This window comes from Macaca nemestrina, chromosome 1 (genome assembly GCF_043159975.1).
Source record: "Macaca nemestrina isolate mMacNem1 chromosome 1, mMacNem.hap1, whole genome shotgun sequence".
NCBI classification, from domain to species: Eukaryota; Metazoa; Chordata; class Mammalia; order Primates; family Cercopithecidae; genus Macaca; species Macaca nemestrina.
The window spans coordinates 13,512,213-13,620,028 of NC_092125.1; the positions used below are offsets into that span (position 1 = coordinate 13,512,213).

At 48.1% G+C, this 107,816-nt stretch overlaps 1 protein-coding gene and 1 long non-coding RNA gene across 4 annotated transcripts; one reads left to right on the forward strand and one right to left on the reverse strand.

Annotated features, from left to right (window-relative positions):
- Window positions 1-10,870: 10,870 nt before the first annotated feature.
- Window positions 10,871-107,214, forward strand: LOC105474606 (G protein subunit gamma 4). Of its 2 annotated transcripts, XM_024790611.2 has the most exons (4): window positions 10,871-11,020; window positions 62,075-62,186; window positions 74,258-74,366; window positions 102,681-107,214. In XM_024790611.2, exons 3-4 carry the CDS (start codon window positions 74,280-74,282, stop codon window positions 102,807-102,809), a joined length of 216 nt encoding a protein of 71 aa, XP_024646379.1. In that variant the 5' UTR covers window positions 10,871-11,020; window positions 62,075-62,186; window positions 74,258-74,279; the 3' UTR covers window positions 102,810-107,214. The 2 variants fall into 2 exon arrangements, with proteins under 2 accessions (XP_024646379.1, XP_070930062.1); XM_071073961.1 differs by lacking the exons at window positions 10,871-11,020; window positions 62,075-62,186 and having other exon boundaries at window positions 74,256-74,366.
- Window positions 17,141-21,124, reverse strand: LOC139357358 (uncharacterized). 2 transcript variants are annotated; one of them, XR_011610348.1, is made up of 4 exons: window positions 21,038-21,124; window positions 18,645-18,819; window positions 18,241-18,417; window positions 17,141-17,274 (listed from the first exon to the last, which is right to left on the reverse strand). It is a non-coding gene; the product is annotated as an uncharacterized lncRNA (long non-coding RNA). The 2 variants fall into 2 exon arrangements; XR_011610346.1 differs by lacking the exon at window positions 17,141-17,274 and having other exon boundaries at window positions 18,192-18,417.
- Window positions 107,215-107,816: the final 602 nt, after the last annotated feature.

Below are 107,816 nucleotides of genomic sequence, written 5' to 3' on the forward strand. Positions count from 1 at the left end.
ATCTGTGGTATTTTAAGATTCTCGAGACTACAGCATTCCTGTTTCTAGGTGTCTGTCCCAAAGAGAACTGAGCAGTAGCATTTTGTCAGTGTAAGCCTGCCAGCCCAGATGTCCCCTCTTTACCTGCTAGTCTCAGTTGGACTTGCCCTTTCCACAGTGCTCACTGAATGCCAGTTCTGTGCAAGCCCGAGGCTAGAGGCTGGGTGGGAAGGGAGAGGAGGGGGATTCTTTCCAGCTCAAAAGAGCTCATGCAGGCGGGCACGGTGGCTTACCTCTGTAATCCCAGCACTTTGGGAGGCTGAGGTTGGTGGATCATGAGCTCAGGGGCTCCACCACCAGCCTGGCCAACATTGTGAAACCCCGTCTCTACTAAAAAATACAAAAATTAGGCGGGCATGGTGGCACGCGCCTGTAATCCCAGCTACTGGGGAGGCTGAGGCACGAGAATCGCTTGAACCTGGAAGGCGGAGGTTGCAGTGAGCTGAGATTGCACCACTGCACTCCAGCCTGGGTGACAGAGCAAGACTCAGTCTCCAAAAAAAACAAAAAACAAAAAAACCTCATGCCTGGTGACCTGCTTCTCACAATTTTGGATGACTTGTTTATGTTCTGAGGGGAAAAGCAAAAAACAAAACAAAAAAAGAGCTACAAGGCCAACTTTTTTTTTTTTTTTTTTGGAGACAGAGTTTTACTTTTTTTCCCAGGCTGGAGTGCAAGGGTGCAATCTCGGTTCACTGCAACCTCCGCCTCCTGGGTTCAAGCGATTCTCTTGCCTCAGCCTCCCCAGTAGCTTGGAATACAGGTGCCCGCCACCATGCCCAACTAATTTTGTATTTTTAGTAGGGAGGAAGTTTCACCATACTGGCCAGGCTGGTCTTGATCTCCTGACCTCAGGTGATCCACCTGCCTCGGCCTCCCAAAGTGCTGGGATTACAGGCGTGAGCCACCGTGCCCGGCAAGGCCAATGTTTATAAAAATGAGTATGGAGGAAACAAACTCAGCAAGTGAACGTTTTTTATCAATAATCGCAGAACAGTGGGGGTTCTCGGATCATCCGTGTTGCAGGCCCTCTTTCTTTGCTGATTACCCTTCAGGTGTCCCCAGTTTGTCCCAAACTGTCTCCCATCTTGGACAGCTATATTATTTTTTCATTGTACTCCTTCTCAAGATAACACTCCATGTACTGTGAAGCCAAAGCACTTTAAAACCTAACGAGCTTAAAACCTTGAACCAGAAAGACCAACTGAAAAGCATTAGCGGTTGTGGGGAGACAGGTAGGAAACAAAAGAACTGCCACTGGAGAGAACAATTCACAATTGAGGTCAAAGGAAGCAAAAGAGCTTTTAAGTTGAGCACAAACTGGTATTGCGGAGTATTGCAAAAGCTTCATGTTGCATGCAGGATTTCCCCCGGGGTCATGTCATTTTCCACTGCACAATTAAGGCAGCTACATTTGCCAATACCAAACATACACATATATGTACATTGAGTTGAGAAAGAGGTGCCAGCAATACCGTGTGTCATGTGACAACAGAAAACTATATCTTGCCACTTTGGGACACTGGGTTTGGGACACTTGCCACTTTGGGTTGCAACTCAGTTGTTTGAGAGAAATTAAATAATACAGTGTGTCCTTTGAGGCCAAAATGACTAGAAGATCATTTGAGACTAGGCTACAATATTCCTGCTCAAGAGCTGAGCTCTTTCTTCCCCCATGAGCGAAGTTAATGAGAGATGAGTTTGGAAAAGATTGTCTTGTGGCAAAGTTTGGCTCATTTCCAAAGTAAATTCAACTGCTCTTGCCAAAACTTCTGAAGACTGATAATAATGAACTAGTCTTTCATTCTCAGATTTTTATTTTGTTAAAATAGCTATAAAAGTCCTTGGAATCCAGTTCCAAGAGTAAATAGAAAAGACTGTCTTTTCTGAGACTTTTAGTAAAAATTAACCTATAATTTTCATAGTAGTTGATATAATCTAAATACAAATGAGTCATTAGGTAACTTCATTATGTAGTTTCCATACACAATTTTCCACACAGTAGTAGTTTATTACAACAAAGTAAGAGCTACTTACATGTGTTCCTACGTGGATATGAATTAGACATTCCATTTTGTTTTCCACAATGGTCTGGAGAACAGGGTGAGGAGGTAAAATGCCTCACAGCCTGAGGTGGAGACCGGAAGAACAGCTGTTTTCCACCACCCTTTCCACCATGTGCATTTTTAGACCCAAGCATTGTTCTCTGTTCCCTGCTGCAGGCATTTCAAAGCCAGCTTCAGCCCCACCTCATGGATACATGTGCTCAATGGTGCTGCTCACTGCTTTATGTTTAACTGGTAGTCTCTGCCTGAACTCTGTGTTCTCCTGAACTTTAAATTTCCTCAGTTATTACAATCAATTATTTGGAATATACTTAGTGTTGGACAATCTTTCTCTTGTGAACATCTATGAGTTTCAAAAACAAAAATCATCAGAGCTGAATCTGAGAAATAGAACTGTTTTAGTCAAAAACAAGTTACGATTACGAGGTACTGAAAAAATGTGTGATTCGGCAAGTAATTCCAAAAGAGGAATTTTTTAAAGATTTTGAGCAATGTGTAATATCACTGGAATAGGGTAGATTAGGTACTTAGGAGAAACGAAGGAAGAAAGCAAGCAAGCGTCACAGGACGAATGGACAGGTACCTGTCTCATTGTTTCTTTTCTTGATTTTTTGTTTGTTTGTTTGTTTGTTTGTTTTCGAGACAGAATCTTGCTCTGTTGCCCAGCCTGGAGTGCAGTAGTGTGATCTTGGCTCACTGCAACCTCCACCTCCCAGGTTCAAGAGATTCTCCTGCCTCAGCCTCCCAAGTAGCTGGGATTACAGGTGCGTGCCACCATGCCTGGATAATTTTTGTGTTTTTAGTAGAGATAGGGTTTCACCATATTGGTCAGGCTTTGTCTCAAACTTCTGACGTCAGGTGATTTGCTGGCCTCGGCCTCCCAAAGTGCTGGGATTATAGGCATGAGCCACCGCACCCAGCCTTCTTGATCATTTTTAGAAAAACTTCCCAACCCCAAATAAACGACCAAGTCCTGCTTGCTTTTCTTTGTGTTTGGATAACGTCCTTCACAAAGTGAAGCCACACTGGATGATCTGCAGTTACACACTTTCCTTGGCGTGAACTTATTTCACTCCCCCAAAGGTTCTCTTAACTCTTTGCTTGTCCTCCGTTTTAGTAGATTACAGTTCTTCCTTATTTATCTCAGGATAGTCCCTTATACAAATATTAAAACAAGAGTGAAAATGACAGAGTTGTGTACACATGTCCTGCCAGAAATGACAAGTGCTCCTTTTAGATCCACTGAGAAAGGCTTGTTTAGAGCCCTATTTAAGACCAACAATTCATTATCATTCAGGGACAAATTGTGCCAGAAGCAACCCGTCTCTCTTTCAATCTGGTAATTTTTATATTTTCTCTGTGCATTAAATCACTCCGTATTAGACAATATTTTGCAGTTTTTATTATCCTGCTATCAACTGATGCTTGGGAACTTTTTATCGAGGAATAACATTCAAAAGCTAAGGCTGTTCTTTTAGTAATTTCCTTCCTAAGTGATGCCACTCATATACCAAACTACCTTTGCCAAATCTTCAAAAAAAAATTAAATTTAAGCAAGTCAATGAGTACATGGTTTTCCTTGATGTCCCATTAAACATGGAGGCATGGTTGCTCATTCTTTTAACATTTTTGGGCTTCTACAACATACCAGATACAAAGATTTATAACAGAGAATCTGCTCTCAAAAGAACTCCATGAGAAAGGAAATGTAAAAGGAGAACTGTGACACAACCAAGTAAATTTTATAATAGAAGCAGCTACGTATCAGGGTGACTAAAATGGGAAGAGGTGGCAGTCAGATTAGGTTTCCCAAAGATATTAAAGATATAGGAAAATCTTGGCCGGGTGCGGTGGCTCACACCTGTAATCCCAGCACTTTAGGAGGCCGAGGCAGGTGGATCACCTGAGGTTGGGAGTTTGAGACCAGCCTGACCAACATGGAGAAACCCCATCTCTACTAAAAATACAAAATTTAGCTGGGCATGGTGGTGTGTGCCTGTAATCTCAGCTACTCAGGAGGCTGAGGCAGGAGAATCACTTGAACCCAGGAGGCAGAGGTTGCAGTGAGCCAAGATCACACCATTGCACTCCAGCCTGGGCTACAAGAGCGAAACTCTGTCAAAAAAAAAGATACAGCAAAATCTTGAAGACAACAATTTACCAGATTTGGGTCAAGGTAGAAGGAAACCAGTAGTGCCAAGGCTCAAAAGGTATAAGAAGGCAGGGAGTGGAAGTGCTCAGTGTCTCAGGGACAGAGGTGGAAGAGGCGATCGGGGGAAATGAGTGTTAAACTATAATGGGAACTTCTGCCTCTGTCCACTTGGGGAAAACTGAGATCAGACTTACCCTGCTATCAAAAACAACTGGGAAACGCGATGATCTATGAGGCAATGATTTTCATTGTGGAAGGCAGACAGCACAAGATATGATGCCTGAAAGAAGGGAAATGAACTGAGTAAATCGTATTGTTGTCTCGGTTTTCTGTACTTAAAAGGTAGCTACAGTGCAGAAAGATCCAAACAAGAGCACAGAAATCATGCTGAGATGAGGAAATGGAGACCAGAGCTTGGGGGAAACTCTGAGAAACTAGAATATGTGGGGCACAGAATACCATACAGTAGGTTGCTGCTCAGCAGCAAGGAGATCCAGATTGAAAACAAACAGAAATCATCAGAGCTGAATCGAAAACCAGAACTGTTTTAGTCAAAAACAAGTTATGGTTATGAGGTACTGAAAAAAAAATTGTGATTCTGCAAGTAATTCCAAAAGAGGAATTTTTAAAATATTTTGAGCAACGTACAGTGTCATTGGAATAGGGTAGATTAGGTACATACTTGGAAGAAACAAAGGAAGAAAGGAAGCAAGCATCACAGGCCGGATGGACAGATACTATGTCTCATTGTTTCTTAATAGTTTTTAGGAAAATTTTCCAACCCCAAATAAACCACCAAGTCCTGGTTGCTTTTCTTTGTCTTTGGATAACGTCTTTCACAAAAACGAAGCCCACATCTGATTATCTTCCCTTAGAGGGTAATGCCTGTGGGTCCCATGGAGGCTCTGGCTGAATACTAAGCTATATGTGCATAACACAAAGCTCCATGGGTCTGAGCAAAGAATGTACAGGCAGCTGTAAGCTGAGCAATTCTCGGAGCTCACAGGGGATTGAGATACATCTGAGTTCCAACCCACCAAAGGGAAGAGTTCATTGAACACACAGGCATTCAACTGTGACCCCAGAAGAATCACACCCTAGTAGGAAGGCTAAACTAGTCCTAGAATAAACTAATCCTATAATAATGGCTATGAGCCTTTAAGACAACCATCAAAAGGATCAAACATCTGTAAGTACCTTCCAAAACAAAGTCCCTATTCTTTAAAAGAAGAGAGCATCTACTAGAAATACGAAAATTAGCTGGGTGTGGTGGTGCACGCCTGTAGTTCCAGCTACTCTGGAGGCTGAGGAAGAAGAATCGCTTGAACTGGGAGGCGGCGGTTGCAGTGAGCTGAGATTGCGCCACTGCACTCCAGCCTGGGTGACAGAGCGAGACTCCATCTCAAAAAAAAAAAAAAAAAAACCTAGGCACACAACGGTGTATATTTACAATGTCTAGCATCCAATCAAAAATTGAGATATATAAATAAATAGGAAATGTGACCCAAAAATGTGACACAAAATAGGTGAAAACTGTTGATAAAAACAGAACAAGAAGGAAGGAAATGAAAGAATTCACATACAAGCATATTAAAATAGTTATTAAATGCCCTCAATATATTCAAAGGTTTAAAAAGGAAACAATAAATTTAATGAGAAAAAATGGAAAATTCAAAAAACTAAACAGAACTTCTAGAAATAAACATTGAATATCTGAAATGATTTTTCTGTCACACCAAGCATGTGAATAAAGAAAATTTTACTGGCTAGGCTTAACAGCAGATTAGACACTTCAAAAAAAAGGATCAGTGAACTTGACATTGCAGCAGAAACTGTCCAAACTGAAACAGAGAATAAAGAAATTCCTAATGAACAGAGCTTCAGTGACTTACGGTACAAAATCAGATGGTCTATAGAAAAAATAGATGCATTACATACCCAGGAACAGGATAAAGATCTGCAGATTTCTTTTTTTTTTTTTTTTTTAAGACAGAGTCTCACTCTTGTTGCCCAGGCTGGAGTGCAATGGTGCGATTTCTGCTCACTGCAACCTCCACCTCTCGGGTTCAAACAATTCTCCTGCCTCAGCCTCCTGGGTAGCTGGGATTACAGGCGCCCACAACCATGCTCAGCTAATTTTTTGTATTTCTTAGTAAAGATGTGGTTTCACCATGTTGGCCAGGCTGGTCTCAAACTCCTGACCTCAGGTGATCCACCCACCTCAGCCTCCCAAAGTGCTGGTATTACAAGTGTGAACCACCGCGCCCCGTCTGAAGATTTCTTCAGAGAAAGTATGCAAGCACAATGAATGACATCTTTAAACTTCTTCAAGGTGTCAATCCAAAAAAACTCCGTCAAAAACAAAAGCAAAATACTTATATTCAGAAAAACAAAAACAGACGATCACCAGCCAATCTGTATTACTAAAAAAAGGTTAAAAGATGTTCTGCAGGTAGAAGGAAATGATATCAGACAGAAATCTGGATCTTCAAAAATAAACGAAGAGCATCAGAAATGATAAAAATAAAAGACTTTTCAAAATAATTTCTAAATGTTTCAAAAGAAAATTGACAGCTTAAAGTAAATTAATGTTCTGTGGGGTTATTACATATGTAAAAGCGAGATATAACAAAAATAATACAAAGGATGGAAGAGGGGAAATGGAAGCACGCACTGAAAAGAATCTAATAGTGAAGAAGTGGTCTGATGTTACTTGAAGGTAGTCGATGGAAAATTAAAGATGCATTTTATAAACCCTAGAACAAAGAAACAGGAAGAAAATGAAGGTCAATACTTGAGATAAAATGGAATACTGAAGTATACTCAGGCAAGAAAAAAAAGGAATGAAGAATAGGACAAATAGAAAACAAATAACAAGTTAGTAGTTTTAAACCCAACCACATGATAATTACATAAGAAGTAAATGATCTAAACATTCCAATTAAAAGTAGAGATGGGGCTGGGCGCGGCGGCTCACGCCTGTAATCCCAGCACTTCGGGAGGCCGAGGCGGGTGGATCACGAGGTCAGGACATCAAGACCATCCTGGCTAACATGGTGAAACCCCGTCTCTACTAAAAATACAAAAGTTAGCTGGGTGTCGTGACGGGGCACCAGCTACTCAGGAGGCTGAGGCAGGAGAATGGCGTGAACCCGGGAGGCGGAGTTTGCAGTGAGCCGAGATTGCGCCACTGCACTCCAGCCTGGGCGACAGAGCGAGACTCCGTCTCAAAAAAATAAAAATAAAAAAAAGTAGAGATGGGGTTTCACCATGTTAGCCAGGACAGTCTCAATTTCTTGACCTCGTGATCTCCCGCCTCGACCTCCCAAGGTTTTCCTTCTTTATCCCTAGTCATATTCTTTGTTCTGAAGTCTTCTTTGTTTGTATCTATATAACCACTGCAGATTTCTTACTATTAGTTGTCAAGCTGACAGATTGTCAAGCTGAATTTTAAAAAGCAGATCCAACTCTGTGCTGCCTACAAAGATGGAGAATCCCACTTTTAAGAATAAAGATACAGGCCGGGCACGGTGACTCACGCTTGTAATCCCAGTACTTTGAGAGGCTGAGGCGGGAGGATCACCTGAGGTTAGGAGTTTGAGACCAGCCTGGACAACATGGTGAAATCCGGTCTCTAGTAAAAAGGCAAAAATTAGCTGAGCGTGGTGGCGGATGCCTGTAATCACAGCTACTCGGGAGGCTGAGGCAGGAGAATCACTTGAACCTGGGAGGCAGAGGTTTCACTGAGCTGAGATGGCAGCATTGCACTCCAACCTGCGCGACAAGAGTGAGAGTCCATCTCAAAAAAAAAAAAAAAGATACAGATGGATTTAAAAATTAAAAGGATATAAACACATATCATGTAAACACTAATAGTAAGAAATCTGCAGTGGTTATATAGATACAAACAAAGAAGACTTCAGAACAAAGAATATGACTAGGAATAAAGAAGGAAAACCTTGGGAGGCCGAGACGGGCAGATCACGAGGTCAAAAGATCGAGACAATACTGGTCAACATGGTGAAACCCCGTCTCTACTAAAAAGACAAAAAGTAGCTGGGCGTGGTGGTGGGAGCCTGTAGTCCCAGCCACTCTGGAGGCTGAGGCAGGAGAATCGCTTGAACTTGGGAGGAGGAGGTTGCAGTGAGCCAAGATCGCGCCACTACACTCCAGCCTGGCGACAGAGGAAGGCTCCCTCCTCCTCCGCCCCCCCGCCCCGCCCCAAAAAAAAGAAGGAGAGGGAAAACGAATACCCAGGGTCCTGGTGCCAGACTTTACACTACTGCAGCAGTCCTGGGTGATGTCCAGAGATGAACAGAATCAGAATTACCTGGAGGGCTTGGGGAATCACAGGTTGCTGGGCCTCACCCCCAGAGTTGCTGATTCCTTAGGTCTGGGTGGGGCCTGGGAGTCTGCATCTCTAAAAAGTTCCCAGGTGGCCGGGCGCGGTGGCTCAAGCCTGTAATCCCAGCACTTTGGGAGGCCGAGACGGGCGGATCACGAGGTCAGGAGATCGAGACCATCCTGGCTAACACGATGAAACCCCGTCTCTACTAAAAGATACAAAAAACTAGCCGGGCGAGGTGGCGGGCGCCTGTAGTCCCAGCTACTCCGGAGGCTGAGGCAGGAGAATGGCGTGAACCCGGGAGGCGGAGCTTTCAGTGAGCTGAGATCCGGCCACTGCACTCCAGCCTGGGCGACAGAGCGAGACTCCGTCTCAAAAAAAAAAAAAAAAAAAAAAAGTTCCCAGGTGACACGCTGATTCTACTGGTTTTGGAATTCACTCTGGAACCACTGGTTGACTGACCTCTCTCCTGTTTAAAATGGACATAATCCTATCTTGAATGATAGTGTAACAATTCGAAAGATAAAATAAGGAAATGAGGCTCTTGAAAGTGTAGACACTGATTTTCCTTGTGATTGATTAATTGAGATTGGGATTTGGGATAAAAGGAAACCTAGGATTCTGCCTTAGCCAACCAGCCCGGGTCAGGAGGTGGGCAGGAAATGCAGGAGAAACAGATTTTGGGGTGAAAACAATGAGCTCAGGTTTGAGTTTACTGAATTTTCAATGCAGTACTCATATATCTTTCTCATTTTTAAAAGTCTGTGCGGTGGACATTGACTGGCTTAGTCATTTTGCCAAGGTTTAATTTTGTGCCTGAAATGGGCACTTGGGAGCTTTGTAAAAATTAATGTGTTTGCTGGCCCCATACGGGCCTTTGTGATCTGCGCGTTTGCATCCAATCTGGCACTTGGGCTCCGAGAAGGTACACGTGTGTGTAGGGCAAAGATCCAACCAGTGGGGCCAGGATCTGAGCAACAAGCGCTGTGTCCTTTGTGGCAGGGACCGCTTGCGGACGGCGGATGAGGATGAGGCGCCCAGATCTTCCTGAAATATTTCCTAATCGTTCATCATGATGTTATGTTGTTGTTTTCACAAACGGAATTAATATTGGCCTCCTTTTCTACAAATCTTGCCAACACTGGCGTGAAATGTTTTCGTTGCTTCTCTATTCCCAAGGTTTTGTATTATTTTACCAAGTCGGAAAATGGACGGTGCTTAAACTGGTTTTTCCCTGAAAGGACGAGAGCTGTGATCACTAAGATGTTTTAAAATCTCCAGCGCAAAAGCCTGCGGTGCCAGGGACGAGGCCTGGAGAGCAGTGGCTCCCAGAACCGGGGCGCGAAGGGCGCCCCCCGCCTCCAGCACGCGCCCCCCGCCCTCCCGGCCTCGCTCCCCTGGGAGTGGGGGCCTCTCCCGCCCCGATGCCCGTCACTCAGCAACGTCTAGGCAGTCTTCGCCCGGTTAGTGGCAACGCGGCCGCGCGAATTCGCACAGGTGTTCCGCGTTTCTCCGCCGTTCCCCGCCTTGGCGGGAGGCGCCCGAGGAGTCCCTTGGTGCAGGGCGGGAAGAGGCCCGCGCGCAAAGGCCCAGGCGCTGGAGCTCACCTGGGCGAGGGCGGTACCTGAGGCTTCGGGGAGACCACGCTGACCGCGGCCCGGTCCCCAGACACCCCCCCCCCGCGACCCCGGTCCCGCCCCCAGATCCCTCCAGTGATTTTCCCCCCCGGCCCCGCCCCCCAGGCCCCTCCAGTGATTCCCCCACGGCCCCGACCCCCACGCCCCTCCAGTGATTCCCCCCCCCCCGGCCCCGGCCCCCACCCCCTCCAACGGACCCGGCCCCGCATCCCAAGGCCCCTCCAGTGGTCCCCCGGCCACGCGGGCTCCGGACGGGTGGGGCGGGCGCGCGGCCCTTTGCTGGGTCAGGGGGCGGGGGTCCGAGTAGCGGGCGGGGGGCGCAGGCCCGGGCTGGGGCGGGGGCGGGGAGCGCGGGAGCCCCGGTGACGCAGCAGTGACGTTGGTGGCAGCGGGCGGGATTTCCCGGGCGAGACCCCGCGGCGGAGTGGGCGCGGCCAGCGTGGAACGGGGGCGACGAGGGTCGCAGGGTCGCCGGCTCCCCCTTCCCCCGCCGGGGCCCCCACGGCACAGGGGGCCGAACAGAAGCCCCCAGCGTCCAGGGCCGGGGGAGGGTCCGCCTGCACCCCCGGGCCCGCGTGGTCCGGCCCTGCAGGGCGGGAGGCGCGGCGCGGGGCGGGGCCGGTGACGGGACGCGGAGACCCCGCGGGCGGCGGGAGGGGCGCGAGGCGCGCGTTTGCACCCGAGCCCGGCCCGCGCCCCGCTGCGGAGCGATGCCGCTCGGCCTGGCAGCCCCCCGCGAGCACCGCGCTGGAGACGAAGCCCGCGCGTGACCCCGCTCCGGGTAAGTGGGCGCCCGGCCGGAGCCCCGGGTGTCCGCGGGGAGAGCCCAGCCCCGGTGCAGCCAGACGCGGAAGGGAAACTCGGGGAGAAAGTCTCCGGACCTAGGGAGACGGCTCTGGCCCGGTGGGGTCCTCACGCCGCCAGCTGCTGCACGCGACACAAAGACCTGTGGTTCCCTCGGCCTCCTCTCCCGGGACCTCCCGCTGGGCCCCGGGGAAGCCCGCGCGTGGGTGTGGACAGCCCCCTCGGAGCGCGTCCTGGGGCTCCCGGGACTGGCGGCGCCCAGTCCCTCCGGCATGAGGCAGGCGGGGGCTCGGAGGTCCCCTCTTCCATTTGTAGGTCACAGAGCGTTTGTTGTTCTCCCAGCGGGGACGTCCCCCGGGGAAAAGGACCACAGTGGCAGGAGATGGCGTGGCCGGTTGGGCGTTTTCTTTGGGGAAATGTTTCTGGCGAGTGCCTGAGGAAGCCCTCCCGGCTCCCCAGCAGCCCGGACGCCGCCTCGGGAGCACTCGGGGTGACGGTGGAGCCACCGCAGCCGAGGATGGTTTTCCTCCCCTCCTTGATGGCGTCTGTCCCCGAGGCTGGTGCTGAAATGTGCTTCGCTCGCCGCGCGCGCCCGGCAGCACCCGGGGAGCTTTGTTTGGCTTGATTTTTAAAATTGCCTTGGAAATAACGCGAAACGGCGGGAGGGTGAGGTGAGAAGGAGGACAGAGCGTGGTCGGGAAAGACTCCTTAATGTAAGATTTGCTTCATTTCGAGTATTTGGGGCTAAGGTGTTAGGAAACCCAAAAATGTTAAAGTTTGATCAAGTGATAAAGTGGATGATGGACGCCGGGCCTCCTACCGTCTCCCCGGCTCCCGCGGCTGCCGCGTCTCTCCTCTGCCCGTCGCCTCCCAGGACTGTCAAATGCTGGCACCAGGCCCGTGCCTCTCAGTTGGAGCAAAAGGCCGCCTAGGCTGCGCCGGTGTTCTCCATTAAAACGTGCCAGTCCTGTCGTCTGCTCATGAGTGAGGTGTGCCGCTTCCCACAGTGGACGGGAAATTCGCAGCGGCGAATGCCTCACAGTAGCCATGGGAGACCTGGGCTCTGCGGCCGGCTTCTGGATTCCTCCCGCAACTCCTTTTCCTGATTTTTGTATGAGGCGGGGGAGGGGAACCAGCCGCCATCTGATCTGGCCCTATTCCCTGCAAGAGGCGACTGGGGAGACCACTTAAGTTGATAAGTGGAAAGCCTTTTCCAGCCCAGAGAAACAGACAGAGTACCTGAAAACTGGATTGTTTTTTAAATGTAGGGTTTGCTCAGTGACCAGTCATCATAAGAGATGACTGTGGCACTTAATAAATGGTAGGTGTTAATGCAAATGCAAGGTTTATTGTGATGCCTTGCTTGTTAATGAGCAGCCTCGCCATGGGGTTAGTTAGGCTGAAATGATTATTTAGGACAATGGACTTCCTGTTGGCACCCATCCCCATGCACAACTCCGGTCCTCATATGCGCCTTAAAATAAAATTGCCCAAGGAAGCCAGTGGAGGATGTAGGGCTGGCTCAGAAACAGCACAGCAAAGGGGTCATTCCCAGCAGTCCCGTGGTTGGCATTTCTCATGCAAACTGATGGTGGAGAAACCAGAAAGAAAAAAAAAAAAAAAAAAAAGCTTTTCCTAGATTCACTTTACAGTTTTTAAAGCAAAAGCGACAGTCCCTGAAGTCCCCCAATAGTCAGTGCATTCTTTGAAATGGTAGAACATCAGGTAGGAACATCGCCTGTAATCCCAGCACTTTGAGAGGCCGAGGCGGGCGGATCGCTTGAGGTCAGGAGTCCAATACAGTCCTGGCCAGCATGGTGAAACCCCGTATCTACTAAAAATGCAAAAAATTAGGCGGGTGTGGTGGTGCATGCCTGTAATCCCAGCTACTTGGGAGGCTGAAGCACGAGAATCGCTTGAACCCAGGAGGCAGAGGTTGCAGTGAGCTGAGATCGTGCCACTGCGCTCCAGCCTGAGTGGCAGAGCGAGACTCTGTCTCAAAATAAATAAACAACGTGAGGTGGGAACGTGGACTCTGACCCCTGGGGAAGCAAGAGCCACAGCTGTCTCGGGAGGGCAGGAACACTGTAAAATGTGTACAATGCCCCTTTCCCCCCAGACCTACACGCCCATACCCACCCTTGCCACAAAACTACTGCTTATGCAGAAAGCAAAGACTAAGGTCTGTAACCAACAATTTGTTCCTTTATTTATAGCTGCATCTCACTATGTCACTATCACATTTTTCTTAGTTGGTCTCAGTTTCTTCATGGACGGGGGAGAATGCCTAATAATGTATGTCAGAAGATTGCCCCTTTCTTCATGGAATTTTGAAGCGGTTACTTTACAATATTACCTGATTTTTGTTCTTGAAGCACCTTTTGAGGATATACTGCTATCTAATCTTGCTGGGTTTCCTTTTTTAAAATTTGGTATTTTTATTCATTCTAGATATACTCAGGCATACAGATTTGTATTATTCAAGGTAGAGAGATTATTTGTTTCTTTTTTAAAACCAGAAACCAAAATTTAACTCCTTGAATACAGTGTAAGTACTACATAAATATCTTATCAACAGTGGATGGCAAGCATATTTTAATTGAAAGTCAGAAGAGCTAAATGAGTATCAGGAAAGAAAAGGAGATTGCAGGGTAATACTACTGAAAGATTGAAAGAAGCTGGTTAAAAACCTCTAAGAATAAGCCAAAGACAGTTAATAAATGATCAAAAGTAAAAACACAAATGAAATTTTCATTTTAGGAAATGTTAAGAAATAGAGGCGAGAAAAGCTGCTGAAAGAAAAAATTACTGCAGAGAAAACAATGGATGCTTAAAAAGAGATCAGTTCAGTGAGGTTGCTGGAGCGTTCCAATTTCCCCTAATTGCCAAGGAGTTTTTGTTAGGCTGAAGGGTGGCTGGTGGGCAATCAGGTTCCCTGCCGGAACTTGGTAGACAGAATGACAGGTGCCATGCAGGTAAGGGAAAGCCGGCTGTGTGGAAGACGCGGTGCTCATTGTGGAATGAGCCCTGGGTGCCCAGAAGGAGTGAGGAAGTATAGGGAGCTATGGAGGAACTGTTCATCTCCATGGCCCTGAGGTTTGTGGGCCACCAAAGGCCCAGTCTCCAAGGATCAGATAGGGCAAGGAGCCCAAGTTAGTGGGCAACAAGGGGAAAGAAGGGTGATGCTTGGGCTGGATGTGTCATGTGGATGATCTCCTTTGATAGTCACAGGCTACCTGCCAAGTTTCTAATTTGCAAAACAACAGCAGTGACGGCTTGTGTCCTCTCCATCCAGGAGTGTTCTGTTCTTGTATCCTCTCCGTCCAGGAGTGTCCTGGCAGCGGGTGTGGTGGGTGATGGGAACCTTTTTTAACTGATGGAGGAAAAGTATGCACAAATGACAAGTGAAAGCGCCAGAGATGTGTGGAAGAGAAGAAGGCAGAGAAATGTCGAGAGACTCACACTCAGGAAATGTGGAGAGACCCACACTCAGGAAATGTGGAGAGACCCTCACTCAGGCACTGCACACGGGCTCCTTTCCCAGGAGGATTTGTTTCTCTTGCTTCTTAGATTTCTAAAACCATTTCTCTTTGAGTTGCTGGGCTGGCTGTCTGTGGTGTGACACGTGTGCTCTGAGGCCACGGAAGGCCCTAGAGATAGAGGAAGCACTTTAAATATCCCTCTGGGCCAGATAGATTGTTTCTCCACCGACACCCTCTGTGCACGAGGCGGGGCAACAGCCACACTGGATCATATGAGCTGGCACTAACTGTGCCTTTATGCCTTTCTCATCAGTGCCTGGACCTCCTCCCGGTGCCCCTGCCTAATGGACAGCTGTAAGGCCTTGTCTTCTGTGCCCTCCCTTTGGGCTCCAACAAAGAAAGAGAGGCAGGGCGATGAAATAGGAAGAAGGAAAACATTTTTAACTCTTTTGAACATTCTTTTTTCTTTTTTTTTGAGATGGAGTTTCACTCTTGTCATCCAGGCTGAAGAGCAATGGCATGATCTTGGCTCACTCCAACCTCTGCCTCCTAGGCTCAAGCAATTCTTCTGCCTCAGTCTCCCAAGTAGCTGGGATTCCAGGCATGTGCCACCACGCCTGGCTAATTTTGTATTTTTAGTAGAGACTGGGTTTCTCCATGTTGGTCAGGCTGGTCTCGAACTCCTGACTTCAGGTGATCTGCCCGCCTCAGCCTCCCAGAGTGCTGGGATCACAGGCGTGAGTCACCGCACCCAGCCTAAACATTCTTATTCAAGCACCTCCACAACTACGGCAGAAAAACTGTTCACATGTTCCCCCAAATTCCAGCACCCAAACTCAACCTTGTTTCTTCTGGTGTCCCACCACACAAAGAGGTAAAATTGAGAGATTTCTAGCAAAGCAGTGCCCATGTATGAAAGCTAAAGAGGAGAAATGAGCTTAGGTGGCAGGAAGAAAACAGCAAGAGACTGTTGAGATTGGGGTGGGAGGCAGGGCAGGGCATGAAGGCTGCTGAGGGCTGAAAGCAGGCTCTTCTCCACGATGGTCCAGGAGGACTCTGTGGCTCAGGTCCAGACACTGATGAACAGGAAGAGCAGATGGGGTGGTCATGCCCCATGCTGGGACTCTGTCTTCCCAGAGGGTCAGGCTCTCGGAGGCCAGAGGCCAGAGGTCGGGCAGCAGGACAGGCATCCTGGCTTTGCAGGCTGAGCCAAGTCATCAACACACCTTGGAAAGGGCCATGTGTTACCCTTCCACACCCACACGTCCACGTGGGCCCTGGGGTCTCTGGCAGGGTCTTCCTCATCAGTGGTCTCTGTCTTCCCACAGCTCCCTGTCCATAGGAAGGTCCAGCTATACCCAACAACTGGGTGAGGAGGCTCCTGGATGTCTCTCCAGCCCTATCTGGGGAGCCATCTGCCCTGCCCTGTGGCGCTGGGGTACCCGCCCTGCACAGACCCTGGATGGAAATTTCCAGCAGGGCCTTTCCGCTGCCCCTAGCCTGTGGCCGACTAAACCAGCATGAGTCAGTCCTTATTTGGTTTTAGTTTTCCTTCAGCAATCTTGGGAAAATTCTGTTTTCTCTGTGCCCCAGTTAACTCTGCATATCACTCAGAAGCTGCCCCAGTCTGAAGGTGCTTGTTTGTTCCCCCGTCAGCTGTGAGGCCACATGGCAGGGTGCTAGGGGGCTGCAGCCTGGTTAAGGAGACCCGATGACTTCAGTCTACAACGTGCATGTGTTTGACGGGGTGTGCGGGGGAAGAAGGTGTTACCAGGACTTAGAGACACCGTCAGGCTTGCTCATGCCCAAGGGCAGTGGTGGGCCTGGAGTGTGAGTGTGGAGGTGGCCGAGGAGGGTGTCTTGGTGGATGTGAGTAGAGAATTCCAACATGTTGACCTCAAGGGAAATAAAGGGGAAGTGGCAGTGTTGCTGGCCACTGAATTCTCTCTGGACCAGGGTGAGGTGCAGATCCAGGGCGAGGCCTTCGTCGGTCTCACACGCTCCCTCCCACTGTGGCTGAATTTATCTGATGGAGACAGAGTCACTGGCCTCTTTTGCTGATCTGGACCTCTGGGTGCCCGGGTCCCCATCACCCACCGCTGTCTCTGGAAGGCTGTACCCGTCAACCTTTCAGCAGGAGTTTGGCATTTCACTGCCATTCCCCTCCACTTGGTTGATTCTGTAGAATTGTGCCTTTTGGGACTGTCTTGGGCAGACCTTTCTGTGTGTGCTCCATCAACAACGCAGCAAGTGTGCCTGCAGCCCCTGCTCTGCCATGTCCCCGCCTTTTCGGGTTTGCTGTGCTCACTGATGGATGGTCCAGCATCCTCTGAACAAGTTTCTCTTTAGACTCTCTCCTTGTGCTAGAGTTTGTTGCAGTCAATAGTGTCTGAAAGAAGCTGATGGCTGGCTGGACCCAAGCACGTTTTTATTCAACAGAAATTTTATCGTGGATTTGCCATCCTAGGGTTCTGCTGATCTCACTGTGGATCTTCCTGGTGTTTTTAGTTTTACTGTCCATTACTGCTCCCTGCCACCTTCCTTTTCATTACTGGATGCTATGGAAGGACTTTTTCAATACAGATATGCTGCTGGATGCGATAGATGTGTTCATCAAAGACTGTATGTGAAACATCCAGCAATAGATGCGTTCATCAAAGACTATGTAAACCATACATTTGTGAGGCGTTCATTGACTGCATGTGTGATAAGCACCCGCAATAAATACATGCATCAGGTGGTTTAGGCACTGGCGACAGAGAAACAAATGTGATATGTCACACACTCCAGAGAAGTCAGAACCTAGAGGGGGTGCGTGTGTGAAAACAGCCCACCTACCCTGGGTTAGTGCACAGACAGGGAGAGCGTTAGTTCTTCCCGAGAGCAGTGCAGAGAGGGTGTGACAACAGAGGGTGTCTTGAGCTGGCCCTGGTGAGCTGAGGCGGGGTTTTCAAGCCAGGCAAATGAGAAAGGGCTTTCGGGGGAGGGGGGGGACCCAGCAGGGGCCCAGGGTCATGAAAGAGGAGTGGAGAGAGCAGAAAGGTTGATCAGAGCCCGGGTGTGAAGGTGGGACTGACCATGAAGAATGGGGAATCCAGGGCCTTTGTCTGGCAGAAGCAGCGGGCAGCAGGCCCGCCTCGGCCCTCTGGCTGTGACTGCTGTGTGGGGAAGGCCGGAGGCGTGGGGCAGGAGGGGAAGGACAGGGAGGCTGGCTAACATCCGAGGGTGCCCCTGCCCTAGTGTCAGTAGGGGCGGCTGTCTGATCAGAAATGGAGGGGCAGGGAGAGGCTGGTGTCTGGGATCCCAGGGTTTCCAGACTGAGCATGGATGGACGAGGGGTAATGTAACCTGGTTTTGTGAATGAAGCTAGGCAAGTAGAGAGAGGGTGTGTGACTTGCCAAGTCAGGAGGTGACATCCAGGGGGCGTGTACGTGCAGAGCTGAGCAGAGGTCTGGCTGGACCCAGGCTAAGCTACACGGGTGAGATTGCCCAGAGTGATCCAAGGTGTGATGACAAAGCAGGGAGGCCCGCGCCTCAAAGAACACACAGCAAGTTTAGGACAAAACAAATATCCTTCTGTAAGAGGCACACCCTTTCTTACACAGACTTTCATGCACTGATTTCCTTAAAGGAGACCCCTCCCCCACCCTGCCTTCTCCCTGGTCCCCTGCCCCTCCTGCCAGCCTCTGCAAAACCACAGCCAACCCGCCACCACCTTGCCTTCCTGGATGACTCATTCTTTCTGCATTGGAGCAGTTGCGGTTCTGCCTCTTGTTGACGATTCCTTCGTCCCCCTGATGCTTACAGATTGGCTGGGATGCTGTTAGCACCGTCTCTCGCTGCAGGCCCACGTCGGGGAATCGCAGTGTATCGTCCTTCCGTGCATGGGTCTCTATTGAGAGGGAGTTTCTGTTCTGTGCTTTGCTCAGTTGCCCCCGGTCACTTTTTTCCCACCCCCAAATGACAGTGGCCTCGAGGCAGGAGGGCTGGCCCTGGCCCTGCTTCACAGTAACTAACTGTGACAGCTTACCCACGACACCTGCACGGGAAGGGGGCCAGGGCTCACCCCGCCCCTGCCCGGCCTCCCTTGGGTTCTTCCACCCCGCGTTCTCCTCAGACCTCTGTGGTTAGCTGTGAAATCCCCCTGCGGTCTGGTTTTCTCTCCTTTTCCACACAGTTCTTACTGTGTTTCGTTGCTTTTCCGCACCGTACTTTCGAAGCTCTAGGGCTACGAAAACGCAGGCAGTTGCGGGTGGGGCGGGGGGAGTGAAAAATCCCCGCCCTCGTAGAAGTTCTGGTGGAGGAATCAGACCAAAGATAAGAAGTCAGAAAATCAAAAGTAGTTTAAACAAGTACATGAATAAATACGCATTTAAGATATAGTAAGTGCATGACAGAAAAATAAAACAAGGCTGGGAGGTAGGGAATTCCGGGGAAGGGGTGGCTCGCACTTTAAATAGGCTGCTTGTGGGAGGACCTGCTGTGTTGATTCCAGGTTAAGGTGACCTCCCAAATGAGCTCATCTGATGCACGTGGAGCCAGCAGGTGAGCGTGTTGGTGGAGTCACAGATTATTTATTTATATTTTTAGGTGGAGTCTTGCTCTGTTACCCAGGTTGGAATGCAGTGGCACCATCTCAGCCTCCCTAGTGGCTGGGATTACAGGTGCCCACCACCACACCAGCTAATTTTTTGTATTTGTAGTAGAGACAGGGTTTCACCATGTTGGCGAAGCTGGTCTAGAACTCCTGACCTCAGGTGATCCACCCACCTTGGCCTCCCAAAGTGCTGGGATTACAGGCGTGAGCCACCACGCCAGGCCAATTATTTATTTGTTTACTTTTAGAGGCAGGGTCTCTCTCTGTTGCCCAGGTGGAGTGCAGTGATGTGATGGTATTTCGTTGCAATCTTCAGCTCCCCAGCTCAAGTGAAACTTCCACTTCAGTCTCCTAAGTAGCTGGGACGACTGTTGCCCACCACCATGCCCAGCTAAATTCTTTTAAAATTGTTTTGTAGAGATGGGGTCTCACTATGTTGCCCAGGCTGGTCTGGAACTCCTGGCCTCAAGTGATCCTTCCACTTCAGCCTCCCAAAGTGCTGTAATTACAGGCATGAGCCACTGCACTCAGCCTATAGATTAATTTATGCCCAACTGCCTTCCTGACAGAATAAGTTTTTGGCTCTCCCCTCCCCTCACCCCTGGCACATAAGAAAGCCACATTAACCAAAAGGAGCTAGTGTAACTCAAGGTAGAGGAAGAGACAGAGATTCTTTTTGCAAAATGACACGCGAGCGGTATCCCCTTCTCACTCCAAAGTGGGCCTCTTCACAGCCTGGCTGTTTTGTGGGTGCTCCACCCATCCAGGGACTAGGGCTTCTGGGCCCAGTGACCTCTGACCCGCCAGGCACCAAACAGCAACAAAAGGGAGGGAGAGCTCTGACCCCCCGGGCAGTTTGACCCTTCCTGGAGCCCTACAGCGTGTGGTGGCCCCAAGAGACTGGATCAGAGACCCTCAGGTCCGAAGGCCTGGGGGCTGATGAAGTAGAGAGGCCGCCCTCAACTCCACCCTGCGGGGATTCAGGCAGGCTCGAAGTCTCAGCTTGGCAAGGACTGTCTTATGTATTCGCCTTGATGTGTGGTCTGGCAGCTTCACAATGAGTCTATTGAATGATGTGTGTATCCTTCCTTCTGTTTTACACACCTGCTTTGAGAACCATTTACTTGTAGCACAGTCTGTGTATACAGTCTAAGGTAGATGCGGCAGTGGTTCCCACACCTGGCTGCATACATTTTGGGCAGTTCTTAAGATACCCCTTTTGGGCGTCACCCCCTGGACATTCTGACGTAGTGGGTCTGGGCTAGGGTCCGGGAATGAGTCTTTGAGTTTTGCAGCCACCAGATCTGAGAGACATTGAACCAGGTGATTTCTGTGGGTCCTTCTTCCTGATATCTGATTCCCCCCAACCTGCCTAAGCATCCCCAGGCTCCTGTGTCCTGTGCCCCCTCTCCCTCTCCTCATGGGGCTGTGAGGGTTTGACCATCGTAAGCATGATGTGCCTGCAACACCAGGTCTCCCCCGAGGCTGAACGCGTGGATCTGTCCTCCCCTGCTTGGGGTGAGAGACAGCTTTCTCTGTGGGAAAACCAGCTACCACCCTGAAGAGCTGCCTCTGCCGGAGCACAAGACCCCCACCTAGAGACTACCCCCGACTGCTCCCCTCCCACTGCTCCCCTCCCACTGCTCCCCCCACTGCTCCCCCCCCACTGCTCCCCCCCCACTGCTCCCCTCCCACTGCTCCCCTCCCACTGCTCCCCCCCCACTGCTCCCCTCCCACTGCTCCCCCCCCCACTGCTCCCCTCCCACTGCTCCCCCCCACTGCTCCCCTCCCACTGCTCCCCTCCCACTGCTCCCCTCCCACTGCTCCCCCCCACTGCTCCCCCCCACTGCTCCCCTCCCACAGGCAGCAATGGCAGCTCTGAGGTTCTGGGCATCCCCAAAGGACACAGACCTACCTTCACCCGTGAACCATCCAGGAGACATTTGACAGCGACTGTGTGCCATATCCTCGGGGTAGGAATGCAAAGATAAGTCAGAGGTTATCCCTGCTCCTGAGGCATTTACAATCCAGTGAGGGAGACAGACGATTATGACACAACACGGGGCACGGCACGGTGGCTCATGCCTGTAATCCCAGCACTTTGGGAGGCCAAGGCAGGCAGATCACCTGAGATAGTGAGTTCAAGACCAGCCTGGCCAACATGGGTGAAACCCCGTCTCTACTAAAAATACAAAAATTGACTGGGTATGGTGGCGCAGGCCTGTAATCCCAGCTACTCAGGAGGCTGAGGCAGGAGAATCGTTTGAACCCAGGAGGCAGAGGTTGCAGTGAGCCAAGATCGTGCCACTGCACTCCAGCCTGGCCAACAGAGTAAGACCCTTTCTCAAATAAAAATTTTAAAAGCACACAACGTGGAATTAAGAACAGCTCCCACCTCAACACAGCAGGACACCAAGCCTGGCCCAGAAGGACAGGGATGGCCTCTGGAAGGAGGTCTCATGGTTTGGCCAGATGGAACCATCAGGGCACAGCCAGTGCAAAGCGAAAGCCTTCCAGGCTGGGGACTCTGTTTGAGCAAGTGAGGATGATTCTGGCTCACATTTATGAAGTGCTTCCTGCAGACCAGGCTCTAAGTGTCTTATGTTGTATGAACTACTTATTCCTGAAGACTACTGTGGTAGGTAGAATCATAGTCCCCAAAGATGGTCACCCTCTAATCCTTGGAACTTGTGAATCTGTGAATCTTACACAGCAAAAAAGATTTTGCAAACGTGATTAAGGGAAAGATCCTGAGATGGGGAGGTGATCCTGGAACACCTGGAGGGCCCAATGTCATCACAAAGGTTCTCATAAGAGGAAGATAGGAGCGTCTGAGAGAAAGATGGGGGATGCTGCTGGGCTGGCTTTAAAAATGCAGGAGGACCCATTACTGGGTATATACCCAAAGGATTATAAATGATTCTACTATAAAGACACATGCACGCGTATGTTTATTGCAGGACTATTTATGATAGCAAAGACTTGGAACCAACTCAAAGACCCATCAATGATAGACTGGATAAAAAAAAAAAAATGTGGCACATATACACCATGGAATACTCTGCAGCCATAAAAAAGAATGAGTTCTTGTCCTTTGCATGGATGAAGCTGGAAACCATCATTCTCAGCAAACTAACACAGGCACAGAAAACCAAACACTGCATATTCTCACTCATAAGTGGGAGCTGAACAATGAGAACACATGGACCCAGGGAGGGAAACATCACACACCGAGGCCTGTCAGGGGGTGGGAGGCAAGGGAAGGGAGAGCATTAGGACCAATACCTAATGCATGCAGGTCTTAAAACCTAGATGACGGGTTGATAAGTGCGGCAAACCACCACGGCACATGTATACCTGTGTAACAAACCTGCACGTTCTGCACATGTATCCCAGAACTTAAAGTAAAATTTAAAATAAAATGCAGGAGGAGCTACAAGCTAAGGATTGCAGATGGCCATAGACACTGGAAAAGGCAGAAATACAAATGCTCCCCAGAGCTTCCACCCACAACTCTCTTGGCACCTCGATTTTAGTCCATTGAGACCCATTTCAGACTTTTGAACTCCAGAACTATAACATAATAAAACTGCATTGTGTTAAGCCATAAGTTTAATGTGTTGTAGCAGCAATAGGAAACCAATACAGCCATTCCTCTATTTTGAAGGGAGGAAAGCGGGAGGTGAAGGGAATTGCCCAAAGTTCGGGAGCTAGAAAGGAGCAGATTCAGGCTCCAGGGCCTGCACCTGCCTACTCACCTCTGTTCTGTTCCTCCTGCCTGGGAGGGATTTAAAAACAGCAGTCCAGCAGCTGGGGCTTATGGGGAGACAGGAGCATTGGAAGATGAAGCTGGCCAGATGAGCAGGCAGGAGCTAGGCTCCGGGAAGCTCTTCTTGGCCAAGTGGAGGGAAGTGGCTTTGCAGGCCATTGGCCTGGGCTCCTTTTCGGTGGTCTCTTCAAGTCTGTGCCAGACTGGGAGTGCCACAAGAGCAGAGGTCAGCTCCTCGGGCCCTGTGCGCCCACACGTGGTGTCAGCTGCAGACTGAGCTGTGTGCCCATACAGACTGTGCCGCCTCTCTCCATTATCAGATGGTTTAAAAGTGCCACCCTGGCCAGGCAGTGAAGGGCAGACATCTGGTGTAAGTGCCCACAGCATCCTTATGCAGTGAAAATTCTCCTGGGTTCAAACATCTGTTTCCACCTCACCATTGTTTTCCTCATTCTGATTTTTTTTTTTTTTTTTTTGAGACAAGGTCTTGCTATGTCGCCCAGGCTGGAGTGCAGTGGCGCAATCTCGGCTCACTGCAACCTCCACCGCACAGGTTCAAGAGGTTCTCATGCTTCAGCCTTTCCTAGTAGCTGGTATTACAGGCGCGCGCCAACGCGCCCAGTTAATTTTTGCATTTTTTGTAGAGAGGGGGTTTCGCCACGTTGCCCAGGCTGGTCTTGAACTCCTGGCCTCAAGTGATCCCCCCACCTTGGCCTACCAAAGTGCTGGGATTACAGGTGTGAGCCACTGTGCCCAGCCTCATTCTAATTCTTTAATGTAAAGAATCCCCCATCTTCCAGCGTTTGACTGAAATAAGTGGTCAGAGGAATTTTTAGGTGGTGTTTTAAGTATTGTTTTTTTAAATAAAGGACACGTAAGCATAACCTGAAACTACTCCCGATATGTCTGCTCAATTTATATTCCAAGTATTTTGCAGGCTGTGCTTGGATTTTCAAAGGAGTAATCACTAGCATTTGATTAGCATTTTGCAGTTGGCTAAAAGCATTCATGTACCCTGTCCACTTGATCTTTACAGAAATGCCAGGAGGCGGGATCTTTATCCCCATTCTTGAATGAGGAGACTGTGGTTCAAAGGAGAGTCACCATCAGGACTAGGTGCCTAGCAGAGCAAGGATGGCACCCAGGGCTTCCACTCGAACTCCACACCGTTCCTAGGGCATCCTCTTGCCTCTTAAGCACGGCTGGGCTAGCAGGGAAACACCCAAAATGCACTTACAAGGAAATAGGGTCCCAGAATCCAGTTCCGATGTGTCCCTCCCAGGTACAGAAGCACAACGCTGGGGCATCTGCATACCATCACCTGTCAGTATTGGGGACCCCACCCTCCTTTGAGGGTTCATCGGATCTCTGGTCTTAACATGAGATTGTTGTATGGAGTAATTTGGTTGAGGCTGAACAACATCTCAGGGCACAGGCAAGTGCCCTGCTGGAGGACCCGTGGAGATATGCAGGTCTCTGACGGGAGGCCTCAGCGTGGGCGCCATGCCCCTGCATGGCCATGGCTTCCTGCAGGCACTGCTCCCCATGTCACAGAGAGGAGGGAATGTAGGCCTGCTGCTCAGCGCCAGCTGCCCTCCTCTACACGGGGCTCCCCTAGACCTTGCCCCAGGCCTCACCGCAGGACTCTGGTGCCTTTGGGGTTCCTTTTTTCTGAGTCCCCAAAGAGCCTTCCTCAAACAAATCAAAAGCTTTGGCATCTAAAACTTGTTCCTGAGGAAGGCTTTCAGAACCCACTTTGGAAGTAAAAAGCAAAATTCCTCTTTGCACTTCTATTTAATCATCCTCATTCCCCATGAGGCAGTGTGGATAACTCTGGCTGGTCAGAGGAGGGGCAGGCACGAGGAAGCACGGTGAAAACAGCCCAGCCCCGTCTCTCAGGATATTCTCCCTCTGCAGAGAGAGAGCCAGTTCCTCCCCACACTAGTCTGGGCTCACCTGTCCAGCGAGAGGAAGGTTCCTGGCCACTACCTGGGTGTCCCCTGGCAGTGCAGCAATACCAGGTTCTCAAACACTAACTGGTTGGTTACGGAGGTTAAGTTGCCTTCCATCTTCTGCCCTTCAGCTTCCTCAAGGTGGAAGCTGGGGCTTCAGAGCCACTGCAAGGGGTCTCTGAATACAGGTGCACAACCAGGAAACCTGTGTAGAGCAACTGCAGACCGCCACGTGTTTGTGTCCTGCTAATTAATTTGCAAGTGTGCATAGACGCCTTTGGGATTAATAAAAATGAATTTAAGTGTGTTACTGAATTAATCACAGCTTCGTCATTATGTATCTTCTGAGGCAACAGATACTGAAAATACAGCCGTGTATTAGTCAGTTTTGTGTTGCTATAAAGAAATACGTGAGGCTCAGTGATTGATAAAGAAAAGAGGTTTATTTAGCTCACAGTTCTGCAGGTTGAAGAAGTGTGGCACCAGCATCTGCTTCTGGGGAGACCTCAGGAAGGTTTCACTCACGGCAGAAGGTGAAGGGGGAGCAGACATCTCACATGGTGAGAGGGAGCAAGAGAGTTGGGAAGAGGTATCGGGCTCTTTTTAAACAACCAGCTCTCCTGTGAACTAATAAAGGGAAAACTCATTTGTTACCATGGGAGGGCACCAAATCATTCATGGGGGATCCACCCCCATGACCCAAAATGCCCCCCACCAGGCCTCACCTCCATACACTGGGAATCACATTTTCCCTCCGAGACGAAGTTTTGCTCTTGTTGCCCAGGCTGGTGTGCAGTGGCATGATCTCTGCTCACCGCAGCCTCCACCTCCCAGGCTTAAGCGATTCTCCTGCCTCAGCCCCCCAAGTAGCTGAGAGTACAGGTGCATACCACCATGCCTGGCTGATTTTGTATTTTTAGTAGAGACAGGGTTTCTTCATGTTGGTCAGGCTGGTCTTGAACTCCTGACCTCAGGTGATCCGCCTCCCTCAGCCTCCCAAAGGAATCACATTTTAATATGAGATTTGGAGGGGACAAATATCCAAACCATACGAGGCTGTAAGAGACTGCATTTGTCTGACTGACTTTAGAAGGGACCTGACTTCTAAATGTTTAAATTTTGTGCTTTAAAACCGTTGGAACCATGGTTTGCAAAATCCTTCCATTTCTGGTACTCCATGATTCATTAACAATGCCATGTTCTGCTACATTTTCTAAATTTATTCACTGTCTATACCTTGCTTTGTATTGCCTTCGTCTATCAGCTGCTAACTTCAGCAAAGGAAGTATTTATTTGTTGTTGTTGTTGTTGTTGATGTTGTTTGTTTTTTGAGACAGTTTCACTCTTGTTGCCCAGGCTGGAGTGCAATGGCACCACCTTGGCTCACTGCAACCTCTGCCTCCTGGGTTCGAGCTATTCTCCTGCCTCAGCCTCCTGAGTAGCTGGGACTACGGCATGTGCCACCACGCCTGGATAATTTTGTATTTTTTAGTAGAAATGGGGTTTCTCCATGTTGGTCAGGCTTATCTCAAACTCCCAACCTCAGGTGATCCGCCCGCCTGGCCTCCCAAAGTGCTGAGATTACAGGCGTGAGCCACCACACCCAGCCAGCAAAGAAAGGCAGCCTTACTATGCAGTCCTAATTAGGAACAAGGAGCCAGGCTGGTGGGAGCAAGGGAAAGCAGAAAGAAAATACAGATAAGCTATCAGTCTGCATTTCTTCGTGGTCCAGGACACATAGCCCATCTGCGCAAATAACTCACGATCTTCCTGTACCCAGATATCACCAGACCCTCGGCTGATAGCAAAATGCAAATTAGTTCACTGCCGCTTTGACATCATCAGTACTGCACTTAGCCCTCTCCAGCACACAGAACAAGTTCCATCCTATAAATCCCCAGCAAGCCTTTGTCTCCTCCAGTCAGCTCCTCTCTTGCTGACTTGCCTGTTGCTTTCTTGCAACATATTTCCATGCTTTTGCTAATAAATCTGCATTTCTTTACCTGTGACTGTCTTGGTAAATTCTTTTTACTGCCCATGCCACTGGCCCCAGACAGTAACCACCTGTGACTGGGAAGCTTTAGAGTGGGTGAGTCTTCCTGGTGCAGGGGTGGAGGGTAATTTTGAGACTGGTTGATCCCTCACCCTCCCTGGAGGAGTGGGGACTAGTTAGTGACCAGTGGGACTAACTATGCCACCCTGAATCCTCCCATCTCCCACCACGAACCTTTCCTAGGACCAGAGCTTTATTTTTCTGCTTCTTACATTTAGATACTGGTCTTTTTATCCTTCCCTATTTGCTTATAAAGACTGTCCATGAGCTGGGCCATGTGTACATTTTTCTTGCTTTTTATGGCCTTATCCTGGTTGGAGTTTTCCCATCCAGGTGCTTCTTCACCCACCACCGGGTGACTTCTGGTTGAGAGGAGAAACAGGCTAAACGCAGTGGCTTATACCTATAATCCCAGCACTCTGGGAGGCCGAGGTGGGAGGATTGCAAGATGCCAAGGGTTTGAGGCCAGCCTGGGCAACAAAGTGAACTTCTGTCTCTACAAAAAATTTTAAAAATTAGCTGGGCACAGTGGCATGCACCTGTAGTCCCAGCTGCTTGAGAGGCTGAGATCACTGAGCCCAGGAGTTCAAGGGTGCAGTGAGCTATGATTGCACCACTGCACTCCAGCCTGGGCAACAGAGCAAGACCCTATCTCAAAAATTAAAAAAAATTTAAGTTTTAAAGTAAAATAAAAAGAGAAATAACCAGAGCCAGCCTCCCTGGCAGACTGTCTTGCTCAGAGGGTTGCCAGCACTGTCCCGCCATATGGTACATGAGAAGTTCTATCATTTCAGGTGAAGGGGTGCTGGCACGGAGGGCAGATCTTGTCATCTGTGGCTTTTTTTGGCTGCTGGGAAGAAGTGGAACTTATCCCTGCTTGTCTCCATCCCCGGCCTGCCATTCATACTGCCAGCTCTGCTGCTCAGGGACAAGTCTCCATGAACAACCATATCACAGGGACCAGCAGCAGGCTGTCACTCATTAAAACAACAACAGCAACTGCGTCAGACTCTGTGTCATTTTTCCTGGAAAGTATCCAGATTATTTCCAGGCTTTTTAAATGAGCCCTTTTTTTTTTTTTTTTTTTTTTTTTTTTTTCCCCACTGCTGCCAAAATACTCTCTTCCATGCATGGCGTACTTGAGCCACAGACATCAGCCTGTCTGCAAAGTCTGAATAACCACCGTAGAGAGATCCTTTGAATGGTCAGCAGTGTCTGTGGGTGACAGCCTTCAAGATCAGTTCTTCCTTCCTCTTTTAAAAACAATTGTCTTTGAATAGTTAGTCGGTCTCATCCATGCTTCTAATCTGGAATGAAAACTACATAACTACGTTTTTTCTTTTTCTTTTTTCTTTTGTTTTTTTCAGAATCAAGCCATTAAGTTGTTACTTAATCTCAACAAAGGCCGATGACAATCTCTAATATTCTATGAATGTACCAAGTTGTCATCTTGGTTTTATTCGCAGCTGAGGCATTTTACTTAATTCTAATCGTTTTAGAGCAGGAAGATGACAGACAGTTACAAAAGGGAACACTAAAACGCAGAGAGAAAAAACCTTGTTCAAAGTCATAAAAATAATTCTTTTAAATAGAAATATGATTAAAAGCAAGTCTCGCGGCTCCTCATCCACTCTTCCAGTCTGAAAAATACTTTTTCCAGTCGGTTAAACCACATCTCCAGAACCACTTCTCTGTTTGTACTTGTAAGGCAGAATTTTCTAATTCAATTCTGGGAGCTCATTTTGCAGCCTGGGTATTCAGTCTTTGCACACAGATGAAAAACATGTTGGCTGGGTGCAGTGGCTGGGTGCAGTGGCTAGTTGCAGTGGCTGGGTGCAGTGGCTGGGTGCAGTGGCTCATGCCTGTAATCCTAGCACTTTGGGAGGCCAGGGTGGGAAGATCACTTGAGCCCAGGAGTTGGAGACCAGCCTAAGCAATCTAGCGAGACCCTGTCTCTACAAAAAATAAAATAACTAGCTGGGCATGGTGGTGTGCGCCTGTAATCCCAGCTCCTCGGGAAGGAGCCAGGAGGATGACTTGAGCCCAGGAGGATTTTAAGGTTGCAATGAGCCATGATGGTGCCACTGCACCCCAGCCTGGTTGACAGAGCAAGACCCTGTCAAAGAGAGAAAGGAAGGAAGGAAGGAAGGAAGGAAGGAAGGAAGGAAGGAAGGAAGGGAGGAAGGGAGGAAGGGAGGAAGGGAGGAAGGGAGGAAGGGAGGAAGGGAGGAAGGGAGGAAGGGAGGAAGGGAGGAAGGAAGGAAGGAAGGAAGGAAGGAAGGAAGGAAGGAAGGAAGGAAGGAAGGAAGGAAGGAAGGAAGGAAAGGAGGGAGGGAGGGAGGGAGGGAGGGAGGGAGGCCTGTCAACTAAGCCTCGCTCTGTATGAGGTGCTGTTCAGCTGGGAAGCAGCAAGCCTCGGCACACCGCCCTCTGCTGGTGACCTCCAGGCCCTCCCAGGCTTCACTTAAACTCTGCTGTTTGAGGTGTGCACATAAGGAAGTATTCTTGCCATCTTTTGGCTAACTGAGAACTCATCCACGTATTGCCACTCATAGGAATTAGAAAAAAGTGGCCAGGAGTGGTGGCTCACACCTGTAATCCCAGCACTTTGGGAGGCCGAGGCGGGTGGATCACCCGAGTTCGAGACCAGCCTGGCCAACATGGTGAAACCCCATCTCTACTAAAAATACAAAAATTGGCCAGGCGTGGTGGCGTACACCTGCAATCCCAGCTACTTGGGAGGCTGAGGCAGGAGAATCGCTGAACCCAGGAGGAGATTGCAGCGAGCCAAGATAGCACCACTGCACTGCAGCCTGGGCGACACAGTGAGACTCCATCTGAAAAAAAAAAAAAAAAAAAGAAAAAGAAAAGAAAAAGAAAAAAGAAAGAAAAGAAAAAAGTAAGCTATACTGGGCATGCAAACAGTGTTAATACAGAAGTCACTTTGGGGTCCAGGCACCGGGCCTCCTCTCAAGGCTTCGATGCCCATCAGCCCTCAGGGCTGCATGCTCCAGGACGGCGCTTCCCAGAGGTTCTCAGCTGGTGGAACAGTGTGTAACCGGTGTGGAAAGATCAACCTAGACACATTACAATTTTAGAGAATTTATCCGAGCAGAGGGTGATTCATTAATTGGAGAGCATCGAACTGTAAGAGGTTCAGGGCTCCACTAAGGGGGTGTGAGGCGTAAACATTTATAAGGTTTTCTTGGAAGCGAGACAAAGGAAAAATATTTGATCAGTTAAAGTGGAGAGTCTCGGCTGGGCACAGTGGCTCACACCTGTAATCCCAGCACTTCGGGAGGCCGAGGAGGGTGGATCACCTGAGGTTGGGAGTTTGAGATCAGCCTGACCAACATGGAGAAACCCCATTTCTACTGAAAAATAGAAAATTAGCCAGGCGTGGTGGCACATTCCTGTAATCCCAGCTACGCAGGAGGCTGAGGCAGGAGAATAGCTTGAACTCAGGAGGCAGAGGTTGCAGTGAGCCAAGATGGTGCCATTGCACTCCAGCCTGGGCAACAAGAGCAAAACTCCATCTCAAAAAACAAAAAACAAAACAAAAAAAAATAAATACTTCCTTTGCTGAGGTCAGGAGCTGGAGACCTGACCAACATGGTGAAACCCCATCTCTACTAAACATACAAAAATTAGCTGGGTGTGGTGGTGTGTTCCTGTAATTCCAGCTACTTAGGCGGCTGAGGCAGGAGAATCGCTTGAACCTGGGAGGCGGAACTTGCAGTGAGCTGAGATCACACCACTGCATTCCAGCCAGGGTGACAGAGCAAGACTCTGTCTCAAAAAAAAAAAAAAAAAAAAGGAGAGTCTCTCATTAGAAGTTAGCCGGTGGTTTGTGATTGGTTAGACTTACGTTTCATTTTACCGTTGACACTGAGTTGGGTTTAGTCTGCTTAGGTCAGAATCCTAGGCAAAACAGCCCTCTCAGCCTCTGGCCACCCAATTAATTTTTTTCTAACACCAGCTACAGTAGTATTTCAGAGTTCCTCTCCCACAGCCAGTGTCCCTCGAGCCTACAGGCCCTTGTCTCGGTCATTCTGAGCTGCGTCCACACTCCCATGGTGACTTTCTGGTCATTCCTGGGGCAGCCTGAGCCATTGGACAGGCCTCGTGTATGACAGGCGAGCCTGCTCCAGGGGCCTCCTTGAATTGCTGTCTCAGGCTGTGCTGGCTGGCGCTTTGCAAACTGTGGGCTCTCATCAGAATTCCCAGGACAAACAAAACACCCGGCTTTGGCTGCTCGGCCTTGATGACAGCATCTGATAAGCGATGAGAGCGTGGCATCATCAGGCTGTTGGTCTTGATTATTCAAGTAGTTGAATCACAGACTGCTGCTTTCAGCAGCAAACATTAAGTACTTACGGCATTTGAAGATGTGTATCTGGCAGTTTTAAGGTGCTGACAATTTGGGGATCTTTCTGAAACAGCCCCACAAGAGAATTCTTGAATATCTTGAGTAAAGATGACCAGCCTCTTTCGTGAGTGTGTGTTTAGTGTGTGTGAAGTTATGGGGAATGGAGGCTACTCTCATTCTATTTTAACAGACAGGGAAGGGTAAAAGTGAAGATGTGTGGCATCTCTACTCACCAACTCTAATCCTATTGTAGTATCTACCCTGGAACAATTCTCGTGCAAGAGACATGCTCATAACATCATTGTACAAGACAAAATATTGGAAATAACTCATTTCAGCCAACATGAGAAAGGATAAGTAGAGGTGAATAATGTGATGAGGACAATAAAAACCCAGAAGTGTCATAGAAATGAAGGGAAGTGCTCAAGTCTACGGGCCAAGGTGGCTAGCCAGCTCAAGAAAGCTTTGAGCTGGGCACGGTGGCTCATGCCTGTAATCCCAGCACTTTGGGAGGCCTAGGCGGGCAGATGACCTGAGGTCAGGAGTTCGAGATCAGCCTGGCCGATATGGTGAAACCCTGTCTGTACTAAAAATATGAAAATCAGCCGGGCATGTGGGCATGCTAGTCCCAGCTACTCAGGACACCGAGGCAGAAGAATCGCTGGAACCTGGGAGGTGGAGTTTGCAGTGAGCCGAGATTGTGCCATTGCACTCCAGCCTGGGCAACAGAGCAAGACTCCATCAAAGAAAAGAAAAGAAAAGAAAAGAAAAGAAAAGAAAAGAAAAGAAAAGAAAAGAAAAGAAAAGAAAAGAAAAGAAAGAAAGAAAGAAAGAAAGAAAGAAAGAAAGAAAGAAAGAAAGAAAGAAAGAAGGCTTTGAGAGGCTGGTAGCCTCAGAATGAACCCTTTAAGATAGGCAGAGATGGCTTTTCACAAGAAGATGTGGGTGCTGAGTCAAGGAGGCGTAGAGTAAATAAAATAGGGGAAGCAAAAGCATACAAGTGGAAGAGGCCTAGGTCCCTGAGAGTAAAGGCAACTGCATTGAATTCTTTAATTTTTCACACCATACAGGAGAAGTTGGGACCAATTTTTTTGTTTCTTGTAATTGCATTTGACATTTCAGAAAAATTATCCCAACTTGGTGTGGTGGCTCACACCTGTAATCCCAGCACTTTGGGAGGTCAAGGTGGGAGGATGGCTTGAAGCCAGGTGTTTAAGACCAGCCTGGGCAACAAAGCAAGTCCCTGTCTTAAAAAAAAAAAAAAAAATTTTTAATTGGAGGGGCATGGTGGCACGCTTCTAGGGTCTCATCTACCCAGGAGACTGAAGCGGGAGGATCTCTTGAACCCAAGAGTTTGAGACTGTAATGAGCTGTGATTGCACCATTGCACTCCATCCTAGGCAACAGAGTGAGACCCCATCTCTAAAAACAAACAAAAAAGCAAAAAAAAAAAAAAAAAAAAAATCAAGCAAGTGTTTGACTTTATCGCTTCCAAAGAGAACAAGTGCCAGTTTTGTCGGAGAGGAAATGCGTGTCCGTCTCCTGGGTCGTGCTCAGAACCGAAGGAAGCTAAAGACTCTACAAATACAAAAGTGAAGGGAATGGCAAACCGAGAGAGGAGCCACGCAGAGAAAGGAGGCTGGACTTGCTGCAGGGACGCTGCGGTTAAAAAGGGCCACGGCTAGCACCCGTGGATCAAAGTGAATAGGGCTGATGCGAGTCTCAATCCACACATTCGGATATGTGGGAAAAGTGACTTTTCTAAATTTTTAAAAACTCAAATGGAAGCATGCATTCTGCCTGGTTGGCTTGCTTGGGGTTGCCTCAGCGTTTCCCCAGAACTTTCACAGGACCAGGTATCTGTCTGCTGAGTGACCCCTAGGCCACCATCATCTGGGTGTGGACTCTTCAGGCTGGTTGCTGTTGGTGGTCTCGGGTCCTGCCTGGGGGCACAAAACTCTCCACGAGACTGCCCATGACCTCCTCCACTTCAGGGCACCCAATGGCCATTTTGTTCTAGGGTCTTGTAACCCCCCTCCCCCATCTCCTAACAAGGCTTTGTGGCCCCCAACCACCCCAGCTTGCAGAGAGGGTCACTCTCGGGTCCTGGGGGCAACGCTCTTCTTCCTCCTGCTTCTGGCCAAGACATTGTCCTCCTATTCTCTGAATTCTTTCTCATCTCTGGGGTTTAGGCTTTTGGAAACAAAAACCGGAAAGACCCTTGGGCCATGTCTGTTTTTGTTGTTGTTGTTGAGACAGAGTTTCGCTCTTGTCGCCCAGGCTGGAGTGCAGTGGCGCGATCTCGGCTCACTGCAACCTCCACCTCCAGGGTTCAAGCCATTCTCCTACCTCAGCCTCCCGAGTAGCTGGGACTACAGGCACCCGCCACCACACCCGGCTAATTTTGTATTTGTAGTAGAGTCGGGGTTTCTCCATGTTCATCAGGCTGGTCTCGAACTCCCGACCTCAGGTGATCTGCCCACCTCAGCCTCCCAAAGTGCTGGGATTCCAGGCGTGAGCCACCGCGCCCGACCCCATGTCTGTTTTTTTAACCCATCACACCCATCCCTTCCTTGAATGGGGAAATATTGGTTGATATCACAAAATACTATCCAGTCTCATGGTTGAAACTAAGGAACTTGGTTTTCCTTTCAAAGAGTTCAGTATACTCCAGTCTTCCTCTCTGATGAAGTTAACGTCCCCAGAAGACTTGCAGTTTCCAACAGTGTCCTGGGGAGAGGCTGTTGTAAACGGTCTTAGCACAAGTCTAAAGCGCAGATTCACTGCGGCAGCTGGTTCCTGCGTGCATCCGTGGTGGTCAGAGCTGCCACTTCCTTATGGCCCCTGAGCCGTACTAGACAGTTTTCCAAACCCTTCACTCATATGATCTCATTTCATCTAAAACTATGTCAGCCGGGCTCAGTGGCTCACGCCTGTAATCCCAACACTTTGGGAGGCCAAGGCGAATGGATCACAGGGTCAGAAGTTCGAGACCAGCCTGACCTATATGGTGAAACCCTGTCTCTACTAAAAATAGAAAAATTAGCCAGGCATGGTGGTGGACGCCTGTAGTCCTGCTACTCGGGAGGCTGAGGCAGGAGAATTGCTTGAACCCAGGAGGCGGAAGTTGTAGTGAGCCGAGATCGCGCCACCGCACTCCAGCCTGGGAGACAGAGCGAGACTCTGTCTCAAAAAAAACAAAACAAAACAAAAAACCCCAAAACGAAAAAACTATATCATGGGATAAGCGCATTTTACCTATTCCACGGTGTGAAAACTCCAGGCTAGGAGAGAGAAGGCAGCTTTCAGAAAGTCATGCTGCAAAGGGACAGAGCCTCCCTCAGGTCTGTGCGTAGTGATGGTGCATTTCTCCTCCTCTTGTCATGAGAAAGTCTCCCAGTCCCAAAGACAGTCTCTAATTTGGGTTCTAAGTTCTTTCTTTTTGAGATAGAGTCTCACTCTGTTACCCAGGCTGGAGCGCAATGGTGCAACCTCCACCTCCTGGGTTCAAGCTATTCTCCTGCCTCAGCCTCCCCAGTAGCTAGGATTACAGGCGTGCGCCACCATACCCAGCTAATTTTTGTATTTTGTATTTTTAGTAGAGACAGGGTTTTACCATGTTGGCCAGGCTGGTCGCTAACTCCTGACCTCAAGTGATCCAACTGCCTTGGCCTCTCAAAGTGCTGGGATTACAGGCATGAGCCACTGCACCTGGCCTGCTGTTCTTTATGAAGCGGCTGTCTTGGCAGCAATGGTCAAGGAAAAGGTCCTATCAGAGAGTGACGAGTTTGCTCAGTAGACGGTGGGGCTGGACATTAGTGCTGCTGAGGTCTGACCACATTGGCAGGGCCAGAATTAGGTGAGAATGTAAAGAGGCACTCGGCCGTTTCGCATTACACTTGCAAGGCCCTGAGATAGATCACCTCTTTAAATTCTGTGTTCTGGGTCCCTCACTAGCCTCCCTCTAGTCCAGGCCCTGCCTATGAGCTTTGAAAAGCTTGGGAAAGTCAAGAAAATGAGCAGACAAGCCACAGATAGGGAGAAAACATTTGCAAGACATATCTGATAAATGCTGTTACTCAGAATACAAAAGAACTCTTAAAACTCAACAGAAAACAAAACAAAACAAAATCCTATTAAAGATGAGCAAAAGTTTTGAAAAGACACCTCACCAAAGATACAAAGATGGCGTTTGAAGAGAAACTCAACATCACATGTCATTAGGGAAATGCAAATAAAAAGGAGGAGAAACCACTACACACCATTTAGAATGGCCAAAATCCACAACCCTGAGAATACACAAAGCGGGCCAGGACCTGGAGAAAGAGACGCTCTTGTTCATTGCTGTGGGGAATGCAAAATGCAACAGCCACTTTGGAAGACAGTTTGGCAGTTTCTTACAAAACGACACCTCCTCTTCCCATATGCTCCAGCAACTGCACTCCTTGGAATTTTCCTGAGTTGAAAACTTATGTTCACACGAAAACCTGCACACAGATGTTTATAGCAGCTTTATTCATAATTGCCCAAACTCGGAAGCAACCAAGATGTGTTTCAGTAGGTGAATGGATAAATAAGCAGTGAAACGTCCAGACAATGGAATAGTATTCAGTACTAAAAAAGAAATGAGCTATCCAGTCATGACACACATAGAGGAGACTTACGTATGTATTGCTGAGTGAAAGAAATCAGCCTGAAAAGGTTACGTACTATATGACATCCCGGAAAAGGCAGAAGTATGGAGACGGAATAAAGGTCAGTGGTTGCTGTGGCGGAGGCAACCCCCGCTCTGAATTTGGAGTCGGGGAGGGATGAGTAGGTGGAGCAGGAAACTCCTCTGTGTAACACCATAATAGTGAGCACATGTCATTAGACATCTGTCAAAGCCCGTAGAATGTACAGGGCCAAGAGTGAACCCTGTCGTAAACTATGGACTTTAGGGGATAATGATGTGTCAGCGTTGGGTCATTGATGGTCACAAACGGACCACTCTGGTGCAGGATGTTCATGGGGGGAGGCTGTGCCTGTTTGGGGACAGGAGTTATATGGGAACTCTGTACTTTCTGCTCACCTTTGCTATGAACCTAAAACTGCTCTAAAAAATAAAGTTTTTTTGGTGGTGGTTGTTGTTTTTTAATGCCGGGAAGTTTGCAAAAGAAGGCTGGGAAAATGGGGAAGAAAAGTACCGTTCCAGGGCAAACGGGGAAAGCAAGAGAAAGGGATATCATTCTTGTGGCTTTGTCACAGGGTCGGCCTGCAAAAGACATCAATCTTCGTTCCCTCCCCTAAGGCCCCAGAGCCCCTTTGCCATGCTGGGGCTCTGACCTGCTTCTTGCAAACCCCTTCCTCCTCAGCTTGGCAGCTGCCCGCATCCACCAGCACCTCAGTGGGGGTCCTCAGCAGGCTTTGGTTCCTCCTTGGACCTACAGGTCAGCTGTTCCCCACATTCCAGAAAGTCAGCTGTGTGTTGCAGATTTTCCCACAAGCTGCAATTTACCAGCAACCATCTTCTCCCAGCATTCAGGAGCCTGTTTGCAAATAGCACTCCTGGTCAAGCAAATAACCAGTTGGCCGAGGAGCTGGGAGAGGAAATGGTAGTGGAGCCAAAGACAACAAGGAAACCTTCTTTGATCTGTCTTGGTGCTAAAAAAATCTCATAGAAGCAAATGAAATGAGAAGTAAAATTACACACTATGTAAAGCAAAACCTTGATACTTTGGAACAAAGTCATCCTGTTTCTTAAAAAAGTTAATTCTTCAGGAATGTGAAAATGAATGGTTTGCCTGAGGAATGTTTATAGAAAGTTCATTCTTCTTGAATAATGCTAGAAGCTGGAATGTGACAGCTTTTGTCTTTTCTTCAGTTAAAAAATGAAATGGAAAACTGAAAAGTATAATTTTCCTCTGTCACTTTCTACTTTGTAAAAATAGCCTTTCTATTGAAACAACATCATGTCAAAATGGAACCGGCAGCCGGGCGCGGGGGCTCACGTCTACAGTCTCAACACTTTGGGAGGTTGAGGCGGATGGGTCACTTGAGGTCAAGTGTTTGAGACTAGCCTGGCCAACATGGTGAAACCCTGTCTCTACTAAAAAATATATATATATATATATACAAAAATTAGCCAGGCATGGTGGTGTATACCTGTAATCCTAGCTACTTGGGAGGCTGAGGCAGGAGAATCACTTGAATCCAGGAGGCAGAGGTTGCAGTGAGCCAAGATCATGCCACTGCACTCCAGCCTGGGTGACAGAGCGAGACTCCGTCTCAAAAAAAAAAAAAAAAAAAATGAATTGGCCACACAGACTGAACTACTAGATGATCTTCAAAGGGACTGCTAGAGCCACGCTTTTCAGGCACGTTCTTTTCACCTGTACTCTGGCCAGGCAAAGGCTTGGAGGGCCCTCTGTCTTCGGCTCACAGCTTTTAAACATTGTGGAGTTTTTGTGTTATTGTGATTATTATTTTTAGATGTCCATTCTGTCTCTTTAGTAGAGAATCAGATAGATAATAGAAATAATCATTGTTCCATCAGCTTTTTGCAAGCTGGGAATACAGAGATGTGCATGGAAGAGGAGGTCTTTCTCCTACCCCAGCTGCTAGTTGCTGGGGAGACAGACAGACAGCACGATGAGGGGGGCTGCTGTGGCGGAGGCATCCTCCGCTCTGAATTTAAAAGGAGAAAGTGGTCGGGAAAGAAGCCCTGGAGGTCAGGACAGCTGATGCAAGGTATGGGAGTGGAATGGGTGCTCACCAGACAAGAAACGACGAGCGTTCTCAGCAGAGGGAGTAGCACACAGAGAGCCTAGGATGGAGCAAGCCCACAACAGTCTGTCTCTCCTGCAGACTGCAGCAAAAACACTGGAAAAAACATAAAAAGCAACTCCCTGAGGACTCAAGAATCACACAAGAGCATGTGGATTGCGGAGGACAGGCAGAAGCCACGAAGTGACCTGTGTGGATGGGAATGTCCCTTACATTTGTTTACTCCTTTATTCTTTCGACTTTGCCCTGAGTGGGCCCAGGAGCGGGGCTGCAGTGGTGGCCAGGCCGGTAGCGAATGTTCTGATGGAAACCCCACATGGCTGGCCAGAGGAACTGGGGAAAGGGAACCCTGTGATCCTTTTTTTTCGTTTTCTCCTTTCTCTCACAGCTTTGCCCCAAGAACGGGCCCCAGTTCAGAGTTGTGCAGTGGTGGCTGCATACAGGCTAAATCTCCAAGATAAACCCTGTCTTTCTGGTCAGGGAAACAGGAAAAGGTGCCCTTTTGAACTGGAGGGTGTGGCAGAAACCCTGGAGAGGAGAGAGTGGGAGAAGTGGATCATCTCATTCTTTTTTTTTTTTTTCTTGAGACGGAGCCTCGCTCTGTTGCCCAGGATGGAGTGCAGTGGCGCAATCTCGGCTCACTGCAACCTCCGCCTCCCGGGTTCAAGTGATTCTCCTGCCTCAACCTCCCGAGTAGCTGGGATTACAGGCATGCACCACCACGCCCGGCTAATTGTTTTTTCTTTTTTTTTTTTTTTTTTTTTTTTTTTTTGAGATGGAGTTTCACTCTGTTACCAGTCTGGAGTACGATGGTGCGATCATGGCTCACTGCCACCTCTGCCTCCTAGGTTCAAGCGATTCTTCTGCCTCAGCCTCCTGAGTAGCTGGGATTACAGGCACCAGCCACCACGCCTGGCTAATTTTTGTATTTTTAGTAGAGATAGGGTTTCACCATGTTGGCCAGGCTGGTCTCGAACTGCTGACCTCAAGTGATCCACCAGCCACCGCTTCCCAAAGTGCTGGGTGAGCCACCTGACCTCAGGTGAGCCACAGCGCCTGGCCGAATTTTTGCATTTTTAGTAGAGACGGGGTTTTACCATGTTGGCCCAGCTGGTCTCAAACTCCTGGCCTCAAGTGATCTGCCCACCTCAGCCTCCCAAAATGCTGGGATTACAGGCACGAGCCACCGTGCCCAGCCTCATCTAACTCTTTCTATGAAGCACAGAAGTTCCGGCCTCACCCCTTAACTGCACATGCTTAGGACAGCATGAAAATAACATAGCAAAAGCTTTGAGAACAGAATTAGGATTCATACCACTGCTCACGTCTCTTGGAGTTGCAAAGACTAAAAATTAAGCTGAGATCAGAATCTAACCTCACCTAATCTAACAACACACTTCTAAATAGCCCGTGGGTCAAAAAGGAAATCAAAAGAGAAATTAGAAAATATTTTGAATTTATGTAAAAATGGATGGGACTCAGTGATTAAAGGGAAATTCGTACCATTAAATGCTGATTTTATTTCATTTTATTTTTTATAGAATATAGCTTTATTTATAGAATCTTACACATCATTTACAGGCCACATAAGTTCATTTTATTTTCTAATTTCTTTTCATAACAGCTGAGTTATTTTTTAAAACAATGTGCTGGAGGCCAAGTGCAGTGGCTCATGTCTGTAATCCCAGCACTCTGGGAGGCCAAGGTGGGAGGATCGCTTGAGCCTTGGAGTTCGAGACCAGCCTGGGCAACATGGCAAAACCCCATCTCTACTAAAAATACAAAAATTAGCCAGATGCGATGGTGCATGCCTGTAGTCCCAGCTATTCAGGAGGCTGAGGCAGGAGGCACACTTAAGCCCCGGAGGTTGAGGCTGCAGTGAGCCGTGATCATGCCTCTGCACTCCAGCCTGGGTGACAGAGCAAACCCTGTCTCCAAAAAAAAAAAAGAAAAAAGAAAAAAAATACTGCAGTGGAATTGCAGAACTGCAAAGGGAAATAAGAACAATAAAATCCTAACTTCTCACACAAATATCAGACAACTTTTTTTTGCCGGGTGCAGTGGCTCACACCTGTAATCCCAGTACGTTGGGAGACTGAGGCAGGCAGATCACTTGAGGTCAGGAGTTTGAGACCAGCCTGGCCAAAATGATGAAACTCCATCTCTACTAGAAATACAAAAAAAAATTAGCGAGGTATGGTGGCACACACCTGTAGTCCCAGATACTCAGGAAGCTGAGGTGAGAGGATCACTTAAACCCAGGAGGCAAAGGTTGCAGTGAGCCAAGATTGCACCACTGTACTCCAGCCTGGGTGACAGCGCAAGACTCTGTCTCGAAAAAAAGAAAAAATATGCATATATAGACTTGTTTTTTTAGCTAATCCTCAGCATATTACCATCTTGTCAGAAGGGGACTTACTAAGACCAGGTCTTAGGTGACCCAAACAGAGCCTCCTTTTTTAAACCCAAGGTGATGGACCAATGAGGAATAACCCCCCAAATTAACACTAGACACAAAATACCTGTAGGAGCAAGGACAGGGGCAGCCTGCCTGCCAGTGACTAGGTGAGAAGGAGCAGACACCTGGTACTGGCTTACTATTCCTGCGTGTGACGTGTACTTTCCTTGCTAACATTAACTGGGGCTGGTCCATCCAGAAAGAGGTTGAAGCTACTAATGCCAGGGGTGAAAAGTCTTTAGAACAACCGGCAACTCCTTGGACTTCTACATGTACAAATGCTTAAGACAGCACATTCAGCACCCAGAAGTCCAGCTCACGAGGCAAAGCTGTTGCCAACGGCAGCTTACCATCAGCAGATGATAACTGTCTCCAGCCCCACTAAGTTCCGACTAGGACCGACCTCTGCACCAAAAGAGTTTTGTTTTGTTTTGTTTTGTTGAGATGGAGTTTCACTCTTGTTGCCCAGGCTGGAATGCAATGGCATGATCTCAGCTCACCACAACTTCCACCTCCCAGCTTCAAGCGATTCTCCTGCCTCAGCCACCCAAGTAGCTGGGATTACAGGCATGCATCACCACACCCGGATAATTGCTTATATTTTTAGTAGAGACAGGGTTTCTCCATGTCGGTCAGGCTGGTCTCGAACTCCCGACCTCAGGTGACTCACCTCAGCCTCCCAAAGTGTTGGGATTACAGGCGTGAGCCACCGCGCCCGACCTTCAACAAGAGTTTTAAAAGGATTAAGGTAGCTGTCTGTGAAAGGAAATTTCTTAATATAGGTGTGCACAAAAAGAGAAAGCACCTATTATTTCATGTTTTATTTTTCAACTTGTTAAAGGTTATATTTTTCAACTCCTCTCCTAAACAAGAAACCTGCTAACTCTAACTTAGTGTTCTCCAAAACAAAGGGTATTATTTTAAAGGTATAACAAGATCTATAGGGAATGCTAAAATTACGCACTTAATGCATCAATGTGAGTTAGGGAAAGCAAAATCTTCCAGAGTCTTAAACTTTGAGTGTTATTTTCTGGCAGCTCCTGAAAGCAATCTGAGAAAAATACAATAGAAAAGATGAAGAATTGTTTTATAACAACAATAATAAAGATAATATAAAAAGTTAGATTCCAACATTCAAGGAATTGGTTCTTTGGTTAACCTGGACCATAATCCTATCAGGAGTCAGTCCTGATATTTCATCTAGAATCCCAATCACTGAAGTTTTCCTCCCTCTTCAGCCTGTTCTCAAATCTATTGAAGTTAACAGGCAAGATAAGAGAGAAACTTGTATCACCAGCAGTTTCCTTGCTCATGCTCTTTTCAAGAATATCCCTGGTTTGAGAGATGTCTCCCAAGAAGGGAAAACAAAACTTTTGCTTTTTTGTTTTTTTCTGAGAGAGTCTTGCTCTATCACCTAGGCTGGAGTACAGTGGCGCTATCTTGGCTCACTGCAGCCTCGACCTCCCAGGCTCAAGTGATCCTCCCACCTCAGCCCCCCAAGTAGCTGGGACTACAGGCGCACACCACCACACCCAGCATATTTTTTTTGGGGGGGTACCGTGTTTTGCCATGTTTCCCAGGGTAGTCTTGAACTCCTGAGCCCAAGTGATCCTCCCACCTCAGCCTCCCAAAGCGCTGGGATTACAGGTGTGAGTCACCACACCCAGCTGATGCTGCTTTTAATGACTAAGAGTGGACAGTTTTTCTGTCTAAGAAGATTAAAAACTCACTGGTGGCGCGCAGTGGCTCACGCCTGTAATCCCAACAGTTTGGGAAGCCAAGGTGGGAGGATCACTTGGACTCGGGAGTTCGAGACCAGACTGGCCAACATGGTGAACCACCGTCTCTCCTAAAAATACAAAAATCAGCCAGGTGTGGTGGCACATGCCTGTAATCCTAGCTACTCATGAGGTTGAGGCAGAAGAATTGCTTGAACCCAGGAGGCAGAGGTTGCAGTGAGCCGAGATCACGCCACTACACTCCAGCCTGGGTGACAGAGTGAGACTCTGTCAAAAAGAAAAAAAAAGATTAAAAAGTTAGGCAATGGCAATGAAGCAGTACTCTTATGCACACGAATCAGTTTGTGAACACAGCCCTTGGGCTGTAACTGTGGGCACCACTGAGAAAGGCTTCTGGAGAGGCTGGCTCCCCAAAGTGGCTAAAGAATCTCACATTATCCATATGATAGTAATAAATCAATTCACCCAGTGAACCCTGCAGATTAGCTTTCCTTGAAGTCAGGGTTCTGAGGCAAGGGCTCCAGAGTACCTGAGGCTGGCCCACAATTTTACAGATAAGTATATCCGTCCATTTTCTGCGCAGAATTAGAGCAATTCATATTCATATTCAATTCAACATAGGATTCAACTTTTTTTTTTTTTTTTTTTTTTTTTGCAAGGGAGGAAGCGGTAACCCAGACAGGTGGTTGAAAGCCCATTTGTAGCATAATCATTAGGGCTGCCATTCTGCAAACACCTGCAGTGCCCCAAACTAAGTTTGTGACCTTACATTTCAGAGACCCCTGTTATTCATGCTTTTATTTACGGAAGTAGCGAATCCTAAATTTTGCTTGCACTGATTCCATTTCTGATTACCCTTGTTCAAGCAGAGCATAAACTGCATTCCAGTTCTACCAGTCAGCTTGCCACTGTGCAGACGTCTCCACTAGGGGAGGATAGTTGTGTGGCCTCCCTTCTAACAGAGACGTCTGAGATATGCTCAGAATGTGTTTGTAGGGAGGCAGCTCTCAAGTCTTTTTCTTTTTTTTCTTTTTTTTAGACAGAGACAGAGTCTCACTCTGTCGCCCAGGGTGGAGTGTGGTGGCATGATCTCAGCTCACTGCAACCTCCACCTCACGGATTCAAAAGATTCTCATGCCTCAGCCTCCCAAATAGCTGTAACTACAGGTGCACACCAACACACCTGGCTAATTTTTGTATTTTTAGTAGAGACGGAGTTTCACCATGTTGGTCAGGCTGGTCTTGAACTCCTGGCCTCAGGTGATCCGCACACCTCAGCCTCCCAAAGTGCTGGGATAACAGGCATGAACCACTGCACCCGGCCTGCAAGTCTCTTAGAAGATAGGAGTTGGGAAGGGAAGTGGGAATCAGAGCAAAACATATTGTTTCCTCGTAGACTCTCTGACCCTCGATTCTGTCAGTGTTGATCTGAAAGAGGAGGTCCAGGCAGCTACATAACCTCCACATTATCTCACCTGGACAGCCAGGAAACACTAGGCACTGCCTCCAAATTAATACCCAGCAGTCCACTAGGAGCAGATGAGCATCATGACAAGACACAGCATCCGTTCCACTTCCTCTCCCACTCCAGATGAGCCCTGCTGCCCCTCTCACCCTGTTATCTGTTCTCACTTCCGGTTCTCTCTGAGAGAGGTAATAGGCAACTGAGCAGACTTCGAAAAAATGGGAGGGATTCCTGCATCTTCTCTGTAAGAAGAGGTGAACCTGTTTCAAAACTGGCCAGTCAGAGGTCCAGGATGTCCAGCCAGAGTCATGAGCCCCGAACTATGGATTCACCTCTCGATATTTCTAACCAAGTTATAACCACTGGCTCTATTTTTTGCATTGTCAGGTAAAGGATTCAAAAATCTTTCGGCACTGGGCAGGGTGCAGTGGCTCATGCCTGTAATGGCAGCACTTTGGAGGCTGAGACAGACGTATCACCTGAGGTCAGGAGTTCAAGACCAGCCTGGCCAACATGGTGAAACCCCATCTCTACTAAAAAAAAAAAAAAAAAATTACAAAAATTAGCCAGGCATGGTGGTGGGTGCCTGCAATCCCAGCATTGTAAGAAAACTGCAGATCAATATTCCTCATGAACACAGACACAGAAATCCTCAAAAAATGTTAACTGGACTCAGTTGTGTGTAAAAAGGTACATTGTGACAACATGGGGGTTTATCTTACAAAAGAAAGGCGAGGAAATAGGGGGCACATGAGTTTGGGGAGCTACAGGAGTTCTATGTGCATGAAACAGGATGAAAGATGGGGAGAGCCAGACATGAGGCTGGAGGAGGAGCAAGAGGCCAGCCTTGTATGTCAGGACTGCTTGAAAGGTTCACAAACCTTTTTCCTCTACTGCATGAGAACCCAACCTTGGCAACCACCTAGCTCTGTTACCATGTATTGCTGCTGTAACCAATTACCACATACTTAGTGACTTAACACCAGTTTATTATATTATAGTTCTAGAGGTCAGAAGTCCAAAATGGATCTCAGTGGGCTAAAACCAAGATGTTGGCAGAGCTGTGTTCCTTCAGGAAACACCAGGAGAAAATCCTTCTTGCCTTTTCCAGCTTCTAGAGGCTGGACACTTCCCTTCACTTGTGGCCCCGTTCCACCTTCAAAGCCAGCAGTGTAGCATCTTCATCTCTCTCTCTGACTGACACCAACTCTCCTGCCTCCCTCTTTCACTTACAAGGCCCCTTGCGATTGCATAGGGTCCACTAGGATAATCCATGATAACCTGCCTGTCTTAAGGCCAGCTAGTTAGCAACTTTAATTAATTGCATCTGCAACCGAAAACCCCCATTATCATGTAACATAACATGTTCACAGGTTCTGGGGAGTAGGACACAGATAACTTTGGGAAGCCGTTATTCTGCCTGCCTCACCTTGTAAACCAGTTAAGATGCTACATGTCAACTACATTGCCAGGCAACGTTGCTTACGGTAAAAATGGCCCCTGACTGGTGAATTACATATGGACTGGGAGTAGCTAGGAATGGAATTTAAATATCTGATGTAGACACCATGCTTTGAACTTCTCAGCATTTTGGTGACTGCTATGGTCTGAATGTTTGTGACCTGCCCCCCAAAAAATTCTGTGTTGAAACCTAATCCCCAGTGCAGTAGTACTGGGGCTTTAGGAGGTGATTAGATCATGGGGGCAGAGCCCTCACGAATGGGATTTGTGCCCTTATAAAAGAAGCCTGAGGAGCTTTTTTACCCCTTCCCCCAGGTGAGGACACAGTGAGAGGTGAACAGTCTGCCACCCAGAAAAGGACCGTCATCACAAGCTGACCATGCTGGCACCCTGAGCCTGAATTTCTAAGCTCAGGGAACTGTGAGAATACATTTTTGTGGTTTAAAAGCTACCCAGGACAGGCATGATGGCTCACGTCTGTGATCCCAGCACTTTGAGAGGCCAAGGTGGGTGGATCACTTGAGCCCAGGGGTTCAAGACCAGGCTGGGTAACACAACAAAACCCCACCTTTACTAAAAATACAAAAATTAGCCAGGTGCAGTGGTGTGCACCTGTAGTTCCAGATACTTGGGAGGCTGGGGCAGGAGGATCACTTGAGCCTGGAAGGTCAAGGCTGCAGTGAGTCACGATTGTGCCACTGCACTCCAGCCTGGGTGACAGTGAGACCCCGTCTCAAAAAAAACCTACCCAATTTATGGTATTTTGTTGTAGCAGCCCAGGCGAACCAAGACAGTGATGCTTGTGAAAGGCACATCCCCTGCGAACTGTTACAAGAGATACTGCCCCTGTGGTGGGCATCTTCCCACACGGACCCTGCCCCTCCCTGTGAAGGCCCCATCTGCTTGCACCGTGACCATCACATAGGGCTAAGATAACTCCTGGATGCTACATACTCTGTTGTGAGAACTTCTCCAGGACTCCTCACACAAGGCAGCCTGGCACTGTTCTGCTGGCAAGCCGGGGCCTCTGTCCCTGTCCTTCTGAAGAGATCAGAGCACATTCTGTCATCGTCTTGTGTGTCTGAATGTCTAGTCAATCTTCGACATCGTCCTGGGCTAAAGAGGGGCTGTCTTCCATCTAATAACCAATGAGGCGCCAACCCTTATATTTGTAAATACTTCATTTTCTTTTTCTATCTCTCTCTCTCTTTTTTTTTTTTTTTTTTTTGAGACGAAGTCTCACTCTGTCACCCAGGCTGGAGTCAAGTGGCACAATCTCACCTCATTGTAACCTCAACCTCCCAGGCTCAAGCGATTCTCATGCCTCAGCTTCCTGAGTATCTGGGACTACAGGCATGCGCCACCATACCTGACTAATTTTATTTATTTTTTATAGAGACGAGGTCATACTATGTTGCCTAGGTTGCTCTTGAACTCCTGGACTCAAGCGATCCTCCCACCTCAACCTCCCAAAGTGCTGGGATTACAGGCAAGAGCCACCACACCTGGCCAATACTTCATCTTGTTATCACCTCTTCATATATACTGGCAATGCTCAGGCAACCTCAGTTGAAACTGAGACCCAGAATGGTTGGTAATTTGCCCACATTTGCCCAGGAAGTTAGTGGGCTCTTCCCCCTTCTCAAATATGCTAAAAAACAACCCACCTGCTTGGCAACATTGTCTAATGTGAAGTTGGGATTAGTGCCCAGTTCTTCAAAAGATCTTTATGGACCCTAAGTCACGGATATACATCCAACCAATGAACAAATCTACTCACTGACTTCCTGCTGGTGCTGGGCACTACATATTCAAGAATCTCTGTCCAGGGAGGACGCAATGGCTCACACCTATAATCCCAGCACATTGGTAGGCCAAGTGGGAGGACTACTTGAGCCCAGGAGTTCCAGACCACCCAGGGCAACATAGCAAGACCCTGTCCTACAAAAAAATAAAAAATAATAAAAATTAGTCCAGCATGGTGGCACACACCTGTAGTCCCAGCTACTCAGGAGGCTGAGGTGGGAGGATCACTTAAGCCCAGGAAGTCGGAGGCTGCAGCGAGCCATGATGGTGTGATGGTGCCACTTCACTCTAGCCTGGGTGACACAGTGAAACCCTGTTTTAAAAAAGAGAGAGAGAGAGAGAGAGAATCTCTGCCCTGTGGGTAACTACATTTTATCTCTCTTGCAGTTCTTCTTTTTTTTTTTGTGAGACAAATTCTCACTCTGCCGCCCAGGCTGGAATGTAGTGGCGCTATTTCAGCTCACTGCAAACTACACCTTCCAGGTTCAAGTGATTCTCCTGCCTCAGCCTCCCGAGTAGCTGGGACTACAGGATGGGCCACCACACCCAGCTAATTTTTGTATTTTTTTTTAGTAGAGATGGGGTTTCACCATGTTAACCAGGCTAGTCTTGAACTCCTGACCTCAGGTGACCTGCCCTCCTCAGCCTCCCAAAGTATTGGGATTACAGGCATGAGCCACCGCACCCGGCCTCTGGCAGTGCTTTTTTATCTTGACAGAGACACATGGCCAGGGTGAGAGAAAGAGGAAACCAGCAGTTTGGTAGGAATTTGAAACAGGAGGCTTATTCTAGCACCTTGAATAGGCAACAGTAGGAAAGCCAGAAATTAGTCAAAGATGATAAAGACATTTGAGAAAGACACAGGAACCAGCTTGAAGGGGCTCCCACTGGCCAAATCCAGGACAATTTATGCATCAAAATAAATACTGATAGTAATGAATTGTAGCCTACTGAATAAACCAGAAAACCCTGAGGGCGTCCTAATAGCAGCCAATAATTGGATATATTGAAAGTTTGATAAGGAACAAGTTTAGACAGTTTCAAGGTACCTTTCCACAAATTCTTATTCACCACAAAAATAAAAAGTAACTCTACAGTGAAGAAACTTGGTAGACACCACCTTAATCACGTGATGACAATGAACATCATTAATGGGACAAGGTGACATCTTGGGCTACTGGATAGGATGCAATGAGAAGAATGCAGTTTGTCTTCTGTGATATTCCTGCCAAAAGATAATACCTGCATCTAATGAGGAGACAGAAAAGAAGCCCAAATTGAGGGGTGTTCTACAAAATAACGGCCGCCATCTTGGAAAGTGCTGTGGGTCATCAAAGTCAAGGAAGGGCTGGAGGGAACTAAAGAGACATAAGAACTACATGTGGCGTGTGATTCTCAGCTGACTTCTACTGCTATGAAGGGCATTACTGGTACATTTGATGAAACCTGAAAAGGGTTAGAGGGTTAGATGATGGTAACGTATCAATAATAGTTTCCTGACTTTGATGGCTGTATCATGGTTACGTAAGAGAATGTCTTTCTGTGTAGGAAATAAAAAGTATTCAGGGCTGACAGGGAGTTAGGTTGACATCTCCAATTCAAGTGGTTCAAGAAACTTTTTTTTTTCCTTTTTTTGAGACAGGGTCTCGCTCTGTCATTCAGGCTGGAGTGCAATGGCGTGATCTCGGCTCACTGTCGCCTCCGCCTCCTGGTTCAAGCAATTCTCATGCCTCAGCCTCCCGAGTAGCCGGGACTACAAGTGTGTGCCACCACGCCCGGCTAATTTTTTTCTAGAGATGGGGTTTCACCATGTTGTCCAGGCTAGTCTCAAACTCCTGAGCTCAAGTGATCTGCCTGCGTTGGCCTCTCAGAGTGCTGGGATTACAGGTGTGAGCCACTGCGCCTGGCCAGGAAACTTTTCTTTATGCCGTACTTGCAACCTTTCTGAAAACTTGAATTGTTACAAAATTCAAAACATTTAATGTTAAGACTCTTTTTTTAAAGTAAATGATGCCAACAAGCATATGAAAAGATGCTCCACATCATTAGTCATTTGGCAAATGCAAATCACAACTAAAAGAGGGTACCGCTTCACACCCACGAGGACGGCTATAACCCAAAAAGTGGAAAATAACAAATGCTGGCAAGGATGTGAAGAAATTGGAGCTATTGCTGATGAGAATGTAAAATGGTTCCAAACAGGTACTCAAATACATGTTCATGGTGGCATTATTCACAATAGCCAAAAGATGGAAACGGCCCAAGTGTCTATCAGCAGATGGGCGGATAAACTAAATGTGGTGCACCTGCATCACGGAATACTCTTCAGCCATAAAAGGGAATGAAATACTGATACATGCTACAACATGCATGAATTCTGAAAACATTACGCTGAGTGAAAAAAGCTGGCCAGGCATGGTGGTTCATGCCTATAATCCCAGCACTTTGGGAGGCCAAGGTAAGAAGATCGCTTGGAGCCAGGTGTTCGAGACAAGCCTAGACAGCAATGTGAGATTCCTGTCTCTATTTAACAAGAACAACAACAAAAAATTGAGAGGCCAGACACAGTGACTCACACCTGTAATCCCAGCACTTTCAGAGGCCGAGGTGATTGGATCATCTGAGGTCAGGAGTTCGAGATCAGCCTGGTCAACATGGCAAAACCCCCATTTCTACTAAAAATACCAAAATTAGCTAGGTGGGGTGGCAGGTGCCTGTAATCCCAGCTACTCGGGAGGCTGAGGCAGGAGAATCACTTGAACCTGGGAGGCGGAGGTTGTAGTGAGCTGAGATGGCACCACTGCATTCCAGCCTGGGCAACAGAGCAAGACTCCATCTCAAAAAAAAAAAAAAAAATCAAGTGAAAAAGAAAACAAGGGAAGGATCTAGTCACAAAAGACTGCATATTTTGTGATTTTATTTGTGTGAAATGTCCAGAATAGGTAAATCTGTAGAGACAGAAAGCAGACTGTTGGTTGCTAGGATCTGGGAGGAACGGTAAGTGGACAGAACTGCTTAATGGAATGAGGTTTTATTCTGAAGGTGTGGAAGTGCTTTGGAACTAAATAGTGGTGGTGTTTGCAAAACATTGTGAATGTACTAAATGTCACTGAGTTGTTCATTTAAAAATGATTAATTTTATTGTAAGTGAATTTAACCTCAATACTTTTTTAATTCAAGCATTTTGATGTGAATTTGGTATTTTTTAAAAAGGAAATGGGAAGTGATAAAACATAGTTGGCAGCAGCTGGCAGCAGCCTTTAGAAACAGCATTTCCTAGCCGGGCGCGGTGGCTCACACCTGTAATCCCAGCACTTTGGGAGGCCAAGGTGGACAGATCACGAGGTCAGGAGTTCGAGACCATCCTGACATGGTCAAACCCTGTCTCTACTAAAAATACAAAAATTAGCTGGGCATGGTGGTGGGTGCAACTCAGGAGGCTGAGGCAGGAGAATCGCTTGAACCCAGGAGGCAGAGGTTGCAGTGAGCCGAGATCGTACCACTGCACTCCAGCCTGGGTGACAGAGCGAGACTCTGCCTCAAAAAAAAAAAAGAAAAGAAAAGAAAAAGAAAGAAAGAAACAGTATTTCCTATAGCTGGTCCTAGAGGATGGAGTCGCCTCATCTTTCTTGGACAGTCTTGAAGTCCCACATCAGAATGGACCAAAGTGAGGGGAGGGGGCTGGGCCCTGTGCTGGGCAGGAGAAAGCCTCCAGGACCCAGGCAGGGAGGCTGGCCTCATGACAGCTGCTCGTGTGGCTCTGCTCTGAAGTTGGAGGCGGCACCCTAACCCTAGCAAGATGACTGAAAAACCATGCTGATGGGATGGCATGAAAGAGAGTCAGGCTGGGAGGAGTGAATGGATGAACTGCCGAGAACTCATTCTCCCTGATCAAAGCGCGTGACCCACTAAATTTGTGCTGGTGGTTTTCTACTACAGAGTCTGCGAAGTACAATGCATTTGCTTCAGATAATTCACAGAACCGCTTGTCTGCATGGTTTCCGCTGTAGACGGCTGCCTCCCGAGAGTAGGCCCCATGTTGCACCCAGCAGCGATGGCCAACCTCATTGAACACCACACTGTCCATCCGTGCTGCGTAATCTGATGTCGGTGGTGACACCATAGCTCATCTGTCACTTCTCCATTTAGCACCATTTCACTATTTGGTCTAGAAAGAATAATTTATTAGTTTTATTGGCACTAAAATCTGAAAAGTGCAGATTGAAGAACATAGAAAGAAACCTTCAGGGCCAGGCACGGTGACTCATGCCTGTCATCCCAGCACTGTGGGAGGCCGAGGTGCACAGATCATTTGAGGTCAGGAGTTCAAGACCAGCCTGGCCAACATCGTGAAACCCATTTCTACTAAAAATACAAAAAAAAAAAAAAAAAAATAGCTGGGCGTGGTGGTATGCACCTGTAATCCCAGCTACTCAGGAGGCTGAGGCAGGAGAATTGCTTCAACCTGGAAGGTGGAGCTTGCAGTGAGCCAAGATCACGCCACTGCACTCCAGCCTGGGTGATGGAGTGAGACTCCGTTTCAAAAAAAAAAAAAAAAAAGGAAAGAAAGAAAAGAAAGGAAAGAAGGAGGGAAGGAGGGAAGGAAGAACGGATGAGCATGGGGCTTCCTTCCTCTGCCCGCCCCGCCCCCGCATGCTGCTTTGGGCCAAGGGTCTGCACAGGGCCCAGCCTTCTGACCCATGCTCCCCCTTGCCCATGAGCCTCCCACAGCCAGGACTTCCGCTACCCCTGCAAGTCATGAGTTGCTCTAACTCCCTGTGAACTCCATCTCTATCAGTCCTCCCGTCTGCTGGTCATGTGCTTCTCAGTTTCCTAAAGGCCTCCTAAGTTCAGCCTGGCCCCATGTGAACTCACGGTCACCCCATTCCACTTGCTTTTTTCTAAGTGTGCTGAACAGCACAGCACCATCTCCCTGGTGGTCAGCCCAGGTGTGCCTTCCTTTCCCACCTCCCCAGCACCCAGATCGTAACCACATCCCCTGGCTCTTCCACCCTCCTCACCACCTGGCCCTCCACCCCGTCTCCCTACCAGAGCATCAGCATCTAGACTCCCGTGGTTCCCTCATTGGTCTGCTTGATTTTTATTAATTTTTTACTTTTTATTTTTCAGACGGAGTCTCACTCTGTCATCCAGGCTGAAGTTCAGTGGCACAATCTCAGCTCACTGCAACCTCTGCCTCCCATGTTCAAGCGATTCCTCTTCCTCAGCCTCCGGAGTAGCTGGGGTTATAGGCACATGCCACCAGGCCTGACTAACTTTTTGTATTTTTTAGTAGAGACGCGGTTTCACTATATTCAGGCCAGGCTGGTCTCGAACTCCTGACTTCATGATCCTCCCACCTTGGTCTGCTTATTTTGTTCACCTCTGATCCATTCTCCACACTAGGTTGAAGTGATCTTTCTAGAATGTAACAGCAGAGCGTGGTGGCGCACCTACAATCCCAGCTACTTGGAAGGCTGAGGCCAGAGGATCGCTTAAGCCCAGGAGTTCAAGACCAGCCCAGGCAACATAGTGAGACCCCCCCCACCCCTAACTGTCAATCAAAAAAATAAAATGTAACAGCAATCTTTTTAATTCTCTGTTAAATAACCCTTCATTTGATGACACCTGCCTACATGATACTAGCCCCACACTCTTGTAGCACTCAAGGCCCTTCCTGGTCTGCTCCCTGTCCTCCTGGGCTCCAGGAATAAGGGACCACCCAGGGTTTCCAGAAAGTGCCAGCCTGGTTTTCAGTTGCTCCGTCTTTGCCCATTCTGTACCACCACACTTGCGTGGGAGTTCTGCCTCGAACTCGCCCTCTCTGCTGACAGCGCCTAGTGGGTCCCATTCATCTTCCCAGGCTCAAATTAAGTATAAAGCCCTTCCTAACCTTATCCTTACCTCCCGCCCCAAGAAGAATTGATCATCTTCTCCTTCTTGGCTCCTCTACCCTTTACCGACGTCCGTGGTGGCATCTTGATTTGATCGTTGAGTTTGCTGCTGTTAGTTTTATCTCCAAATAAATAGAAGGCAGGAATCACGGGCCGGGCTCAGACGCTCACGCCTGTAATCTCAGCACTTTGGGAGGCTGAGGCGGGCAGATCGTGAGGTCAGGAGTTTGAGATCAGCCTGGCCAACATAGTGAAACACTATCTCGACTAAAAATACAAATATTAGCTGGGTGTGGTGGCGCATGCCTGTAATCCCAGCTACTGGGGAGGCTGAGGCAGGAGAATCGCTTGAACCTGGGAGGCAGAGGTTGTGGTGAACCAGGATCATGCCACCGTACTCCAGCCTGGGTGATATAGCCAGACTCCATCTCAAAAACAAATAAATAAAAAGCAGGAATCATATTCCAGCTCCACCCACTTCCTCATTTCTTCAGTGTGATGCCTGACATAGTATGTGTTGAATGAATGAATGAATGAATGATATGGGGTTCTCATCTTATTTTCATACTTATTAGCTATTTAATGGCTCTGGACAAATGACTTAGCTGGCTGGATATCAATTTTCTCATTTTATAAATAAAAAAATTGAGGTGAGTATAGGTTGTAAATTCTGCTTCTCAGTTCATGCACCCATCACTGTAAGATATTCCTCTCCCACAGCCATGAAACACCATACAATTCTCAGAGAGGCATTTCTTGTAGGTATTACAAAGAACAACAACAACAAAATCCGATTCTTTGTAGCAGTGAGCACAGACCTGTAGCCACATTTCTGGGTTCCTGACTATACTGAGTTCAGAGTTTGCCCCCAGAATTCATATATACCCAGAACTTTGGAATATGACTTTATTTGGAAAGTGGGTCTTTGCAGATATGATTAAGTTGAGGTCATACTGGATTAGATTAGAGTGGGACCTAAGACCAATGGCTGGTATCTTTATAAGAAGTGAAGATGGGGCCGGGCGTGGTGGCTCACGCCTGTAATCCCAGCACTTTGGGAGGCCAAGGTGGCAGATCACGAGGTCAGGAGATCGAGACCATCCTAGTTAACATGGTGAAACCCCGTCTCTACTAAAAATACAAAAAATTAGCTGGGCGTGGTGGCAGGCACCTATAGTCCCAGCTACTTGGGAGGCTGAGGCAGGAGAATGGCGTGAACCCAGGAGGTGGAGCTTGCAGTAAGCCGAGATTGCACCATTGCACTCCAGCCTGGGTGACAGAGCGAGACTCCGTCTCAAAAAAAAAAAAAGAAGCAAAGGTGACACAGTGAGACACAGAGAAGTGGGTTATGTGAAGATAGGGGCAGAGATTGGAATGATGTCAACAAATCAAGGAATAAATGCCAAGTGCTATCAGAGGTTACCAGTTGATAGGAAAAGATGAGGAAGAAGGATTTTCCCCTAGAGCCTTCAGAGGGAGCATGACCCTGCCCACACCTTGATTTTGAACTTCCAGCCTCCAGAGCTGTGAGAGAATACATTTTTGTTGCTTAGAACCACACGGTTTATAGTAATTTGTTCCTGCAGCTCTAGGAAGCTGAGACATGGCCCAGCCACGCCATCTCTCAACTGCCTTTTCGGCCCCCTTGCAGTGAACTGTCCACTTCGGTAGAGCTGCGATAAGACTCGAATGAAAATGAATTCATTCTAGACTGTAAGGTTTACAGACTGTACAAACACACAGGACATGGATTTATGTTCCTCCGTACATGCCGGTCAACACCGTGGTCCAGTTTAAGTAATCTGAATAACCCCAAAGTCAGAAAGAATTAACATCGCAGTCAGTGAGGGCTGATTAAAAGCCTCAGGCCATGAGTAGACTTCTAACATCTTCTATCGATTAAGATTTTTGTTTTCTACCTGCAAGGCTGAAGCAATGGTCAGGGAGTGTCTGGGGGGCCAGCTGGGTGAGGGAGTGGGTGGCGTGAACGGTCCCACGGAAGGTGGATCTAGTTTCTCTTTCTGCTGTTTATTCTGCACTAATTTGTCAAATGTCCCTTAAGTATAACCGCGGTCTGCCAACCTTCTCTAATTTTCTTGACCTTAAAAAGAACCAGATAAGGTGACAGGTGTCCAGCAGGCCCCAGCATCGTTCAGATCCCACATTCTCTTCCTAAGAAACTGTGGTTGTCTCTCAAGTCCATTACAACCCATGCCATGCCCAAAGCTTCCAATCCCTGGACGTGTTTAGCATCTGTGTGATTAGGTGTTATTAGATCAGCTGGATGCTATCAGGCACTCAAGATGTAAATTAAGTAATTGAGATCCATACTGTAAAATGCATCAAGCTTGCCTATCACAGTATTTAATTTGCAAAGTGGTTGAAGTCGGAGTGGGGAAGAGTCATCCCCCTGCGAGGGGGACCGTGTTCCTACTGCAGACATAGAGCCCTGGGTGTCTGGGTGGGAGGGCACTCCCTTCAGGGGTCAGGACATTCAGCTCCAGCCTAGGATGACTGAGAAACAGCAGAATTGGTCATGTGGTGCTAAAATGCCACCTTACACATCCATGTGCACAGAGAGAAAGCCTGTGCCCTTTGCTGACGCAGCGATTATCACGTCCAGGTGAATTAGGACTTCCCCTGCCTATTATTATTATTATTATTATTATTATTATTACTAAGACAGAGTCTCGCTCTGTTGCCCAGGCTGGAGTGCAAGCGGAGCGATCTCAGCTCACTGCAACCTCCACCTCCTGGACTCAAGCAATTCTCCTGCCTCAGCCTCCTAAGTAGCTGGGACTACAGGCACCTGCCACCACACCTGGCCAATTTTTGTATTTTCAGTAGAGACAAGGTTTCACTATGTTGGCCAGGCTAATCTGGAACTCCTGACCTCAAACGAGTCACCCGTCTCCCAAAGTGCTGGGATTACAGTCGTGAGCCACCGCGCCCGGCCCTCCCCTCCCTTTTAGATCCCGGTGTGGAAGCGAACGTGACCTCCATTCTTGGAGGAACGCCAAGATGTCAACTCAGTTAGTGAAATTCTTGTGACAAGTCAAAGCCAATTTATCTTACAGCTGAAAGGGTGGAATCTTATCAGTGCTCACGCTGAATGCTAGGAGAACCCAGCCTGAACATTGGAGCAAAAGCAGTGCTATCTTGTGGGCCTGGTATCTAACAGAATTTTAGGGTAAAATGTTAGACCCTAGAAATAAACACAGTTTCACTAGGTGGAATCCTTGTTAGACCTGAGTGCCTCGTTGTATTGAGTTTCCCAAATAGAAGCTCTTAAATGAGTACTTCTGTCTCAGGTTTAAAAGCATTTTCAAGGCGGTCATCCAGTATACTAACGTCTGTTGAAATACTGTATCGGTTAGTGAGATGTAAAGCTGCTGTGACAAAGAAACCCAGAAGCATAGTGACTTAAAGAGTGGGGAAACGTATTTCACTTTCTCATACAAGCCCAGAAGTAAGAAGCCAGGCTAACGGGGCCGCTCAGCTCCAGGGGAGATTTGGGGACACGGGCTCCTTCCGTTTTGTTTCTCTCTCATCTCCCAGGACTGTGCTTCTCAGATTCTCTTGAGCATCGGAACCACCTGGAGGCCTTGTTAAGCCCCTTCCCACGCCCAGAGCTCCTTTTTTGTTGTTGAGACAGAGTCTCGCTCTGCTGCCTAGGCTGGAGTGCAATGGCGCCATCTCAGCTCACTGCAACCTCCGCCTCCCAGGTTCAAGCAATTCTCCTGCCTCTGCCTCCCAAGTAGCTGGGATTACAGGCACCTGCTACCACGCCCGGCTAACTTTTGTATTTTTAGTAGAGAAGCGGTTTTACCATGTTGGCCAGGCTGGTCTCAAACTCCTGACCTCAGGTGATCCACCTACCTTGGCCTCCCAAAGTGTTAGGATTACAGGCATGAGCCACTACGCCCAGCCCCAGAGCTTCTATTCAGTAGGTCTGAGTGGGCCCAAGCATTTGCATTTCTGACATGCTCCCAGGGGACATTGATGCCTCCAGTCCAGGGACCACACCTGGAGGCACCACTCAGGCCACTGTCCTTGCCTGCCCTTGTTGAAGTTAAGCTGCAGACACATCCACGTGTGATGGGAAAGAGCTCAGAAGTCCCCAAATAGGATGTGAAAGCCCAGGCCTGGAAGTCGCACCCATCATTTCCACTCATTTGTCATCGGCATCTCCACTGGCAAGACGTGAGTCACAAAGCCACACATAGCTGCAAGCGACCCTGGGGAAAATCTAGCCAGGGGCCACCTGCCCTGCCACCATGACATTCTTGTGAGAGGAAGAGAAGCATGGATTCTGTGGACAGCCAGCCCACATACACCCATGACAATACGATCATTGCTTATTTATACATCTCCCCCTCAGCACCTGAGCTCTTTGAGGGCAGGCAAGTCTCATTCCATCTTACGGCTTCAGAATCTATCATAGAAAGCAACGTAGATGCTACGGTCCAGGTCAAGTGCTTTGGTTATACACTGAGAGCCGGGCGCCTCCCTCATAAGAATTTTCATCAGTCAGCATGGTGATTCCAGTAGTCCATGGCACCCCTCACCAGACAGTAAGCTCTGTGAGAGCAGAGACCTCACACCTGTGCCTCAAAGCCGAGCACCACTAGGGGGCTCCTCTTTTAGATGATTTAATTAATTCTAGTAGCTCCATCTTTCATCCATTGCTTGGAATGGATTTCAGATGTCAGACCACCAACCTATCCCATACCCTAAGAAGGGGTTTTAGACACCTTCCCTGTATCATCACTATTTCTCAAAATAAGGAAGTTGTTGGAGCCATCAGTACATCTGTGTGACTCTGGGTCATTACCCGTCACAACCCAGAGCTAATTTCGCTCCATTTAAGAACTGAAACAGCAGCAGCCATGGGGAATTAAAGTCACTGTTGAAGCCTCAGTTTATTCTTTCATGCCTATGAGAGTCACGTTTGTATGGACTGGCTACGGCATGCCTGCCCTATCTTGGCAATTGGGGCACAGAAGCCAAAAAAACAAGGCCTCTGGCCTTGAGGGCTCCCAGTTCGCTCACGGCCAGCCAGTGGGTCTTCCCACCACCTCACAATGAAACACAGCAATTTATTCAAAGACGAATATGTTTTCTTCTTTTGAGAGGGAAGAAAAGCTTTTGAAAACATCACGGTAAAATTTAGTGCTATTAAAAAGCAGCTTTCAGCCAGGAGAGGTGGCTCATGCCTGTAATCCCAGTGCTTTGGGATGCCAAGGTGGGAGGATCCTTTGAACCAGGAGTTCAAAACCAGCCTGGGCAATAAAGTGAGATCCTGTCTTTACAAAAAGTTTTAAAATTAGCTGGGTGTAGTCCTAACTACTCCAGACGCTGAGGTTGGAGGATCACTTGAGCCCAGGAGATTAAGGCTGCAGTGAGCTGTGATTGTACCACTGCACTCCAGCCTGGGTGACAGAGCAAGACCCTCTCTCTTTCTTACACACACACACACACACACACACACACAAAAGCCAGGCGCCATGGCTCATGCCTGTAATCCCAACACTTTGGGTGGCCAAGGTGGGCAGATCACTTGAGGTCAGGAGTTCAAGACCAGCCTAGCCAACATGTTGAAACTCCATATCTACTAAAAATATAAAGATTAGCTAGGTATGGTGGCACATGCCTGTAATCTCAGCTATTTGAGTGGCTGAGGCAGGACAATTTCTTGAACCCAGGAGGTGGAGGTTGTGGTGTGCCAAGATCGTGCCACTGCGCTCCAGCCTGTGTGACAGAGTGAGACTCTGCCTGTCTCAAAAACAAAAACAAAAACAAAAACAAAACAAAAAAACAGCTTTCTCCCGCAACCGGACAAAGGAATCCAGTCAAGAGCTAAATTCCCATCAACTCCAACAACCTGTGTTATTTTGAGAACTAGCAATGATACAGGGAAGGTGTCTACAGCCACTTCCCGGGGTAGGCTGGTGGGTTGACATCTGAAATACGTTTCAAGCATTGGATGGAAGACGCTATGCAAATGCCAGAAGGACAAGGATAAATTGATAGTGTCTTTTCTGATGTGTGGCCTCTCAAAGAGCTTCTAGAGTTAGTAAATCATCTAAAAGAGGAATCTAAAAAGCTGACGGGGCTGTGAATAACACTAAGGGTCAGGAGAACAGCAACTCTGCTGCCCACCACTGTTACGACTGACTCACGTGTCTTCAGCCAGGCTCTTCATCTTGGACACTGCATAAGGCAGGACTGGGCCCTGCTGGTCTAGCTCAGAACTTCTCAAACTCTAACGCAAACCTGAATCACCTGGGTTAAAATGCAGATTCGGCCGGGTGCAATGCCTCACACATGTAATCCCAGCGCTTTGGGAGGCCAAGGCGGGTGGATCCCTTGAGGTCAGGAGTTTGTCATTAGCCTGGCCAACATGGTGAAACCCCGTCTCTACTAAAAATACAAAAATTAGCCGAGCATGTTGGCTCACGCCTGTGATCCCAGCTACTCGGGAGGCTGAGGCAGGAGAATCACTTGAACCTGGGAGACGGAGCTTGCAGTGAACCAAGATGGCGTCACTGCACTCCAGCCTGGGCAACAGAGGGAAACTCTGTCTCAAAAACAACAACAACAACAACAACAACAACAAACCTGTAGATTTGACTTCATAGGTTTGGGTAGGACCTGAGATTCTGCATTGCTAATGAGCTCCCGGGGATACTGAAGCTGATGCCTCCCACCAGGCTGTGAGTAGCAGCACCCAGCCTCCCCAGCCTCCCCCAGCCAGTCCTGTTGAGTGAGAGCCTGAGATCCGGGTGACACGACATCTGATGGGACACCAAAGTGTGGGACGCTCCAGCTAGATGCACACTTGAGCAGCGTGTCTCAAACACGGCTGCACATTAAAATCACCTGGGAAGGCCGAGTGTGGTGGCTCACTCCTGTAATCCCAGAACTTCGGGAGGCCAAGGCAAGGGGATCACTTGAGGTCAGGGGTTCAAGAGCAGCCTGACCAACATGGTGAAACCCCATTTCTACTAAAAATACAAAAATTAAGCTAGGCATGGTGGCATGCACCTGTAATCCCAGGTACTTGGGAGGCTAAGGCAGGAGAGTCACTTGAACCTGGGAGTCGGAGGTTGCAGTGAGCCGAGATCACACCACTGCACTCCAGCCTGGGCAACAGAGTGAGCCTGTCTCAAAAAATAAAAATAAAAAAATCACCTGGGAAGCTTCAACATCCACTGATTCCTCAGTCCTCCCCCAGAGATTGTGGCTTAAAAGGCCTGGGGTTTGACTTGAGCATCAAGATCTTTATTTTTTTAATTTTATATTTTTGGGATTTTTTGAGACAGGGTCTCTGTTGCCCAGGCTGGAATGCAGTAGCATGATTATAGCTCACTGCAGCCTCAAACTTCCAGGCTCAGGCAATCCTCCTGCCTCAGCCTCCTCAATAGCTGGGATCACAGGCATGTGCCACCACACCCAGATAATTTTTTAATTTTTTGTAAAGATGGGGTCTGACTGTGTTGCCCAGGCTGGTCTTGAACTCCTGGGCTCAAACAATCCTTCTGCTGCAGCCTCCCAAAGCACTGGGCTTACAGGCATGAGTCACTCCATCCAGCTGGAATCAGGATCCTTGAAAGTCCCCCACAGTGGTTCAGATGTACAGCAAAGTCTGAGAAGCTCTGGTTGCCGATAGAGCAGTGGTTTTATCAGAATCCCCAAGAGAGCTAAGACAGCACTCTAAGGTCATGGAGGTGGGTAGAGCAGGGCCTTAGTCTCATTACATTCCCAGAGGATTCTGATCCCAACCAAATTTGGGGAAACGATGGTAGAGAACGGCTTCCCCACAGTGGGCTGGGGAGTGTGGGTGCAGCCTACAGGTGCTCTGCCTGGATCCAGCACCTCAGCCCTCTGGGTGGGGCCTTGGGTAGCCAGAGTCAGTGGAGCCAGTTGCCTCAGTGGGTCTGTTTTCCCCAGAATGTGGTGGAAAAGTATAAGAAGCACTGTTATATTAAAATACAAAACCAAGGCCGGGTGCGGTGGTTCACGCCTGTAGTCCCAACACTTTGGGAGGTGGGTGGATCACCACCTGAGGTCAGGAGTTCAAGGTTAGCCTGGCCAACATGGTGAAACCCTGTCTCTACAAAAACAGAAAAAAAACATTAGCCAGGCGTGTTGGCGGGCACCTGTAATCCCACCTACTTGGGAGGCTGAGACAGGAGAATCACTTGAATCTGGGAGGCGGAAGTTGCAGTGAGCTGAGATCACACCACTGCACTCCAGCCTGGGCAACAGAAAAAAAAAAAAAAATATATATATATATATATAAAAACACACACACACACACACACACACACACACATACACACACACACACACACACAAATCAAACAAATTAAAAAAAAAAAAAAACTAAACTAAAACATTCCTGGATCTCTGTCAGAGCTCTTTACAAGGTCACAAGTCCCATTCATAAGAGCTCCGTCCTCATGACTTAACCACCTCTCAGAGGTCCCACCTCCTAATAGCATCACTTTGGGGCTTTGGATTTCAAAATAGGAATCTGGGGGGTGGGGGGACAGAAACATTCAGACCATAGCACAGGCTGAGAAAAATGCACCAAACATAACTTCAAACCATCTCCCCTGAAGTTGAAGCCAAAATGAATTTGGATTCCATTTTAGCCAGGGGAGCAAACAGGTCTGTCAGCTTATTCTTGCCGGGCTTTTAGCTTTGCTCCAAGTTCATTAGGATCCCTCGGAGATGGATGCTGTAGGGCAGAGCACTCGGTAAACCCTTGGGGAATGAACTCATTGATCTGCCCACCTGGGCCTCCCAAAATGCTGAGATTACAGGCATGAGCCGCTGTGCCCGGCCAGGTGTATATTTTTATAAGAAGAAAACACATTTGACAGAGGTTTGGCTGGAGCTGGGGCTGCTCGTGTTGGGGGTGGCAGAGCGACTGGGCATGCAGGTTTGCGGGGGCCAGGGGAGCAGTCTGGTGAGGCCTGGGGTGGCCTGTGGCCCCGAAGTTGTGTTTCCAGTCTGCTCTGGGTCAGATCTGAGGGCTCTCTGTCTGCCTTGAGCTCCCCATCTCCCCAAGGTCTGATATGGAGTCCCCAGGCTTTGGGGGAAGGCTGCTGAGCTTGAGGAGAGGGGAACCATAGGATGGGGTGGATGGGGACGCTGGGAACAATGTCAGGGGGTCCCCACACCTCTAGACACATCTCTGGTTGTGCTTTCAGGTGACCTCAAAGCAGCAGCTCTGAATTCGCCTCTCATCTGACGACTGACCGCTGCTGCCGCCGCCAGCCTCTGTCCCCTTCCCGGGCCTGTCACACGGCTGCCTCTCAGCAGGTAAGGAGAGTGACTTACCCTGTGCAGGGGCAGGGGGACAGCAGGTGTCTTCGCCAGGAGCGTGTGTGGGGGCCAGGGTGAGACTCAGTTCTCAGGATCCTTGATGGTGGCCAGGTCCTCACAGCGTCATTTTCTTCTAGCAGTCATCACTGTCCTGTCCCCTTCTCCCACCCTCCATGGCAGACATGGAGCCCTTAGAAACCTTTTACCACCTCCTGTTATCCCCTATGTGAGTGGATGCGCCCCTGTTGGGGGAGCAGAGGAGGAGAACCGAGCCATCGCCGAGGGCTGCTGGGCCTTGGCTGGGGAACTGTGCTGTATGCTTCCCTGTGGGAAAAGAGACGCCATCGCGGTGAGCCTCCTTGTTGAGCAAGGATGAAAGGAGGTCGACCACTCACTCCCTCCCCATCCTCAGTTTAAGCTGCTGGGTCCCTTCAGGCTCAGGGATAGCTGTAGGCTGGCTGCAGTATTCTACTGACAGATACTTATCAACTGCTCATGGACAGAAGTCATAGTTAGGGAGGATGGCTACAGAGGCACAATGCCATCCGTCTTCCAGAAATTCTAAATACTGTGCCCCAAGCCAAGTCAGATCAGAAGCACTGGGGATGGAACCACCTTTCATTGGTCTCCCAGCCCCAACTTTGCATTTACTGAGTTGTGTGCTGCAAGATGCAGCCCATCAGAATATTACAGGGCATGATCGTACGCAGGGGTTCACACCTGTAATCCCAGCATTTTGGGCGGCCAAGACGGTGGATCACCTGAGGTCAGGAGTTTGAGACCAGCCTGGCCAACATGGTGAAACCCGTCTCTACTAAAAATACAAAAATTAGCCAGGCATGGTGGTACGCACCTGTAATCCCAGCTACTCGGGAGGCTGAGGCAGGAGAATCGCTTGAACCCAGGAGGTGGAGGTTGTAGTGAGCCCAGATCGCACCACTGCACTCGCAGCCTGGGTAAAAGAGCAAGACTCCATCTCAAAAAAAAAGAATGTTACAGAGCAAACCGGGGTCTGCTTGCCCAGTGTGGTAAGACCACCGAGGTTTTGCAGTGGAAGAAAGGAGGGTGTTTAATTGCTGGGCACCAAGCAAGGAGGACTCGGCGGCTCATGCTCAAATCCTGACCAGTGGCTTGCAGGTAAGGGTTTTTTAAGTCGGGGGTACATTTCAGGAAAGCAGAAGTTACAAGTAAGATTGTAAAATCAACACATGGCGGTTACACACTGATTTTGGCTGAAAAGGGCGGGTATCTTGAAGCCAGGGCATAGAGGTCATGGATAGATTTAAAGATCTTCTGATTTGCAATTAGTTAAGGAAAAGAAGCTTTGTTTTAAATGTTGGAGTCAGCAAAAAACAATGTTAGCTCTGGTTTGTGGGCAGGACTCCCTCCAGGCCCCTCAGGAAGAAATTAATTAATTAATTAATTAATTTAGAGATAGCGTCTCATTCTGTCACCCAGGCTGGAGTGCAGTGGCATGATCCCGGCTCACTGCAACCTGTGCCTCCCGGGTTCAAGCAATTCTCCTGCCTCAGCCTCCTGAGTAGCTGGGATTACAGGCGCACGCCATCCCACCCGGCTAATTTTTTTTGCATTTTTAGTAGAGATGGGGTTTCACCATGTTGGCCAGGCTGGCCTCGAACTCCTGATCTCAAGTGATCCACCCACCTCTGCCTCCCAAAGTGCTGGGATTACAAGCGTGAGTCACCGCACCTGGCCCACGAAGAAATTTAGAACCAAGAGCGGCGGTCAGAGTTGAGTCCTCAGTTCCCCCTCATCTGAGGTATCTGTACCAGCAGATTCATTCAGTAGGGGGCCAGGTTTCTGAAAAACAACTCAGAGATGTATGTTAAGATGTTATCTTTAGTTTCCATAGGGAAACCAAACATCTCGTAATTCTAGCTTCTTTGGCTATTGTTTTAAGCTACTATTACCTTCTTGCTTATCAAGTCATTTATTTACTTCTCATGGCTAGCTTGGAATTTCCCTTGAAGGAACTCAAGATTTTCCTTTATTTCCCTGGTGGGGGTACCACAGACCCCTACAACGGGTTCCCTGCTGCATCTCAAGAAACCCCTGGTGCAACCTGTGTGCATAAGCACATTCCTGTGTACCTGGAAAGAAAGAGCTATGTGAGCACGTGGCCCCAGGGGCCAACCCTAAGCAAGTGGTCCCTTTTCCCCCTTGCCTCATCTTCTAGAAAGCAAGAGCCCAGTCAGTGTGGCCGGTAGCCAGTGTGGCCAGCAGTCAGTGTCTCCGGTAGTCAGTGTGGCCAGTAGCTAGTGTGGCTGGTAGTCAGTGTCGCCGGTAGTCAGTATCTCTGGTAGTCAGTGTCTCCAGTAGCCAGTGTCACCAGTAGCCAGCATCACCGGTAGACAGTGTGGCCGGTAGTCAGTGTCTCCGGTAGTCAGTGTGGCCAGTAGCTAGTGTGGCCGGTAGTCAGTGTCGCCGGTAGTCAGCGTCTCCGGTAGTCAGCGTCCCCGGTAGTCAGCGTCCCCGGCAGCCCGCGTCGCCGGCAGCCCGCGTCGCCGGTAGTCAGTGTCGCCAGTAGCCAGTGTGCCTGTGGAGATTTGTTGCAGCTCTTCTCTGTCCCTACTTCCATTTTTCTTCTTGGGTCCAGGTGAGATGTGCAAGCTCATGAATGTCTGTGCAGGGAGACGTACCTGAGTCCCCATGGAAGTACGGCGTCCAGACAGTCTCAGAAAGGCAGGGGTGTTATTCAGGTCAAGCCTCAAGGGCACCTGGCCAGGTAGGAGAAGCAGGGCCTCCGAAACCTTCTCACAGGGCTCTATCTTTAAAGCATGTGGTTGTCTTGAGCGCCATTGGCAAAAGCCATTTCCTTCTCCCCCACCGGGGATTTCCTTAGTTTTTTGCCCACCTCAGGGAAGGGGCTCCTTCCTGCCATCTCACTCCCAGATTAAGCAAGGTTAGGATCACCCAGGGGATGAGTCTGTTCCAGGACAGCAGGACAGACCAAGTGTGGGGAATGAAATCCTAAGCGCCACTAGGCCAAGGTGTAATGAGCCGGGAGCAGTGGCGGAGCAGTGCTTCCTTCCTCTCCTGCTGAGGAGCTCTGGGAAACTATGTTATCTAACCTCCTTGAATATGTTTCCTCATCTGAAAAATAAGAGGACTGGAACTGGACCTCCATGTTCCCCTGCAATACCAACAGTCGGTGATTCGGAGCCTTGCTACTCAAAGTGTGGTCCATGGACCACAGCCTCACGAAGCTCGTTAGAAACGCAGGATCTCAGCCCCTACCCCAGAGCCCCTCGATCAAAATCTGCATTTGAAAATCCTCAGGCGATACATATGCACATTAAAATTCAAAAAGGACTGGTTGAGATAGCCCCTAAGGTACATGAGACACCCTGCGTGTCTCGTGCAAGGTAATTTGGTGGATACCAAAGAATCACGAAGTGGCAGCGGCTCACGGCCAGCAGGGGTGCTCCACCTTCGGTACAGGCCAGAATCAGCCTGGGAGATTGTAAAATACGGACATCCAGGCGTGCAGGGCCACAGTGCTGGGAGAAGCCAGAGCAGCCCCTTGGGAAGAGAAAACACAAACACCCACACACGAAATCACTTAAGGATCACTGAGGGCAACAAGAGTGACTGTCCTAGAAACAGTATCAGGGTGAGCTGAGGGCGGCAGAGCAGACTGTGGAGCAGGCCTATTTATTCAGTGCTCTCGAAAGAGGGCTTTTCATCCTTACATTAGAATCTCTTCCTTTAGTTACTGAGGGGCCTCTCATGGGAATCTGTTGTTACCTCTCCACCTTCTTCTTCTTTTTTTTTTTTTTTGAGACAGAGTTTCACTCTGTCACCCAGGCTGGAGTGCAGTGCTGCAATCTCGGATCACTGCAACCTCTGCCTTCTGGGTTCAAGCAATTCTCCTGTCTCAACCTCCCAAGTAGCTGGGACTACAGGCACCCACCACCATGCCTGACTAATTTTTGTATTTTTAGTAGACAGGGGGTTTCACCATATTGGTCAGGCTGGTCTCAAACTCCTAACCTCAAGTGATCCACCCTGCCTCTGCCTCCCAAAGTGCTGGAATTACAGGCGTGAGCCACTGTGCCCGGCCTCTCCACCTTCTTAGGCAAGAATGCAGAAGATCGCAGGGAGGTAAGACTGTTGATGTTGTTGCTTGTTTTAAGATGGTCAGGTGCAAACTGCATAAATATATTTGCATATTCCGAGGAGGAAGAGCCCAGAGACGTGGACATTACAGGACGGAGGGGTGAGTGTAGGGCAGATCCCTCAGGGAGGGGTTGGTCTACCCCCCTGTGAAGTGTTAGCCTTAGCTGAGAAGATGCAAATGACAGATGACCCAACAAATATGGCCTGAACCATGAGGAGTACGTTTTTTCATTTCAAGGATCAGGAATAGACCTCCGAGGACCACCCAGCTCAAGGATCCAGGTCATTTTCTCCACTAGCCTCCTGACCCTGTCCTTGGTTGATTCCCCAGTGGTTATATGGCTCTGGCAGCTGCAAACACAACTCAGTCAAGGTGGTCAAACACAGAGCTTTCTCCCCTTGTCCCTCCATCAGGGAGGAGAACCCTCCCTATGAGTCCCTGAAGATTTCCCCTAGTGTCCCACTGAGGAGGACAAGGTCACATTGTCAGGCTCACGACTATACCAAATGCCCTGCTTGGGGTCAGGTTCCAGCCCATGCTGAGGTTCGAGGAGAGTGGGCAGATGGGCAGACAGCTGAAAGAACACTCGTGGGGCCATAAGCAGGCGAAATGTAGTTTTATCCAGCAGGTCTCTCATCAGCAGCTGACTCACACTAGCTCTCTCACACTGTCCACCTTGACTCGGCTGTCTGTTCTGGCTCTGTGGCTCCTCTCAGCAGCCAGCTCCCACACACAGCTGCATGGCCGGCTCTCCCCTGCCTTCAGGGTCAGCAGCTTAACTCTTTCTCTCTCTGGGCACGAGCTGAGCTGTGCTATGCCCTGGCTCCCCCCGTCTGCTGCAAAATGGACAGCTTTGGCTCTCTTTCTCTGGGCACCAGCATGCCTGTACAATGTCAGCAGGGCAGTAATACCTTTTACAAACAATAGTGGCTTACAGCCAAATGATGGGCCTTCCCATGTAACAGCAATATGGCTGTGATAACAAGTGGAGTTATACGCCTGCGCTCTAAACTTGCTGAGTCACTCTGGATGTTTACCTCAGCCTATCCTTGACCAAAGCACAGCCATGTTCCTGACACACATGCTCTGGCCCGACAGCAAGGGAGACGAGAAAGTGAGTCTGCCATTGTTAGCCCCTGGAGAGGAAAGACGGCCCTGCCGGCAGGGCAGCCAGTGGGGGCAACTGTGGGTGGTGTCCTACAGCCCCTGCTGTGGAGGAAGAGCTGCTGCCCTGAGTGGAAACAAAGATGGATGTGGGTGTGGAGTGGAGTAGGTGGGATGGGGAACATTAAGGAGGGTCCTGTCCTAATGGCCATTCTGTGTAGACAGAGGGGCTGAGGTCCTCTGCTGAGGAGCAAAGGTCAGAAGTGATGAGGAAGTTATGAAGACTGGAAGAGGAGGATGAAGAGAGGGGAGATGATTTGGAGCAAGGGGTCCTATTGCCAGGTAGCTCTGAGGGCCTCGCAAAGGCTGGAGTGTGGCTGTCTGAAGGGCAGACTTTAGTGGGGGTCTCTCCAGCAGTGCTGAGCAGCCCCTCAGTGAGTGTGGAGAGGGGAGGAGTTGGGTCCACACCGAAGCAGGTTTTAGGGACAGAGGGAAGGGCCAGATAAGCAGACAGCTCTTGGGAGACAGTGGTGGAGGCGTTGGATCATGCTATTGAGGCTAAATATGGAGCCAGGGGAGGAGGAAGCAGCAGAGAAGGGGCCAAGGGAGAGGCTGGAGTCGAGAGCACAGCCCCCGCTGGGGGCCAGGTCCAGGGGCCCGGGCTGTGGGTGGCAGACACGGGTTGGAGGGTGGCCTCAGAGGGAGGGCCTGAGAGGGAGGCCATGGAGGGATGGAACCCCCAGAGGGTCCCCCACCCTCTTATTTCATCTCCTGGACACAACAAGGAAAGCATAGCGCGCTGGCAGGACCTTCCCACAGGAAGCCTCCAGCCAGAAGTCTCCTGGGCGGAGAGGGTAGGGCCTGTAGAAAACGAGCCCTTCTTGTTGAACAGCGGAAGAATGAGGAAGGGCTGGGGGATCAGGGCCATCTTGACAGTGCCTGGGAGGGAGAGAGGCGACGGCAGCTGCAGGGGCCTGACGGGGCTGAGGGTCGGCTCTGCTGCTTCGCTGGTAACATTAGCTGTACCCTCCCTGCCACATGCCCCACCTGTGCACCCGCGCACACGTCCTCAAGGACTCACACATTCACACTTATACCCACACACACTCCAGACACACACACACACTCACCCACACACTCTCACACTCACACTCCATACACTCACACACACATTCATCCCACATGCTCTCAGATATGCCTGTATTCACACACACCCTAACCCTCACACACACACACACACCCCCACCCCACACTCTCCCACACTCACCCTCACCCCACCCCAAACCCTGACACACACCCTCACACATACAGACACCCACCACTCTTACACACACCCCACAGTCACACCCACCCCACACCCTCCCACACTCACACCCCCACCACAAACCCTGACACACACCCACACACCCACACTCACAGCACACATCCAATGCACACATTCACACAACCCACCTCACACCCTCCCACACTCACCCCTACCTCACACCCTCCCACACTCACACCCCCACCCTACAACCTCCCACACTCATGCTCACCCCACCCCACACCCTCCCACACTCACGCTCACCCCCACCCCACACCCTCCCACACTCACGCTCACCCCACCCCACACCCTCTCACACTCACGCTCACCCCACCCCACACCCTCTCACACTCACGCTCACCCCCACCCTACACCCTCCCACACTCACGCTCACCCCCACCCCACACCCTCCCACACTCACGCTCACCCCCACCCCACACCCTCCCACACGCTCACCCCCACCCCACACCCTCCCACACTCACGCTCACCCCCACCCCACACCCTCCCACACTCACGCTCACCCCACCCCACACCCTCTCACACTCACGCTCACCCCCACCCCACACCCTCCCACACTCACGCTCACCCCCACCCCACACCCTCCCACACTCACGCTCACCCCACCCCACACCCTCCCACACGCTCACCCCAACCCCACACCCTCTCACACTCACGCTCACCCCACCCCACACCCTCTCACACTCACGCTCACCCCCACCCTACACCCTCCCACACTCACGCTCACCCCCACCCCACACCCTCCCACACTCACGCTCACCCCCACCCCACACCCTCCCACACGCTCACCCCCACCCCACACCCTCCCACACTCACGCTCACCCCCACCCCACACCCTCCCACACTCACGCTCACCCCACCCCACACCCTCTCACACTCACGCTCACCCCCACCCCACACCCTCCCACACTCACGCTCACCCCCACCCCACACCCTCCCACACTCACGCTCACCCCACCCCACACCCTCCCACACGCTCACCCCAACCCCACACCCTCCCACACTCATGCTCACCCCCACCCCACACCCTCCCACACACTCACCCCTACCCCACACCCTCCCACACTCTCACACCACCCCACACCCTCCCACACTCACCCCCACCCCACACCCTCCCACACACTCACCCCCACCCCACACCCTCTCACACTCTCACCCCCACCCCACACCCTCTCACACTCACGCTCACCCCCACCCTACACCCTCCCACACTCACGCTCACCCCCACCCCACACCGTCCCACACGCTCACCCCTACCCCACACCCTCCCACACTCACGCTCACCCCCACCCCACACCCTCCCACACTCACGCTCACCCCCACCCCACACCCTCCCACACTCACGCTCACCCCCACCCCACACCCTCCCACATGCTCACCCCCACCCCACACCCTCCCACACTCACGCTCACCCCCACCCCACACCCTCCCACACTCACGCTCACCCCCACCCCACACCCTCCCACACGCTCACCCCTACCCCACACCCTCCCACACTCTCACACCACCCCACACCCTCCCACACTCTCACCCCACCCCACACCCTCCCACACACTCACCCCCACCCCACACCCTCCCACACTCTCACCCCCACCCCACACCCTCTCACACTCACGCTCACCCCCACCCCACACCCTCCCACATGCACGCTCACCCCCACCCCACACCCTCCCACATGCACGCTCACCCCCACCCCACACCCTCCCACACTCTCACCCCCACCCCACACCCTCCCACACTCACCCCCACCCCACACCCTCCCACACACTCACCCCCACCCCACACCCTCTCACACTCTCACCCCCACCCCACACCCTCTCACACTCACGCTCACCCCCACCCTACACCCTCCCACACTCACGCTCACCCCCACCCCACACCGTCCCACACGCTCACCCCTACCCCACACCCTCCCACACTCACGCTCACCCCCACCCCACACCCTCCCACACTCACGCTCACCCCCACCCCACACCCTCCCACACTCACGCTCACCCCCACCCCACACCCTCCCACATGCTCACCCCCACCCCACACCCTCCCACACTCACGCTCACCCCCACCCCACACCCTCCCACACTCACGCTCACCCCCACCCCACACCCTCCCACACGCTCACCCCTACCCCACACCCTCCCACACTCTCACACCACCCCACACCCTCCCACACTCTCACCCCACCCCACACCCTCCCACACACTCACCCCCACCCCACACCCTCCCACACTCTCACCCCCACCCCACACCCTCTCACACTCACGCTCACCCCCACCCTACACCCTCCCACATGCACGCTCACCCCCACCCCACACCCTCCCACATGCACGCTCACCCCCACCCCACACCCTCCCACACTCTCACCCCCACCCCACACCCTCCCACACTCACGCTCACCCCCACCCCACAGCCTCCCACACACGCTCACCCACACCCCACACCCTCCCACACTCACGCTCACCCCCACCCCACACCCTCCCACACTCACGCTCACCCCCACCCCACACCCTCCCACACTCTCACCCCCACCCCACACCCTCCCACACTCACGCTCACCCCCACCCCACAGCCTCCCACACACGCTCACCCACACCCCACACCCTCCCACACTCACGCTCACCCCCACCCCACACCCTCCCACACTCATGCTCGCTTCATCCCACACCCTCCCACACTCATGCTCACCCCACCCCACACCCTGACACACACCCACACACACCCACACTCTCACACATACATGCACACTCACACACACCCACCCCACATTCACACACCCGACCCCATGCCTCCCCACACTCACGCTCACCCCCACCCCACACCGTCCTACACTCACGCTCACCCCACCCCACACCCTCCCACACTCACACCCCCACCCCACACCCTGACACCCACACACATACCCCTCACATTCACACACCCCCACCCCCTCACCCACACACTTTCTCACACAGACTCACACTCACCCCCACCCTATACCCTCACGCTCACCCACCCTCACACACACACTCACCCCCACCTCTCTCCCTCATACATGCTCACACACACACTGTCTCACACACACACACCCCCACCCCTCACCCTCACACACACACTCACCCCAACTCTCACCCTCACACGCGCTAACACACACTCTGTCATCACACGCACCCCACCCCACACCCTCACACAGTCACACTTACCCACACTCACCCACACCCTCACACATACTTTCTGTCCCACACTCACCCCCACCCCACACTCACACACTCCTACTCACCAACACACTCCCTCACACACAGTGCAGAGCCCTCCCCGAGACTGGGCCAGTGCACTCCAGCCTGGGTGACAGAGCGAGACTCTGTTTCAAAAAAAAAAAAAAAAGAATTTGGCAATATATCACAAAAGTAAATATGCATTTACCTTTGACCCAGTAATTCCAGAAATGTACCTTGAAGACACACCCACAACAATATGAGAATATGTAAATGCCCATAAATATATGGATTGAAAAATATACAGTATATCCACACGATGGAGTACTGTACTGTACTATGTAGTTATAAGAAAGAATGAGTACTATGTAGTTATAAGAAAGATCTTTTTTGCATATCAATGAACTAATATGTGGTGCTTTCTAAAATGTATTGTTAAATATAAAAACAAAGTTTAAAAGCACACACACACGTTATCTTTTTGTGTAAGAAAGGAGAAAGAATAAAATACACATGTAACTGCTTACTTTCTATGAAAATAAACACAGGACCAGCCTGGGAAACATAGTGAGGCCCAGTCTACAAAAAAAAATTGTTTTTAATTAGCCAGGCATGGCGGCACACACCTGTAGTCTCAGCTACTCAGGAGGCTGAGGCAGGAGGATCACTCGAGCCCAGGAGTTTGAGGCTGCAGTGAGCTGTGATTGCGCCACTGCATTACAGCTTGGGTGACAGAGTGAGACCCCATCAGAAAGAAATAAAGAAAAAAAGAAAGAAAGAAAGAGAGAGAGAGAAAGACAGAAAGAAAGAGAGAGAGAGAGAAGAAAGAGAGATGGAGAGGGAGGGAGGGAGGGAAGGAAGAAGAAAAAAGAAAAAAGAAGCATAGGAAAGTAGACCAATGTGATGGGGAGGAAGGAAGGGAGGGAGGGAAGAAGGGAGGGAGGGAAGGAGGGAGGGAGGGAGGGAATGAAGGAAGGAAGGAAGGAGGGAGGGAGGGAGGGAGGGAGGAAGGAAGGAAGGAAGGAAGGAAGGAAGGAAGGAAGGAAGGAAGGAAGGAAAAAAGAAGCATAGGAAAGAATAGACCGGAGTCCAATATGATTGGTTGCCCATAAGAGGTAGGTGGGAGGGGAGAAAAGGATTGGAATGGGCAGTGAAAGTGATGCCTGTGAGAATATCAATTAGCATCATTTTAACTTTGAAAGTATGATTGATGGTTTACATACTGAAGTAAATTAATACAATAAAGTCCAACAATTGTGAGGTGGGAAAAAAAAACCTAAAACTGAAATAAAATATAAACAGAAACAAAAGATGATGGCCAGGGCCTCCTCCCACCTCATCTGTACCTTTGGGAACCAGTGTCACTTGTGTTTCTGCTCACAGTGACCTGTCCCCCAGCTCTCAGGCTTTAGTTGTTAGGCTTCCTTTGAAGCAGATTCTTATTAGACGGGGCAACTGTGATGTGTGTAGCACATGCTTTCTGTGAAACAGGTAGCACTACGGTGGTCTTAGTCACGGGCATCCATGTGTGTTGGGTTAGGGAGAATTTCTTCCGCCTCCCTCTAGAAAACAAATACATGCTTGGGATAGGGGTGACAGAGAGAGAGAGAGAGAGTGTGTGTGTGTGTGTGTGCGCGTGTGTGTGTGTGTTTATTGTTGCAAACAAACTCCCAACACAAAGTCTGTAAACTTTTTGGAAGGACAACAAATTAAAATTAATAAAGCAATTTTATTCATTAGAAATGTGTGTTTTGAGTCATAGATTGTTAGAAGAGGCCATTTGAGACACTCAGCTAGGCTTCGAAGCTTTAAGTCCGGGTTCTGGATCCACAAATGTTGGCTGTAGGACCTTTGGCTATTGGTTTAATTTCTCTGATTTTTGCACTTTGTTCCTTTGCAAAACAGAAATTAATATCGTCCTACCAACTCTATAGGCCGCTAGAGGAATGAATGACCAAATGTGTGTGAAAGTGATTGATGATTCACAAAGCACTACACAAATGTCAAGCATTACTTATGGTCATGGGGGTGATGGTGGTGGCAGCGGTGGGGGTGATGGAGAAGTTGTTCTGGAACCTTCTGTTCTTACTCTCCCCGGGACTGAGAAAGTTTTTCCAAACAAAAGCATCATGTCTTGCTCCTCTTACTCGAATGAGGCATTCCTTTCTCTTGTCCCAGGAGGGTTTTCTACCGAATGCTGCCCGTGCTCCCAGATGCCCCCCGGCTTGGACAGAGAAGCTGTAGGTGGTGGGAGGTGGGTCCCCTACCCTTGGAAAAGCAGCTCTTCTAACCCTTCTATTTGGTTACTTCTAGGGGCAGTAGAATAAAAGAGGGCATGTCTAATAACAGCACCACTAGCATCTCCCAAGCCAGGAAAGCTGTGGAACAGCTAAAGATGGAAGCCTGTATGGACAGGGTCAAGGTAAGCATGCGTGCGTCAGCCCCACCCTCCGCCTGAAGCTCAACTCAAAACATTCTTCCTGCTTCCAGAGCAGCCCTGTGAGAGTTAACACGTCACCCAGCACAGCATCCAGCCAACCTTGGCAGCTGTAACATTTACAAATGAGTGTTTGCTTCAGAGTTCTAAGTGTGCCCAAGGATTCAAAGGATGCAAAACACACAGTGTGCATGAATTCCACAAGGAGTCACCAAAAATAGACTCATAATTCATCTCGGCTCTATTTAGCTCTGTTGTCGTGCCAATAAGCAAGAAAGAGAGTTTAGCCATGAGATCAATCGCTTTTCTGCTGTGATACAGTGCCTCTGAGGTTCAACAACATCGGATATTTTGACAGGATTATTGTTGAGGGTGGAGCTCTGAACCTTGCCTGGGTTTGTCAAATATTCCTTTGGGGAAAGTGAAGAAAGGCTCTAGACACCTCCCGTTGTATTCATTTCACTGATGAGTGCAGGTCTCTTCACGCTCGGAGGATTGAAGCAAGATGAGGCCACGTCTTCTCCAGATGCCACTCAGAGGTGAGCAGGAGGCCAGGCAAAGCATGTGGCTCTGAATGAGTGCGTGAGCATGGCGCTCATTCACTGTAATAGAGTTGAAAGGAACCCCAACTCTGGTGTCAGGAGCCTGATGCCAGGAGGCTCCCTGTGTCTGTGGTCTTGGGGAACACAAATCAGGGGTCTCACTTGGGCATCTGGGATTCAAAAAACACAGAATTCATGGCAATGGGCGACTCCTGAAGCCTTCTATCGGCCCAGCCTCCCTGACCCCGCCCTCAAGAGTCGCCCGTTGCCATGGATTCTGTGTTTTTTGAATCCCAGATGCCCAGCTGAGACCCCTGATTTGTGTTCCCCAAGGCCACAGACACACGAGCCTCTGTGTGGACAGTTATTTTTTCCCCTGGAGCTCTGGGGGTACTACCTCTCTAAGGAGGCAGAAAATATGCACAGAAAGTGACATGAGGGTATATGAAGCAAGGAAGGAATCCAGCGTGATGTAAGTCGGTATCACTGGACCCATGTTACTAGAGCATCTACATCTCATACATACCGATACCAACTGCAAATTAGATGTCAGTCCTTGGTCTCCAGGCTAGAGGAGGGAGCAAGGTTAGCACCCAGAAACAATTCTAAGACAGAGCGGGTCCCAATAGTGTAGAAAGAGGTTTCAAATGAATGTTGCAGGCATCCCGTGCTCCAGCAGTGCAGACAGGAAAAGGATGAGGACTGTGGTGAAAGCCGTTGCTGGGCACCTAATCTATACTTGCAGGGTCCTGGGAGAGACATGTGAAGGCGACAGTCTCCTCCGTGTGGATCAGGGAAGACTTCTCGGAGTTGTGAGCTGTGGCTGGCTCTGAGCTGATAGTGGAGGAGGAAAGGCCAGTGTGAGCTAATCACGGTTCGTGTGGAGCAGCTGGGCAGCTGGAAGAGCTGCAGGTTGTGCTGGGAAGAGAGCTATGGGAGGAGGGTGCCATGCACACAGGTGCAGAAGCCGGAGCCATGAGGTGACAGGTGTTTGAGGTGCACCAACCTGTCAGCAATAGACGGAGTTGTCAGAGGCGAGGAGGTAGTTGAAGCTCTGAGTAATCAGGAGAGGCAAGGAGGGGCAGAAATCGGGTACAGTGTGGAGCAGACAGCAAAGATGGGATCAGGGAGGCAAACACACCAAGAAAAGCAACAGAACATGGAGAGTAAACGTGGGAGGCACTAGGGAGAGAGAAGTTAGAATCCTACTGTCAAGCCCCACGGCCAGAGGCCTGAAAAGACCGTGGGTCCCAGTTTGGGCTATAAGGCAATTCTGTTTTGCCCGGGCGTTCTCTTCCGGCAAGGAAGATAAATTCTGCAATAGCATCTTCACCTGCCACAAACACCATCCCAGGAGCCCCTGTGGGGACCAGGTGTCCTCACGAATGAACGCTTCTTCAAGAGTCACTTAGGCACACACGCTGTCACTGAAAGACGGAGGAAAGTTAAAGACAAATGAGTTACTACTGTATGAGTTCATTCTCACATTGCCGTGAAGACATACCTGAGACTGGGGGATTTATGAAGAAGTGTGACTGGCCCGTGGTTCCACAGGTGGTCCAGCAGGCACGATGCCGGCATCTGCTTGGCTTCTTGGGGTGGAGGGCGGGGAGGCCTCAGGAAACTTACAATCATGGCAGAAGGTGAAGGGTGAGCAGGCACATCTTACATAGCAGGAGAAAGAGAGAGAAGCGGGGGGCGCTACACACTTTTATTTCTTTCTTTCTTTGTTTTTTTTTTCTGAGACGGAGTCTCGCTCTGTCGCCCAGGCTGGAGTGCAGTGGCGCGATCTCAGCTCACTGCAACCTCCGCCTCCCGGGTTCATGCCATTCTCCTGCCTCAGCCTCCCCAGTAGCTGGGCCTACAGGCACCTGCCACCACGCCCGGCCAATTTTTTGTATTTTTGGTAGAGACGGGGTTTCACCATGTTAGCCAGGATGGTCTTGATCTCCTGTCCTCGTGATCCGCCTGCCTCGGCCTCCCAAAGTGCTACACACTTTTAAACAACCAGATCTCTTGAGAACTCACTCACTATTATGACAACAGTACCAAGGGGGATGGTTTTAAACCCTTCATGAGGAACCACCCCCGTGTCCAATCACTTCCCACCACGCCCTACCTTCAACACTGGGGATTACAATTCGACTTAAGATTTGGGCAGGGACACGATCCAAACCGTATCAGTTACGCAGGTGGTATTCAATCAAAGGGATAGGCAGCCCAGACACGGTGGCTCACGCCTGTAATCCCAGCACTTTGGAAGGTCGAGGCAGGCGAATCACCTGAGGTCAGAAATTCGAGACTAGCCTAGCCAACATGGTGAAACCCCATCTCTACTAAAAAATACAAAAATTAGCCAGGTGTGGTGGCGCGTACCTATAATCCCAGCTACTCAGGAGGCTGAGGCAGAAGAATCACTTAAACCCAGGAGGTGGAGGTTGAAGTGAGCCAAGATTGTGCCACTGCACTTCAGCCTGGGCAACAGAGCAAGACCCCATCTCAAAAAAAAAAAAAAAACGGGATAGGTCACCGTATTGCTGTGCTGACTGTAATGGAAGCATGGATGCAAGATTCCTCAGAGGGCCTGCCAGAGGCTAATTCAGATCCTGTGGTAATTCCAGGGAGTAGGCCAGTGACAGCTGTGTCAGATTCGGTTCAGAAGCAGAGTTGGTGGAAACAGAATGTTGTCATTGAAGAGAGAATGCCATGGCCACCTGAGGAGAGAGCTGAACCTAGGAACTGCATCTGTGCCAGAGATGCATGAGCACATATGGGTGGTTTTTGTTGTTGTTGTTGTTTTTCTTGCTTGGACAACCTTGAACATTAATATATAACATACAATTTATCATTTTAACCATTTTTAAATGTACAATTCAATTCAGCAGTATTAGGTGCATTCACAATATTGTGCAACCATCACCACCATCCATCTCCAGAACCTTCTCATGTTCCCACACAGAAACTCTGTACCCTTTCAGTGCCAACTCCCCATTTGCCCTGCCCATCCCTGGTGACCACCATTCTACTTTTTTCCTCTATAAATTTGACTGTGCTAGGTATCTCATATAAGTGGGATCATACAGTATTTGTCCTTTTGTTCCTGTCTTATTTCACTCAACTTATTGTCCTCAAGATCCATCTATGTTGTAGCCTGTATCAGAACATCATTCCTTTTCAGGGCTGAGTTGTATTCCACTGCATGGATAGACCACATTTTGTTTATCCATTCATCCATTGATGGACACTTGGGTTATCTCCACCTTTGGACTATTGTAAATAATGCTGTTATGAACATGGGTATGCAAGTATCTGTTAGAGTCTTTGTTTATTGTTGTTGTTGTTGTTGTTGTTTGAGATGGAGTCTCACTCTTTCACCCAGGCTGGAGTGCAGTGGCGTGATCTCGGCTCACTGCAAGCTCCGCCTCCCAGGTTCACACCATTCTCCTGCCTCAGCCTTCCCAGTAGCTGGGACTACAGGCACCCGCCACCACACCTGACTAATTTTGTTTTTGTATTTTTAGTAGAGACGAAGTTTCCCCATGTTAGCCAGGATGGTGGTCTCGATCTCCTCACCTTGTGATCCACCCACCTCGGCCTCCCAAAATGCTGGGATTACAGGCGTGAGCCACCACTCCCGGCCTGGAGTCTTTACTTTGGTTCTTGTGGGTACCCACAAGTGGAATTGCTGGATCATATGGTAACTCTATGTTCAACCTTTTTACTTTTTTTTTTTTTTTTTTTTTTTTGAGAGACAGAGTCTCACTCCGTCGCCCAGGCTGGAGTGCAGCGGCATGATTTCAGCTCACTGCAACCTTTGCCTCCTGAGTTCAAGCGGTTCTCCTCCCTCAGCCTCCCGAGTAGCTGGGATTACAGGCGTGCACCACTACACCCAGCTAATTTTTGTTTTTAGTAGAGACAGGGTTTTACCAAATGTTGGCCAGGCTGGTCTCGAACTCCTGACCTCAGGTGATCCGCCTGCCTTGGCCTTCCAAAGTGCTGGGATTACAGGCGTGAGCAACTGCGCCCGGCCTTATGTTCAACCTTTGGAGGAACTGTCACACTGTTTACACAGAGGTTTCATCACTTCACATCATTACCAGCAATGCATAGGAATTCCAGTTTCTCCACGTCCTGACCAGTACTTGTTTTTTGTTTTTTTTTTTAATTAATGTATTTACTTTAATTGACAAGTAAAAATTAAAGTCACTCACTATCACAACGACAGTACCAAGGGGGATGGTGTATATTTATGGTGTACAACATGAAGTTTTTGACATAGGCATACATTGTGGAATGGCTAAGTCAAGCCATTTAACATATGTATTCTCTCACATACTTAGTTTTTTGTGGTGAGGACCCTTCAAACCTATTCTCTTAGCAATTTTCAAGTATACAATACCTTGTTATTAATTGTAGTCACCACGATGTGCAATAAATCTCTTTAATTTATTTCTTCTAGCTGAATTTTCCTTTTTTTTTTTTTTTTTTTTGTGATGGAGTCTTGCTCTGTCACCCAGGCTGGAGTGCAATGGCACAATCTCGGCTCACTGCAAGCCCTGCATCCTGGGTTTAAGCAATTCTCCTGCCTCAGCCTCCTGAGTAGCTGGGATTACAAGTGTGCACCACCACATCCAGCTAATTGTTGTATTATTAGTAGAGACGGGGTTTCGCCATGTTGGCCAGGCTGGTCTCAAACTCCTCCTCTCGGGTGATCCTCCCGCCTCAGCCTCCCAAAGTGCTGGGATTACAGGCCTAAGCCACAGCAGCCAGCCCTGAAACTTTGTGTCCTTTGACCAACGTCTCTCTAATCTCACCGCTCCACAGCCTCAGGTAGCCACCATTGTACTCTCTATTTCTATAAGGTTGACTCTTTTACACTCCACATATAAGTGAGATCATGCAGGATTTGTCCTGTGCATGGCTTATTTCATTTAATATAATATCCTTCAGGGTTACCCATATTTTCTCAAATAACAAGATTTCCTCCTTTTTGGGGGCTCAGTAGTATTCCATTGTGTAAATATACCACATTTTCTTTATCCATTCACTCGTTGTTAGACAGGCTGATTCCATAACTTGGTTGTTTTGACTAATGCTGCAATGAACACAGAAGCACAGATCTTTCTTTGACATACTGATTTCATATCCTCGGGTTATATACCTAGTAGTGGGATTGCTGGATCGTATGGTAGTTCTATTTTTAATTTTTGAAAAACATCCACACTGTTTTCCAAAATGGCTGTACTAATTTAATTCCCACCAATGGCATACCAGCGTTCCCTTTTCTCCAAACTCAGCAACACTTGTTATCTTGTGTATTTTTGATAATGGCCATCCTAACAGGTTTGACGTGATATCTTGCTGTAGCTTTAATTTGTATTTCCCTGATGATCTAGTGATGTCTGTTTTTTTATTAATAGTCACCCTAATGAGTGTGAAGCTCACACATGGTTTTCAGCCCTAGACATCCCTGGTTTCTGGGCACAGTGTGACTTTGCAGAAAAATCTATGTGATGCAACGCTTGACAAAAAAAAAAAAAAAAAAAAAAAAGGTGCATCTTGGTATCAGCCAGACTATAAGAATGTGGAAAGAAAGGGGAGCTGTCAAGGGCCTTGAGGAGGGAAGAAAGAGGAAGTCACCAGGGAAAGGCAGTGGCCTTTCTGGGATGGGTGCAAGGTTAACTGCCAGAGAGGAGGAAGGAAAGAGGGAGCCTGGACAGGAAATGACAGAAGGCAACCCTGGGGAAGGAGGAGAGGAGCAGTTTTTAGAATCCACTGAATTTGCACACACATGTCAGAAATACCAGGGACAGATGACAACACTGAGATGGGGTTTCACTATGTTGGTCAGGCTGGTCTCAAACTCCTGACCTCATGATCCACCCGCCCTGGCATCCCAAAGTGCTGGATTACAGGCGTGAGCCACCACACCCAGCTGGTGTTTGAGACCAGCCTGACCAACATAGGGAAACCCCATCTCTACTGAAAATACAAAACTTAACCAGGCGTGCTGGCACACGCCTGTAGCCCCAGCTACTCGGGAGGCTGAGGCAGGAGAATTGCTTGAATCCGGGAGGCGGACGTTGCAGTGAGCCGAGATTGCACCACTGCACTCCAGCCTGGGCGAGACAGCAAGACTGCATCTAAAAAAAAAAAAAAGAAAGAAAACACTGAGATGGATTTTCCAGGGAAGAAGAGAAGGCTAGGCCCATACTGACCGCATGGTGAGAATGCAGAGTGGGTGAATGTGCACACGATGGGGGGGCAGGCTGCATGGGAACCAGCTGGAGGGTCCATGGGAGGAATCATGGCAACGCCTAGGCCCACAGAGCTGGCTCCCAGGTGAGAGCACGGCAGATGGGAACCCAGAGAGGACATCCCAGGCAAGGGCAGGTACCAGCAGGAAACCAAAAGGGAGCCCCCAGGATGGCACAGTGTGTAGCCAACCGTAGGGCCCATCGCCAGGCTCTGTAGCTTACTGTGCTCAGAAGAGTTTCTAAGGAGGAAGGAAGGAAAAGAAGGCATTTGCCGCCTAGGAAAATAAAAGGGAGATCTGTCATTGGGAAGAGAAAGGAAAATATAACTGCATTAAGCAGTTCTGGGGTTGCAAAAGAAAGAAAGAGTAATAGTGCCAATTCAGAGAGGTCTGCACGATTCGTGGAGGAAAAACGTAGCTGAAATATTCATTATCGTCTTGAAGTTCTCTTTGTCCCCATTTGCACAAAAGCTCAAGTGCAAATATAGACTTTTTTTTTAGTAGGGGATATAGATTGAGGCTTTACACCACAAAGCCCATAGCAAGACCTTAAACCCACACACAGTGTGGTTCAGAGACCTCCTCCCTGCCTCCATTCATTTAATGTTTATCGAGAACCCCCTGCTGCTTGGCCCTTCTCCCAAATTACCACCCCCAATCCGTGGGACTCTTCTCCATCTTGCCTAGAAGCACATCAAAGCATTTCTCAACAAAGATGTGTGTTCTTTGCAAACTCTTAGCAGCAGCTAAAAACAAGTAATGTTCTCCAGGTTGTCACCAGCATGAGGAGGATTCACCATGGAACCTGTATTGCCTCACAAAAAGCACAAAGCTTGGAAAATAATACCCAGGTTTCTAAAAAAGAAAGAGCACATGAAAGATGAATTTTGGAAACTATATGGGTTCCCAGGGAAAGAATACCATCATAGCCTTATTCTTTTTCTCACCCATCAGAAGTTCAAACAATCTAAAACTCTATTAGAAAAGTACGTATATGGTCGGGCACAGTGGCTCACGCCTGTAATCCCAGCACTTTGGGAGGCCGAGGCGGGCAGATCATGAGGTCAGGAGATCGAGACCAGCCTGGCCAACATGGTGAAACCTCTCTCTACTAAAATACAAGAAAACATTAGCCAGGCTTGGTGGCACACGTCTGTAGTCCCAGCTACTTGGGAGGCTGAGGCAGGGGAATCGCTTGAACCCGGGAGGCACAGGTTTCAGTGAGCCCAGATCATGCCACTGCACCCCAGCCTGGCAACAGAGTGAGACTCCGTCTCAAAAAAAAAAAAAAAGTACATATATGACAGTGATCACTAAATAGAGAAAATCTGACAAGTGATTGTGGCAGGTCAGAGCTGAGCAGAGTGTAAGAGGCCTCGCTGGAAAAAACAGTTCCTGAAGCTAGCCTGCACAGCCACAATGCAGAGTTCAGCCACTGAGAAGTCGTTCTCCCAAGGGTGAAGCGTGGCGCTCCCAGGCAGAGCCGGGACACAGGCTCCCAGGCGGGCTTCCACGCTGCCTTCCACGTGCCATCCCTCAGGGTGCCCTGATTCTCCTGCCCCAGAGGAAAGGGAAGTTGCTGACATTGGGTCAATCCTACGTCTGTGACTCAAGCGGCTCTGGGGTGGACAGACACCCTCAAGCAAGCCCAACTCTCAGCCAGGGACTGGGAGGAACTGATGGAATGGCCAAGGAAAACTGGCCAAGGAACATTCTACCCAGTCTCGTTTGCCCTGGCAGATAATTTCAACATCCATGGGGTGGGTGTGCTCACAATTCCTACAAGGGCTGCCCTTAAGCTGAGATTAACTTTGCAAGCGCAAGCTTTATTTGCTGAGTGTTGACAGATCAGTATATTGTTGGGCCTGTGTTCTATAGACTAGTGAAAACATGAGTGCAAGAAGAGAGGAATTTCAGGCGATGGATGCACTCAAAGTTGAAGCCCAAGAAATGCAGGAGAACTGGCTACAGATGGCCCTTGACTTACAATGGGGCTACCTCTCAATAAACCTATTATAAATTGAAAGTTCAACTTATGATATTTTCAACTTAGCGATGGGTTTATGTGGATGTGATCTCCCCTGGTAAGTGGAGGAGCGTACTGAATGCATATTGCTTTCTGCCACTGTCAATTTGAAAAAATCATTCAGCCAGACCATCGGACGTCAGGGACCCTCTGCATTTAGAGTGAAATAGTGCAGAAAGATACTGACATCAAAGAAAAGAGATTGTGGTGGGGCGCAGTGGCTCAAGCCTGTAATTCCACCACTTTGGGAGTCTGAGACCAGCTTGGTCAACGTGGTGAAATCCCATCTCTACTAAAAATACAAAAATTAGCCAAGTATGGTGGTGGGCACCTGTAATCCCAGCTACTCGGGAAGCTGAGGCAGGAGAATCACTGGAACCCAGGAGGTGGAGGTTGCAGTAAGCTGAGATCGCACCACTGCACTCCAGCCTGGGCAACAGCGTGAGACTCCATCTCAAAAAAGAAAAGAAAGAAAGGATTGTGTCGTGACAGATACTGGCAGTTATTAACAATCTTCCTTCATAAAAACTAAGAGAAATTTGGAGAAAACAGAAGAAGAGAAAGAGCTATTTTTAAAAAGGGTATCATATGCTGCTATAAAGACACATGCACACGTATGTTTATTGCAGCACTATTCACAATAGCAAAGACTTGGAATCAACCCAAATGTCCATCAGTGACAGATTGGATTAAGAAAATGTGGCACATATACACCATGGAATACTATGCAGCCGTCAAAAGGGATGAGTTTGCGTCCTTTGTAGGGACATGGATGCAGCTGGAAACCATCATTCTTAGCAAGCTATCACAGGAACAGAAAACCAAACACCGCATGTTCTCACTCATAGGTGGGAACTGAACAATGAGCTCACTTGGACTCAGGAAGGGGAACATCACACACAGGGGCCTATCATGGGGAGGGGGGAGGGGGGAGGGATTGCATTGGGAGTTATACCTGATGTAAATGATGAGTTGATGGGTGCAGCACACCAACATGGCACAAGTATACATATGTAACAAACCTGCACGTTATGCACGTGTACCCTACAACTTAAAGTATAATAATAATAAATAAATTAAAAAAATAATAAATAAATAAAAAATAAAAAATAAAAAAAAAAAAAGAAAATCCAAAGATCTAAAAAAAAAAAAAAAAAAAAAAAAAAAAAAAAAAAGAAAGGAGAACAAATAATCAAAAAAATAGTCAGGAAATGCAAGGACACGAAAGTTGAATTTACAAGTCTTCAAGATATTTCTTGTATATACTCTCCTTATTCTGTTGATAATTTCTTTCAAACCATAAATTAACGAGAGTGAGCTGAGCACATCTCTAAGCATGCAGCTTACTTAAAGCGCTTCCAACAAAGAAGCAGGACATCTGGTGGGTTGAAGTGAGAATGTAAAAAAGTCATATCCTTTTCAGGGGCCTTTAATGCTTGTTTTGAAAATACTACTACTTCTCTGTTCATTACAATGGCACTTGTTTTTGTTGTTGTTGTTCTTGCTGTTTTTTGAGATGGAGTCTCTCTCTCTCTCTGTTGCCCAGGCCAGAGTGCAGTGGTGCGATCTCCCACGCCCACAGGTTGAGACTCCGTCTCAAAAAAAAAAAAAGGAAAAATAAAAAAAGACTCACACTTGGAAATAACTGAAATGTCTAAGGATAGGAGACGGGTTAAATAAATTACTGTACATCGGGGGAAAATAGATATTAAAAATGACATTTTAGGAGAGTATTTCCTGGCCTGGATATATGATCACAATATACTGTTCAGTGATAAACCAGGTTATAAAAAAACAATAAATGTACATTATGGCCCCAGTTTTATAATAAATGTAAAACAAATATAGATGGAAAAACATCAAAAGGTAGTAGTTATAGATCATTCCAATTATCCTCTTTATATTTGTCAGCATTTTTCAAAAATTTAAAAAATAAGCAAGTACCTAATCTTAACACTTTGAGAGGCCAAGATGGGAGGATCACCTGAGGTCAGGAGTTCAAGGCTAGCCTGGACAACATGGTGAAACCCTGTCTCTACTAGAAATACAAAAATTGGCCGGGCGTGGTGGCATAGGCTTGTAATTCCAGCTACTCGGGAGGCTGAGGCAGGAGAATTGCTTGAACCAGGGAGGCAGAGGTTACAGCGCCACTGCACTCCAGCCTGGGCGACAGAGCAAGACTCCGTCTCAAAACAAAAGAAACAAACAAACAAAAAAGATATTCTAGTACTGTATTTTTACCGTACCTTTTCTATGTTTAGATATGTTTAGATACACAGATACTTACCATTGTGTGACAGTTGCCTACAGTATTCAGTATAGTCACATTCCTGTAATCCCAGCACTTTGGGAGACCAAGGCAGGAGGATCACTTGAGTTCAGGAGTTTGAGACCAGGGTGGGCAACAGAGTGAGGCCCTGTCTCTACTAAAAATTCAAAAAAGTAAGCTGGATGTGGTGCACACCTGTAGTCCCAGCTGCTTGGGAGGCTGAGGCGGGAGGATCGCTTGAGCCCAGGAGTTTGAGGCTGCAGTGAGCCCTGATCATGCCACTGCACTCCAGCCTGGATGAGAGTGAGACCCTGTCTCAAAATAATTAATTAATTAACATTTCCAAAGTTTGTAGCTTAGGAGCAGTAGGCTATACCCTGTAATCTATAGGCTATACCCTAGTGTGTAATCGGATAGACCATCTAGGTTTGCGGAAGTACACTCTGTGGTGTTCTTACAATGATGAAATCACCTAACAAGGCATTTCTCAGAACATAGCCCCGTCATTAAGCAACACATGACTGTATACACGAGAAAGTGTTTGAATCAATATCAAATTTCCCTATGGAAAGGGATACCAATTTATATTTTTATCAGTCATGTATGGCTGTTTTCCCACATTCTCGCCCAAAACGCCATTCATTATGCCATACCAATTTAAAAGATAATAATAATAGTAGCCAACACTTACTGAGTGCTTTCTGTGTGCTGTTCTGAACAAGTCACATTAAATTCACTCAATTCTCATAGCAGTCCAATGAAGTGGGTACTCCATTATATAAAGGAGGAAACTGAGGTCTATAAAGATTAATTAACTAGCCTAAAATTCAGCAGCTGGCAAGTGGTAAGAGCCCAGGGATAGGAAACTAGGGAGTGCGTCTCCAGAGCCTTCGCTCTTAACCTTTATGTCATACCATCTCTTGATTGCTGACGCCTCATTATTTTAACATACATTTCATTGACTGTTACTGGAATTAAACTAATTTTGTATGTTAAATTCTTCTTTTGCTAATTGGCTATTCCTACCCTTTACCCAATTTTCTATTGTAGTATTATATAGTATTTTAAGGCTGGCACAGTGGCTCACGCCTGTAATTCCAGCACTTCGGGAGGCCAAGGCAGGTTTGCCTGAGCACAGGAGCTCAAAACCAGCCTAGGCAACATGGCAAAAACCCATCTCTACAAAAAAATAAAAGATATAGATATAGATAAAATTAGCCGGGTGTGGTGGCATGTACCTGTAGTCCTAGCTAGAGGCTAATGTGATAGGATCACCTAAACCTGGGAGGTCGAGGTTGCAGAGAGCCAAGATTGCGCCACTGCACTCCAACCTGGGTCACAGAGTGAGACCCTGTCTTTTAAAAATTTATTTAGCCCGGGAACGGTGCTCACACTTGTAATCCCAGCACTTTGGGAGGCTGAGGCGGGCGGATCACCTGAGGTCAGGAGTTCGAGACCAGCCTGACCAACATGGTGAAACCCCGTCTCTACTAAAAATACAAAAATTAGCTGGGCATGATGGCGGGCACCTGTAATCCCAGCTACTCGGGAGGCTGAGGCAGGAGAATTGCTTGAACCTAGGAGGCAGAGGTTGCAGTGAGCCAAGATTGCGCCATTGCACTCCAGCCTAAGTGACAGAGTAAAACTCCATCTCAAAAAGAAAAAAAAAGAAACAGAAGAGATGAAACCAATGAGTTGGAAAGGAAGGTGGAAAAGCTAAGGAAAGAATTGGAGGGAGGTAGGAGGACCGCTGGAAAGAGCGGAGCGTGTCACACATACTGTGGAAAACCGCAGTGATGACCTGGAGACAGGCTTCAGAAAGGTGCACAGGAAACAAAAGAAACAGATGGAATGTCAGATCGAAGCAATTAGAAGCTGATAGAAATCCAGACTGACAACAGCATTCCCACATTTGTATGCGAATGTTCCTGGCAGAGAGAGTAAATGGAATAGAAAATACTCTTAAGGATATAACATGAAACGACTTCATTAAATAAAGGAAGACCTGAATCTGCAGGTCCGAACTGCTTGCCATATTCCAGAAAAGAGTGTGAGAGAAATGATCGACACTGAGACACAAATACTGCTGAGGGTCTTAATCTCAAAAGGAAAGAGTGATCTCCCCATCAACAAATAAGTCAACAGCAAAAAGCAAAACAAAAACAATACTACTAATAAAGAGCCCGTTAAGAATATAGGCAGAAGAGGCCAGGGCGCAGTGGCTCACACCTGTAATCCCAGCACTTTGGGAGGCCGAGGGGGAGGCGGATCACCGGAGGTCAGGAGTTCGAGACCAGCCTGGCCAACATGGTGAAACCCCGTCTCTACTGAAAATACAAAAATAAGCTGGGCGTAGTGGCGGGCGCCTGTAATCCCAGCTACTCGGGAGGCTGAGGTGGGAGAATCGCTTGAACCTGGGAGGCATTCAAACACTGCTTCAGTAAACAAGGAAGGAGGTCATGAGGAATCTAATGAGCCAAGATCGTGCCATTGCACTCCAGCCTGGGCAACAAGAGCAAAACTCCATCTAAAAAAAAGAAAAAAAAGAAAAGAATATAGGCAGAAGAAGCAGTCAGTTAGGACAAATACCCCTAACCTTGATTACATTCTTTTTTTTTTTTTTTTTTTTTTTTTGAGACAGGGTCTCGCTCTGTCACCCAGGCTGGAGTGCAGTGTTGTGATCTTGGCTCACTGCAGCCTCCGCCTCCCCAGCTCGAGCAATCCTCCCACTTCAGCCTCCCAAGTAGCTGGAACTAGGTTTTGCCATGTTGCCCAGGCTGGTCTCTAACTCCTGAGCTCAAACAATCCTCCCACCTTGGCCTCCCAGAGTGCTGGGATTACAGGCGTGAGCCACCACACCCAACCTGGGTACATTCTTAATATGTGTTAGGAGCTTGAATTTTCACACCAGCCCTGAGACGTTGGTGCTATGAATACCCATTTCACAGACAAGAAAACAGGCCCAGGCCAGGTGCAGTGGCTCACGCCTATTGTCCCAGCACTTTGGGAAGCCAAGGAGGGAGGATCACTTGAGGTCAGAAGTTTAAGACCAGCCTGTATATAGGATATCTCATTATAGGAGATAATTATGCACATTACAGATGTGCATAAGTATGTTAATTTACACATGATAATATACATTAAGACCATAAGAAAGCTTCTGAGAAAATTCCTGCTCAGTCAAAAGGTCCTCCCGAGCAGGGGCTGAGGGTCTTGCACGTGGCTGGATCCACACACGATCTGAGTCATAGGAGGCACTGAAGGATGGGCTTGATGTACTTGGAACAGCTCAGTCACCTGTTTTGATGCAGGGCCTGTTGCAGGTGTGATGACTACAGTCAGGATCATGAGTGCTAAAGGAATTTGCCAAGGCAGTCATAGGTTTAAAAAAAAAAATAGCAGATTTATTAGAGGGAAAGTACATTGCAAGGAATCAACGGGCAGCACAGCAGAAAAGGGACTGTCTTCAAAAAGGCAAGGGCTGGAAGGAGGCTTTACAGGGTCATGCTGGAGGGGTTTCGTGCAGTTACAGTCCTGCTGCTGGGGCTACGTGCAAAGTGAGGGAACAGGATGTTGTGCAAGGGGCTGTTTGTGGTTAGCCATCTCTCAGAACAATTGTTCTCCCCAACCTGGGACCCCTTCCTCATTGTTGCCTACTTATGAAGATTTCTGGGCCCAAATCAATATTATAGAAATGGGATCAGGTGAGACAATCCATGTATCACCTACGAATAGACTCAAAAGAATTGGAAGTAGGGTCTTGAAGAGAAATCTGTACATCCATATTAATAGCAGCTTACTCACGATAGCCAAGGCATAGAAGCTACCTAAATGTCTATCAATAGATGAATAGATAAACAAAATGTAGTATATACTTAAAACAGAATATGGTTCAGCCTTAAACAGGAAGGAAACTCAGACACATGTGACAACATGAATGAACCTTGAGGACACTGTGCTAACAGAAGTAAGCCAGGCACAAAAAGACAAAATATTGTATTCCACCTATAAGAGGTACCTAGAGTAGTCAAATTCATAGAAACAGATAGGAGAATGGTGGTCTCCAGGGGCTGGGGGAAGGAGAGAATGGAGAGTTGTTTAATGGAAGCAGAGTTTCAGTTTTGCAAGTTCTGGAGAGGGATGGTACTGATAGTTGCACAAGAATGTGAATATACTTAATACTACTGAACTGTATACTTAAAAATAGTTAAGACGATGCATTTTATGTCATATATGTTTTATAGAAATACACCTATATGTATATATATGTACACATATATTTGTATAAACATATAGTCCTATAATTAAACTTTTTTTTTTTTTTTTGAGACGGAGACTCACTCTGTGGCCCAGGCTGGAGTGCAGTGGCCGGATCTCAGCTCACTGCAAGCTCCGCCTCCCGGGTTTACGCCATTCTCCTGCCTCAGCCTCCCGAGTAGCTGGGACTACAGGCGCCCACCACCTCGCCCAGCTAGTTTTTTGTATTTTTTAGTAGAGACGGGGTTTCACCGGGTTAGCCAGGATGGTCTCTATCTCCTGACCTCGTGATCCGCCCGTCTCGGCCTCCCAAAGTGCCGGGATTACAGGCTTGAGCCACCGCGCCCGGCCAATTAAACATTTTTTTATGCTGGGTGCAGTGGCTCACGTCTGTAATCCTGGCACTTTGGGAGGCCAAGGTGGGAGAATTGCTTGAACTCAGGAGTTTGAGACAAGTCTGGGAAACAAAGCGAGACCACCTCTCTACCAAATTTTTTTTTTTGTTAATTAACTGGACGTGGTGGTATGTGCCTACTCAGGAGGCTGAGGTGGGAGGATCATTTGAGCCCAGAAGACAGAGGCTGCTTTGAGTTATGATCTCACCACTGCACTCTAGCCAGGGCAACAGAGCAAGACTTTATTTCAGTAATAGTAATAATAATAATAATAATAATAATAATAATAATAATACTTTTAAGAAAACGCTTTCAAGACAAAGTTATCTCCAAATCCAGCTTCCATCACTATAGAGCATTCAGAATCAACAAGTCTTCGTGCTGTTGGACCTGCTGTGCTGGAGGGCTTCATGTCCATCAGATAAATATTAGCATTCCCTCTGAGTCTGTATGAGATTGGGCTTGAGGCACCCTTCATAGCATTGTCAAGGCACCACTCACGCCCAGATCTTCAGCACTGGTAGCATCCCCGTTCTCATTAGATAGCACAGCCATTTTCCCCAGTCTCTCCTATCTTTTAGAGCAGCGGTTCCCAATCTTTTCGGCACTGGGAACTGGTTTCATCAGAGACAGTTTTTCCACAGGCAGTGGGGGACGGTTTGGGGATGACTCAAGCATTACATTTATTGTGCACTTTATTGCTATTATTATTACATACTCACCATAATGTAGAATCAGTGGAAGCTCTAAGCTTGTTTTCCTGCAACTAGACAGGACAGGTATTGGGAGACAGTGACAGATCATCAGGCATTAGATTCTCATAAGGAGCATGCAAGCTAGATTCCTTGCATGCACCGTTGACAATAGGGTTCACGCTCCTATGGGAATCTAAGGACTCCGCTGATCTGACAGGAGGCGGAGATCGTGCGGTAATGCTCACTTGCTCGCTCGCCGCTCACCTCCTGCTGTGCAGCCCGTTTCCTAACAGGCCATGGACTGGTACTGGTCCCTGGCAGGGGGTTAGGGACCCCTGTTTTAGAGCACTGTTGAAAGACAGAACACTCATGATTTCACTCATCATGGAGACATCAGTCTGATACCTCCTGACCTCAAGTGATCCACCTGCCTCTACCTCCCAAAGGTGATCTGCCTCCAATATCCATCACTGGGATCCAAATGGTCTTTGCCAAGTTATAGTTTCTGGGTCAGAATTCTGTTTAATTCTTTATCAGTGTGATAGAGTCAGTCTTCTCAATTCTTACTCTTAATAGCCTTCAGATCTGGGTATCAGACAACTTTCTTACTCCATGGACTGAAGGTACCAAATAAGGGACCTCTGTCCATCTGTGTCAGCTTATGGAATGCACAAACATCAGTAGCAGCAGCAAAAAGAACACTAGGTCACCAGTGAGGCTGATGTCGAACTCCATAGGAACGACTAGGCAGTGTACTGCCTCGTATTTCAAAAGTTCCACCCTGAGAGGCTGTCAAACCTAAGCGAACCTAAGTAGGCATACACCACCATGTCCAGCTAATTAAAAAAAAATTTAGTAGAGATGGGGGTCTCGCTATGTTTCCCAGACTGGTCTCAAACTCCTGAGCTCAATCAATTCTCTCACCTTGGGAGCCTGACAAAGAGCTTGCACCAGCCCATTGTGGTTGTTCTTTATTCCCAGGACCTTTGGGGTTCTTCTAGTCACTGCCACAGTGTTTTTTTGTTGTTGTTGCTTGTTTGTTTGTTTTTGAAACAGAGTCTCACTCTGTCACAAGCCCAGGCTGGAGTGCAGTGGCACGATCTCAGCTCACTGAAACCTCCACCTCCCGGGTTCAAGTGATTCTCCTGCCTCAACCTCCTGAGTAGTTGGGATTACAGGTGCCTGCCACCACCATGCCCGGCTAATTTTTGTATTTTTAGTAGAGATGGGGTTTCACCGTATTGGCCAGGCTGGTTTCGAACTTCTGACCTCAGGTGATCTGCCCACCTCGGCCTCCCAAAGTGCTGGGATTACAGGCACACCACTGTGCCGGGCCAACTGCCACACTGTTTCTTTAGACTCTGACTTGCTCAGAGATGACCTTCTGTTCAGGTTTCTTGCCAGCACCATGGCCCGGGTGGTCTCCTGCCTCCTCTGGACTCTGCACATACATGTGTGTAACATGGGATCCAGCCAGCTGACTGAATCGAAATAACTTCCACACAGGGATGGCATGGTAGGAAAGAAGTTGCAGGGTTATTCAATCAATGTAAACTTAGAATTAAGAATAACTGGCCGGGCGTGGTGGCTCATGCCTGTAATCCCAGCACTTTGGGAGGCCGACGCAGGCAGATCATAGGTCAAGAGATCAAGACCATCCTGGCCAACACGGTGAAACCTGGTCTCTACTAAAAATACAAAAATAAGCTGAGCATGGTGGTGCACGCCTGTGGTCCCAGCTACTCGGGGGGCTGAGCAGGAGAATCGCTTGAACCCGGGAGGCAGAGGTTGCAGTGAGCTGAGATTGCGCCACTACACTCCAGCCTGGCGACAGAGCGAGACTGTGTCTTAAAAAAATAATAACTATGGTGACCGCTCTTACAAAATGTAATTTTTATCATTCTTCTCAGAAATCCATACGATGTAAAAATAAACATTTGTCGGCAGTAGACTATGACAATCCTAGAAAATACTTACATTAAAATGGGGGAGGGAGAAGAGAGGAGAGTGTAAATATGGCCACCTGTCAGTCCAAGGGTCTTTATTACAAATAACAGAAGGTTACCCTGGCTGAGTAAATATAAAAGGAATTTAGTTAGTTGGTTGGTTTCAACTTTAACTTTAGGTTCAAGGGGTACATGTGCAAGTTTGTTATGTGGGTAAATTGCATGTCAGTAGGGTTTGGTGTAGAAGTGATTTCATCCCCCAGGCAGTGAGCATAGTACCCAATAGGTAGTTTCTCAGCCCTTACCTTCCTCCTCAATCACCCCTCAAGTAGGTCCTGGTGTCTCTCATTCCCATCTTTGTGACCATGTGTACTCAATGTTTAGCTCCCGATTATAAATGAGAACATGTGGTATTTGGTTTTCTGTGCCTGCATTAATTCAATTAGGATAATGGCTGCCAGCTATATTCATATTGCTGCTAAGGACACAATTCCACTAATTTTTATAGCTGCATTGTATTTCATGGTGTATATATGCTACATTTTCTTTATCCAGTCCACTGTTGATAAGCATCTAAGTTGATTATAAAAGGAATTTATTAAAGGGATTTTGAAGAGCTTATAAAATTGTTAGGAAGTCTAGAGAAGTGGGCTTAAGATTCATCTTCTGGGAACAGCACTCAAAAACACACTGCAGAACAGTCTGAGGAGGGAACTGCGGCAATCACCACCCAGCACTACATGCTACAGTTTGTACCACTGTCACTCTGAGCCAGGAACTCAACCTTCTAGCCAGTGCCACTGCCACCAGAACAAAAGCTCCTAATGTCTTCCCCCTCAGATCATAAGTCGAAGTCTGGCACATGTGTGTCAGATAGAAACAGAGTCATATGTGTGAAGATGCAAGAGATTCTGGGAAGGTGAGTATTTGACATTTTCAGATCTATTAAGAGAAAGAATTGTTTCCCCACACAAGGACTCATAAAGTACATAACTCCTCCAACCAGTGAAGGGGTTCAGTTGCTAGGGGAAAACATGCATGATAACTGTCCAGTATAGCCAATTTCTTCATATTTCATAGATGTGAATCAATCAATATAACTTCATTTCTGAAATTGATTAACATTATAAACATATTAAGGCTATAAAGATTAAATGCTTTTTTTTTTTTTTTTTTGAGATAGAGTTTCACTCTGTCACCCAGGCTGGAATGCCATGGAGCAATCTCTGCTCACTGCAACCTCTGCCTCCGGGGTTCAAGCAATCCCAAGTAGCTGGGACTACAGGTGCGCACCACTATGCCCGGCTATTTTTTGTAATTTTAGTAGAGATGGGGTTTCACTATGTTGGCCAGGCTGGTCTCAAACTCCCAACCTCAAGTGATCCGCCCACCTCGGCCTCCCAAAGTGCTGGGATTACAGGTGTGAGCCATCGTGCCCAGCCTACACTTCTATTTTTTTTTTTTTTTTTTTTTTTTGAGATGGAGTCTCACGCTGTTGCCCAGGCTGGAGTGCAGTGGCGCGATCTCGGCTCACTGCAAGCTCTGCCTCCTGGGTTCACGCCATTCTCCTGCCTCAGCCTCCTGAGTAGCTAGGACTACAGGCGCCCGCCACCGCGCCCGGCTAATTTTTTGTATTTTTAGTAGAGACGGGGTTTCACCGTGGTCTCGATCTCCTGACCTTGTGATCCGCCCGCCTCGGCCTCCCAAAGTGCTGGGATTACAGGCTTGAGCCACCGCGCCCGGCCGCCTACACTTCTTAATTACTGGAGAACAAGAAATAAAGACCATGGCACATAAACTAGAAAACAAAAGAGAACGTAAAAGTTTCAAAAAACAAAATAAGACAGCAGAAACAACACCAAATATGTCTATCTTAATAATAAGTGTTAAGTGGGAAAACTAATTTAGATTATCAGATTTAACCTTTAAAAATAATATATTTCACATTACACATAGACCTAAAATAAAGTGACTCAGGTTGAATGTAAAAAGATGAGCAAAAATATACCAGATATATTCAATATGCACAAGATCTGTATGAGGAAAACTACAAAACTCTGAGGGAAAAAAATCGAACATCTAAATAAAATGGAGAGATAGTCCATGTTCATGGATAAGAAGACTCAATATAGTTAAAACAGCAATTTTTCCCAACTTGATCTATAGATTCAATGTGATCCCAGTCAAAATCCCAGCAAATTCTCTTCCTTTTCTTTTCTTTTCTTTTTTTTTTTTTTTTGAGACAGAGTCTTGCTCTATTGCCCAGGCTGGAGTGCAATGGCGTGATCTCAGCTCACTGCAACCTCTGACTCTAATATTCCTGTGCTGAAGGCCATGTGAGAACAACTCTTACTTAAGTTAATTTGGTAATATTACAACTCTCTTTCAAGCATCTTAGATTTAGCTCCCAATGTGCAATCAACTTTTGATGTGGAAAAAAAAGCCTATGCTGAAAGTAGTTAACAGTGGCTAGTCCACTGTTACGGACATTTGACTTAAGGATTCAGAGACGGACTCTGTTGAATTATTCTTTTATTCATACATATCACCCACTCTCCCCTCTCTGGTTTCCACCTTCAGATATAACCTAACCCACTCTCAACTAGATGTTGCCTGTGGCCTAGGACCCAACCACTGGGCGGAAGCCTCTCCCCAGACAGGCATCCACCAACAAGTAAGAATTGCCCACGTTGAGCAGGAATAGTATGAAGTAGTTACTGGGATCCACTGAAAGCTATAATATGAAAGTATCTAGAGATTGCCCTTAGGAACTGGTGTGTGGGTCTCAAATATTTCCCAATGTTAGGAGGAAAAAAAAAAAGCACAAGAATTCACCCGGCAGTGCTTGCTGAGAATTTAGAGGTGGGGTATATACCTGTAATGTCCCGAGGATCCCACTGAGGATAAGCAGTATATGATATCTTCTAGTAGTGTGTGCACCAAATTTGACCTTGTAAAATATACCATTACACCATGCTGGCTGCAACCTGGCTGTGCCATTAACTGTAATCCTGCTTTGTTTTTTGGAGTAGAAGGAGAAACAGGCAAAGCCAACCTAGGTGCTTTTAACTGATCCCCAGTAGTGCTGTTAACTAGACCAGCTTAGAAATAGGTGTGGGTCTGTCTACTTCAGATGCAAAGGATAAATGCAGTGGGTGTCACAGCCAGAATAATAATTATGTCATCTGTCTTGTCACGGAATGTGACTATGGTAATTGCGGCATTTTCTCCCATCATTGAAGCTTGTAATTATAGTGCAACTAACAGGATTATGTGCTAACTTGGGCTGCTTTAATCACCTCTTTTACTCTGAAATGTGATGGTAAAATTCCGCAGTTGTTCCCAAGCTACCGATTCTTTTCAACATCTGTTGTCTTGTAACTCTAACAGTTCAATACTAAGACGGGGAGGCACGGAGATGCTCCAGGCATTTCATCACAGCAAACTTGAGGGAAAGCCGAATTCAGGCTTGATGAGAAAGCATACACAGTAAAGGAATTTTCAATTTTCTACCAGAATAAGATTTTCTCCTTGAAAGAAAATTGTCTACTTTATGTTCCAAAGATGGCAGATGTTTAATGGGATCTGGCGGTGTCTGCAACCCCTATTTGGTGCGTGTTGAAGGAAACCTCCAACCATAAACATCAATCTAGGGCTGATTAAGAAAATCTCCCTCTCAGCGGAAGGAGCAGGCTTAGGTTAATTAATACCTGGATGCTGAGCTATTTGTTGGGACGCCACCTTTCATGTATCAGGCTCATTAAGATGGTCATTATCTGTATTTATCTTTTCAGATCACATTAACAATAAACTTCAGGGGTTACCCAAGATACTTTGGTTATACAGGTTATATAGGACTCTGGACACTATGTGAAAAGAGGGGGTGATGAAGGCAGAAAACTCCCTTGACTATTTTGCTGTAAGATGACTTATGCTCTATTAGATGCAGCTGTGCGTAAGTGGGCCATTCTTCATAGTGTTACATTTCAGTAATTCTGTGTGCACCTAGGAAATTAATGTTGCATGGAACCAACCCAGATCCACACATTCGGGCTTAAACTGAGCACTTCTTGATCGGCACTAATACTGGCTTCATTATGTGTGCATTTCTGTTGCATGGATGCACAGACAGGATTCAGCAAGCCAGAGGAGTGTAGCTATAACTCAGCAAACGCAACTGTGATCTTAAAGCAACAAAAGGAAGCAACCTAAGAACAACTCATTTTCTTGCAAGAAAAATTGTGGCATCAAGTACAGCATCACCTTTGGGAGGTGACAGAAAAATTCCTAGATTAGACCTGCTTAGACCTGGCAAGGCCAGACTATTAACAGCATAATTGTTAGGGTGTTGCAGACACTGGGCTGTAAGGGAAGAAGTTACTCCGCTGTGGAGTGGAACGTGGGCCCAAGCTGACCTCCCCTTGACTGAGCTGTTCCCCAAAGCCCCAACATTTTTTGAGCCCACTCCTTTAATGTTTGGTCATGATGTACTTGATGTACTGGTTGATAATGCAGCTTCCACAGTGAGGCGCCCCCTTGAGGTTGCTCCCAGAGAATTGAAAGAGTCGAATTGGCCCATGTTGGATGTTGATAACCACCTGGACAGGTAAACTGATCAAGGGGAAGAAAGCTGTCGTGACAGTTTAACCAGCCAACTTCTGATTAGCTGGATTGTATGTGTAGACAGAAGGGGATTGGCAGGTCACAGCCTAGAGGAAGGGGTGTCTTGGAGACCACAGTGACCGTGTCCATCCCGCACTTCTCAGGGTGCGGGGACAGTGGGTGAGTCCCAGCTGAAGACACTTCCTGTCTCTAAGTTAAATGAAACGACCTAAGACACTCTAGGTGGAAGACGCTCCTTCTTCTGGTCCTGTGAGCTCCCAGGTAGTTGTTCCACAAGGATCTCTCCTCTTGTGCGCTGGCTGGGCAGGTGAGAACGTTCCAGGCCACTTGAGAATTACGGGTCTCATTGTCAATTAACAAAGCAACCGCTGTAGTATGGCGGCTGAGTATAGATTCTGCATACAGTGTAGATTATAGATTCCGTATCAAGTGTAGATTCTGTGGAGTAGAAAAGGGGTCCCCAACCCCCAGGCCATGGACCAGTACTAGTCTGTGGCCTGTTAGGAACCGGGCCGCACAGCAGCAGGTGAGCAGCAGGTGAGCAAGCAAAGCTTCATCTGTATTTACAGGTGCTCCCATTGCTTGCATTACCGCTTGAGCTCTGCCTCCTGTCAGATCAGCAGCCGCATTAGATTCTTACAGGAGCACAAACCCAATTGTGAACTGTGTGTGTGAGGGATCTAGGTTGCAAGCTCCTTATGAGAATCCTGTGTCTGACTACCTGTCACTGTCTCCCATCACCTCCAAATGGGACCATCTAGTTGCAGGAAGACAAGCTCAGGTCTCCCATTGATTCTACATTATGGTGAATTGTATATAATTATTTCATCATGTATAACAATGTAATAGTGATAGAAATAAAGTGTACAATAAATGTAATGCGCTTGAATCATCCTGAGACCATCCCCCCATCCCCAGTTAGTGGAAAAACTGTCTTCCATGAAACCACTCCCTGGTGCCAAAAAGGTTGGGGACAGCTGTAGTATAGTATAGCTTAGCTTCAAATTCTGCTGCTTTCTCCCTCTCGCTCTTTTTTTTTTTTTTTTTTTTTTTTTTGAGATGGAGTCTCTCTCTGTCACCCAGGCTGGAGTGCAGCGGCGTGATCTCGGCTCACGGCAACCTCTGACTCCCTGGTTCAAGCGATTCTCCTGCCTCAGCTTCCCGAGTAGCTGGGATTACAGGCATGGGCCACCACGCCCAGCTAATTTTTGTATTTTTAGTAGAGATGGGGTTTCACCATGTTGGCCAGGATGATCTCAAGCTCCTGACCTCGTGATCTGCCCGCTTCGGCCTCCCAAACTGCTGGGATTACAGTCATGAGCCACCATGCCCGGCCCTGGTTTCCTCTCTTAATAGATGGGTGACCTTCTTAACCTTTGTGCCTCAGTCTCCTCATCTGTAAAGTGGCTTTAAGAATAGTACTTATCTTAAAGTATACTTTAAGTATACTTATCTTAATGTATACTTGAAATGGCTTGCCAGACTCAGTGGCTCATGCCTGTAATCCCAGCACAGATTATAGAGAGGCCGAGGCGGGCAGATCACCTGAGGTCAGGAGTTTGAGACCAGCCTGAGCAACATGGTGAAACTCCCATCTCTACCAAAAATAAAAAATTAGCCAGGCATGGTAGCAGGAGCCTGTAATTCCAGCTACTCAGAAGGCTGAGGCAGGAAAACTCTTTGAACCCAGGAGGTGGAGGTTACAGTGAGCTGAGATAGCCTTACTGCACTCCAGTCTGGACGACAGAGAGAGACTCCATCTCAAAAGAAAAAAGAAAATTGCTAAAAGAGTAAATTTTACATGTTTTTAACCACAAAGAAAAGTATATGAGGTAATGGATGTGTCAGTTAGCTTGATTTAACCATTCTATAATGTATACATGTATCAAAACATCATGTTGTATACCATAAATATATTCCATTTTTATTTGTCAATTATAAATAAAGAATTGTGCTTTTTTTTTTTTTTTTTTTTTTTTTTTTTGAGACAGGATCTTGCTCTGCCACCCAGGCTGGAGTGGCTGGCTATTTTTTTCATTTTGTGGTAGAGTCTTGTTATGTTGCCCAGGCTAGAATCGTACTTATCAGAAGAATTAAATGGCATAGTACATCTGTTGCATGTAACACAGTGCTGGCACCTGAGAAGCGATCAGTAAATGTAAATGTTAGCTTCTATTTGTATTATGGTTTTATCCAGCTGCCTCCTGAGCTTGTTTAATATGAGCCAGCCACAAGAGATGATCCATTCTGAGTGTGCCAGGAAATCATGTTTCTGGGCCCAGAAGTCCAGTGATTGCCCTCTGGAGAACGGGGGCAGATTCACCAAGGTGTCCACTACTGTGTGGGACTGGACAGGTTATCAGATGCCCGTCTCCTGGCCTCTCATCATGGATCCACAGTGGCGTGCAAGTGTTCTTTTGTGACATTTCAGCACACATGGATTATTATAGTGACTACATCATGTTTGAGATCACAGTGAGATCTTCTAGAGGACCTTGTGCTTTCCCTTGCATCCTTTCAATTAGCTAAAGGGTAGATAGTGAATACTTCCTTCCTGAATGACATAAAGAGGATTATAGAGAATTCAGATGAAACTGGAGCATGCCCAGAAAAAATGAAGTAAATGGGAAGAGTGAAAACTAGAAAACTGGAGAGGGCATGATGGTCAGGCAAGACATTATTTATTTTTTTCTTTTTTTGAGATGGAGTTTCATTCTTATTGCCCAGACAGGAGTGCAGTGGTGCAATCTCAGCTCATTGCAACTTCCAACTCCCAGGTTCAAGCAATTCTCCTGCCTCAGCCTCCTGAGTAGCTGGGATTACAGGTGCCCACCACCACGCCCAGTTAATTTTTTGTATTTTTAGTAGAGACGGGGTTGCACCATGTTGGCCAGGCTGGTCTTGAACTCCTGACTTCAGGCGATGCACCCGCCTTGGCCTCCCAAAGTGCCGGGATTACAAGTGAGCCACTGTGTCCAGCCGAGCCATTCATAAATGGAGCTCCCAGAAGAGCTCACTGGAGTCAGGGGTCCAGACCTAGCAAACCCAAGAGGACAGTGGCTCCTAGAGGAGCAATGTGGTTGTTCCAACACTGCAGCCCTTGTATGTGCTGCCCAGGGGTTGCCAGAAGGGCCACTGGATGAATTTAGTCGCTGTCCTAACATGGTGGCCATGAGGGAGACCCCAGACCTCAGCAGCTTCTGCATCTCTGGGCATGGTGAGAAGCCAGGAGTGGAAACTAAGAAGGTCATGACTCCAGCAGCTGGGGAGGGCACTCGGTTTTCCTTAGAAGGTGGCAGCAAGGGAGGGCTCAATCTCCCAAGCCCAACGGCTCTCAGTTTGCACACTCACCATGTGATTCCATTCTCTTGTGTCCATCACAGCCCTGTGGGCCTCAGAGTCTGTTTCCCTAAGCCTGTGCTCTAGCTCCTTGTGATGGCTTCACAACCCCCCCACAGATTCAGTTTTCCCCTGGGCCTCACCCATCTGGGAAATTCCTATATGGGCGTCCTATAAACCACTGCAAACTTCAAACACTCCTATTAAACCCAACATACACATTTTTAGGATCTTAAATACTGACCATGCTATTAAAGGTAGAATCATAGACATTTTAGAGTAAATTGGGACCTTAGAGCTCTCCAACGCTCCTGAATTTTACAAATGAAGGAAGTGAAGCTCAGAAAGGTTGAGCTACTTACCCAAGGACACACAGCTGGCTCAGGGGAGGGGGTAGAACTAGAAGCCTGATGTTTATAGGAACTCATTTCTCCATGCCACATTCTTAACAAATGTAGGCTTTGTAAGGATTTACATTGACTCATCTGCTAAATTTCAAGTTGATTTATTTGAGTGATGTGTTTAGTTGATTCATTGTATATCTCTTCTGAAATTATTCCTAGCCATTGCTAAAGCGGTTAGGTCTGGGCTGAAAATCAGAAGAATCTCTGTAAAATGTTGAAAGATGAGCCAATTTTTTAAAACCCAGAAGGGAATGTGTATGGCCTGTGTAGCTGGAGTTTTCTAAACATTTTTTTTCTTCATCTGTGGAACATTTTTATCATTCTAGGGAAGATTTAGACATCGAATGTACTAAAAGGATTTCATTTGACTGCTATGTACTTACCCCTGCCTGTAATCCTCTAATAAACACTCGTAGGCAGAACGGCCTAATTGGCAGGATGAGTTAATGCACAGGCCATTTATTTGCCAAGCACATGACACAGACCATGAACAAAATAAGCTCGTAACTGCCTCTCCCTGTTAGCAAATGCTTCTCTGCACTCCACCCTCTCGCAACCTGCTCTTCCTCTGGGCTTGAGCTTGGGGACAGTTTGATGTACAACTGCCATGCACCAGCAGGCTTCAGATGAGCCTGGAAAGAAATGCAGGGGAAAGAACTTTCTGGTCAGGAGAACCTCTCGCCGCAGGGGAGCGGCCACCCCAAGTGAAAACATGTGTGCTGGCCGGGCACGGTGGCTCACGCCTGTAATCCCAGCACTTTGAGAGGCTGAGGAGGGCAGATCACCTGAGGTCAGGAGTTTGAGACTAGCCTGGCCAACATAGTGAAACCCCATCTCTACAAAAAATACAAAAATTAGCTGGGCATGGTGGGTGCCTGTAATCTCAGCTACTTGGGAGGCTGAGGCAGGAGAATCACTTGAACTTGGGAGATGGAGGTTGCAGTGAGCGGGGGTCGTGCCACCGCACTCTAGCCTGGGCAACAGAGTGAGACTCTGCCTCAAAAAATAAATAAATAAAAATTAAAAATAAATAAAAATAAAACATGTATGCTTCTAAAACATAGCTAAATATGAGTTCTGTTGAGGAGGATGAAGTGTCTCTCTGTGTTGGTCACAAGAGTGGATTGCAATAAAACCACTAATAATAATAATAAATATGATCACACTGGCTTGGCCAGGGGCTGCCTTCTGCTTTCTTCTTCCAGAAACGGTTTAGCAAAGTCATTGTGAGACTACTGTCCTGGAGCCTCCACTCCTCACCTACTCAAAAGTATAGCAAGGCTGTTTGAGCCTCCTGCCATCCCTTATTCCTGTCTCCATGCTGACCTGCCTTGCAAGGGCAGCCTCCCTTTCTTGGAGGCACACTTCGAACCAGTCTCCTGGGTTTGCACGAACCCTCCCTCCAGCCTGGGCATGACCTTGTCATAGGCTGTGCGCACTATAAAGCCTATCCTAGGGCTTATCCTCACTCTACGTGGACACCTCTTCCCTGGACCCACTCTGCGAAGGGGCCTTTAACCAAATGCCTGTGCTCTGTGCCCTCATAGGTCTCCCAGGCAGCTGCGGACCTCCTGGCCTACTGTGAAGCTCACGTGCGGGAAGACCCTCTCATCATTCCAGTGCCTGCGTCAGAAAACCCCTTTCGCGAGAAGAAGTTCTTTTGTACCATTCTCTAACTTCATGTGTGATGAAAACGCCTCCTTTTCTGACCTTCAAAGTCCCCTGTAGAGACCATGCATGCTCTAAGCCTTAGGTAGTGAGACCAACACCCATCCCTGCCCAGCCAATGGTGGCCAGGGCTTGTCTTATGTTTTCATCTGTTTACTTCGTGGCATTCAATTTCATTTTTTTCCTTTTCATTTTCATGTTATTTTCATTATTGGCAAAGAAAATCAAAATTTTTATAGCCAAATAACAAATGTGCCATGTAAAAATAAGTCTGGAGTTAAGAGTTTAAAATTTTTAAACATCAATTTCCAAGTTTATATCATATGAATACATTTCAGGGGATAACTTATTTTAAAAAAAAAAAACATGCCTAAATATCTTTTATTTGCAATATTCAGTATCAAATTAGAGCATTTTGGCCAACTGAAACATATAACGTTCTCATCTCCTTTCCTGGAGAAAGCAGCTGCAGAGGTTCTCTAGTTCCTGCATTTCCATCATCCTAGTGAAAAGACAACCCACAGGATTGGAATGGTTTTCTTTTGTTTGTTGTTGTTGTGGTGGTGGTGGTGGTGGTGTTGAGACAGAGTCTTGCTCCGTTGCCCAGGCTGGAGTGCAGTGGTGCGACCTCAGCTCACTGCGACCTCCACCTCCTGGGTTCAAGCGATTCTCCTGCCTCAGCCTCCTGAGTAGCTGGGATTACAGGCATGCACCACCATGCCCAGCTAATTTTTTGTATTTTTAATAGAGACAGGGTTTCACCATGTTGGTCAGGCTGGTCTCAAATGCCTGATTTTGTGATCCACCCGCCTCAGCCTCCCAAAGCGCTGGGGTTACAGGCGTGAGCCACCGCGCCCAGCCGTGGAATGGTTTTCTTAACGTATCCTCCCGGGGCCATGGTGGATGTCCCTTGTTTCAGTGGTCCTGCAAAGATAGATGGTGGGCAGACACTGAAGTCAACTTGACTGTAAAAGTACCCCATGCCGTTGATATCTGTAGCAGACCTGTGGGTGCGGTCTCCCCTCTCCAAATGCCACCTCTTCCTGCTCCCTCCTCTTTTGGCTCCTACTTAGTAGTTCCATTGTGGGCTGCAGTAATATAAGCACCTGTTCTGGACACAGCGCTGGGCCCGCTGGGGTTTTACTAGGGCAGTCCCTCCTCTGCAGGAGTGAGTCATGGTGACAGCAGCCCCCTGTGTGCCCCCTAGTCATCTGAGCATTGGTGTGCATTAAGGTACTTAATCTTCCAACAATAAATACCATAAGTGCATGTCTGTTTTGTTTTATTTTATTCATCTTTTTGAGACAGAGTCTTGCTCTGTTGCCCAGGCTGGAATGCAATGGCACAATCTCAGCTCACTGCAACCTCCACTCCCAGGTTCAAATGATCCTCACGTCTCAGCCTCCCTAGTAGCTGGGATGACAAGCGCAGGCCAGCACATCTGGCTCATTTTTGTATTTTTAGTAGAGACGGGCTTTCACCATGTTGGCCAGGCTGATCTCCAACTCCTGGCCTCAAGTGATCTGCCCACCTCGGCCTCCCAAAGTGCTGGGATTATAGGTGTGAGTCAGTGCACCCGGCCATATGTCTGTTTTAGAGTGAGGGGAAACTGAGGCACAAAAAGTTTATGTAGTTTGCCCAAGGTTACCCATGGTAAGCAGAAAAACTGGGGTTTGAGGGCAGGCAGCCCGGCCCCAGAGTTCCCTTAGCCCCCTGAACTGTGCTACCTTCCAGGTCTACCTGTTTGCAGGTAGGGAGACCCGCAAACTATCTTAACTGCACACCGTGAAGCAAACACCTTTTTTGCACCAACCCATGGCACACTTCACCTCCCACGTTCACCAGGAGGAAGCCGAATTCTGGCAGTTTAAGGAAGGTGATTCATGGATGCCCCAAGGAAAGGCTAGACATTGATGAATTAGCTCTTGGATTGTCTAAGATCAACCTGAAGGCCCTACCTAAACCAAACTCATATGACCCCGATGAAAGAGGAGAATACGCTGTGGGAGCAGAGCTCTTTGCCTAAGTTTGTTCTATTCTGTTTATTTGGAAACTGCCTGTCTCCCTAGTTCTGACCAAGACTTGCTGTGTGATACAGAGCAGGCCATTGTGTGCCTGAAATGTTCTAACCTGCAAATTGGGCTTAATGGTAATTATCCTGCCTTTCTGTCTGAGAGGAAACAGAGATGCGACATAGATGAAAGCTCTGATTATCATTTAAAACAAATAAATGTACTAAATGCCATGGTATAATATAGGGAAGAATGGATGACTTCAAAGAGACCATGGTTCTGTTGGATGAATAAAATTGCCTGCAAAGAGGCACATATAATTTTCAGATCAATTAATGACTTGCTGCCCTCGTAAATGGATTTAGGACATTTTTATTCCTTGCTTCTTTTGTTAAAACCCATTCTGAGTTTCATTATCAGCTCACTGATAATATCAGTGTTGTTAAGATGCTCAAACTAGAGCAGAATTGTATGCTGGATGTGACGCTAAGACCTCAGATCCTTTGATAGTGCAGTTTATGACCAGGATCTCTTTATTCTGTGGTTCACGCCAACATCATTAACCCGATGAAGCAAAGCACAAGTCACAAAAGCACATCAGAGAAGCTGAGAAAGTGGGACAGCACAGAGAGCATCAAAATCAGGTCAAAAAAATGCTGCTTTCCTCTTCCACCAAACTTTCTCTGCGTTGTTTTTACATGTCCCGTCCCTCCAGATTCAGGCTCCCTTTTGTTCTCTCTCCTTTTCCTTTTCCTCCTCTCTTCCTTACCTCCCCCTATGAGATGCTTTTCTGTCCTTTTATTGCACCTCTTCCAGACCTATGTCATTTTGAGATGGGTCACCCTTCCTAGAGTGGTCGTGAACCCAGCTTCCACTTCTTTTTTTTGTTTTTGAGACAGTCTTGCTCTGTCGTCCAGGCTGGAGTGCAGTGGCGCCATCTCGGCTCACTGCAACCTCCACCTCCTGGGTTCAAGCGATTCTCGTGTCTCAGCCTCCCGAGGAGCTGGGATTACAGGCACCCACCACCACACCTGGCTAATTTTTGTATTTTTAGTAGAGACAGAGTTTCACCATGTTGGCCACGCTCGTCTCAAACCCTTGACCTCAAGTGGTCCGCCCGCCTTGGCCTCCCGAAGTGCTGGGATTACAGGCGTGAGCCACCGCACCTGGCCTAGCTCCCTCTTCTTAGATGCAGATTTCTGCACATGAGCTATGAGATCCACAGACATGTCACTGAGCTCCCCCACTCTGTCAGTGGAAGATGAATGGAATAAAGCCTGCTTGCATTATGGAGTGCAGCTGTGAGGACAGTTGTCATTTTTGTGTTTTCAGCTTAACCGTCCAGCATCTCCCCTCCCTTCCTATAGCAGGGACATCATGCCTTAGATATAACCTTAGTGGTGTGTAGTACCCACCGTGGAAGCTGAAGAAGGGAGGTATTCCCTGTCTCTCAGGCACACCCTGCTTCCAGCCCCATACCAGTCGGGAAGTGGTCATTGACCTGGGGTGGACTACCTGGACCCTTGCTTGGGGCTATGAGCCTGGAGAATGTGACACAGAAATGAAGGGATGCTGAGACTCATTTCAAGGAAGTCACCGTGGTCCGGGGTTGGTAGTCATCCAGTAAGGCAGGTGTCTAGGGCTGGCAGGCTGAAGGGATGGTGTGTCCACTGGTAGCAATGTCCAGGGATGGCAGGGTCCTGGGAATGTCATTTCTGCTCCACTCACTGGACTTGCTGAGCTGTCTCCGCCTCCACCTATCTTCCTACAGATCTCCCTTCTAGTTTTCTGTCAATTCTTTAAGCCAGCAAACTCCTTCCAGTACATTCCTTATTCTTTCATGAAATAGCCTGAGTTGGATGTAAATATATATGACCTAACAATCCCACCCCTAGGTGTATACCCAACAGAAGTGCGTACATGTGTTCATCCAGAGAAACGCCCTAAATCTTCACAAAAACTCTCTCCATAATAACCCCAAACGGGAAAGCACCCAAATGCCCATGTTGGTTGGATAAGCACATTAGGGTATATTCACACAATGGAATCCCAGACTGCAATGAGAATGAGCTGCAACTCCACCCCCAGCTTGGAGTGTATTCACCAACCCAGTGGTGAACAAGATAAGGCAAAAATGCACCATAGGATTCCATTTATATAAAGTATAAAACCCAAAACTCATCCTTGTGGTTGCAAGTAGAGATCAGTCCTAAGAAGAGAGTAACCAGAAGAGGGACATGAGGTGCTGGGTGCTTCTGGGATGTTCTGTTTCTTGATCTGGTTGCCAGTTACCTGGGTGCGTTCCGTTTGTGAACATTCTTGGAGCTGTACACTTTTGATTTGGGCACTTTTCTGTGTGTATGTTATACTTTAATAAAAAGTTGGGTTTTGTGACTTGCAATCAGGAATCCTACCTTTTTTTTTTTTTTTTTTTTTTTGGCACTTTGCTCAAATTTTTACTCCTCTTTAGATACCATTAACATCACATTAATGATAACTAGCATCGCTAGTGGGGCATTTTAAGAGCATGCTTGACATCATTTTAAAGTACAAACTATGATCCTCAGCTATCTGGATGGAGAATAGGCCATCAGCACCACGCAGGTGGGGCCCTGTGAACAAGATGCGCAAACTCTGTGGAATTTGTGTCTTTCGGGAAGACAGTGAGGGATCCCCCTGGGAGTTCCCATGTGATGATGGAGATGCTGTCCTCTCAGGCTCTCCTGCCTTCTGACCATCAGGAATGGATGGAGGAGGTGGCCTGCTGCAAAACCCTGTCATCAGACACCACCGTTGAGGAGGGAGCTGCAGCACAGGCCCCAGGGGGCTCATCTATGACACCTCTGAATGCAAGCTCAGATGCCCAGGTCACCCAGCCCATAGGTGTTAATACACTGGGGCTGGAACACCGATGGCCACTCTGCTCACATCCCTGGGGGCTCTGGCCCTGTTTCTGAACCTCGGATTGTTTCTGAGCATCTCCTAGGGCATCTCTCTTGTTCT

Bases quoted from the DNA above. Each gene is read 5' to 3' on its own strand.
- LOC105474606 (XM_024790611.2), top strand. From the start codon at position 74,280: ATGTCTAATAACAGCACCACTAGCATCTCCCAAGCCAGGAAAGCTGTG. The intron at 74,367-102,680 runs GTAAGCATGCGT...GTGCCCTCATAG, and splicing joins CCTGTATGGACAGGGTCAAG to GTCTCCCAGGCAGCTGCGGA.